The following is a 144,179-nucleotide window of genomic DNA, read 5'->3' on the forward strand; positions in this document are numbered from 1 at the left end:
ATTTAATTGAAACAATATAATCAAGCTTGTCCACATTTTTGAGAAATACATAGATTGACTAAGAATATATAGCTACATATTTACTCTTAATGACTCTTAATTTGCTAACCAATGGATGGGATGAGGACAAGTAACCTCCAAAAATAAAGATTATGGGCACATTCATCCTTTTATGCATCATGAAATGCTCAAGAAGTCATTCCTCTTGGGGATGTTTAAAGTTTGCTGATAATAGAGTATTATATCAATATTTAGGGTAAAAAATACTGACCTCCCCTAAGGCTTAGCAAAAAGATACATGCTTCTCTTGAGGTCTCAAAAATTTTAGAAACCTCCTTTAATATTTCAAGAATTTCACAAACATCTCTTAAACTTTGTTCAAGAGACGGAAGTTTCCCTTGTACTTTGTAAATTGACTAGTGTTTTGAGGGGTATGAGTGTCCTAAAAATCAGATGTGAAGGAAAATTTGTGGAATTTTTAAAACCTTATGAGAGGTCTCTATATTTTTTATTTTATTTTGTAAAATCTTAGAGGATGTTAGTTTCTTTTTCCTTAATATTTTAAATCACTAAAATAATATAGGACTTATATCATTAGAATCCATACAAAAGGACTAATTTGCACGACCTCAAGTGCTAAATGTAACAATTTATTTAGTAAGTTTCAAATCTGATAGAGAATAATTATTTCTTATGTCCCTCTCTAAATTATCAAACCATATATTTATTTTAAATGTTGACATGTGCAATTGTACCATTACAATTAGAAAGCCCTATGACACATTGCATAAGTTTAATATCTTAATAGATTGATTTTAAAACTTAAAGAGCACATGGACATGGTGACCACAGTTTAAGAAGTTTTAAAAATACTCTTAACTTAAAGTTTTTAAAATCATTATCTATTATTTTGCCCTCATTTAAGACTAAATTATAGCAAAAAAAATTGCTATTTAAGTAGTTCTCTTTGAACATGTGCTCACTACAATGAGCACATAATAGATTTTACTACTAAGCGAATTAGAATTGTGGTCACCATGTCCATGTGCTATTAAATAGCAATTTTTTCTCGAGTAGAATTAGAATTACTCAAAATATGATAATCCACGATATCTTTATGCGAATTTAATAGCATTTGAGTACATTTATATTAATAATATTTTACATAAAAGTCGCACAAATCACGTTGGCACATTCCTATCTTTCGTTCAATTCATGGCATACATCATACGAAGCTAAACTACATGTATCATCTCTCGAATTAACATGCACAACAAATCACTCAACTATTGGCCAGATAATTGAAAGCATTAAACTCAGTGATGTATTCTTAGAATGAATGATAAAATTATAATCATATAGAAATTGTTGTTTTTTGTCCCACGTTGGTAGAATAGTTCCACATTAGTATAAAAGGTTATTTTGAATTTTTTATATTATTTATCCCACATTGGAGAGAAGTGTTTTTTGGACTTGAGGTTGAAGCTATATAAAGAGCTCAACTCTTCATTTGTAAAACACACCTCAAAGTTGTACTTTGTCAAGAAGTAGTTGATTGATTATCGGCACCTGAGGACATAGGTAATTCTATACCGAACCTCGTAAATTTCTTGTCTTGTTCTTTTTATTGTTTTATTATAGTTTCTGCATTACTTTAATTTCTTATATATTCAATAGCAATTGTTGTAGTATTGGTGTTTGGCACAAGTGGGGTGCCCGGCACAACAATTGGTATCAGAACTAGGTTGAATAGTGTTGATACAGAGGTATTCCTCTGTTAGGATCCTTGATTCCACGTTTGATGCCTAAGAAAGACCTTATCTAAGTGAGTGCTCAGAGACTATTGCGACTCAGTCGCTCCCTGGAGGTCGGCTTGGTCAAAGTGAAATTTCATAGGATAAAACAGAGTAGACACAGTTGGTATGTACTATTCTTCCTAGGCTTTTTGCTTTGTTGGTTGCTATTGAATATATAGAAGATGGCAGAAACTAGTGTAGCGGTAGAAGAAACACTGTCCACGCGAACTCCAACCCCTTCAGCTTCGACATCATCATCGAAGACGATAGCTAATGCTCTGTTTGAGGTGGAGAAATTTGATGGTACTAATAATTTTGGTATGTGGCAATGTGAGGTGATGGACAAATTGTATCAACAAGAACTAGATATTGCTTTGGATGATAAACCAGTAGATATAGGTGACAGAGATTGGGAAAAGATCAATCGTCAAGCATGTGGTACGATTCGTTTGTCTCGCCAAAAATCAAAAATATTGTGTTATGAGGGAGACATCTAGAAAGAAATTGTGGAAGGCATTGGAAGATACATTTATGACCAAAAGTCTGGAAAATCAGCTCTATTTGAAAAAGAAATTGTTTCGTTCCCAGTATCAACCAAGTATTTCGATTAATGACCACATAAATGCTTTCAATAAAATTTTGGTCAATTTGTTAAATTTGGATGAAAAGGTGAGAAATGAGGATAAAACCATATTGTTACTGAATTCTCTCCCTAATGAGTATGAACATTTGACCACCACTTTATTGTATGGGAAAGATAAAGTTACTTATGATGTTGTTTGTACTGCATTGATTAGTACTGAATGTAGAAAGAAGGATTAGAGGATCCATAAGGAAACAGCAGAAGCACTAATAATAAGGGGACGTTCTCAGAGTCGTATGCCTGGAAATAAGAGTAAATCTCGTGGGAGACCTGCTAAAGATGAATGCGCCTTTTTTCATGAGAGAGGGCATTGGAAGAAAGATTGCCCTAAATTACAACAGAAGAATAAGGGCAAAGCACATTTCTAATGCCAATATAGCCAATGATGATGGAAGTGAGTCAGATTTTTCTCTTGTTGGAACATCTTCGTCACATTATTTTGGTGAGTGGATTTTGGATTCTGGTTGTTCCTATCACTTGTGTCCTAATAGGGAATGGTTTTCTAATTTTGAAGAATTAGATGGTGGGGTTGTTTTTATGGGAAATGATAATACTTGTAAAACAACTGGAATAAGATCAATACATTTGAAATGTCAAGATGGAACTATTAAGACCTTGACTGATGTTAGGTATGTTCCAAGCCTAAAGAAGAATCTGATTTCATTGGGTGCCTTAGAATCTAAAGGGTTCACTATCACTTTGAAAGATGAAACCTTAAAGATTAAATCATGTGCGCTGGTGGTGATGAAAGGAATAAGGAAAAATAACTTGTATTATTTACAAGGTAGTACAGTTATTGGCTTAGCAGCTGTTGTTTCTGAGAAAGATGCAGGTTCAGATACAACCAGGTTATGGCATATGCGATTAGCACATGTAAGAGAAAAATCTTTGCAACAATTAGTTAAGCGAGGTTTGTTAAAGGGTGCAAAGGTGTGCAAATTTGAATTTTGTGAGCATTGCATTCTGGGAAAACAAACTAGAGTCAAATTTGGCAAAGCAATCCACTAGACTAAAGGCATTTTAGACTACATCCATACAGATGTATGGGGGCCCACAAAAACGGTTCGTTGAGTGGTATGCATTATTTTGTCACTTTTGTTGATGAGTTTTCTAGAAGAGTTTGGGTGTATTCTATTAAGCATAAAAATGAAGTGTGTGATATTTTCCTTAAGTGGAAAAAATTAGTTGAAACTCAAACTGGCAAAAAGATTAAACGGCTCAGATCAGATAATGGTGGTGAATACACGAGTGACCTATTTATGAAGGAATGCTAGGATGAAGGTATTGCTCGACACTTCACAGTTCGAAATACACCACAGCAGAATGGGGTGGCAGAGCGCATGAATCAGACTTTGTTGGAGAAAGTTCAATATATGTTGTCTAATGCTGGGTTAGACAAAAGGTTTTGGGCTGAGGCTGTTAGATATGCGTGTCATCTCATCAATTGTCTACCATCATCTACAATAGGGGGAAAACACCCTATGAGGTATGGTTTGGAAAGCCTGCTAGTGATTATGATTATTTACATGTATTTGGTACTATGACTTATTATCATGTTAAAGAATCTAAGTTGGATCCAAGAGCCAAGAAAGCAATATTATTGGGGATAAGTGCAGGAGTCAAAGGATACCGTCTTTGTTGTCTAGAGATGAAAAAAATGATTTTAAGTAGAGATGTAACTTTTGATGAACTTGCGATGATGAAGAAAACAATACGCAAGGAGTCACGAGTTGAAAAGAAGACCAGTGGTACTCAACAACAGGTGGAGGTTGAGACAATTTTGGGAAATCTAGTGAGAAATAAGACTACACAAGGTAACTCTCCAGTTACGGTAGGGAATAGTGTACAAGAAGAGGAGATTTCAATTTGAGAATCTTCATAGCAACAAGAATCAATTGTTTCTCAGAGGCCAAGACGAGAAATTCGAAAACCTGCTTGTTATACTGATATGGTGGCCTAAGCACTTCCAGTTATGGATGATAATGTTCCTTATACTTTCAAAGAAGCAATGAGGAACTCTGAATCAGACAAGTGGAAAAGAGCAATGGATGAAGAAATGCAGTCTCTTCATCAGAATCAAACTTGGGAACTAGCCCAGTTGCCCAAGGGTAAGAAAGCAATTGGTTGCAAATGGGTTTATGTAAAGAAAGAAAGATTTCCATATGCAAATAATATTCGCTTCAAAGCTAGATTGGTAGCTAAGGACTACGCACAGAAGGAAGGCATTGATTATAATGAGGTATTTTCTATAGTTGTTAAACATTCTTCCATTCAAATTTTGTTGGCTTTGGTAGCACAATTTGATCTTGAACTAGTTCAACTCGATGTAAAAACTGCATTTTTACCTAGTGATTTGGAAGAGGAAATCTATATGACTCAGCCAAATGGATTTCAGGTTGCTGGAAAAGAAAGTTAAACTTGGTAAATCGTTGTATGATTTAAAACAGTCTCCAAGACAGTGGTACAAACAATTTTATCAGTTTATGATGGGTCAAAAGTACATCAGAAATAAACATGATCATTGTGTTTATTTTCGCAGACTACAAAATGGATCTTTTATATATTTACTCTTGTATGTTGATGATATGTTGATAGCTTCAAAGAATAGGGAAGAAATCAACAAGTTGAAAAGTCAGTTAAATCAAGAGTTTGAGATGAAAGATCTTGGTGAAGCAAAGAAGATACTTGGCATGGAGATTCGCAGAGACAGAATGAGAGGAAGAGTTAGTTTGTCTCAGAAACAGTATTTGAAGAAGGTAGTACAGAGTTTTGGCATGTCTGAGTAGTCAAAACCAGTAAGCACTCCTCTTTCTCCTCATTTTAAACTTAGTGCAGCTTTATCTCCTAAATCAGATGAGGAATGTAAGTATATGTCATAGGTTCCTTATGCAAGTGTTGTTGGTAGTCTAGTGTATGCAACGGTTTGTACTAGACTTGATATTTCACAAGTTGTTAGTATGGTGAGCAGGTATATGCATGATCCGGGTAAAGGACATTGGCAAGCTATGAAATGGATTTTGAGATATATTATGAATACGATTGATGTTGGTATAGTATTTGAGAAAAATAATACTATTGATCAACGTGTTGTTGGATATGTGGATTTTGATTTTGCAGGTGATTTGGATAAACATCGATCGACTACTGGATATGTTTTTACATTTGCTAATGGTCCAGTGAGTTGGAGGTCTACCTTACAGTCTACCATTGCCTTGTCTACAACAGAAGCAGAGTACATGGCAGCTTCAGAGGCTATTAAGGAAGCTATTTGGTTGCAGGGTTTACTTGAAAATTTGGGAGTTGTTCAGAAACACATTGTTGTGTTCTGTGATAGCCAGAGTGCTATTCATTTGGCAAAGAACCAAGTCTACCATGCACGAACGAAACACATCGATGTTTCGTTTCATTTTATGCAGGATATTATTGATGGAGGCAAGATACTTCAGAAGATTGCTACAACTGAAAATCCCGCAGATATGTTGACCAAGATTGTGACAACAATCAAGTTCAAACATTGTTTGGACTTGATTAATATCCTGCAAGTCTGAATATTTTTGGAAGGCGCCGATGATGTGGAACTCCAGAAAATGTTGGTGATTGAAAAATTTGTTGAATTTATCATCAAGGTGGAGATTTGTTGTTTTTTGTCCCACATTGGTAGAATAGTTCCACATTAGTATAAAAGGTTGTTTTGAATTTTTTATATTATTTGTCCCACATTGGAGAGAAGTGTTTTTTGGACTTGAGGTTGAAGTTATATAAAGAGCTCAACTCTTCATTTGTAAAACACACCTCAAAGTTGTACTTTATCAAGAAGTAGTGGATTGATCATCGGCGCCCGAGGACGTAGGTAATTCTATACCAAACCTCGTAAATTTCTTGTCTTGTTTTTTTTATTGTTTTATTATTAGTTTCTGCATTACTTTAATTTCTTATATATTTAATAGCAATAATTGTAGTATTGGTGTTTGGCACAAGTGGGGTGCCCGGCACAACAGAAATAAGATTCGGAATTGTCATGGAGAGGTTACATCATAATCTTAGCAATAGAAATTAGTTCATAATAGAATCAAAACAAATTATAATAATTATAGAATTCATAATACAAATTGTACAAAGAGAATATGAAAGAATTAAAAAAGGAAACTGTATGTAGATCGCAAATCTCAATTGTTAACAACTCCAATTTGGCCTCTCTCTTCTTCTTTTTACAAGCTTCAAATTCCTCTTTAATAGTGAAGAAAATCCTCCTCTTTTCTTCCAGCTTCGAATCCCCTCCTTTTATAAAGTTTTGGTCGTCCTCCTTTCTTATCTCTCCAAAACAAGATTCTCGAAATCCCCTCCTTTTCTGTTGCTACCTTGATGTACGATTTTCTCTATCAAGATCTTCCCTTCTTTGAAAATCTTTAACACAAAAGTTGTGGAACTTTTTCATTGCTTTCCATGGATATCTAGATTGTCCTTTTTGGAGTTCTCTAACAAAAGTTATGCTCCAAATACTTAAGGGTGTTTCAAGAAATTTGAGAGAGGAATTTGAATTTGAAAATGACTATTGATGAAGGGAATTTGAATTTGAAAATAAAAGTTTCCTCCTTAATTCCCATGACTCCTTTAATTTTTTATTCCTAAATTAAACACAAACTTGTATAAAATAAGAGTGAATGTATGACAGAACTTGTATAGAAATTAAATACATCAGTCTTGAATTTGCATGAAACCGAGATTTAGAAAAATCATCTTAGAATCAAAATCTTAAAAAAGGTCTTTGCATCATCCAAAATCATTCTTAGTCATCCATAACCTCACCATGTGATATTCATTTTTTTACTTAAAAGAGAGATTGAAATTGTCACCTTAACCATTATTTTTATGAAGGAGATATATACACAGGCTAATGGAACAAACTGGAGGCTAAACAAAAGATATCAAAACATTTAGAATTCCCTTTCTTTGAGTTTTCTCACTCACTGGTAGCTAATGTTTGTCGTTGTTAGCTTTCACAGTTAAAATTACTTACTTCATTTCTAAATTCAAATGTTCAAATCAAACATAATAGATCCAAATTGATTGGGATCAGTTTCACATATTCATGATGTTGATGTGGAAGTGTAGGAGCTCATGGTTCCCCAAATATCATCCTGATTTGAAAGTTGGACACATTAAACCAAAGTTAGACACTTAAAAATGTATTACTTGTTAATTAGTAATAACTTTTGTTATATTTTGAATAGTTTTTACTTATATTGTTTTGAATTTTTTATACGTTATTTATTAAATTATATACTAATTTATTCTACAATTATTATTTTGTAAGGCTTGTGACGTGTGACACTTGATGATGATGATGATGATGATGATGACTGTATAGATTGTTTTGCTTTTTTTGTTATGTGGTCTAATTAGGTTATATATGTTGGCTCTGATCATATACATTTTAATATTTTAATCAAGCATATATTATATGTCTAAATGCTTGTAAAATGACATTAAACAGTTCTTGTGTTTATTTACAAATTCTTTTTATTATCTAAATGAATATAGCAATGAATTAAGAATTATGGTTCAAGGGTGTGTGATAAATAATACTTATTTATAGGGTGTCACAACAATGCCTAAAATCCATAAAAAAATAATAAATTTGCTAACTTAGTAGTGACAATTCAAATTTCGTCATTATTAAACCATATGACTTACTAGTGACCTCTTAGAATTTGTCATTACTAGTGGACTTTTAGAGACGAATTTAGATCTGTCCCTACGAATCTAGTAGTAGTGATGGATGTAAATTCATGACAAAAAGTCTAGTAGTAGTTATGGATCTAAATTCATCACTAAAAGTCCAGTTAAATTTGTAACTAAAAGTCCAATAGTAGTGACAAATCTAAATTTGTTACTAAAAGTATAGAAGTAATGATGGATCTAAATTTGTCACTAAAAGTCTAATAGTAGTGACAAATTTAAATTGGTCACTAATAGTCTAGTAATAGTGACGCATTTCTATGTTACAAATCTTTGACTATTAGTAATAGTTTTCTACTTCTAGTGATGGATCAAAACTGTCATTATTAAATGACTAGTAGTGACGATTCTTAAAAGTATCACTAATAGCTAGTTAAGACGGTCAATAGAATAACCAATGCTGAACTACAACAAAGTTGTCATTATTACATGGTAGTGACGGTTTGAGGTTTTTAGTGATGGTTTTCGTTAGTCATTAAAAGTTGAATTTGTTGTAGTGTAGTTTTTCCATGCTATAGCTGGTTTCCCTTTCTAGACGCATATACATATACACGTATACGCACATAGTAAATAGTCACCAAGTTGCACAAGTAATAAGTAGAAAAATCTAACTTCTAAACATTTATTTGAATAAGTGTACATTTTACAAAGTGAATATGTATCTATTATGAAGTTAAGAGAGATGAATTTTTAAAAAACACCTATAACTTTTAGTGAACAAGAATAAAATTGTAAGATTATAATATGGATAATTTTAGGAAGCCTTGGGGAACCACTTTAAAATAGAGGAAGATCTTCTACATAGAACATATAAACAGTATCTCTTTAAGATAGAGATACCTTTTATAAAAGGAGAAAACTCTTTAAAGGCATCTATAGCGAATATAAATCTCTTATGGAATGAGATAATTCTTAAAAGACACAAATAGGAGTAAGTGTTTGGAATAGGTGTCGTTTAAAGAGTGAATAGATATCTCTTACAAAAGGAGATAACTTTTAAACTTTTAAACTTTTAAAATACACTTATTGGAATCAATGTCTTTTAAAGAGTGAATAAGTATCTGTTATGAATGAGGACGACTCTTTAAAAACCATCTATTGAAATAGATACCTTTTAGAGAGCAATGATACAATTGGGAGATCAAAATAGAGATACTTTTGAGAAGTTTTAGAACTTCTCTAAAATAAAGGAAGAAGAAGAGAAATTGGAGATGATGTTATTATTGTGTTCTTGTATGTTAATCATATAATTAGCATCTCCTTATATAAATATAGAGACACCCTCTAATAAAAAGGAGGTTTCTTAGAAGACATCTATCATGAATAAAATATATCTTATGGAAGGAAATAACACTTAAAAAACATCTATTGGAGTATGTACCTTTTTAAGAATGAATATGTAGAATGACATAAATATTAGATACCTTTTGATAGTGATAAGTATCCCCTATTGAAGGAGATAACTCCTAAAATGCACCTATTCGAATAAACACATTTAGAGAGTAACAATAAAATTATAAGATTAAAATGGGTTAATTTTGATAAATTTTGGAACTTCCCTAAAGAAGGATAGAGAGAGAGAAAGAGAGAGAGAGAGAGAGAGAGAGAGAGAGAGAGAGAGAGAGAGAGAGAGAGAGAGAGAGAGAGAGAGAGAGAGAGAGAGAGGAGAGATGTTATGATAATAAGGATGAAATTGTAAAATTTAATTAGGGGTAATTTTGAAAAGTTCTGGAACTTCTATAAAGTAGAGGAAGAAAGAAGAGAGGAATGAGATGATGATATTGTTGTATTCTTTTGTCCTAACACTTGTAACACCCCAGACCCGCCACGTGAGCCCAGAGTGTTATGAGACCAATCATACATCTCTAATACCATTCACGCAGGAGAATTAATTAAAAAACCTCAAACAAAATACCAAAGTACTATATTTACATATGCAAACCCATAAAAAGATACATCTATATTCCATACTACATAACCAAGACAAAATATTAAACACAGTCTATACACATATCCATTCTTTTATTTACTCACAAAACTACCCCGCCCTGGAGCTTTCTAATCTCAAACACCTGGAGGACTTAAAAAGATTAAATATTCGTCGGGGTGAGACACCTCTCAGTAAGGAAGAAATAAGTTACAACAGTGTGTGGCTGAAGTGTTTAATATATGGTTACAAAATATACATACAATTGTATTTTACTATCAATAGTAGCTAAGAAAATGCATCCTTAATCACACCATTGTCGACTCTCTGTCACCTAATCACACACACACATACATAATTATTTTTACAAATAATTCCTGAGAATAGGGAAGTCTACCCGCTCATACAAGTAGATTCCCTCTGTTCTAGTACTAATACTAGGGAACTCACCTTTCTCAGTGCTCTTGTGTTATGTATCTAGGTAAAGTCTATGAGAATAGGGAAGGTCACCCACCCATACAAGTGGCTTCCCTCTGCTATGGTATTCACAGATAATTACCAGAGCACTCGCCTTCCTCAGCAAGCCCTTGGGTGGAGAATTTTACTTTACCTTAAATACTAATGTAATTCAAGTTGCACATATCCAATGTTGTTATTTCACAGAGTTCCACACATATACTCATACCACAACCAATCCACACAGGATAATTCGTACAGTTTTCATTCACACCCACACAAGGCTCAAATCCACACAGAATACAACGTCCACACAGGACTCTAATCCATATAAAATACATATCAACACTGGACTGGTCCACACAGGACTATCAACCACATGGTCCACATAGGACTATCATCAACACATGGTCCACATAGGACAGTCAACAACACAAGTTAATACATACACTTCTCAACCACACAGATTACGCACGTACCACCATGTTCATGGTAAATAGGTAAAACAAACTCCTCATTCCACTACCAATGTTTTAACCCCAAATATAAATGCCCATATAACAATTTCCTCATACCACTGCGAACGTTATATAACGGTTATATCAGGTACGATATAATGACCTCCTCATTTCACTGCCAACGCTATATCACAATTTACATGAACCATAAAAACAATACACATCCAGTACAGGTAAACACATCAATGCATTCCCATTCATGGTATTTAATCATCCAAACAACATCACAGCAACCAGAATTTGCAACCCAAACAAAATCCACAAGTGAACATTAGTCAAATTCAAGTAGCACTCACAACCATTTAATTATCAAAGTTGTTTTCATGCCACACGATTTTTCCCAATATAGTATATAATAAAAAAAGGTATTTTCAATACCTGCACTGTTCAAAAAATTATACCTAAATATATGGAATTTTATACCCAAGATTTAACCGGTTTAAAATTAATAAAAAGTTGTTATAAAGTATTTCCCCTTACTTGCTCCTCAAGTTATTTCCTAAATCAAACGGAAAATGATACCCTGTAATCCAAAATTTCCAACTCACTCAAATCTCAGGAAAATACTCATTTAATACTTCTTAGGCTCCATATAATTATACTTAATAAGAAAACTCCAAAATATCTCACTTACCTTGATTTTAAGATGGTACCCCAAAACCCCAAATCAACGATCAGCTCCCGTAGCTTTGCAGAGAACGATCCTACAAATCTCGTGGCAGTTTCGGATGGTCAAACCAGGTCAACTCCATCCCAGAATCGAAGAGAGAAGGCAAAGGGACCTTATTTAGAGAGAGAAAGTGAAAATCCAAAAATTTTCTCACTGAAAAATGAAGTAAACTCTATTTATAGGCAAAGACTTGTCGACGAGACACGTGGATTTGTAGACGATCCCAAGAAGAACACTCATCGACGAGTCCATGAGTTCGTCTACGAGTTTTAGAATATCTCAAACCCTCTCGGTTAATCCTTGTCGACGAGACATGTGCCCTCATCAATGGGCCAAAGAAGAACACACGTCGACGAGACCAGTGGGTTCGTCAACGAGTTCTTGCAAACCTTTCTTTTAAAAATTCCTTTTCCCTTTCTTCTATTTTTCCCTATTCTGTTTATTATCTTCCTTATTATTTTAAATAATTAAAATATTTTGGGTCATTACATTCTCCCATCCTTTAGAAAATTTCGTCCTCAAAATTAATTAATCACCCATTTTCACAACTAAAAAGCTAATTAACCACATTCATACATTTCAATCAAATCAAACATATGCAACATCGAATCATGCAGTCAAAAAAAATTATTACCCATGCTAACGTAGACATATTACCTACACCTTTAGCATTGTCCCCCTCACGTGTACCCAACATATAAACACATGCCGGGGCACCGCCTCCGCGAGGCACCGGGTTGTTCCTCTGATTTTGATTTGGCACAGGTGCATTGTTTGGCAATTCTCGACACTCCCAGGCTCTATGACCGTATTTGCCGCATTTATAGCACACGACACCTTTACCCCGGCATTCTCCCCAATGCCTCAAATTGCCTTTAGGATAGTGTGGGCGTGACGAATCACCCTGACGTCCTCGATCATTCCTTTCTGACCTCTAACCTACGATATCTCTATCTCCCTTCCATGATCCATGTCTAACATTTGCATAAGGACTGGGAGACATGAGCATTTTTGTTCGTTCTAACGCCTTTGCACCTCTCTGTAGACCCAACTCTGCAACAGTAGCTTTTTCCACTAGTTCTGCAAAATCTTGAATCTGCAAAGACGTCATGTGCTCGTGAATCCTCTTATTCCGGCCCCTTTCAAACCATCTCCCCTTTTGGTATTCATCTGGAACCATGGAAGGTGCGAAGCGGGAAAGTTCCAAAAATTTAGCAGCATACTGCTAAATAGTGAGACGCCCCTAAGTCAGGTTAAAAAATTCCTCCACCTTCGCATTCCTAGTGGTGGCGGGAAAGTATTGGTCATAGAAGACCTACTTGAAACGAACCCCAGGTCATCGCAATAGGTACCGTTCACCGTTCTTCCAACAGCTTCATCGCATGCTATCACCGTTCAGCTTCTCCAGCCAGCTTGAAGGTGGCGAAAAAAACTTTTTGTTCCTCAGTGCAGTTCAACACTGCCATTATCTTCTCCATCTCTTTAATCCAAGTTTCGGCCTTGATTGGATAGGTGCCACCCTAAAAAACAGAGGGTTCCAAGTAGGTGAACTGATCAATCGTGCAACCTTAGTGCACTAGTGGGTAGCTTTATCCCCCGAAGTCTCGTCTCATCTCTTCCCTAACCTGACAAGCTATTTCTCGCAACAATCGGGGGGTGTCAATCTCATCCCCGCTGGAAGCTCCCAAATCGCTTCCTCTTCATTCATCCACGCCTCTGCCTCTAGGATCCATTCCTGAATATATACATATAACAAAGGCAAATTTAAGATCTCTACATCTTAATATAACGGACAAAAATCATAAAACAAGAAATCAATTTATTATCCAAATCCTCAATTAGATATCCAACATCCAATTATCCACAATCATATTAACCTTCAAATTCGAATTCCAAATTTCAGTTTCTCTACTTGGAAACATTACCGACGATGGATTTACCGTGATTTATTGAAATCGTCGACTCATTTAGAAAATCACAGAAGTCCGCCTAGGGATTTCTGCCTATAAGCTACGAAACAAACTCAAACCCCTGTTAGTACCTTAATCTACCCATTCTTACCCTTATCCAACTCAAAGCTATACTCTGGTATTAATCTTCCTAAAGTTTGTAAGACCTTTTTGCTCTGATACCAATTGTAACACCCCAGACCCGCCACATGGGCCTAGAGTGTTATGAGACCAATCATGTGTCTCTGATATCATTCATGAAACAGAATTAATTAAACAACCTCAAACAAAATACCAAAGTACTATATTTACATATGCAAACCCATAAAAAGATACATCCATATTCCATATTACATAACCAGGACAAAATATTAAACACAGTCTATACACATATCTGTTCTTTTATTTACTCAGAAAACTACCCCGCCCTAGAGCTTTCTAAGCTCGATCACCTGGAGGACCTAAAAAGATTAAATATTGGCCAGCGTGAGACACCTCTCAGTAAGGAAGAAATAAGTTACAACAGTGTGTGGCTGAAGTGTTTAGTATATGGTTACAAAATATATATATACAATTGTATTTCACTATCAATAGTAGCTGAGAAAATGCATCCTTAATCAAATCATTGCCGACTCTCTATCACCTAATCACATACACACATAAATAATTATTTTTACTGATAATTCTCGAGAATAGGGAAGTCTACCCGCTCATACAAGTAGATTCGCTCTGCTCTAGTACTAATACCAGGATACTCACCTTTCTCAGTAAGCCCTCGGGTTATGTATCGAGGTATAGTCTCCGAAAATAGGGAAGGTCACCCGCCTATACAAGTGGCTTCCCTCTGCTCTTGTATCCATAAATAATAACCAAAGCACTCGCCTTCATCAGCAAACCCTTGAGTGGAGAATTTTACTTTACCATAAATACTCATGTAATTCAAGTTGCACATAATGTCGTCATTTCATAGAGTTCAACACATATACGCATACCATAACCAATCCACATAGGATAATTCGTATAGTTTTCATTCACACCCACATAGGGTTCAAATCCACATAGAATACAATGTCCACACAGGACTCTAATCCATATAAAATACATGTCCACATAGGACTGGTCCACACGGGACTATCATCAACAAATGGTCCACACGGGACTGTCAACCACACAGGTTAATACATAAACTTCTTAACCACACTAGTTACGCACATACCACCTTGTTCATGGTAAATAGGTAAAAACAAACTCGTCATACCACTGCCAATGTTTTACCCCTAATATAAACGCTTATATAACAACCTCCTCATACCACTACGAACGTTATATGACGGTTATATCAGGTACGATATAACAACCTCCTCATTTCACTGCCAATGCTATATCGTAATTTACATGAACCATAAAAACAATACACATCCAGTACAGGTAAACACATCACTGCATTCCCATTCATAGTATTTAATCCTCCAAACAATTTCACAACCAACCATAATTCGCAACCCAAATAGAATCCACAAGTGAACATTAGTCAAATTCAAGCAGCACTCACAACCATTTAATTATCAAAGTTTTTTCATGTCACACGATTTTTCCCAGTATAGTATATAATCAAAAATAGTATTTTCAATACCTGCATTGTTCAAAAAATTATACCTAAATATATGGAATTTTATGCCCAATATTTAACCAATTTAAAATTTAAAAAAAGTTGTTATAAAGTATTTCCCTTACCTTCTCCTCAAGTTTTTGCCTAAATCGAACGGAAAACGAGACCCTATAATCCAAAATTCCCAACTCACTCAAATCTTAAGAAAATGCTCATTTAATACTTCCTAGGCTACATATAATTATACTTAACAAGAAAACTCCAAAATATCTCACTTACCTTGATTTTAGGATGGTACCCCAAAACCCCAAATCAACAATCAGCTCCCGCAGCTTTGCAGATAACGGTCCTACGAACATCATGGCGGTTTTGGATGGTCAAACCAAGTCAAATCCAGCTCGGAATCAAAGAGAGAAGGCAGAGGGACCTTTTTTAGAGAGAGAAAGTGAAAATCCAAAAATTTTCTCACTGAAAAATGAAGCAAACTCTATTTATAGGCAAAGAATTATCTACGAGACACGTGGATTTTTCGACGATCCCAAGAAGAACACTCGTCGATGAGTTCGTGAGTTCGACTAGGAGTTTCAGAATATCTCAAACCCTCTCGGTTAATTCTCGTTGACGAGACATGTGCCCTCATCGATGGGCCAAAGAAGAATGCTCCTTAACGAGACCAATGGGTTCATCAACGAGTTCTCATTGACCTTTCTTTTAAAAATTCCTTTTCCATTTCTTCTATTTTTCCCTATTCTGTTTATTATCTTCCTTATTATTTTAAATAATTAAAATATTTTGGGTCGTTACATTCTCCCCTCCTTTAGAAAATTTCGTCCTCAAAATTCATTAATCACCCAATTTCACAACTAAAAAGCCAATTAACCACATTCATACATTTCAATCAAATCAAACATATGCAACATCGAATCATGCAAAGTCAAACAAAATTATTACTCATGCTAACGTAGACATAGTACTTACACCTTTAGCATGTCCCCCTCAAGTGTACCCAACATATAAACACATGCCGAGGCACCGGGTTGTTCCTCTGATTTTGAATTGGCACAGGTGCATTGTTTGGCAATTCTCGACACTCCCAAGCCCTATGACCATATTTGTTGCATTTATAGCACACGACACCTTTACCCCGGCATTCTCCCCAATGCCTCAAATTGCCTCTAGGATAGTGGGGGCGTGACGAATCACCCTGACGTCCTCGATCATTCCTTTCTGACCTCTAACCTACGATATCTCTATCTCCCTTCCATGATCCATGTCTGACATTTGAATAAGGACTGGGAGACACGAGCATTTTCCTTCGTTCTAACACCTCTGCACCTCTTTGTAGACCCAACTCTGCAACAGTAGCTTTTTCCACTAGTTCTGCGAAATCTTGAATCTGCAAAGACGTCATGTGCTCGTGAATCCTCTTATTCAAGCCCCTTTCAAACCATATCGCCTTTTGGTATTCATCTGGAACCATGGAAGGTGCGAAGCGGGAAAGTTCCAGAAATTTAGCAGCATACTGCTAAATAGTGAGACGCCCCTAAGTCAGGTTAAAAAATTCCTCCACCTTTGCATTCCTAGTGGTGGCGGGAAAGTATTGGTCATAGAAGACCTACTTGAAACGAACCCCAGGTCATCGCTATAGGTACCGTTCACTGTTCTTCCAACAGCTTCATCGCATGCTATCACCGTTCAGCTTCTCCAGCCAGCTTGAAGGTGGCGAAAAAAACTTTTTGTTCCTCAGTGCAGTTCAACACTGCCATTATCTTCTCCATTTCTTGCATCCAAGTTTTGGCCTTGATTGGATCGGTGCCACCCTAAAAAACAGAGGGTTCCAAGTAGGTGAACTGATCAATCGTGCAACCCTAGTGCACTAGTGGGTAGCTTGATCCCCCGAAGTCTCGTCTCATCTCTTCCCTAACCTGACAAGCTATTTCTCGCAACAATCGGGGGATGTCAATCTCATCCCCGTTGGAAGCTCCCAAATCACTTCCTCTTCATTCATCCAAGCCTTTGCCTCTAGGATCCATCCCTGAATATATACATATAACAAAGGTAAGTTTAAGATCTCTACATCTTAATATAACAGACAAAAATCATAAAACAAGAAATCTATTTAATATCCAAATCCTCAATTAGATATCCAACATCCAATTATCCACAATCATATTAACCTTCAAATTCGAATTCCAAATTTCAATTTCTCTACTTGGAAACATCACCGTCGATGGATTTACAGTGGATTTCTGAAATCGTCGACTGATTCAGAAAATCACTGAAGTCTGCCTAGGGATTTCTGCCCATAGGTTACGAAATAAACTCAAACCCCTGTCAGTACCTTAATCTACCCATTCTTACCCTTATCCAATTGAAATCTATACTTTGGTATTAATCTTCCTAAAGTTTGCAAGACCTTTTGGCTCTGATACCAATTGTAACACCCCAGACCTGCCACATGGGCCAAGAGTGTTATGAGACCAATCATGCATCGCTGATACCATTCACGTAGCAGAATTAATTAAACAACCTCAAACAAAATACTAGAGTACTATATTTACATGTGCAAACCCATAAAAAGATACATCCATATTCCATATTACATAACCAGGACAAAATATTAAACACAGTCTATACACATATTTGTTCTTTTATTTACTCACAAAACTACCCCGCCCTAGAGCTTTCTAAGCTCGATCACCTGGAGGACCTAAAAAGATTAAATATTGGCCAGCGTGAGACACCTCTCAGTAAGGAAGAAATAAGTTACAACAGTGTGTGGCTGAAGTGTTTAGTATATGGTTACAAAATATATATACAATTGTATTTCACTATCAATAGTAGCTGAGAAAATGCATCCTTAATCAAATCATTGTCGACTCTCTATCACCTAATCACATACACACATACATAATTATTTTTACTGATAATTCTCGAGAATAGGGAAGTCTACCTGCTCATACAAGTAGATTCCCTCTGCTCTAGTACTAATACCAGGATACTCACCTTTCTCAGTAAGCCCTCGGGCTACGTATCGAGGTATAGTCTCCAAAAATAGGGAAGGTCACCCGCCCATACATGTGGCTACCCTCTGCTTTGGTATCCATAGATAATAACCAAAGCACTTGCCTTCATCAGCAAACCCTCGGGTGGAGAATTTTACTTTACCATAAATACTCATGTAATTCAAGTTGCACATATCTAATGTCGTCATTTCACAGAGTTCCACACATATACGCATACCACAACCAATCCACATAGGATAATTCGTATAGTTTTCATTCACACCCACACAGGGTTCAAATCCACATAGAATACAATGTCCATACAGGACTCTAATCCATATAAAATACATGTCCACATAGGACTGGTCCACACTGGACTATCATCAACACATGTTCCACACGGGACTGTTAACCACACAGGTTAATACATAAACTTCTTAACCACACAGGTTACGCACATACCACCTTGTTCATGGTAAATAGGTAAAAACAAACTCCCTATACCACTGCCAATGTTTTACCCCCTAATATAAACGTCCATATTACAACCTCCTCATACCACTACGAACGTTATATGACAGTTATATCAACTACGATATAACGACCTCCTCATTTCACTGTCAACGCTATAACGCAATTTACATAAACCATAAGAACAATACACATCCAGTACAGGTAAACACATCAATGCATTCCCATTCACAGTATTTAATCATCCAAACAACTTCACAACCAACCATAATTTGCAACCCAAACAAAATCCACAAGTGAACATTAGTCAAATTCAAGCAGCACTCACAACCATTTAATTATCAAAGTTTTTTCATGTCACACGATTTTTCCCAATATAGTATATAATCAAAAATAGTATTTTCAATACCTGCACTGTTCAAAAAATTATACCTAAATATATGGAATTTTATGCCCAATATTTAACCAATTTAAAATTAATAAAAAGTTGTTATGAAGTATTTCCCTTACCTGCTCCTCAAGTTTTTGCCTAAATCGAACGGAAAACGAGACCCTATAATCTAAAATTCCCAACTCACTCAAATCTCAGGAAAATGCTCATTTAATACTTCCTAGGCTACATATAATTATACTTAACAAGAAAACTCCAAAATATCTCACTTACCTTGATTTTAGGATGGTACCCTAAAACCCCAAATCAACGATCAACTCCCACAGCTTTGCAGAGAATGATCCTATGAACCTCGTGGCAGTTTCGGATGGTCAAACCAGGTCAATTCCAGCCCGGAATCGAAGAGAGAAGGCAGAGGGACCTTTTTTAGAGAGAGAAAGTGAAAATCCCAAAATTTTCTCGCTGAAAAATGAAGCAAACTCTATTTATAGGGAAGGACTCGTCGATGAGACACGTGGATTTGTCGACGATCCTAAGAAGAACACTTGTCAACGATTTTGTGAGTTCGTCGACGAGTTTCAGAATATCTCAAACCCACTTGATTAATTCTTGTCGATGAGACATGTGCCCTAGTCGACGGGCCAAAGAATAACGTTTGTCAACGAGACCAGTGGGCTTAAGAGAATTCGTCGACGAAGACTGAGCTCTAACTCACCATAACTGATAATATGAGAAGGGTCTAGGACATATTTCCTCGACATAGATACGTGGAATACATCATGTATTCTGGATAATGAAGTCGGTAAAGCTAACCTATAGGCTACCGTCCCCACTTTCTCTAAAATCTCAAATGGACTGATAAACCTAGGGCTAAGTTTACCTTTTCTACCAAACCTCATAACTCCTTTCAATTGAGCTATCTTCAAAAATACGTGGTCACCCATGTCAAACTCTAAATTCCTGCGACAATGGTAGGCATAACTCTTTTTTTGGCTCTGAGCTGCACTGATTCTTTCCCTGATAAGCTGAACCTTATTGTACACCTGTTGTACCAGCTCTGGACCCACAACTTGCCGCTCACCTATCTCATCCCAATACAAAGGATATTGACATCTCCTACTGTATAGTGCCTCAAACGGTGCCATGCCAATACTGGACTAGTAACTGTTATTATATGCAAACTCCACCAAGTGGCATGAATTGTGCCTAGCTACCTCCACAATCTAACACACACGCTCGGAGCATATCTTCTAGTATCTGTATTGTCCTCTTAGTCTGTCTGTCTGACTGAGGATGGAATGCCATGCTAAACGATAATTGAGACCCCAGAGCCTCCTACAAGCTCCTCCAAAATCGTGACGTGAAACACGAGTCTTGATCTGACACTATGGATACAGGCACCCAATAAGAATGAAATATCTCCTGAACGTAAATCTCTGCCAATTGATTGAGGGAATAGCTGATCTTGATAGGGAGGAAATAGGTGGACTTAGTTAACCGATCTATTATCACCCAAATCGTATTTTGACCATGCGATGTCGACGGCAGCCCTGAAACAAAGTCCATGGATATATGATCCCACTTCTACTTTGGGATAAATAGAGGCTGCAATTGACCTGCTGGTCTCTGGTACTCAACTTTTACCTGCTCGCACATCAAACACTGGGCTACATACTTGGCAATTTCTCTATACATACCACTCCACCGATAAAACTCTCGCAGATCCCTGTACATTTTCGTACTTCCGGGATGAACTGTATACAAAGATTTATGAGCTTCCTCTAAAATAGTCCTCCTAATGTCAGCATCAGCAGGAACACATAGTCTGGACCGGAACCGCAAAGCTCCATCATCTGAAATGCAGAATTCCCCTCCCTGACCACTCTGCACTCTATCCATTACCTCTATCAATTCTTGATCTTCTTTCTATGTGGCTTTAATTCTTTCCTGCAGAGTAGGCTGTACCACTAGGCTGGCGATACTTACTAGAGTATCACTCTCCATCAATTCAATACCGAGTCTCTCTAGATCTATCATGATTGGATGCTGGATCTCTATAGCTACTAACGCTGAAACCCCAGACTTCCTGCTCAGTGCATCAGCTACCACATTTTCTTTCCCTGGGTGGTAACTGATAGTACAATCAAAATCTTTAATTAACTCTAACCACCTTCTCTACCTTATATTTAATTCCTTCTGGGTGAAGAAATACTTTAAGGTCTTATGGTCAGAGAAAATCTCGCACTGCTCGCCATACAGATAATGCCTCCAAATTTTCAATGCATGTACTACTGCAGCCAACTCAAGATCATGGGTAGGGTAGTTCTTTTCGTATTCTTTCAACTTTCTAGACGCATATGCCACCACCCTGCCATGCTGCATCAACACACAGCCAAGTCCCTTTAAGGACACATCACAGTAAAAAGTATACCCCTCATCCCCAAACGGGATGATCAGTACTGGTGCTACTAGCCTCTGCTTCAACTCCTGAAAGCTCTGCTCACAGCTGTCGTCCCATTCAAATCTGGCATTCTTCTTTATCAGTCGCGTCAAAGGTCCTGACAAAGCTAAGAACCCCTCGACAAAATGACGATAATAACTAGCTAACCCCAAGAAACTCGTAATCTCCTAGACGTTCCTCAGTCTAGCCCAATTTTCTACCACCTCAATCTTACTGGGATCTATAGAAATTCCGTCTCCTGAAATAGCATGCCCCAAAAACACAACTTTCTTAAGTTAGAAGTCACATTTTCTAAACTTGGCATACAGCTTCTTCTCCCTAAGCATCTGCAAAACCTGCTTCAAATGTATCTTGTGCTCCTCATAGCTCCTCGAATAGACCAGTACATCATCAATGAAAACAACCACGAACTGATCTAAATATGGATGAAAATTCCTATTCATCACATCCATAAATATCGCAGAAGCATTCGTCAGACCAAATGGCATAACAAGAAACTCATAATGCCCATACCTAGTCCTGAAAGCCATCTTCGATACATCCTCTACTCTCACCTTCACCTGATGGTAACCTAATTTGAGGTCATTTTTAGAATATACCCGTGTACCCTAGAGCTAATCAAACAAGTCATCGATACGGGGCAGAGGATACTTGTTCTTGATTGTCACTTTATTAATCTCTCTATAATCTATACACATCCTCATAGACCTTCTTCACAAATAGCACTGGAGCTCCCCACGGAGATACACTAGGTCGTATGAAGCCCTTATCAAGCAAATCCTGCAACTGATCTTTCAATTCTACCAACTCTGCTGGCGCCATTCGGTACAGTGCTTTAGAGATCGGTGCTGTACCTGGAAGTAGATCAATAGGGAAATCTACCTCATGATCAGGCGAAAAATCTGGTAATTCATCTGGGAACACATCTATAAATTCTTTCACCACAGGCGTATTAATAAGCTTTAATTCATTTTCTGACATTTCCTTCACAAAAGCCATGAATCCCAGACAACCATTCTGGAGTAGTCTCCTCGCCTGAATAGCTGAGACCATCTGAAGTAAAGATTGCACTTGTGACCCTGTAAATCTAAATTCTAGTTTCCCTGGAGGTCTGAAAATCACTTCTCTTGCACGACAGTCTATAATAGCAGAATTAGCTACCAACCAATCCATGCCAAAAATAATATTAAACCCGTGCATATCTAGAACCACCAAATCAGCACATGAAATTCTCCCCTGAACATCAACTGGACAACCACGAAGCATCCTACTACATCTCACTGCTGATCCGATCGGTGTAGCCACTAATAACTCGACATCTAGTGATTGTGTTTTTGCCCCACATAATTTAACATACCCCAAGGATACAAACGAATGTGTGGCACCAGAATCAAAAGTGCAATAACTTTAAATGAAAACATATTAACAGTACTTGTCACCACATCGTCGGTCGCCTCAGCGTTGCCCGGCGTTAAAGTGAAAACTCTAGCTAGGGCCATATTCCTCTGCTAGCCTCCTCGTGGTGCCTGGTAACCTCCTCGAGCAGGTCTAGGAGCAGGAGCAGCACCAAACTGTGTCAGACACTCCCTCATCATATGTCCCGGCTCCCCACATTGATAGCAAACACCTCGCCCGGCATGACACTCCCCCAGGTGCCTCTTCCCGCAAGATGGGCAAGCTGGAGATGGCTGCACACCCTGGAAATCATGATTCCCGGTCTCCTGTCTCTGGTCTCTATAGTGACCACCTCTCTTCCATGAACCACGTCCAATCCCCTACTGGGAACTAGAAGGTGTGGATCTTTTCTTCTGCCTCTGCTTCTCAGCCTCCAACCAATCACCAATTTCCACTACAGTGGCTCTATCCACTAGCTCAGTAAAATCCTGGAACTTCAGAATCGATACCTGCTTATAAATTTCTCTCATCGGGCCTCTTTCAAACTGCCGTACCTTCTTCGCCTCATCTGGAATGATGTACGGGGCGAAGCGAGATAGCTTGATGAACCTCGCCGTATACTGTTGTACTGACAACTGTCCCTGTTTCAGATTTAGGAACTCCTCAATCTTAGTCTCCCTAGACAAGGCTAGAAAATACTTGTCGAAGAATATTTCTTTAAATCGCTCCCACATCATCTCCATAGGTATAGTCCTCTGCTACTCTATAAGTCTCACTACTGACTACCATCTCTCGGCCTCTCCAGTTAGTTTGTAGGTGGCAAACAGCACCTTCTGCTTCTCTGAACACTGCAGCACTACGAATATTTTCTCGATCTCCTATACCCAATTTTTAGCGACTACAAGATCTGTTCCCCCTGAGAAAGCTGAAGGATTCATCTTAATGAACTTCTCTATCGAGTTACCGTGGCCTACCGATGGACCACCCGGTTCCTTCGAACTCCTGGAAATTTCTGCTATAACCTGTTGTGCCACGTTGCATAAAACGGCATCTGAATCACTACCAGTAGCGCCTGAGGGTCCAGCACCCTCACTCCCACTAGCGTGGGCACTATTGCCACCGATGTCCATCCTAAAAAACATGTAACTTAACTTAAAACTTCCTCCTCTATACATATCACTCGACTCATATGGTATATTCTCCTAATTAACTCGTCACTCCTAATCTTAATTCAAGGTCCAATCCTACAACCTAGATACCCAACCCGATGATAGTTTACAATGACTTTCCTGAAATCGTCACCCCAGGAAAATCACACAAACCACCATGGAAGTCCTGCATCTAGCCTACAAAACCAGACCTCAAATTCTCTTATCCTATACTCTGGTATTATTACTGCTGCACTCTAGAGTCTACAGAACCTAGTATCTTAGGCTCTAATACCAAACTGTAACGACCTCAATTTCTTAATATAAAATATAACATAGTAAATGGAAAAGTCAACTCGAACCCATGGGTAACTGGGACACTTGTCAATCACAACGGAATTCTAAGCAACAGCAAGCATAAAATCTAAATCATCCATCCATAAAGCATAATACCAGAGTTTACTATATCATCAAAATACTGTTTCTATATACAATCTCCAAAAAGTCAAAATAACACTAGGATCATTCAACAAAAACCTCCTGATCCTAGTTCAACGCTTACCCTTCTAGTAGGGAAGCTCCAATCACTCAACGGCAACCTTGACCTGCCGATCTCTCTGGATTTCCTGAAAATCATTTAATGTTTGGGGGTGAGACACTTCTCAGTAAGGAAAAATAAGCTAAATACAACTGTGTGGTAACATGAATATTTAAGGCACTTATACATATATAGTACATTTCATAACTCTATAAATATTCATCATATCATACTAGATAATCATGTACTTTCATATTTGTTAATAAATCATAACATAAATAAAACATCTGTTATAACTGTAATACTGAAAATATGCCCAAGATGAATAGCTAGCTGGTGTCATGTATTACCCCCCATGACAGGTTGTGCAGCCCGAAGGCGGGACCCAACAATGGCTAGTCGACCACTACCGAGTCAAATATGTCTGTAAGTACGATGGGCCCGCTACACCCTGGTCCGGACTACCAGGTGGACGTCCACACTCTATTGAAAGCCACATCGACTATCCATCTCCCACCCCCTCGTGGGGTGGTTAGCACTAATCTGATCATAAACATCTGATCTATAAGCTACGGTACCGAGCTCCTGAACTGAATTAAACTAACATCCGAATTCTAATATCATATAATACATGATCATATATAACATCATTACGACCTCGTGCCGAACATATCGTAATTACGGTCTCATGCCGAACATAACATAATTACGGCCTCGTGCCGAACATATCATAATTACGGCCTCGTGCCAAACATAACATATCTTTTCATAATACCTAAAAACACACTTTGCTCATAAAATCTTTCATATCATAATACGTTTCACGTAAAATAATATTCATGCCACACATGCGCTGTATAAAATCATACTTCTTATTTTAAAAATCGTAATTCTCTGGCATCTCATACATACATATACATTTCAACATAATAGCAATATTTCCCAAATGTACATTTCATCCATAATATACAAATATAACATATGCTTTTCTGAAAATAAATTTACTCATAATTAATAATAATTTGCATGGAAGTAACTATTTTAATTTATTCCCTTACTTGACTACTGAGAAAGCCTCTAAAATATCCTGGTCTACCCCCTGTAAGATTTCCTGATCAATACCCTGAAACTGAAAACTTTCAATATTAAACTTTAGTATTTTTACGTGTACATCATTTCTTATAACTGTCATAAGACCAAATTTGGCTTAAAAAGTCTTACCTCAACTCAGGGATGATTTCTAACTTGCTTTCACCAATGATCCGCTATGACAGATTTGGAGAGAACTTCCTCAGGAGCATCGTGGTGGCTTCAAATCGTCGATCCAGCGTAAATTTGGCCCGAAATCGAAAAGAGAGAGAGAGAGAGAGAGAGAGAGAGAGAGAGAGAGTGGAAAATTTAATTGTGAAGTTAAATCCAGGTTTTTGATATTTATAGAATAGGATTCGTCGATGAGCCACGTCATTCGTTGACAAATCCTTCATTAATTTCGTCGACGAAATTCAGTCGGCTCAAAACCTCTCTCGGTATTTCCTCATCGACGAAATTTAGTCTTCGTCAACAAATTCTCTTAAGCCCTCATCGATGAATCCCTTGCATTTGTCGTCGAAGCCCTAATGATCTCCCCCTCGGTTATCCCTTCCAAAGTGCAATGTCGTCGACGAAAGTTGACTTTCTCCTTCTATTACTGTTTTCATTTCCCTTCCTCTTTATTATTTAAATTCCATTTTTATTCGGGTTGTCACAATAACCGGTCCTTGGGTACCAAGTGGTAGACATTCCATATAGATTCTCCACAGAACACTCTTGAGACAGCAAAAGAAGTCTCCCTGCAGTTCTGTCCACAAAGCCACCCTAAGATAACACCAATCTCCTTGTAGCTTTGTCCATGTGAATTAGCAAAACAAGACCTTCTTGGTCGTACAGAACACATTCATATCAAAAACTTTCAATAGAGTTCCCAACTAATAAGCCTTAGTCAAAGCTTTCCTAGTCAATAATATGTCATTCATACACAACAGATACATCACTCTCTTGCATCCTATCACCCTCTTCCCAACTAGAAGCCTCACCAACTCACACACCCGGTACATATGCAATACATCCATTTCCTCCACCATAGCACTCATCCACTTATTTTTCCCTTTGCCATGCATTGCAACTTGAAAATAGTAGAAACCTTGCTTCTGGTATTAATGAATGCATACAAATCCATAATGTCAAATTTATACCTGAGTGGTGGTTTGATAGTGCACACGGGTCCACTGTGATCCTGCTGGTCTCTCGAGCTTAAACTCCCTACAATATGAACAATGTCATCTCTGCCCTGAGTCTATGGCTCCACCTACATCACATGCCCATTCATACCATAATACTTTTGACCTGAGATAGAACCCCCCGCATTTCTGCCCTAAGTATCTAACTCCACCTAAATTACATGTTTGCTGCTATCACAATTTTCTAGCATTTGTTTCTCTTCCTTTACCTGAGTACGGTACTCCATGACTTTTTCGCCAAAATTCATGTCCTCGATCACCCCTTTATTTACCACAGGATTACCCAGCTTGCACCCACCTTTCTTACACCCTAGAAACATGTACTGTTCAGACATAATACAAAACCTAAATCTTCCATCACTTGAATAGTGCACCAGTGGACATCCACTCACACCTGAGTAGTCCACTACAAAACATGCCCACAGTTCACCTGCAACTCTCCCATTTAGTGATACTTTTGGCGATCGATCACATGAAAAAGTGTCATACTCACTGACTTTAGCAAGAAGTACCCTGCAAGCCCTACAAGTTGCTCACAAAACTCCTTGAACGAAACCAGCATACTCAGCCCCAATGTCTGACCACTTCTCTCTTGGTCTGGTTCTCCACCTTAAACATAAGTTAAACCTAGGAAACACATCAGGCTTATGCCACATGATATAAACCAAGACCTTTCGTGCGAAACCCACACAAAAAAAAAAAAAAAGCATATGTCTGCCCCGTGATGCTATCCTTACCAGTCCTCAAACATCTGAATACATATAGTCATCCATATGCTCTAACTACATATGCCACAAAACATCTGACTTAGATTCTACAGCTCCAACTCCACTTACAACTATAACTCCCTACAGTGCATAGATATTTTCTACTATCTTTTCTCCTTTTATCACTATCGAGTCACCTTCACACACTTTCATTTTCCCACTTTCAGACTTGTAATTATACCCATTACAATATAAAGTCCCTAATGAAATTACATTCCTCCTTAGACTCGGTACATGATGTAATATGGTTCTTATAACACCATCATACATTTTGATTTTGACATCTCTAATACTAAGTATTTTGCATGAAATAACATTTCCCATCAAAATAAAACCAGCATTAACTAACATGTAGGTGTCAAATCATTTTCTATTTATTGTCACGTGATAAGAGCATCAGGTATCTAGAATCCAAGAATCATCCGTGAGGGACTCCAAACCCGATGAAACACATAGCATATCCCCATCACTGCATTTTGAATCTTCCTTCACTACATTTGCAACTTTTGATGAACCCATAGACATATAACGACTTTTCAGTTTTCACCAAACTGATACTAGAGAATTCTCATCCATGACATGATACAACACGTCATCAGCCAAACATAGTCGGATGGTTGATATTGTCATTGCCTCCAATTCATTCCAAGTCGCTTCATCCATGCTATCCGGTTGAATTATGTATAAAACCTTCACCATGCCTTGTTGCACTAAAAGATCCTTCACCTTTCTCTGCCACAAACCGAAATTCTCGGTTCCATCAAATTTGACAACATCAAATTTCGTAGATGAAGATACAAATGCCATTACAACACTGCTCTGATACTAATTTTTGTGTAAACCCCCCCCCCCCAAATATGCACATCGGAGTGTTTGATCCTATACATACAAATATATATATATATATATATATATATATATATATATATATTTGTATGTATAGGATCAAACACCAATTGCAGCAATCTAAATGGTGAATACAGAACAATCCCACAACCACAGCAAGTAAATAAAGCAATAACAGTAACAATGACACCAAGAATTATGTGGTTCAGCAATGCCTACGTCCACGGGAGCAAACAGTAATGATTCACTATCTTATTGTCTAAATTACAAGAACCCTCTCAATAATCCTCTCAACTACACTTGGCACCCTTGGCGCCCCTTGGCACACTATATACAACGTATTCTATGTATATATAAGTCTCCTCAAAAATTTCCCCCAAAACCCAACCAAAATAACATCCAAATATTCAAAATTCAAAATCTGCACAGGCTGTACCAAGCCAAACCATCGACAGCTTCAGATAGAATAGAAATTCTGCCCCTAGTGCGCTGCTGCACTCTGATTTCCTTCATGCTTTCCCTTAGAATGTGAGACACAATTCACAACAGGTTGTTTGATCACCCCAATCTGAAAACACACCTTTTCCTTGTCTTTTCAAAGCTAGTTTGTGTGTGTGTGTGTGTTAGATGCAGACACTTAGGGAAACATTTGGCTTGCGTTATTCTAACTTCTTTCTAAAATTATTTTGTGAGAATTATATGCTCAAGAATAGGGGTTTATGGAAATATGATGTTAATAAAATTTGTAGAATACTCTTTACATGTGCGTATGTGTGAGTCATAAAGGAGAAAATAAACAACAACACCAACACTACTACTACTACTACAACTACAAGATCAAATTGATCATAGTTAACATTTCTTTATGTTTTATAAAATAATTATCTCACACATATTTATTTGTGTAATTACTTCTTTAAAAAAAAAAAGTCTAAACTACCAACTTGACCCAACCTACTCAATAACCAAGCAATTTAATTTAGGATTGATTTTTCACAAAATTGAAGAAGTTAAGTCCACTGTATTTCGAACCCAGGTCAACCCAACTTGACACATGAATTACTCAAAAATTAAGTCATAAATTAAAAATCTCCCTTTATAAGTTTTTGAAGATAGAGTTACCACTCTAAAATATAAGCACTAATTTTCCAACATCCTTTATGTGTATTGACTATCAATAAAGAATGTTTGGCTTAATGATATTCTGAATTTAAAAATCTCAATGAGTAATTCTAACCTTCACAGTTACTTCTTCTTATGTTTTTGAAAATATGCTTACATTTTCTAAAAATTTAGTATTGTGTGATTACCTTTGTATATGTATTGACCATCAATACACATGCTTTGAGTAATAACAAGTTTACTCATGAAGATAATTGTATTATATGAAAATAAACAAATAGCAGCGAAGAAATCTTTCTCGTATAATCATCTAGTATTGTGAATTATATACTTCAAGAATATTATGTTATATAAACTAAAAATATAAATAAAATAGTGTTACTAACTAATATGTGCAATATGTGTGTGCTTACATGTACATATAAACAAAATTCATTACAAAAAAATTTTTATTTAAATTTTAACTAACATAAGTATAATCTTAAAATTAAAGGTTATCATATCTGAAATTTAAATGACAATCAAATCTACTTAAAAATACTTAATATGACATTAAGTTTTTTAAAATGACTTCAAGAGTGATGAGTGTCTTTTCAAAGCCTAAAAAAATATTGAATTTGAGTAGAGATTTTTACGAATAATCCAAAGATGTACACAAAAGTATGCATTTATCAAGACTGCTACTAGCTAGTAAGAGAGAAATGAGGAAAAAAAATAGTAATTTGAGCAAAATTATTTTGCGCAAATTTTGAGTTTCAAATATAAGTTTGTGTAAATTTAAATAAAATTTACTATAAGTTTATATTTTATTTTATTAAAATTTACACGAATACAAATCTAAAATTTAAAATTTAAATTTTTAAACATGAAGTATTTTTTTTGTATTTTTCTACCGTGATATCCCTTGAAAGTGCAAATGTCTTGTCTCATAGAATATATCTCATTCCACAATGTCAAGTCATAGAATATAGAATATATGTTTAATATTAATTTAATGCTGATGATTTAACTATTGGGAATTTTGCATCCTATGTATAGTTCACTTTTGGCTTTTTCCTAATGGCTATTATTGAAAAGAAGCAACAAGAATCATTCTTGATCAACTTTTAGGATTATAAATACATTATATGAGTTGAAGTATGTTATTGTTGGATACCTTAGAAGCCATAATTATTATATAAATCCACCAGCTTCCTTCCAATGTAAAAATACCTATTTGGCTAACTTTAATTTATATCTTTCCATCCCATCACATGCTTTTCTTTGACTAGTCTTCCTTGTTTGCCCCTTCATTTATTATTATATTTTTCAGAGGTGGCAATGGATTGAAATCTGACGAGTGATTCATAATCTTCCCGTTTAAATCGAGGTCGAGTTTAGTGGAAGGTGATCTGTATATAAACGAGTCAACCCGAACCCGATCCCGTTTAATAAACAAGTTAGACGGGTTTGGATTGGGTATCCACCGAATGATCTATCTAATTTCATATATATATATATATATATATATATATATAAATTAAAGAGATGTACTATTTTTTACATTTTATGTTTTTTTTGTTAAGGTATTAATAAATAAAACAAAAGAGTTGTTTTTTTAAAAAAAAATGTCACTTTACATGAAATTGTTTAAAATTAAAAATAAATAAATTATATTTTTAAACGGTTCTTAACGGGTACCCGTTTATTAAACAAGCGGTTTTGGATTTATATGTTAGTTAGCCATTAGTAAACGGGTCAACCCAAATTTGAACCTATATAACCCCTATCCATTTACAACCTGCTAACCCATTTTGTCACCCTTAATATTTTTTGAGACTTAGCAAGCAAAGCATACCCTTTTGGGCAACAGAAAAATAATAATAATAATAATAATTTCAATATATTTGTAACAAAATGGAGAAAATTAGAATCATAGAAATATTTAAACCATGGAAATTTTAACTAGAATTTTATCATATAATAATTTTTTTTTTTTTGACTTTGTGCTAATAATGTTAGAATTCTTAAGGAAAAGATATATTTCAATGTTGGCTTAGCATTTAAATCACATAAGTAAAATGGTAAGGGTCCATTTGAATTAAGAATTTTAATTGAGGAAAGGAAATGAAAAGAAAATTAGGAAACTTGTTTTTCATTATACTTTTCTTCTATATTTAATTCTATTAAAAATGAAAATTTATTTTTATATAATTAAAAATTAAGAAAAACTAAATATTAATCATGTGTAAAATTAAATTTTTGTTCAAAATTTTGGTATATTTTTCATTTTCTTTCTTACTTTTCTTGATAACCAAACATGAAAACGAAAATTTCTTGATATTTTCCTTTCCATTTTCTAATATTCTTCGAATTTCAAACGAACCTAAAAGATATATTTTAATGTGAATCTCAATAAAATCAATTGAAAGTTCTTGTTGAAGTTTCAAGCGGGGCCTAAAAGACATGAGGGGATTCACTCAAATTGTGGTTTCAATTTTTTAATTCTTAAAATATCTTTAGACAAATATTGATAAAATAGTAAAATACTTATAAAAAATAAATATTTGATTAATAACTAATTAGATAAAAAAATACATAAATATATTATATTGATTGTCATAGGGTCAAAGTTCTCACAACATACATTGATACTATGATGGCACCAAGTTAGGTCAATGATGTTAATAATCAAATTCATTGGTCAATCTTGCAAGTGTGTAACATAAGAATGACATACACAAGGCAACAACGTTTACATAAATTACATGTCCCAACCTTATTCTTATTCAAAGACAAGCATTGCATGCACATTCATAACATGTGTAGGAGCACCATGCACAAATTCTTTTAGTGTTCCTAAGAATAAAGGTGTACTCCCAAGGGGGGTTGAATTGGGTTTTAAAATTTTCTTATGAAACTTTAGTTTAGTATAACCCTTTTCAATTTAATTTGATACAATCACACAATCACAAAAATTCTAATCAGTGACCGTACTATACCAATCAACAGTCCTATGTATATAAGATAACAATCCAAATCCAAATTTCAATACTTCAATAGATAAACAAACTTCAGAATGAGATTTCTTTTTCAACAATGAACAATGATAATATCAATTTATAATTTCACAAGATTTGCCTCAACTGTGATATTCAGAAACTTAGTATTTAGATCAATTTTGAATTTTCAATCCAACAGGTACAATCAATATAGTTCCTTGATCAAAATCAGTATTCCAAAAAATCCCCAATATTCAGCAAGTTCTCAACCATTAAATAAGCATACACACAATTTATATACTTGCAAGAATGTAAAGAGATTAAGGGAAGAAGAGAGGAACACTAGATTTTTTACAAGGTTCGGCCAGCGACCTACGTCCTTGCCTCAAGCAACACGCTGTGAGGATTTCCTTTCCCAACTTCGTTACCAGATGAAGTAAAGTCTCTCTCCTTTCAAGGTAGAGATCCCTCTCAAACGAGAACACTCCTCCAATTAGGCAACAATCTAACAATCCTGAATTGTCAAACAAAAACAGAAACAAGGAACAACTTTGTTTGTACAAGCAGTACTCTCAGTTAGAGCAGATTTGTACAATTCAAATTCAGTATACTTTAATCAAAATATAATATAAAAATGAAGCTCAGAGTAAGGCTTTCAGCAATAAGATTTCAAAATATAATTCGTATGTGCTTGTATGTTCTCTCTAATTTGCGAAAATATCATATATATATATATATATATATATATATATATATATATAGTAGAAAAGTTTCTTATTGTTTTTCCCAAGTTTCCTCTTAGTTTGGGAGCCAAGAAATCAATTTTAGAAACTTTACAAATGTTAATTTAAAGTTATAACATAACCTTCAGTCAACTATGGGGCCTGATCTTTTTAAGTTTAGCGTATTTTGAAAATCCAGTGCTGAGTCGATCGAATGAACTTTAAAGGGTCAGTCGCCTGCTCCGGTTCTGTTTGCTTATAAATAATCATAACAATATGTCAATCACATGATGTTAAAACATCAGTCACCTGTCCTCTTGCTACTTCTTAGTTTTTCAAATTTTGATTTTAAAACTTAACTTTAAACTTGTAAAACTTATTTGAGACTTTATGAAAATATTTTCCATGGTTTAAAAACAGGTTTTTAAGTCAATGATATTTCCTAAGAGCTTTAAACATCTATATTCAAATTGTGAAGTACTCACATGAGACTTCTTATAAAATAAATCTTCTAAGCACTAAGTCTTCATGCTTTGGCTTCTATTATTCGTGTCCATCTTGAACTCTTTCTTCAATAAGCTTTAACTTCATCATTACTCATGTCTTTAAGCACAATCTTAATTCATTCTCTTCAAACACTTGAACTTTAATCTCGTGACTATATTTGAGCCCTAAAACTTTACTTAAATAACCATGTTAAGTACTCTTAATTTGTTATCATCAAAATGAGATTAAGCCTTGTTAGGCCAACAGTTCCATGCAAGTTTCATATTATATTTATACAGTTCACAACCCAATTATGTAAGGTCATTAGTTGAGAACTCCAACTACATAAATTGTACTAGACACAACCAGCATTTGCCAACAAGGCATAGCTGACTATGTTTGCAATTGTCTTACTAGAAACATTGCCATATGTCAATACATGAGTTATCCCTTCAAACAAACCTTCTATTGTGTAAAACCCTCAAATATGAACAGCGGAATATATATTTGTGTATAAAGAATCAAACACACAATGTAACACTATAATGGTGAAAATAAAAAACAATCCACAACCACAAAAAATTAAAGGAAGCAATAATAATCACAAAGACACAAAGAATTACGTGATTCAGTAATGCCTACATCCACAGGAGCAAATGGTAAGGATTCACTATATTCTTGTGTAAATTACAAGAGTAATACAAGAACCCTGTCAAGTCTCTTAATCTACATCAACGAACACTCTAAATATATCATCTATGACATATATAGAGTCCCCACAGGTTTTCCCTCCAAACCCCATCCATACTAACATTCCCTATTCAAAATTCAAAATCTTTTGGGTGTCCTGAGCCAAACCGTCAACGGTTGCAAGGCTACCGTCGACGATTTACCCTACTGCACTGCTCCACCCTGATTTCATTTCATGTTTTCCCTTTGTGTATGCTATCCACTTAATATGTGAGCCACAATTCATAACAATCTCCACCTTGGTGAACATACACCCCTTAGGAGAAACCGAAAACATGATCCCGCTGCTCCACCTTGAACTTAGGACGATAGCAACTGGAGACAAACACCAAGTCCAAGCAACGTCGCTTGAACTTGTCAATGGCAGCTTTGGCTTCTACCATCAACCCTGATTCAGTTGTAGATGTCATACCTGAAAACTTCACCCTAGGCTTCCAATAAGGCCTTCCCACAACAGTAAACACAAAAGCTACTGTAAGCCTTCTATCACAAAAGCCCCCTGGCATAGCAAAAAGGACCGTCATCGCTTGGGCAGAAGATAGTGGCACTAATTGTATCCTCCTTTTCTGGTACCAAGGACTCGAATGCTAACTACTGCTACAAGAGAAGATAGATTTGTTCTATAAAAGATAGGAAGCGCTATTGTACTAATTAACGAGAATTGACGAATGCTTTCTTGCTGTTCCCCCCTGAAATTAGTGAATCAAGCAGGATGTTTTTGTGCATAGTCTTCAACTAATCTCACAACTGATGGTCCACTTTGTTGCCTGCCGAAACACCCCATTACACTATCATGGAGGACCTTTGACATATCTTGAATATCACAGTCTGTCTTTGGGTACCGAGAGATAGACATTTTACATTGATTCTTCATAGAACCCCCCTGAGACGGCAAACAAAGTCTCCCTGCAATTCTGTCCACAAAGTCACTCTGAGTTAATACCAATCTCCCTAGAGACCTGTCCACAAAGCCACTCTGAGATAACACTAATCTTCCTGCAATTCTATCCATGTGAATCTTAAAACCAAGACCCTTCTTGGTCGTACCCAAAACATTTATGTCAAAACCTTTCAACAGAGTTTCCAACTGATTAGCCTTATTCAAAGCCTTCCTAGCCAATAACATGTCATTCACAAATAACAGAAACATCACCCTGCTACAACATATCACCCTCTTCCACACTGGAAGCCTCACCAACTCCCACACCTGGTTCTTATGTAATACTTCCATTTCCTCCACCATAACACTCATCCATCTATTTGTCCCTTTGTTGTGCACGGCAACTTGAAAAATAGTAGGAACCTTATTGCTGGCAGTAATGAAAGCATAAAACACTAGAATGCCAAATTTATACCTGAGTGGTGGTTTGATAGTGCACATGGGCTCACTGTGATTCTGCTGTTCTCTCGAGTTGAAACTCCCTCCAATATAAGCAATGTCATCTCTGCCCTGAGTCTATTACTCCACCTACATCACATGCCTATTTATACTGTGATACTATTGACCCGAGATGGAACTCCCCACATTTCTACCTTGAGTATCCAACTACACCTGAATTACATGTTTGTTGTTGCTGCAGTTTTCTAGTATTTGTTTCTCTTCCTTTACCTAAGTACACTGCCCCATTACTTTCTCACCAAAATCCATATCCTCGATCACGCTTTTTTTGCCACAGGATCACCCAACTTGCACTTTCTTATACCCCAGAAAGATGTACTGTCCAAACATAATACCAAGCCTAGATCCTCCATCACTAGAATAGTGCATCAATGGACATCCACACCTGAGTAGTCTACCACATAACCTACCCATAATTCACCTGCAACTCTCCCATCTAGTGATACCTTTAGCGATCAATCACACGAGAAACGCGCCATACTCACTGACTTCACGAAGAAGTACCCGGCAAGCCCTACATATAACCTGCCCTGCTTACAAAACTCCTTGAACGAAACTAGCGTACCCAGTCCCAATGTCTAACCTAAGGTTCTCTCTCCTGATTTGGTTCTCTACCTCAACCACAAATTAAACCTAGGAAACACATCAGGCTCGTGCCACATGAGATAGACCATGACCTTTCGTGCTAAACCCACAAAAAACATATGTTTGCCCTGTGATGCCATCCTCACCGGTCCCCAAACATTTGAATACATGTAGTCACCCATATATTATAACAACATATGCCACAGAACATCTTACTTAAATTCTATAGTTGCAGCTCCACCTACAACTGTAACACCCTACAGTGTATAGATATTTTTCGCAACCTTTTATCCTTTCATCACTATCGATCCTCCTTTACACACTTTCATTTCTCCACTTTCAGACTTGTAACTATATCTATTACAATCTAAAGTTTCCAATAAAATAACATTCTTCCTTAAACTTGGTATATGTCTTACATCACATATGGTTCTTACAACACCATCATATATTTTGATTTTGACATTTTCAATACCAAATATTTTGAATGGAATATCATTTCCCATCAAAACACAACCAGTATTAATTGACCTATAGGTGTCGAACCATTTTCTATTTGTTGTCATGTGATAAGATCATTCGGTATCTAGGATTCAAGAATCATCCATTAGGCACTCCGAACCCGCTAAAACACATAGCATATCACCATCATTGCTTCTTAAGTCCTTCCATTACATTTGCAGATTTTGACAAATCCTTAGGCATATATTGCCTTTCCAGTTTTCGCCAAACTAATGCCGGAGAACCCTCATCCATGGCGTGATACAACACGTCATCGGCCAAACAAAGTCGGATGGTTGATACTGTTGTTGCCCGCAATTCATTCCATGTTGCTTCATCCATGCCTTCAAATTGAATTCCATATAAGGTCTTCACCATGCCTTGTTGCACTAAGAGATCCTTCACCCTTCGAAATTCCTAGTTCCATCAAACTTGACAACGTAAAATTCTGGAGATGAAGATTCAGAGGCCATTACAACAATGTTATGATACCAATTTGTTGTGTAAAACCCCCAAATATACACAGCGAAATATATATTTTTGTATAAAGAATCAAACACACAATGCAACACTCTAATGGTAAAAATATGGAACAATTCACAACCATAACAAATTAAAGGAAGCAATAAAAATCAAAAAGACACAAGGAATTACATGGTTCAGGAATTCCTATATAGGAGCAAATAGCAATGATTCACTATCTTCTTGTGTAAATTACAAAAGTAATACAAAAACCCTCTCAATTCTCTCAGTCTACATCAACCAACACTCTAAATATATCATATATGACATATGTACATATAGAGAGTTTCCAATGGTTTTCCTTCCAAACCCCAACCATACTGACATTCCCCATTTAAAATTCAAAATTTGCTGGGTGTCCCAAGCCAAACCATCGATAGTTTCAAACAAAATAGAAACACTGCTCCAAATCATTGACGGTTACAATGCTACTGTCAACGGTTTGCCCTGCTACACTGCTACACCCTGATTTCCTTTCATGTTTTTCCTTTGTGTATGCTATCCACTCAGTATGTGAGCCACAATTCACAACACCTTCATGTCAATCCTCATAAGGAAAATTTTCAAGTAATTAATTGCTCATTTAGTAAACATGTTAACACTACAGTCTTTGTCATTTACATCGGGTATAGTCTACGGATCAACTTTTTGTGTCATGGATAATTTTCCCCTAACCATGACTCTTCTCACAGAAAAGAAAATGACATATGTCAATAAGGTACTTAACATATACCCAAGTGAGAATTTAGGTATACTCCCAAGAGGGGGGTGAATTGGGTTTTTAAAATTTCTTTGTAACTTAGGTTTGTAAATATCTTAGTTAAGTATTACCCTTTTAAATTTAATTTCTAACAATCACATTAATATTGATCAACAATCTCACAAGTTCAGTCAACAATCCTTTGTACAATCCAAATTCAATCTTTTATGAATGAATGATATTAAAGATCAACTATTGAATTCCAATAACAAATATCGAGATAAGATAGATAAAAAATCTTAGAACTTCAATATTAAAGATTGATTTTATAGAGTCTGCAACTTTCCTTCAATGGAATTAATTTAGCAAAATTAACTTCAACTATGATATTCAAAAATTAGTATTCAGTTCTATTCTGAATTTGTTAAACCAATTAATGACAAACAATATAGTTTCTTGATTTCAAGAATGAACAAAAATCAGTTTTTCAGTAACTTCCAATATATAGCAAGTTCTCAATAAGCATACACGTAGATATAAACTTGCGATAAATTAAAGATATTAAGGAACAAGAGCTAAGACTAGATTTCTTATGAAGTTCGGCCAAAAGCCCACGTCCTTGCCCCAAGCAAGACACTGTGAGGATTTTTCTTTTTCCAACTTCGTTACTAGGTGAAGTTACAATCTCTCTCCCTCAAAGGTGGAGTTTGTCTCTCTAATGAGAATCCCCTCTCGCTAGGCAATGATCCAACAATCCTGAATCGTCAAGAAAACAAGAAACAAAGGACAACTTTTGTTCGTACAAGTAAAACTCTCAGTTAGAGCAGATTTGTACAATTTAAATTCAATATACTTCAACAATAAACAATATAGAAGATGAAGCTCAATAGAATATCACCAGGGTTCTGATTAGATTTGAAATTCTCAGTAGAAAAGATCAAAAAGCTGTGGGTTGTATCAGCAAAAAGCACAACAATACTTCAGAGAAGATTTTAGCAAGAGAACTTTGAATTTGTAATTTTTATGTGCTTGATTGTTGTATGTAATTTGTGAAAATAACAAGTATTTATAGAGTAATAAAGCATATTACCGTTTTCCCCAAGTTACTTGTCGTATTTCCTAAGTATTCTCTAAGTTTGGGAGTCAAGAAATCAGTTTTTGGAAACTTTCCCACACTGTTCAAAAGTTAAAACAGGAACTTCAGTCGACTGTGACCTAAGGGTCAGTCGTTTGAGTCTTTTAAATTCGGCGTATTTTGAAAACTCAATGTTAAGTCAGTCACTGCGCTTTAAATGGTCAGTCAGCTATCTCAGCTTTGTTTGTTTAAAATTAACAATATAAAAATGTCAGTCGCTTGATGAAAATCCATCAGTTGCCTGTCTTGTTAGCAGCTTATATGTTTTTCAAAATTTTGATTCCAAAACTTTAACTTTTAATCTTGGAAAACGTAAATGAGACCTTTTAAAAATATTTTCCATGGTTTTCAAAAACAGGTCTCTAAGTCAACTATAGTTCCTAAGAGTTTCAAACATTCATGTTGAAATTGTGAAGTACTTACATGAGACTTCTTATAAACTATAACTTTCTAAACACTTAGTCTTCATGCATTTGCTTCCATTCTTTGTGTGTATCTTAAACTTTTTCTTCAATTAACTTTAACTTCATGATACCCATGTCTCTAAGCATAATCGTCATTCAATATCTTCAAACACTTAATCTTGATCTTTATGAAAGCATTTGAACCCTGAAACTTAACTTAACCAAACATATTAAGTACCATTAATTTGTTATCATCAAACCTTGTTAGACTAACACAAGTCAACCATCCCACTATTTTAACTAGAACCAACCATTGTAATAACCTTGGCAAACACTATGATGCCAATCACATTCATCTCTAACCACGTCGAGTAAGTAATTTGACATTTATGTACTCTTTCTTTAGCAATATATATTTTCAACTTGCCAAGATAACTCATGGTAGATCATCTTATACTATTCACTTTAATAAATGAGTTGACAAAAAAAAAAAAAAAGTACTTTGACAAGATTAGGTTAATCAATGGTTTAAACAACTCTTTATCTAGGGATATTTGTTTAATTTAAATTATCTCTAAATAGAGATTATTACTAAATAAGTGAATTAGATCAAAACATTTAGTAATCCGTATAAATTTTCTTAAAATTTGTTTAACTAAATCAGACATGTTAGAAATCTCTTTTTCAATTTTAACCCATCAATTTTTTGTCACCCTCATTTTAAAATTAAAAAATATATATATTTTACTTAAAATTCTGTTTGTAGTTAGAAAACGGTTGGGGTGGGACCAGACTAGCTGTCCATGCTAACAAGACCACATCCCAACCGTTGGCCATGCATCTTCCATCTCTCTCTCTCTCCCTTTTTTTTTTCTTTTTTTTTTTTTCTCTCCTTTTACTCTTGCTTTTTCTCAGTTAATGAGCTCTGTGTCTCTATTTATTTATTAATTTATTTTCCCTACTTTACTCTGCGTATGTATTTTTTTTCTTAGTTAATAATTAAAGGTGATTTTGGTGGTATCCAATAATGAACGGAAAACAGCTGGGCAAGTGGGAAGCCAGCTACGGCAAGGCAACGAAGTGTCGCCTCCGTGTGCGACACTAGGCGACGACACGGCAAGTGGCAGTTCCGTAATAAACACTCAACCATACCCTCATTTCTGTAATTTAGGATTTTCTATATATATATATATATATATATATATATACCTCCACGCCCTCGCATACACATAATCCCACAGACGTCACTGGCCCAACGAATCCGACCACCCCGTCATCCTGCTTCGACCTCTTCTCTCTCTCTCTCTCTTAGTTTTCTTCGCAATACTCAAAAGATTTCTTGCCGGAACTCGGAGACCGGTGGGCCTCATGGAGGATCGCAAGGAGGTGAGCGTCGCCGCGCCCTTTCTCTCAGATATCTTATACATAGTGCGTAGTTTTAGCTGTGCGAGATGCATGTGTTCTTTCTTGCGACTTAAGATTGTTGAAGTTTCCCCTTTTGGGTGTTCATGCTGATTTTGTTTGCTTATTGTAAAATTGAAGTATTTAAGTTGTGGGTCTGTTTTGTTGTTCGGAGTTAATTAGTGGTTCGCAGTATTCAACTACGGAACTGTTTTAATCCGATTCTTGCTTCTGATTTGTTCATGGATGTCATCTTTTGAGAATTTTACAATTATGGCTATGCTGAGTGTTGGTTTTCTTTTTCTTTCTTTCTTTCTTTTTTTTCTCCTTTCTTGCCTGCTTGATTGGTGTTTGTGTTTGTGTGGTACCTCAAATTCAAACTCTATTGCTTTTTCACCTTTTGGACCGATCCACAGTAGTGCCTGTTGTAATAATGATTGTATCTTTACTTTCAAAGATGAGAATTGGTCAAAATTGCTCTCTCTCTCTCTCTCTCTCTCTCTCTCTCTCTCTCTCTTTCTCTCCCCACCCCCCACCCCCCCCCCCCCCTCCTCTCTCCCGGGTGGGAATGGTTCATTTGTTCAGTATTTGTCGATTGACTATTTTAATTTGTGCCAACCATTAAGAAAATGATAACAAAATAACAAATACAAGTTTAAAAAATATACATGAGGTCTTGAACTATTCAACATTTTCTAATATTCTTAATCATATGAAATTAAAGGGGCTAATTTTCAAGCTTGACTGAGTATCTGGCGCCTTGGATCCATACCGAGGAGTCGCAGTCGTGCATCCCAGTAACACTTGAAAATAATAGTTCAGAATATGGGCGTTGGATGGGTTTAAACTGGGACGGGGTGGGTGCTATTTTATTTTATTATATATGTACTGAACCTTCAATTTTACTCCAAACTTAGATCTGCAAATTAATTAATGGCTTCCGATCGAGAATTAGTTTGTTTGAGAGACTTATTTTAAGTATTTAGGCGCATTCATGGATCAAAAAGTGGAGAGTACAATGTTGATGCTTTTGATTTAATTAATTGTTTATTTATATGTATGATGAATCCAGAGGAATGCCCCATGGCTATCTGTGCCACAATTTGGGGACTGGGACCAGAAGGGGCAAGTGCCAGACTACTCCGTGGATTTCTCCAAAATCAGGGAAATGAGGAAGCAGAACAAGAGAGATGTCTCCAGAGCAAGTCTTGGAAACGAAGAAGACTTCATTGCTGCCCCGGTTGCTGATACCAATTCCACAGTCCACGCCGATCATCATCAGCACCACCATTACCAGCAGAACCACGAATCCCCAACTGTAAGAGCTTCCTCCTATTCGCTTTTCTTGCTATTGTAGCTTTATTTGTGTGTTACTAAAAGATTTTTTTCCCATGCTCAATGGTGAATGTTCTGTAAGATTGTTGAATACAACATGCATATGCATGGGTAGTAGTTGTCAGTTGGAACTTATTAATGAGGATACACACGTATACTCATGACAATGACATGCATGTGGACATCATGTGGGTAGGACCTAAGGATTAGGAGGTGGGACGAGTTTATGCTAACTATGGCATGTGGGTAGCTGCTTAATGGAATGCGTGGACTCTAATCTATTCTACATGTATGCTACTGAGCACTAGCTACACTTCAACTGGAAGTTCTTTCTCTCCCTTTCTCATTTTTCTGAATCTATATTGAACCCTTTTAGCTTTACTTCTAAAATAAAATAAAAAAAATTAAACCATGATGATGAGGATGAAGCTTATACGCAATGCATATGCATAATTTTTGGTGGTAAACTAACCTGTGGCCCTGCAATAGGCACCACATCATAAGAAGTAAAATTGTGTTTTTAAAATATCATGTTAAGGGCTTTTATTCCAACTTGCATATGATAGAGATGTGTCCTAGAAGAAAAATAAAAAAATGCTTATGTTGGTTATTTTGGCAAGGCCACATGCAAGACCAACTGTTGTATGTGCAAAAAGTGAAAAAAGTCGCATAATGAATTGATGATGTTGGTAGTTGGTTATGCTGGCTTCATTCTCCAATTAAATAAAGGTATCTGTGTCTTTTGAAAAATGAAAAAGAAAGTTAATAGGGAAATCATCGGGCTGGATTATTGGGTGATTGAGTTGAAACAATATACTCCTTTGTATTAGTTCTTTTGCTAGTTTTTAAATAGTAAATTTCTTGGTGTTGAAAATTATTAGACGTATGATTTTGTTAATTAGGTTTTCACATGGTTTCTTGATGAATTCCCTGACAGACGAGGAGGAGCATACTCAGCTACTTCAACTGTTGTGCGAAAGCTTGAGGTCCATGCGTGTGGAGCCTACTCTTGTAAAATGATAATGTATTGGATGAACAGTACTCTTCTCGCTTCTGTGTCATTTGCCAATCAACTCCATCTGTATGTCTTTTCTCATCCACCTTTTTGGAAGATGATAGTGATGGTGATGATGATGATGATGATGATGATGATGTGTGATCAAGGTGATCGATCCATGAATGATTTGTTCTTCTCTTTTTAACTTAATCATGTGGTTTATTTTCTCAATCTCTTCAGCTCATCTTTGGTGCACTCTTTGATGTTAGATGATGACATTTTATTTTCACTACTAATATTTTGGTCTCCTTTTCGCTGTTAAGCCCTCTTCATGTGAATATTTTTGTTCCCCAAATGGATTTTGAAATTTCAGTGAGATGCGTGGATCTCAACGATGTTCAGCATAATTTTGTCATATTTTATTCAAATTTGCACAAATTTAGAAGCAAAACAGTGTTGGGAAAAATGATATTTTGAAGTAAAGTTTTCTTCGCTGAATGGTATTACTGTTTTGGGAGTAGAGTAGGGCTAATGGAATAAATAATCAATCTTATCCCCCACCCGCAAACCAAAACATAGATTAAAATACTCAAGAGACAGGAAAGAAACGGTGCCTATGCTACTAGTAGCTTACCTTTCTTACCATATGTTTTTAACTGGCGGATGCGAGAAAAGGGTTTTTTAAATAGTTTGAAATAAGGTAATGCATCATGGTTGAACAAATAATTGTTGTAGCAACAGTAAGTTTGAAGGGATCAATAATAAGATTTTATTTGATTAGAGCACATTTGCACAAACATCAATGTAGTTGGAGCTTGAAACTGGTTATTGCTTAGTCAAACGGCTAGGCAATTTGCAAACCTAATAGTTGGGACCATATGAATTGCCAAATTCAAATTTGAGATTGGGTGCAATTAAGGCTATACTCTCTTTTTTCTTTTTTAGAAAGAACTTCGTTTACAATTTTTAATTGCAATCTCTTATATAATTATAACTAGAATGTGAAAAATATCTCATATTAAATAGGTGGATAGATTGTAAAATATTTTAATAGTATCTCATTTATTTCATACACGCATTAATATTCTTCACCAGATCTCATGTAAATTATTAATTAAAATACTATTAACTAAGAGAATCTGCAATAAAAAATTTTATTAATACTTTTTTTCTTATATTTCTCAAAATTAAAGGCAAATTTTCAATTAACATATAATTTGGTAAGTAATGTCTATAAAATATTCATAATCCCACAACCCTCCTCTTATTCACGTATGTGTTTCATTATTTTCTTTGAATTTAGGACGGTCAAAGCTGCACATTTATTCGCAATGTAAAAGCCCTATCTTGTGAATTTTATTGCTTGCCATCTCCTAACTTTTGGAAACAAGTCCTAATAACAAAACCAACCCCAACCCACCCCACAAAAAAAAATAAAAAAAAAATAAAAATTGGAGAAATAGTGAATAAGTAAACACCGATACTGTGGTATCTATCAACATTTAATTTGTAATATCGTTCGACTTTTCTCAAAATGTAGTATCTCATTTCCACATACGTATAACAAAGAAATTCTTTGTAACAGACATTTTAATATTTCCAAGGATAAACAATCCCACACAAAATACCAACATTCCATTCTCACTCTCCACATAAATTTCTTAAAAAACTCACTCACATAAAAGTCCCTCTCTAGGGAATTGCCCTGCCCTCACCATTGACTTATAGGACAACAATTTTTAATAATAATAAAAAATTATCAACTTATTGCAAAAAAAATTTACTCACGATGAAGAAATTTTCCACAAGTCCTTTGAAAATTTCAATCATCCCATCGGTCAAACCAACTACTTTTCTCTCAACACAATTTCCTAAGACCCAAACAGCAGAAAATGAAAAACATTTTGCAAAATGTCACTTTCAAATTCAAAGATCCCAGAAAAACGGAACGCCTTCCACAAAACTAGAAAAATATACTTAATAAAATAACCTAAATAAAACCGAACACATAGCAAGTATAAACACTCTGCACCAAATGAAATGCACACTAGCCCCTTATATTTTCATACAATAAAATTTTCAATTATTATTTTCATAATACTCATGTTTTAAAAAAGCTATAATCTTCATCATCTTCTAATTTAACAGGCAAATCACAACAGATGAAAGAGCTTGACCAGAAAATTGCTTAGGTAGACAAACAGCTCATCTTTTACTCTATACCTAGCAGGTGCATAAAAACAAAGCCGAGCAACCACGATTCTCATCATGAAGCACAACTCGTAGCCATAAAGGCTCCTTCCCACAACTATATCCAATCTCACTATGCATGCACACTTTAAAATGTGACAATTTTGAGTTCTAAAATCACACCTTTTTGATAATTTGAACGACATCCTCATCTTCAAGCTCATGTTCCTGGCATGTTTGAACAACAAAATAAGCATTTCCATCGACACACATGCATGAATTGCAAAATTAAAACAAACAAACAAGGAAAAAAGTAACTGGGACAAAGGTTGTAGAATTGACCTTGCCAACTCTTTGGGGCTTGTGCTTTGCGCTTGAACCCCAAACCAACGCACTGTACCATTTGAAACAGTAAATCGAGTTAGCTCAACATGAAAAACAGTTCTGGCACAAAGAAAGAAGGGTGGGAGGCAAACAGTTCAAACCCAAAGAAAGGATATTCAGTTGGAAATTCAGAGTAATAAGCAGAATAAGCATAACATGTTTGCTCTAGCCTCGCTCATAAATAAACTGAACTGCATGCTACAGAAGTTTCTCCTCCAGAATAAAATGACATCAACCAACAGGCCAGCCAAAGCCCATATATTCTCAGTTTCTGATACAATCCACATACTGTGATGGTGCTCTTTTGTGCCACAGGATTTCTCATGTGATAGGTTGGGAACTAAACCAGCCACATTTACAATAGCCCATTTTTAAGCTAGAATAACCAATTCTCACACCAAAATAGCATTATTCAAGAGGCTAAAAAGTGTGGGCTACAATTGCCTAAATTAATGGCTAATGGTTAGGTTGCCTCTAATAACCAAAAATTTTGATCCAAAAATCCAAAATTTCCCACATCTAATGCTTTATGTACTTGGTCGGAGAGGGGTATTAAAGTGAAGAAAAGCACCATGATTTATTTTTGTTGAAACCATACAAGTATTATTTCACAGTTTTAAAAATGCAAGCACAAACATAAAGTGTAGAAAGTTTTATGATCAGCAAATTAAAATTTTACTTTTTTGGGAATACTGAAAGCAGCCATAAAGTTCCCTCTGATCAGGAGTTGAACGTGGCTTATTTTATTTTCAGAATTACCCTGAATTTTCAAAGAATTATGAATACATGAAGATTTAAGAAAGGACGCTCACTATTTGAATTGTTTAGACATATCCTTGTGGATTCGATTGCAGAAGTCCTCAACTGTCCTTTTCTTGGATGAAAGAATTACAGGGTCTTCATAATCTGGATTCATTCCCTTAGGCTTCGTGTATATGCGAGTCAAGTTAAGGTATTCCCATATCTTCTCTAGAAGACCATCAAGATTCCATTCCAAGTGAGCACTGCAAATATATTCACAGAAAATCAAATAAGCAAACAAATAAATTAGTAAAACACATATAACTAGTGAACAGTGGTGTACAAAAATTACCAAAAAACCAAACATTGGACCGAAACCAAACCATTTCACATTTCGGCTCAAATTTTCAGTTGCAGTTTTTGGTTTCAGTTCTTATATCTTTCAAAATCAGTTCTCAGCTTCAGCTTCGGTTTCATTTTCGGAAAAATACTGAACTGGAAAAACCAAATAACTGAAATATATTCTATTTCTTTAAATTTAAATATTATGTCTGGTATTTATTTGTTAAATTATTATAGATTTTTATTTCAAAAATATAGAGAACATTACAATGTTTCTTTGAACATGGTCACAGGCTTAGAAGAAACATTCGGAACATAGTGATGGAAACACTTCATACAAAAAGAAGATTGGTGCTCCAATTCTCCTAAACAATGTAGGACAACACATAATGCCTTAATAAAACTAACAGGTTTAACTGTGCAAGTGTACAATCATGCAAGTGATGCAAGTGGGCAACAGTGCAATCTCTCTCCCTCAAGCCTCAACTGAACTCTAAAAGTCAAGATGAGTTGCACTTGCAGCTGCTTTTGAATTGTTTTCACTTTTCAATTTTCATATATGATATATGAATTATGAAAAATTGGAAAATTTTGAAAGAATGAAATCAATTAATGAACTAATGAAGCCTTGCTGATTTAAGAGCTGCTGTTCCAATTTTCAATTTTCAATTCACATTTTAATTTTCAGTTACTGCTGTTTGAGCCTGTTTCAATTTTCAATTTTCATTTTTCATTAGTTATCCCCCAATTTTCCTTGCTATTTGTTTTAGTTTTTTACTTTTTCCCAAATTTTCCACAACGAAATATTGAAGAGCTGCTGTTTCTCCGCTGCTCTTTTCCCCATTTCCTGCAAAGAGCTCTCAATTCTAAAAAAAAATTTAATTTCCTGCTGCAGCTGCTGATTGTTCCTGTTCAATAAACAAAAACATGTCTGAAGGTGAATCAAAGAGGCAGAAATAAGATTTTTTTTGGAAATAGATAAAAGAAGTTGATGGAGAAAAATATTTTAGATGCAATCAAACTTGCAGTGGGACTGTGATAAGATTTAAACATCATTTGGCTGGTACAAGAAAGGGAATGAAACCTTGCCCAAAAGCTCCATAAAACGTGAGAGATGAGTGCAAGATCACTCTTGAAAAATTCCATGAAGAGTGTAAAAGAAATTATCTTCTTGAAGAAATTGGGATGGGTCCAGGAGGAGGGATTGAGAGTGCATCTTCTCCATCACCTGGAGATATTGAGCAACAAAAAAGTGGGGCGGCTTTAATCCTAGGGCAAGAGGTCCAATGGATAAGTTTGCTTCTTCACTGACCAAACAAGCCACTCTAAACTCAAAATGGAAGAAAGAGGAGAGAAGTGAAGTGTGTAGGAAAGTTGGCCATTGTGTGTTCAACAATGCTCTACCATTTAATTTGATGGATGGCGTATATTGGCGTGTTATGGGGGATGGTATTGCTAATTATGGTCCAAGTTTCAAGTCTCCATCTATGCAAGAGATGAGGACATGGGTCCTTAAATATGAAGTGCAAGAGATAGATGGCATGTTGAAAGAGCACAAAAAAAGCTTGGAAGGAGTATGGATGTTCTATCATGGTTGATGGATGGACTGATGGGTGTTCAAGGGTCCTAATTAATTTCCTTGTGAATAGTCTTGCTGCTACATAGTTTTTAAAATCCATTGATGCTTATGACTATTAAAAATGGTGATTTGATGTTTAAGTATATGGATGAGGTGGTTGAGGAAGTCGGTGAGGAGAATGTTGTGCAGGTGATAACTGATAATGCGAAAAACATGATAAATGATGGAAAGAAGCTTATGGAAAAGAGGGAGAAGCTGTATAGGACTCCATGTGCTGCACATTGTGTGGATCATGTTGGAGGATATTGCAAAATTGAAGATCCATGAAACCACAATCCTAAAGGCTAAGCAAGTTATGAAATTTATTTATAATCATTCCTATGTACTTGCAATGATGAGGAAGCATTTCACCAACAATAAAGAACTCATCTTCCTGGCAGTGACGTGCTTTGCTACTGCATTTTTGACACTTCAAAGCCTTTACAAACAAAAGTGAGGCCTTCAATCTATGTTCTCTTTGCAGATGTGGTGCAATTCCACATAAGCAAAAATGCAATTCTAGTTGCTCAATTGTTTTATTTGACCAACACTTTTGGCCTCACATGACTTATTGTATCAAGAGTGTTGTTTGTGTATGTTCAAGGGAAGTTGATTATGAGGAAAGACCAGCCATGGGGTCTATCTATGAGTTGATGGATTCAGCGAAGGAAAAAAATGCTGCAATTTTTTCTAGAAATGCCAAGAAGTATGGACCCATTTGGAGAAAAATAGATGACAAATGGACTCCACAACTTCATCACCCTTAACATGCGGCAAGATATTATCTAAATCCCCAATTGCGTTATAAGGAGAACTTCCTGATTGTGAAGAAGTGAAGAAAGGATTGTTTGAATGCATGAATAGAATGTTAAGATATGAGGAGAGGTTAGCTGCAGACATCCAATTGGATTTGTTTGATAATGCATGAGGGGAATTTGGGACTTGAGTGGCTATTGACTCGAGAATGTTGAGAAGCCCACATAAAAATAATACTTCAATAAAAATTAGTTAATTAGTAATAGTATTCTATCCATGTATCTTCTTATAACTTACTAGTATGTGTTTCTTCTTTTGTAGCTGATTAGTGGAAGCATTTAGGGAAAAACACCCCAGAATTGACGAAGTTTGCTATTCGTGTTCTTAGCCTGACTTGTAGTGTTGGTGGATGTAAGAGGAATTGGAACACATTTGAGCAGGTTCTTAATTCTTACAAATGCCATGTTATTCTCATTTCACTCAAATATGAAAATATCTTCTAATATCTAAAAATTTAAATGGCTTAAACACAATTGTGGATTTATACGAAAAATAGGAATAGATTAGAGCACAAGAGATTGAATGCCCTAGTTTATGTGAAGTACAACACCAAGCTAAGGGAGAGAAATCTAACAAGAAGACAAAATTATGATCCAATATTGGTGGTGGAAGTAGATTCAGATGATGAATGGATCACTGAGCTATCCTCCCAAAAGATACTTCTTGGTTTGATGATGAAAATCTCTTCGAAGTTGATGCTATTAGAGCTTTTCCAGAGGTAGCTTTTGAAGGAGATAATGCTCACGCAACACAAGCTTGTGTAGCTCACATTCCATAATTCCTAGAAAAAGGAAGACTAGTGATTATTGTGAGAACTTGAGTACGTACATATCAACAGTCATTTTTGAATCTACTAAATTATCATTTTATAATTCTCCATTTATCCTACGTCCTAACCTATAGCTTTATTGAATATCTAGGTATTCAAGACACAGACCAGAGGCCAAAATTGATCACAATTGAGGAAGACGATGATGTTGAAGTGGGAGAGGAAGAATTTATAGGTGGAAGAACTCCTACTATAGATGAGTTTGATGAAGATGAGGACTTTGATGAAGACTTTGATAGTTCCCTTTGAACTTTGTTAATTTAGATTTAGATTCTTAGAATCTTGGATAATGAGACATTGTGATGCTTTAATGTGGTTTTTCCTCTTCTTTTTTGTTCTATTTATTTTTAAGAGTTTAAACTTTAAAGCATGAAAATGGTGTCCATTTTGTGATGTTATGGCTTATGCTCGTCTTTTAACATGCATTTTTTGAGTTTGCTAGCTAAAATTGGCCTATATGAAAATTAAGAATTTTTTTTTTTTTTCCTCCATTAATCTAATTTTTTTCTCATTTTTATACCATATATAAACTCATTTCATTTATTAATTATTTTTAAAAAATACAGTCCCAAAAGACTTACGCCTTGCCTCACGAGGGGTAAAACACCTTGCCTTACGCTTTTGCCTTTTAAAACATTGGTGATAACATGTTTAATTAACATCATTAATATTTTCTAATTAACAATTTGATTAATATAAACCAGTATATTATTATTATATTAATAATATTATAAATTTCTTAATGTAAATTTTTCCATTAAGATATATAGTAAAATAATATATAATTGCTAAACAATGCTAATAATATTACTATAAATTAAATTAAAAATTTTATTTAATATAATTTATCATCATTATTTTTTAGTTAATGATCACAATATTAATATTAAATATTAAATATTAAATATGATGAATTATTAAAAAATAATAATATATTCAAATTTCAGAGAAGGGTGGCAACATTGAAGTCGATGGTGGCAGAGGAGGTGGTGCAAGGAAGACACTGAAGGCAGCAATGACAATGGACGGATCAAGTTTCAAAGAGGTGGTTTGATTTCAAATCTGTTTGCTAGATTTCAGGCCGAGGCGGAGATGGTGGAGGTGGCAGTGGTGGTGCAAGAAGGAGGTGACAGTGTGAGGCCTCAGGCATCGAGGAGCTGAGAGGATGAGAGAAGAGAGTGGCTGAGAGAGAGAGAGAGAGAGAGAGAGAGAAATTATGTGACAAGTGTCTTAAAATTTACAGTTAACAATAGCCACTTAAAAGTGGCCAAAAGCAATCTCACATAGCTTCGCAAAATCTGCTTTATAGTTTTTAAAAAATGATTCTAAAAAAGCAGTTTTTCAACTTATTTTTGTGCAAGCCAAAGAGCTTATTTTAAGTGATAAGTGTTACAATCACTTTTTCCAGTGCTGTCAAGCGGTATATTATACACACATTTCTGTGTAACAATTGTGAAGACACAAATAGAAATAGCCGCAATTATAATGCTTCTCTTGCAAATTTCACAGAAGGAAAGATATGAGAAGAATGCAACTACAATGCTTTACTTAGAAATAAGGCCTGCAAGTATTATAAATGATAAGCACAACGCACATTTCCACATATTGGCTAAAACTATATGGAATTGCTGGCCTAAAAAAACGCACTAGTGTTCTACACTAGTAACTCCTTACAGCACTGAAAGCAGAAAATACAAAGGAAAGAAGTTGAGAATGTAACAATGCCAACAATAAAAGAAGTCGTTTGTTATAAAAGATTACCTGACTGGACAATAGTGAGGAAGTTTATCCAGAATCTCTAGCTCTTCAAGTGTGATCTGATCAATCTTGTTCACAACATATATGCATGGCATATATACCCTGCTACCCTCGATAACATCTATGAGATCATCCGCAGTGGCATCATACCGAAGAGAAACATCAGCATTATGAATTCTGTATTCGCTGCATATTGCCTTCACAGTTTCAAGGTCCAGGTGTGTGTTTGTCACAGTCGATGTGAAATTAATCCCACCCTTGTCCTTCTTCCTAAACGTCAGATTGGGTGGTTCTTTGTTTAACCTGACTTCGGCAAAGACATATAGGCATATAATAAGCAACTACAAGGACGCAAAGGGAACATAGCAAAATAAAATAGTTCTAGTAGGTTTTCAAACTTTGGAAGCTCAGATTCTTGCGCCCTCAGAACTCCAAAAACACAGGGGAGGCCCCTGCAACAAATTTGAAGGACTTCGTGGTGGAAGATGACTCTTTGATAAATCTAAAAGGAAGAAGTCACACTCTTTAAAATCTTCAAGTCTAAGGAATCCAAGACTCAAGAGGGCCATCTGGAACCTTTAAAATCTTAAGGGGTAGGTTTCTAGATCATTATGTTCCAACTTCCAACATTGACTGTGGAGATTTAGTATCAAAGTGAATCTGAACTTCAACCCATTAAATTTGAAATGTTAACATTTTCTATCAAAGAGGTTGTATATTTATATTTACTTGCCCAAGAACACAACCCCTACAGAAACCCTACTTCAACCACCAATGTAGAGATTCTATACTAAATATCCTGTCCCTCAAAAAAAATTTGCAAGCATCACTAATTAAAACCAATGCAAATCAAGCTAAAAATTGAAGAATTTCACATTCAAAATGGGAACAATGAGATTTATAAAAATTAAATATAAATATAAACAAAAAAATAGAAAAATAAATAAACTAAAGAAAAAAAACAATACAACAACAACAACAACAAAACCAGTGTAAAATGTCCTAATTTTTTCACACAAAACCGGTCCCAAGCCCGGGTAAAGGAGGAGGGTTGTGTTAGGTATCTGACAGCCAGCATAAAATTTGTCAGATCACTATGATATGAATCCTTACAAAAAAATAACAACTAAAAAAAAAACAATAAAAAATTAAAAAAATAAAAGGGAAGGCCCACAGAGGATACACCTCAGTGCCTCTTCTGCGTCATTTGCCCATATTCTTTTCTCAAGTTTTCCACAAAATCAGAACCCAACAATTAAATGGCGTTCAATTATGGATCTTTTATCAATATGATAGTAATTCTGGAGCCATGGTCCGTGGATGGCTGTCTTAGGCTCCAAAGGCAAAACCCTAACGGTAGGTCTCCTATTTGCCCATAAATAGGATCATAGGATGCCTTTCTGGAGAAAAATAGGATGTGAAGAGCGGGGAAAAAAGAAAGAAAAGGTGAGGATAAGAGGAAAAAGGATGCTGTAGTGAGGAATGCAAGAGCCAGAAAAGCAAGACAGCTCAAATTCTATTAGACAATACTACAAAGTAATGCTCATAGAGTAAAGGTACATTCTTGGTGTTTCCTTTTTTGTGATAAGTAAAGGAAACCTTATTGAGTAGGCATCAAGAGCTTGCCAACCCATGGTACAGAATGTCAAGCACCCTGAAGGTGTCACACAAATCAAAGATTACAAGAGTCATTAACAACAGTCCTCCACTATGCCAGCTATTGACCGCAGTAAAAATTCCTCTCTTTCCAAATGCACCAGAAAAATGCAAGGGGGATAAGGGCCATAGCCTTTCTCTTCTCCTTTGTTGTACAATCCCTTTCCAGGCCCAGAGTTTAGCTCCCACAAAGTTAGCAATAACCCAACATTGTTTGATCAGAAAGAACACCATGTTCCAGAGATTTCTTATCCATGTTCAATAAAGGAGGATGTGTTTTATAGATTCTGCATCAGCCATGCAAAGGGGACATCTGTTGGCGACCAACAGACCCCTTCTTTGCAAATTATCCATTGTCAAAATCTTACCATGGGTTGCCTCCCATGCAAAGAAGGCAACTTTTGTGGGAGCTGCAGTCTTCCAAATCTGAGTCCAAGGGAAATTAAAGTTGTTTGACTCCAAAGAGAAGAGCTTCCTGTAGAAGGATCTAACAGTGAAGGCCCCCTTCTCATCTAAGGCAGAAACAGGAATCAGTACTTTATGGTGGTGGAAGCTGAAAAGAAAGCTGTAAAAGTCCAAGAGCTGGTTGAGTTCCCAATCTTCCACATTTCTAAGGAAATGAATGTTCCAAAAGAGCACCTGATCTGAGGTTTGAAGGTGTTCATTGACGCAGGCATCTTTATCACAAGCCAAGTTGTAAATGGCTGAAAATAAGACACTAAGGACTTCTTGATTGCGCCACAAGCGAGGCCAAAAATAAAAGTTGTCCCAACTCCCCGCTTGAAATCTGATACAAGACGCAAAATAATTCCATCCTTTCCTAATGAAATTCCACACCCCTACACCATGTGGTCCTCTATTAGCCTAGGACATCCAATTTATGTTCAAGCCCATATTTCACAACAATGATTCCCCACCAAAGGCGGGCTTTCTCAATCATGAATCTCCACAACCATTTCCCTAATAAGGCTTTATTGAAAATGTGGAGGGACTTCAAACCCAAGCCTCCTAAATGAAAGGGCTGTTTCACCATGCCCATTAGACAAGGTGAAATTTGAATTCCGCCCTGAAGCTCCTCCAAAGAATCCTCCTTTGAATTCCTTCAAGTCTCTAGGCAACTGAATTTGGTAGGAGAAGAAGAGACATGAAGTGAATAAGGAGACCTGTCAAGGTGCTTTTAATGATAGTGATTCTGCCACCTCTTGATAAGAAATTCCTCTTCCAGCCAACCAGCTTTTTTCCAAATTTTTCAATGATGGGATCCCACACTCCTTTATCTTTGAATTTGGCACCAAGAGGACCAGGGTAGTTTATAAGGAAAGTACCACTTTGCAGCCCAAAAGATCAGCAAGGAGAGGCCCATCTACAGTTTCTCCAATTGGAATGATTTCGCATTTTCCAAGGGTAACTTTCAAACCTGAAACTGTCTCAAACTCTGCCAAGATACATCTCAAATTCAAAATGTGGAGTGGGTCATCCTCACAAAAAATGATAGTGTCATCTGCAAATAGGAGATGTGTGACCTTCATGGACCTTTCGTGTCTAACAACTCTTAGGGCCTTTGAACAGCCCTTCTCCGGTAGCTTTTATCAACATGAGACTCAGCACCTCCATCACCACAACGAACAAAAGGAAGATAGGGTCCCCTTGTCTCATACCTCTGGAGGAGCGAAAAAAATCAGTGGGGCACACATTGATTAACACTAAGAAACTTGGTGTGCTGATGCAATAAAAAAAATCAGTGGGGCACCCATTGACTAACACTAAGAAGCTTGGTGTGTTGATGCAATAAGCAATCCCACAACACCAATGCTCCCCAAAACCCATTTTCCTAAGAGTATAAAAAAGGATGCTCCAGTTGACATGATCAAGAGCTTTCTCCATGTCAAGTTTGAACCCATTTTTATTTTCCCTTTGGTAAATATCCACCACCTCGTTAGCTATGAGGGTTGCATCCATTATTTGTCTTTCCACGACAAAGGCATGTTAATATTGCCCAACGACTTCCAAAGTGGCTGTTTTAATCCTCGTAGCAAGGACTTTAGCAAGGATCTTATAAATACTTCCCACTAAGCTAATTGGACGAAAGTCCTTAATGTTGGTTACCCTAGGTTTATTCGGGATTAGGGTAAGGAAAGTGGCATTGATGCTCTCACAAATCTACCAAATCTAAAGAATTCATCAAAAGTGTTAATAAAGTCCTGCTTGAGCTTGCCCCAATTTGACTGGAAGAATGATAAGGAGTGACCATCTTACTCTAGCACTTTGTCTCCATTGCAATCTCCAATGGGTTGGAGGATTTTGGCTTACACAAAAGGCCTCTCAAGCCATTCTACAATGGAGGGGCTGATAGATTTAAAATCAATGTCATCCACTACAAGTCTCCAGCTTTCAGATTCAGAGTCGGGAGCTTTATAAAAGTTGCAAATTCTTTTTTTGATGTCCTCTTCCTCAGTTAAGGTGTTCTCCCCAATTTCAAAGTTGGAAATGGTGTTCAATCTACAATGGGCACTCGCAATTCAGTTGAAATATCCAGTATTCCGGTCTCTTCATGTTTATTTACTTATTTTTAAATTCTTATGGATTCTCGAGTACAAGCATAACTAGAATTTAATTTTATTTTTTGCAAAAATTGTTTCTTACAGGATTAATCATATTCTTTTTTGCGACGGAGCACATATGGTGTTCAACAATCCTCTTCATGAAGTCTTCTAAACTACCATGTATTTGATTCTCCATGGGGCTAGGGGTTGATTGGTAGGCATCTTAGGTTCACCTCAAGTCTAAATTTGCTGTTAAATCCCTTTTGTGTGTTAAATTTAAATTTTTTCTATTTTTAAAATTTCAAATTTTCATAAAAAAAATTTTAATTTTTCTTCAAAATAGAAAATTAATTTAAAGTTTTAAAATAATTTTGAATAGCTTCACAGAAGATAATTTAGCATAAAATAGCTTATAGGGACCTACACATGTATAATTATTCTTTTCACTTTCATTGCGTGGGAACTCTAAATTTTTGTTCTTGCTAACTCTACTATCATACCTTTCCCATTATGGATCATTAAGATAATGTTAGGCCAGCAACAATCCCCAATGTGGTATGAGAGACGAAACAACTACCTTCTGGGGAGAAAAAAAAAAGGTGTTAAAAAGAATGTAGCCAAATGAATGAGTTAAGAATATTTCTAAAGATGCATTGTTCTATTCTTCTTTAATATGTGTCTTTTCTCTCTTGATGATTGATATAACGTAAACGATATCCAGGCATAAACTTGACATTAACTAATGTAAGACCAAAAACTGAAAAGACATCGAGAAATTATTGGAAAAAAGGTAAAGTCCGTTAATTCAAGCAAGGGGTTAGCACACCAATCTTTATTCCATAGTAACCTATCCGAAATGTAAGCCCTACGATCCATTAGTTGGGAAATCAATAGGGGACTATCCCGAATGCCTATAAAAAAGACCCCCCCAAGGAAGGTAAGGCATCTCATCTTATCTCATTCTCATCCATATTTTTAATGTTGCAAACATTCAACCCTTCCATATTCCCTAACTTAAGCATCGAGTTGATCCCCTAAAGTACACCTCAAGTCCTCCAAGTCGTTTTTCTCTTATTCTTGGTAAGTGATCAACTTCGTGACTGATCCAAATTCTCCCGAACAAATTTTGGCAACAACAATTGACGCTATCTATGGGAAACTTGGAAGGATTTCTTTCTAAAACTCAATCATGGCTGCATCACCGAATTCCAAGTCTGAAACCGTTGCAAGTAATCAATCACCCTAGTCGGTTCATTCCCCACCACTAAACAATTCACCAAAATTGTGCCTTTAGACCAATTTCTAGCCTTCCAAAAGGAAGGTGGAAGATACCAACGAGTAAGGCAGTGGTACCACATGAAGCATCCTTGAAAATTTCATATCCGCCGAAGTAGAAGGGGCCAACAGTGTGGGCGTTAATGAGCAATAGTAGGAATTTGAAGAAAAACTCAAGAGAATTGATCATATTAAAAAGTTGGTAAAAAAGTTCGCAACCACCCCTTAATAGGGGAAACCTCAGTTAGATCTTCTGATCCTCCCTTCACCAAGGAAATAATGGAGATCCCTCTGCCCAATATAGAAGGATATGAAAGGTAGTCAGATCCCCACGACCACCTTGACACCTTCATGATGTTGATGCGATTGCAAGGTACACCTGATGCAATTATGTGCCAAGCATTTGCAGCAACCTTGAAGCGAAATGCTAGAGCATGGTACTAGACATTGAAGCCCTACTTGGTTGGGTCTTTCCCTGAGATGGAGAAGCAATTTGTGGGGAATTTTGTCAGCAGCCAAAAAATGGCAAAGACTTCAACCTACCTTATAAGCCTTGTTCAAGGAGAGAGGGAAACATTGAAAAAATTTATGCTTAGAGGGAGTAACAATAGCTGCCTTGACAACAACTCTGCAACCTTGTAACTTGCTGAATTTCATAGGGAAGAAACCCCTGACTGATATAAGAGAGCTAATGGTGCGAGCCCAAAAATATAGCAACCTAAAGGAGGTTATCATCATAATAACAACAACAAATCTCAAATTTGAAGAGAGAATTTACCAGAGACATTGATAAAATTGTCGAGGGAGGAGTAAGGAAACATACCTCTAATAAAGACTTCCCTTCAAAGTATGGAGAATAAGAGAACCAAAGAAAAACTATTTTTAGGAGAAAAAGTGGTGGAACGGATCACGAGAGTTTGTGAGATGCGAATCATGCTAGGGAGATATAACCAGAAAACGGGCACTACTCAAAAAAATGGTCCATCTGATGAGCTCCGCTTATGAGACTCAAAAATGTTCATCTAATAAGCACCGCTCATAAGGCAACAAGAGACGAGCACTGCTGTACAAAAAATTAGCCCATTTGATGAGCATCACTCATAAGGCCCAAAAAAATGCCCATTTTATGAGCACTGCTCATGAGGCAACAAGAGACGAACACCGCTCAACAAAAAATTAGCTCATCTGATGAGCACTGCTCATGTCATGAGACAACAAAAGATGGGCACTGCTCGACAAAGAATTGGTCTATCTGATGAGCACAACTTATGAGACCCAAAAATGCCTATTTGATGAGCACTATTCATGATGCAACAAGAAACGGGCACTACTCGATAAAAAATTGGTCTATCTAACGAGCACTGCTTATGAGGTCCAAAAATATCCATCTAATGAGCACTGCTCATAAGGCAGCAAAAGACAGGCACTACACAACTAAGTACAAGCCCATTTGATGAGCATCGCTCATAAGGCAACAAGAAACAGGAATTGCTTGGTAGAGTATTGGCCCGTCTAATAAGCATCGCTCATGAGACCAAAAAACGCTCATTTGATGAAAACTACTCACGAGGCCACAAGAGACGAGCACTACTCGACAAAAAAGTGGTCCATCTAATGAGCATCGCTCATAAGGCCCATAGTAGTCAAAAGTGCGACTACGAGCGAGGTGCAATGGGGCGACGAGGCTAGCACCTCATCAGGGTTGAGGTGATGCGACCTTCAAGACGCGCAAGTAGGTGCAATGAAGCACACTGAGGCTCCAAGCACAATGAGTCGCACCTAAGATATCTGACCTTTTACCTTCCCTTTTTTCAAAAAAATAAAAATAAAACACCTTCGACTCAAACCTACAAGAGCCCTTCGTCTGCCTTCTCAAACTCGTCCACCTTCTCAAACCCATTCACCTTCTTCTTCTTCCTTCTTCGTCCACCTTCTCGAACTCATCCACCTTCCTCCTTCTTCTTCTTCTTCTTCTTTAGGGCTCAGTGTTCTGTTGCTGCTGCTGCCTGCTTCTTCTTCTTCTTCTTCTTCTTCTTCTTCTTCTTCGTGTTCCTCAAGGCTCACTGGCTTAGTATTTTTCTGTTGCTGACTCAGCTTCTTCTTCTTCACATTCCTCAGGGCTCACTGGCTCAATATTTTGCTGCTGCTGCTGCCTGCTGGTGGCTGGCAGGCTGCCCTTGCCTTGGCAAGTTATATATTAAGTTGCATTAAGCCACTAAGTTAATATTATATAATATGTAATTAATTATGTAGTTTAATGCAAGTTTATAATTAATATATAACATTTTTTACTGAATTTACCATAGTTCTTTTTTTTGGAAATACAATATACAAACTGTACATTTAAATTCTAAATTACTATTGATGTGTTTTCATATATCAATTACCCATCAAATAGGCATTGTACACAATTTTAATAATTGTGCGCGAAAGTAACCTTTGCGCCTCAATGCGCCTTGCACCTTTGACTTCCATGATGAGACCCAAAAATGTCCATTTGATGAGCACCCCTTATGAGGCAACAAGAGATGGGCACTACTCAGCAAAGAATTGGTCTATCTAATGAGCACCACTCATGAGGCCCAAAAATGTCCATTTGATGAGCATTGCTAATGAGGCAACAAGAGACAAGCATTGCTCAGCAAAAAATTGGTACATCTGAAGAGCATCACTCATAAGGCCTAGAATGTTCATCTAATGAGCACTGCTCATGAGGCAACAAGAGACAGGCACTACTCATTTAAGTACAGGCCCATTTGATGAGCACCGCTCACAAAGCAACAAGAAACAGGCACTGCTCGGTAAAGTATTGGTTCATCTAATGAGCATCGCTTATAAGGCCCAAATATGTCCATTTGATGACTTAATCCAAATCTTACGATAGTAAAAGGACTTATAGTAAATACAATATACTCTCGAGCCAAAAAGGTAACTCTAAGACTCGAGAGTAGGGGACAACTGATACAACCTAAAAGAGACCCTAGTATTAAACTTGACATAAACTAGTAATATCTGTTAACTAAATCAGGGGGTAGTATACCAATATTTACTCTCTAGTAACTATCCGAAACAATCCATTAGTAGGGAAATCAATATGGGGAGTATCCCAAATGCCCATAAAAAGGACCCTCCCAAGGAAGGTAAGGCGTCTCATCTTATCTCAATCTCATCCATACTTTTGCAAACATACAATCCTTCTAGATTTCCTAACTTAGGCATCGGAGTGATCCCCTAGAGTACACCCCCCGTCCTCCAAGCCATTTTTCTCATATTCTTGGCAGGTGATCAAAGTCGTGATTGACCCAAATTCTCCCGGACAAATTTTGGCATGATAAATTTGTTCAATCAACCAATGTAACCATTGAATCCCATAGGTGATGCACCATAGTTCCCTTAGGAATTCTTGAGGTGAGAGAACACGCATATTGGACTGGATTAGCAAAAGTGTTGCAAGGGGTGACTCGATATTTTTTTTTTGGTATCGCAAAAAATAAGGTTATTGATAGAGAAATAATATAAATACAGGCAAAGAAGAAAACCTACAAAATAGAGAGAGAGAGAGAGAGAGAGAGAGAGAGAGAGAGAGAGAGAGAGAGAGAGAGAGAGAGTATAAAAATTATAAAGTAGAAAAATAAAAGAACTGATACAAAAACAGTAGACCAATCACGCTAAACATCTTCAAAACATAATCCCTTGAAACAACCAGCAGCAACATCCCAAAAAGAGCCCAAATACTGAATCTTATCCAAACAAAAAGCCAAGAAGTCTTCACTTTAAAAATACGATGGTTCCTTTCCATCCAAATACCCCACAACACAGAAAACCAACCACATCTTCATAGAGCAGCCTTGTCTTTCCTCCTCCCAAACACCAAAAAAAAAAAAAAATAGCCAGCATATCCTCCACATAGTCCGGACGAACCCAATTTTTCACAATAAAACCAAATAACAAGTTCCAAATCCTCCAAGAGAGAGAACAGTGCAAGAACAAATGAGGCTTTTGGAACTATCAAAACAAAGAACATACATGTATGCAAATAATGCCTTAGAATGCCTCCTCCTTTGCAACATATTGTTAGTGTTAACTCTATTAAAGAACAACCAACCAAATAAAAGCCTTAATTTTAGAGGAAACTCTGGCAATCATATGAAAGAAAGAAAAGGGCATATTCTCTCAAGTAAAGGACCCCAAGAAAGAATTGGGAGGAAATTCTCATGAAGACTCCAGCACTCACTTCCTCACATCTGCTCCATTGGAAGGACATCAACCCTCCAATAAACTCAACCAAGACCCATGCTCCTCCACCTCTCTATCATCCAATGACAAAACATAAATGAAAATCCCACAAAAAATTCTCCCCATTAGAAAAAAAAAAAAAAAGCCACTATGTAATAAGAAAGCCAATAAACAAGGAAACAACATGAAAAAACCCAAATCCTCCACCCAAGGGTCTTCCCAAAAATGAATACTCATCCCATTGCCCACCTCAAATTTGGTATTAGGAATAAAATGTGGATAAAGCTAAGATATGAACCTCCAAGGACTCTCACGAGAATATCTAAAACCTACTCTAGTATCCCCATCCATTAGCTTGTATGCCAAATTTACTTTTATTAGTTTATGCCAAAGTGAGTCCTCCACTAAAAGGAAACCTCCAAAAAATTTAGTCACTAAGACACTGTTTTTAGACACCAAATTCCCAAGACCAAAACCCCCTTCTTTTTTAGACCTACACACCACCACCCATCTAACCAAATGATCTTTCCTATCCCCCAACCCAAACCACTGAAAGTCTCTCATGATTCTCTCAATAGTCCTATCCACCCCTAGGAACTCTAAGAATAGACACAAAAGGTAAGGAGGAATACTTGAAAGATCAGATGGAACAAGAGTTACCCAACCACATGAAGAAAAAAAAATTATAAAAGCACCCTTCCACCTATCAAGACACTTACACACCTACTCTACCAAAGGAGACCAAAAGCCCATGCACTCAGGATTATCACCCAACAAAATTCCTAAATACAACAAAGGCCAGACAAGGATAGCATGACCTGCTAAAGAAGCAAACTTTGAAGATCTATCACCTCTTCATTTAATACCAGCAATGCCACTTTTCCCTAAATTCACTTTTAACCCAGAAAAACACTCAAAAAATAGTAGCAAAATGATGAGCACATTTAAAAAAGACTCACAACGATCCTCTAAGAAGAAGATAGTGTCATCAGTAAACTAAAGATTAGTAACTATGACTGTCACTACCAGCTCCAATACCTCTCACAAACCCTCATATACTGCCCTCACTATCAATCTACTCAAACAGTCAACTGGGGTACAAGGTATGCTCTCTCAACCCTAGAACTCCACTATTACCATTGAGGACAGACTTGAACAGCAATAGAGGTCCTCCGAAGGTCACCTGGGGCTTCTCAAGTATTCATTTTTTTTTATGGTTGCAGGTGCCTACAGACAAGCTGTAGATGCAAAGATCAATGAGCTGGTTTTTTGGTATAAGACCAACAGTAATGACAAGGGAAAATTTCTTCTCAAGACCAAGCTTTGGCAAAAGAAGATATTCATACTAATGTTGCAATTATCTACTCTTGCAATGGGTATCAACTATTAAAAGGCAGTTGTCGTGGCCTCGTGTCATTGGCAGTCAATGGGCTCCTTTTAGTATTTTCAAATCTGTTACTACTAACACAAAAACACTGCTCTCAAATTGGAGTGCACGCTCGAAGAAACAAATTTTAACTAAATGGGTAACAAACACAACTTTGTAAGGAATTTTCAAGACTGTTTATATGTGAACTAATACTTTTTCCAGAACAGCCACCAGAACATGTGTAAACGAATGGTTGTAGAGTTCAAATATTACCTTATACCAAATCCTTCAAGCTCTTTCTCTATCAAGCGCTTATGAGTAATTGGCTTTATTGCGTCTAGAACAATTAAAATACAATTGCATGTCCTAGCTGTGCTGATAACCTGAATTGTAACAAGAAGAAAATTTAATGGGCTAACAGAAAACATGCATGTAGCAATGAAACATAAACCAAAGGCATCTTAAAACCATGTATAAATATAATTGCATTTTAGCTTCAACAAGCAAAAGAAACAGATAAAACAGTTAAACACAACATTCATTAGCACTCATGCCCCAAAATGAAAAACATAATTTTAAATCCACATCCATCATATTTAAAAATAAGTTCGGTTATCTACATATGTTCATGTTTACCACACGAGTTAAATCATTCATGAATTGCCTAGATTGAAATTTCCATGAGGATATAGATTTTAAACAGGTAGGGCAAAAACCAAGCCAAAAAAAAGCTGGCGAGGAATGATAATGAAGTATGAAATCTTTCTGAAAAGCTAAAACCTTTGCAACCTCAACATAGACCTAACCTTCAAATCTACAAACTCAGTTACTAAAAATAATATTCACTTTTAGTATTGAATAATATTCACAGTTTGATAAAATTTAAAATTTTAAGTTGAGCAAGAGCTCATATGTCACACAAACTACAGTCCAATTCCAAAAGGTTGATTATTCCACCAATCATGACGGAAGACAAAATCTCTTAATTCTTTCCTAACAAGAATTAAAAATCATGCTCAAAAAGGGTTATGAATTAGAGAAAAGAAATCAGAAACAGACTATAAATACATATATTTCCAGAAAAATATTTTTTTTATAGAAAAAAGAAACTTTATTAAGAAAAGAAAGAATATAAAAGAGTAAGAAATAAGAACCCTTAACATAAACCAACCAGGGAAAAAAAAGACAAAAAAATAAAAAAAAGATAAGAAATTTCAGGATAACAAAGCTTTCCAGAAATTAAAATAAAATAAGAAAATGCATTTGATTATTCTAATTCTTATTGCTAAGGCCTCATAGGCTCTCATATACATTGTTGGTTCACAACCTAAGAGTTTATGCTTTTAGATAAAGTGGTAATATGATATGGTACCAAAGCCTGGTTGCCAGGAGGTCCTAAGCTCTCTTGTTGCCAATATTTATTGTTTATTTGTTAAGATTTATCTCATTCCCTACAATTGGTGTTGTTTATCGTTTGTTTATCCCTCCACGTGCTGTCGGACTGTACATGCGGGGAAGTGTTGAGGCCTGATATACATTATTGGCCCACAATGTAATAGCTTAAGCTTTTAGGTAAAATGGTAATCTTACACTTATCAAATTTAAAAAATATATAAAATATAAAAATCAAGCAGACATCAAATTTCATAAACAATCACGTATATATAGTCATCAAAACAGAAGATATATTAATATATAATAGCAACACAAAGTTGAATACATGAAACAAGAGTTAGATTTTACCTGCCTTCCTCTACCCTTCCCATCCTTGGCTCCCTCTATAATACCAGGAAGATCCAATAACTGGCAATGACAAAGAGAAAGAATGAAAAGCATATTAATATATCTAAAATAAGCATCAAGGATCTGCAGACAGGAAAAATAATATCTCCCATGAAACCACAAAACAGTTATTTATGATGAACTGTTCCATGCATCATGCATGAGAGCAAGCCTTGACCCAATGGTAAGGATGATACACCCACCTAAAGGTCATACATTCCAGTCATGGAAACAACTTCTCCACATATGGTAAGGCGGTGCACATCATGCATTGATCAGACCTTGATATGGCATGAAAACCTTTCGTACTGGGTGTCGCCTTTTTTTTATCCATGCAAAATATAGCATGAAAGGAGCAAAATGCTAAGGGAGCATTTGTTTGATCTAAATGACCTTTGAATAGAGGTTATGTCAAGTTAGACATCAAAGCATTTGGTGGGAACTCGAAAAGTGTTTAAAATTCCTCTAATAGAATTGGACATGGAAACACGCCTAAATCAAATTTAGAGATCGCTTTCCCAATTGTATCCCTTATAAAAAATGAAAATAAAAAAAATATCAATATCCAAGTGATTAAAATTAAAATAATAAATTTTAATTTTAAAAAATAATAAATTGTATTATTTTTATTTTAATTATTAATTAAATATATGATAAGAAAGTATTATTTATGTTAAATTTAAAACTTTAGTTTATGTAATTGCTCATTAATTTTATCAAATATTTAAATTCTTAAGCTTTGAGAAGGCTAAAATTGAAAAACAACACATTATCAGATATTTGATAGCTAACAATAGAAATAATTCAGATCTTAGATTCAGTGATCAGTTCAAGTTCAATTCAGAATTGGTTTACAAAATCAGATTTGAATTCAATGTTCAACACTAAACACTTAATTTTACCAAACGCCCCCTAAGCAAACAACATTTTATTTTAATACCCACAGAGCCTTGGAAAATATAACAATTTCCCAGAATGATTATAACTTTGCTGGTCACTATTGAAAACAGAATTTATGTGTAACCTTTGTCAAGCTACAAAATACAAAAGAAAAAAATAAGCATTTAGAACAGAATGGTGAAAACCTGATATAGACATTCACCTATATTTTAATGCCAAAATATACAAGAAACAAATGCAAGAGGAGAATATGAAAGTGTAAGTAATTTTCTGGCCAACAGTCATCATCTTTTGATCTAAATCTCCAGTAATGTCACCCTCATCCAATCCACTTGGCTATTCTCTCACAACAATTCCTTCAGAATACTGCAACAAAGTCTATATTGCAGCTATGAATTCAAGAACAGAGTTATCTAGCACTTGGTTATCCAGCTGGGGGAATTTTTCATAAATACAAAAAATACAACTTTATGGAATACAAAAGCCACACATGCAATGCATAAAAAATGTTAGTAAATTTTTCGTTTTGAAAACATTTGTATGAAATAATAAATACCAACAAAAATAGTTTGGCACTATTTACTTGTGAAAATAGTTTTATTTTCTATTTCTACTTTTCTAATAATTACAAAAATGCCACTTTATTTTCCAATTCTCCAAACTTACATAGAAAAGTTCGAGAACTTTTTTTTTTTATCATTTTCTAAATTTCTAACTCTTACTTTGCATATGGAGAGCATGAAATTCGGATCTTGAACTTTAATTTGTGTGGATTATATATTGAGTTTCCTCCATCCACACAAATAGAAATCCAAGCCCCAAAATCCATGATCCATATACTACCCTTATATAATTTTTTAGAAAATTGAAAACAGGTTGTCTTTTTTGTAATTATTTTGAAATCTCCAAATAAAAATTGAGAAATTGTTTTGCGCATTTAAACAAATTTTTTACTTTCTACCTTTTTAATTCAAATCTTGAAAACTAAAAAATAAGCTAAAATTTTTATAATTCTTTGAAAAATTGAAAAATGGAAAATGCTTTCCACAACCAAAGGGACCCTTAGATTCTATGTTAGGAGTGTGGAGAGAGACATACTAAAGAAACACTTCAGTTCAAAATGTTCCAAGGACAAGGAAAACTAAAAAAGAATGCAAACAATGTAAATACTCTCAAGAGAAAAAAAAAGAAGTAATTAAGATTGCAGACCAAAAAATAATATAATCACAGTTTTTTTCCTTCCTCTTATTTTTTCCTTCAAAACATGTCATAATAAAATTATGAATACTAGACACGCTTGGTGAATCTTTAAAGCAACTATAAATTCAATTGGGGTTTAAAACCCATGCTCATGAGGGGGAAAGAAAAGCAAATAAAAGAGAAAAAGCTTATCTCCCTCAGAAACATTTGAGGCAATGTGTAAAAATCAGCATCTTCACTCTCTTTTTCTATACTATAGCAACAAGAATTATGTAAGAATACATGTCATTCTTCTTAATGAAGCAAATGTATGTTCAAGCACTATAAGAAGGCTGTTCATAATTACTTTTTATTTCAAGATTCTTAAGTACATAACTTTCTAATTCTAGGTTGCTGCCACACCAAAAAGAAAGATGCACTCGATGACCCCTTAAACCACCCATAAAGCACATGAAAATGATACTGTGATAGTACCTGAAGTTTAGCTCCTCGATACATGATCACACCGGGAATACAAGTTAAGGTCGTAAATTCATAGGATGCAACCTGTAAAGCACAGGGAGTAATAAGGCCCGCAGAAATTGTCAAAGGAAATTTTAGCAGGCATTTTCATGACAAACATGTGACAAGTTGAACCATATTTTATAATCAGAGATGTACAAGGCATTACTAGCTTGTTTTTAGGGTTTTTTTTTTTTTTTTTTTTTGAAAGGGGTGTATTGTGGCTTCAATGAGTTACATTGTGGCATCATGCATGAGCCACATCATGTTACAATTCATCATTTCTTCATATTGATGTCAATTATATTAAAAAATTAATAATAAGTGAAGGGTTATCACAAATTGTAAGATAACTGGACAAGTTTCTAAAACACATTTAACAGAAGTATTTCATAAACTTAAAAGTTTCTACGCAAGCAATGGAAAGTAGGTTGTAGGTACAGAATACGAGGTCTCATTGAATTTTTGTGACCTTGTATCTTAGGATGAAAAAAGTTGAAAATTGTGCCTTGGAAAAGGCACAAGGCATCCTGAGTACACACAGAACTCACAATCTTCAACATATTAAATTAAAAGAGTTACCTACCTCCGAAAAAGTGCCAGTTAATTTATTCAATAGTGTTGATTTTCCAACCGAAGGAAAACCCACTAAACCAACTCTTGAATCTCCACTTTTAGTGACATCAAATCCTTCACCGCCACCGCCACCGCCACCTTTGGTTGGTGGGGCAAGAAGTTCCCTCCGTAGCTTTGCAAGTTTTGCCTAACAACACAAAAGCAATCACATACTAGTCTAGATGAAAAGATAAAAATTTGTGAGAAAGTCAAAACTATTGAACACAAATAAGCACCAATGCAAGCATTGATATTTCATTTCTTATTGTGCACTGAACAGCAACCCAAAGAATGAAATAGCACCATCTTTATTGCCGAATGTGTGTGCTACAAAGGCATAGCAATCAACACTAGAAACACATCCTTCACACTTGGTGCAAAAAAAAAAATGTAAAATAAATGCAAACAACCCACCAATATTTTCCATTAAACTAACACATAGGAATCTTTGGCTTCATCTGCCACTACTTACAGATCTGAGTCAAAAAAAAAAAAAGTAAACTTAATAAGTGCATTTAATGATAAGCTTTAAAAGTTAATAGTATTTGATAGTTAGAAAATAAGTATTAACTTGACTAATAATAATGATACCTTTTAATAATAATTTATATATAATAATAATGTATGACTACATATTCTAATAAAAATATTTATCCCCAAAAGTCCCCAAAGTAAAGCTTCCATTATCAATAGGGATATCTCTAAGCCCACAACCCCAAATAAAGAAGTCAAATTTCTCATACTTGTGGAGGTCCAAAGATTCCCTAGGATCTCTCTAGAGCAGCAAGCATAAACCCCTCCCCCCAAAATCCCAATAAGGGCTACACAAACCAAAAATGTCTACAAGATCATCAAGCAATTGATTTCTCAAAGAGACACCATTTGGCCCATAAATGCAACTGAACCACCAATCCTACACCTCTAATATCAAGGACAGACAGAAAATAGGACCCCTCAAGGATTTTCTTAAAGAATGCTATTCAAGTATCCCAAACGATAATTTGACCCCCAGATGCCCCCTACGAGGGAAGATAAACCCAGTCTTTATGTCTACTTTCTCAAAGACTTCTAATCATGAAGGCTTCTAATAATATAATATTATTATAACACAGTAAAATTTTTATCTAATACAAATATTATAATTGTATGTGGTAATATCATTTTCTTTTTTTGATAAGTAATAAGTTTATTGATATCAAAAATGAACACCAAGTACACAAGGAGTGTACATGGAGTAAACAAATCAAAAACAGAAATTACAAGCATCTAATAAATCAAAAACAGAAGAAAATGATTGGTTTCGCAAAGCAGCCAACCAATCCATCAAAGTTGTAAAGATAAATAGCTTCAGGTCCAAAATGGATCTTTCCTTATCTTCAAAACACCTACTATTTCTCTCCCTCCAAAGACACCACAATAAACAATGAGGAACTATCAACCAAATAAACCCATTTCAATAACGACCAAATCTGCCTTGCCAACACGCTAGAAGTCCCACTACAGATTGCAGCATAACCCAGCTCACTCCAAACAAACCCAACACCATAACCCACAAGTCCATTACAGCCGGACAATGAATAAAAAGATGATCAACCGCCTCATTATTACACTTGCACATGTAGCACCAATCCAATGTCCAAACCTTTCGTTTTCATAAATTGTCAATCATTAAGCATTTCCCTAAAGCAGCAGTCCAAACGAAAAAAGCTACTCTAGATGGAATTTTCTGTTTCCAAATGCTTTTCCAAGGAAAGCCACAATCTTTGGAGCCCATTAAAATACCATAATAACCTTTAACCAAGAAGCCCTTCTCTATATCAAATTTCCAGCACATCTTATCCTCACCAAACCCCTTCACCGATGCACCATATATGGTATCCATAAAACCAGTCAAGGCCTCTAATTCCCGAAGATGCATACCCCTAAAGAAACTTACATCCCAAAACAAGACTCCATTATCAAACTTCATAAGCTCAGCCACGCTAACTTCTCTATCTCGGCAAAATCTATACAAATCAGAATAGCTGACTGCAAGAGACATCTCACCACACCAATGGTCTTGCCAAAATTTCACCTTAGACCCATTTCCAATATCATATAGAACGTGGCAAGAAAAAGAAGGCCATCCCCGACTAATACTTTTCCACAAGCCAACACCATGTGGACCATTAACAGGCCTAGTACACCAACCACTCCATTCACAGCTGTATTTCACCTCTATCACTTGCCTGCAAAGAGCAGCCTTCTCCATCCCAAATCTCCATAACCACTTCCCAAGCAAAGCTTCATTAAACTGTCTTACCTTCCTTATCCCCAAACAACACCCGAAGAAATGGGAGAGCAAACAGTGTCCCATTTAACCAAATGGAATTTTGGTTCATCACCAATGCCACCCCATAAAAAATTCCTTTGAAGTTTCCCAATACGGTTAGCTACAGCAGCAGGATAGGAAATAAATATAGAAAGTAAGTGGGTAAATTAGATAGAGTGCTTTTAATTAACGTGACTCTACCTCCCTTAGATAAGTACAAACGTTTCCACCCTGCTAAACTTCGTTCTATCTTCTCCAAAATTGGGTTCCATATTGTCTTATCCTTGAATTTGGCTCCCAAAGGAAGACCCAAATATTTCATAGGAAGATTGCCTTGTTTACAGGCAAGGACGTGCAAGAATAAGTCAAAATTAAACACCGTACCAACAGGAACCAACTCTGACTTGCCCAAATTTATCTTTAAGATAAAGACCGCCTCAAACCACATAAGTATCACATGGAGAAACAAAATCTGATCCAGATCAGCATCACAAAAAATTTGAGTATCGTCCGCAAAGAGAAGATGAGACACCACCAAAGCTCTTCCCTCTATACGCCCCACACCAAAGCCTGACATGTGACCATCATGGACAGCTTTATCCAACATTCTCCCCAGGGCTTCCATAACCAAGACAAACAACAAAGGAGACAATGGGTCACCTTGTCTCAACCCCCTAGAGCTCTCAAAAAACCGACAGGGAGTGCCATTTATCAGAATGGAGAAACGAACTGTAGATATACAAAAGAAAATCCACCGCCTTCATTTGGCAGAGAACCCACCCCGCTCTAATAACTGCATAAGAAAACCCCAATTTACATGATCAAAAGCCTTCTCAACATCTAATTTGCAAAGTAGCCCTGGCACCCCAGTTTTCAATCTACTATCAAGGCATTCATTAGCAATAAGTACAGGGTCAAGAATCTGCATGTTCCTCACAAAAGCATTCTGTGAAGTTGAAATTGTATCTTCCATAACCGTGCAAAGTCTGGTGGGTCAAGAATCTGCCTGTTCCTCACAAAAGCATTCTGTGAAGTTGAAATTATATCTTCCATAACCGTGCGAAGTCTGGTGGCTAAGACCTTAGCAATGATCTTATAAACCCCCCCAACAAGACTAATAGGGCAAAAATCCTTTACTTCAATTGCTTCATTTTTTTTAGGAATGAGGGTGATGAAAGTAGCATTCAGGCTTTTCTCAAACTGGCCTTTAGCAAAAAAATGATGGAACACAGCCATAAGATCAGGTTTGAGAATCCCCCAGCAAGCTTGGAAGAAAGCCATTGTAAATCCATCTGGTCCAGGCGATTTATCACCATTAAAATTTTGTATGTCATCAAAAATTTCCGCCTCCTCAAATGGTCTTTCTAACCAATCCGCATTATCACCGGATATTCTTGGAAATACTAAGACTTCTAGGAATCATTGACTAACTTGTTGCTCAAAGTATAAATTCATGAAAAATTGAGTGATGTAATCAGCAATCATACCTTGATTGGAAGACAAAGCACCATCCACAAGGCTCTCAATACCATTATTTCTTCTATTAGAATTAGCCATTCTATGGAAAAAATTGGTATTTGCATCCCCCTCCTTCAAATGTAGCACCCTAGACTTCTGCCTCCAACTAACCTCTCCTAAAAGAGTGAGCTTTTCAATATTGGTGCAGAGAGTAGCTTGTTCTAACATTTCCTCAGCTGTTAAAGGATGAGTTTCCTCTCTAACATCCAAGTCATTCAATTTGTTCCAAAGTTGCTGTATCTTGACAGTGACATTCCCAAATTCCGCCTCGTTCCACTTTTTTAAATCCAACTTCAATGCTGCCAATTTCTTAGCTAGTATGAAACTAGGATTTCCTTGGAACGAATAGGATGCCCACCACTCCTTCACTTTATCAACAAAGTTCTCCACCCACAACCACATATTTTCAAAGCGAAAAGGAGTTCTACCTCTCTGATGACTCCCCCCCTCCAACAGAATTGGGTAGTGATCAGAAAGTATTTTGGACAGCCTTCTCTGTGAAAATTGAGTGAAGTGATCTGCCAAGAACGGAGAGACAAGAAACCGATCTATTCCAGAAGCGGAGGAAGAATTGGACCAGATGTAAAGGCCTCCTCCCATAGATATATTCGATATATCCATCAGCCCATGAAAAGAGATCAAATCCGAAAATTCATGCATAGCATGAGTATAACTTACAGCCCCTAGTCTTTCCGATGGGAAGCGGATTATATTAAAACCTTTATATAACAGACATTACTATATTATTTTATTATTGTATCTTATTAAAACCATGAATATAAGTACATAATGTTTATCCTCCTATAAGTAGCAAGCACCAGCCAACTACTTCTAGGAAACCTCTTATTTAAGAAATTTTTTTTGAAAAATAATTAAGAGTTAATAGGTAACTTTTATGAAATGAAACCAACAGTGCTTATTCACTAAAAGTACTTCTAATAAGTAATAAGTTGGATAAGTGGTACCAATTGCGGGCTGGAGATTTAAACTATTATTTTTATCAAACCAGTAATCAGTTAAACTATTATGTAGGCCTCAAACAGGTTTAAACTATCCCTTGCTTTTATCAAACTTGTTATAGTACAAGATGTCATCAACCCAAAATTAATCCTACTCTACTAAGCTTGAGTTCTAACTACTTAAGTTCAACTAGATGAATCCTTATGTAAGAGAAAAAAGAAAGCTACGCCTTTGTCATGGAATACGAATACGATTATTTCAAATGTGTAATCCATTAAACTATAATGTAGGCCGCTTATAGGTTTAAACTATCCCTTGTTTTTATCGAATTTGTTATAGTACAAGATGTCCTCAACCCAAAATTAATCCTACTCAACTAAGCTTGAGTTCGACTAGATGAATAGGAAAAAGAAAGCTAGGCCTTTGTCATATGGAATATGAATATGATTATCAACTGCTAAGTTAGCTTGTCCCTTCAAATTTGATAAAAAGAGTCTTTATTTTCTTTATCCAAACATCTGTCTACTCTAAGAAGGGCTAGGATTTCCCATGAGATTTCGCCAGATGATGCCATTTTCCAACTTTTTTTCGGCTTGTGTCGTATGCTTGGGTTTAATTGCCTGTTTAAATGCATTGATAGAGGAGGAAGAATTGAGATTGCAAATGGTACCACCATCTTGACAGCAGTTACTACCAAGCAAATTACTTTATGACGGTTACTGAGCTAAGCAATTAATCTGCCATTGTTAAAGGTCACGACTGGGTTGATTGAGAAGAGTTTATCGGTAAAATGTTTAGTAAGCTAGTGTCAAAAACCAAAGCTGCATCCAGTTGTATTCACAACAGGATTTTAGGGCTGGTGCGCAAAGCTCCCGTGTATGCAGGGACTAGGGAAAGGACGGACCACAACAAGTATATAGAATGCACCCTTACCTTTCATTTTTTGCAAGAGGCTGTTTCCACGCCTCGAACCCATGACCACCAAGTCAAAAGTTGACAATTGACAAATCTACCATTTCACCTAGGTTCCCCTTCAGTAAGATGATATTTTATCCAAAGAATACATGTGTCTTCTAGAAAGATGATAATACAAAGTGGACTATCATGCAAAAATGTATCATCTAGAAGAATAAATAGCAAATTAACTTTATTGACTTTATAAAAACAAGGTTTGCAATGTGTTTTACTAGTCTAATTACCAAACCTTTTCCTCTATTTACGCTTTCTTTAGACAGTTTATTAAGCTTTTTATTTAAACAGGTTTTTTGACTGTCATAATCAAATATATTTCCATAGATAAAAACAGCACCAGCACCACCATCCTCCTACAATGCTTGAAAACCAAAGCTTATCACAAACAACTTAGGAAAGAATGCAATACCATACTAACTCCTATATATTTTTATTCAAGCCCTTCCACGAGTAGTTTAAAGAAAATTGGTTACACGAATTAATAATAGTTCATAAAAATCAAGCTTCAAAGCTTAAAAAATGCTCTTACATAGATAGTTGACTTCAGTAAATGGGTGAAATTTGCCCTAGATTGTGGAATTGACCAACATCAAATTTGTACATGCACCACTAAAATTAATTATTAATTTTACTATGTGTTTTTGAAAGAGGCAAAAATTGGCAGCGCACATAGATTGACCACACACATACATAGCTGGGTCTCTACCAATGTTCTAGAGAGTCTTGGCTAGCTGGCCAAAATTAGACTTCAAAAAGAGAGTTTTGACCCAATAGCCTTTTCCTAATCTACTCAAGCATCTGCCACATGCCATTTGTGACACAAGCATCCTTTTCTTTTCTCTCACCCTAACTATGCATCATGGCCTTATTCGCCTAATAATTTCTCACTTTTTCATTGATTAATATGTGACACTTAAGCAATCAAGTCTCTCTCTCTCTCTCTCATCAACCCACTTGCTTAGGATTACCACAGTTCAAGAAATCCTTGCAACCATAAGAACACCTTCCCTCACCACCATTCATGCTTGAGCTTCTTGAGATTTGCTTATTTCTTCTCTCTAAGCCCTCTCCAAAACATCCATTACTTGTGTGGAACAAAAAAGTGTCCTCCCCTCTAAGAATCACTCCACATCTTCAATTTTTAAAAGTTCCCAATCCTTAATTTGTAAACTTTAAGGGTAACATTGGCCAAATACTAGAAATTAACAAAATAAGGAGCCTCATTATTGTAATGCAATTCTGCAATCTTAATTTAATTTTCTGTTTATGTCAAGTGTTGTTATTTCTAGGAGCTAGGGGTACTTTTGTAATTTCAAAATTTTAGGGTTTAATTTGAGCCCAAAGGAGCATGAAGAGCTTCAAAAGCAAGTTATGAAACTTCTTAAAAAGGGATTTATTCAAGAAAGCCGAAGTCCTCCAGCTTTACTCACTTATGGATAGAACTTGGAGAATGTGTGTGGAGACAGTAGGGCTACCAACAAAATCACCATTAGATGCAGATTTCCCATACCAAGAATGGATGATATGCTTGACATGTTAGCTGGATCCCAGGTTTGTTCCAGGATTGACTTGAAGAGTGGCTATCACCAAACCAGAATCAGGCATGAAGATGAGAGGAAAACAGTCTTTAGGATAAAAGGAAGGGTTCTATGAGTGGCTGGTCATGCCCTTCAGGTTGTCCAATACACCCAGTACCTTCATGAGAATTATGAATCAGATGTTAAAGACCTTTTGTTGGGAAGTTTGTTGTTATTTATTTTGATGACATTTTTGTGTACAGCACAAACAAGCAAAGTCATGTTAACCATTTGACAGCTATCCCAAAGCTCTTGCGCCAAAATCAGCTTTATGCCAACATGAAGAAGGGCAGGTTTATGGTGGAGAGGTTGGACTTCCTGAGTCTCATTGTCCCAACAAAGGGAATAGAAGTTGATCCATCAAAGATAGAAATTATAACCAGCTGGTCTACTCCAAGAACAAGTACAGATATACAAACTTTTCATGATTTGACCACATTTTACAGGAGATTTATAAGGAATTTCAGCACTATAGTCAATCCTATCACTGGGTGTCTCAAAGGAGGGAAGTTCAATTGGACTCCAGAGGCTGAGGAGAGATTTGAGGAAATAAGAAGATGATGACCCAAGGCTGATCTTGGTCTTTACAAGATTTTGATAAGCTTTCAAAGTTGATTGTGATGCATCAAAGATTAAAATTGGGGGCTGTCTTCAGCGAAGAAGGAAGACCAGTAGCTTACTACAGAGAGAAACTCAACAAGGCTCAGCAAAACTACCTAGTTTTATGCTATTTTTCAAACATTGGAATTTTGGCAGTGTTATCTTATTCAAGTGAATTTATTCTGAATTCTAATCACAAGGCCTTGGATATCCCAATTCCCAAAAGACATTCTTGCAGGATTACACTTTCACATTGAGCCATAAGGCCGAATTGCAAAATAAGGTTGCAGATGCATTGAGTAAAGAGCATATTTTCTAAAAACTATGTTTACCAGTGTTCTGGGGTTGGAGCTGAACAAATAACAATACAAACAAGACCCTTATTTATTGAAATTCTTGAGAAATTTGCAGCTAGGGATCATGATGTGCATGCAGAATTTGTGGTGAAAGAAGGTAAGTGTTCAAGGCTGTTAAGCTATGCACTCCCCAAGGTTCGATAAGGGAATACTTGATATCTGAAATGCATAGGGGAGGTTTAGGAGGTCATTTTGGCAGGGATAAGACACTAAATTTAGAGACTGAAAGGTGCTTTTAGCCTTTCAAGCGCCGAGATGTGTATAACTATGTTGATCGGTGTCGCATACAGGTCTTTACACTCCTTTACCAATACCTACAACCCCATGGGTTGATGTTAGCATGGATTTCATGCTAGAATTGCCACGGACAACTAGGGATGTTGACTCCATCATTGTAGTAGTGGATCAGTTTTCAAAGATGACTCACTTTATTGCATGCAAGACGACATTGGATGCAACCCCTACGGCAACTCTTTTCTTTCGGGAAGCGGTCAGATTACATGGTCTACCAAAGACTTGTCACACTGATAGAGACACAGTTCCTTGGCCATTTCTGGAAGAATTATGGAAGTTATTGGCTACAAAATTGCAGTACAATAATTCCTATCACCCTCAAACATATGGGCAAACTGAAGTGGTTCAACGAGTATCAGATTGGTGATTGGGCGACAGTTTCCAATCAGAAAGAGTGATTTCCAGCAGGCACTTACATCAAGTTGAGGGGTCAAAAAAATGGACCATAAAAAAAGTTTTGTTCAAATTTGGTGAAAATGCCTATGAAGTTGAACTCCCTCATTGCTTGGATATATCGCCAATCTTTAATGTAGCTGATTTGTACCCATTCCATGGTTACATACAAAGTGTTAAGGCCAAGAACTCCACCAGGTCACTTCTAGCAAGGCAGAAAATTTGAGGATGTCATACATGTGCGAGAGGCGAATACTAGAGCTGGAACTTATTTCAGATTCTTGGTAAAATGGGCTGGCAGCCCTGATTATGAAATTTTATGGATTAGCAAGGAGGAATTCACGAAGATTGACCCTGACATATGTCGTGCAGGAAAGATGACAACTAACAGGGAGGCAAGTCCTTTCTAAGAAGGGGGGAATGATGCAATTCTACAGTCTAAATTTAACTTTGTATTTATGTCAAATGTTGTTAATTTGTTCTTTATAGATGCTAGGAATATTTTAGTAGTTTAAAATTTTTGAGGTTTATTTTGGTCAAAAAAGCTTTGGGGGGGTTCAATTTGTAATATTCAGGCGTATTTTAGTGATGGAAGTTATGTATGGTGGGACTTTAGAAGATATGTGGTTTCTGGAGGGGGTTATCTGCAAAATAGGAGTTGACTTCTCTTGGAATCCTTAGGCCTATTATAAATAGGAGTCTTTAGCCACTTCTCCAAGAGGTTTATGACATTTATCTTTGAGAAGAGTTCTCTCCAGAGCTCAGGTCCAGACCAGCTAGGGTTGTGAAGACTTTGAGGCTTGGGTTTTGAGGATTCGACCCTGCAGTGCCTATTGGTCCCTCCATCACTGCTAAAGGTGCAAGAGGCTAGCAAAAAGCCATTGTTACCATTCTGAAACAGTGCTAAAACAAGTATTGATTTGAGGATTACATTGCTGTCATGCCTAGAAATTGTCTTAATTGATGAATTGAAACTCACAACAGTCATCTATATATTATTCTACAGATTTGGTAGTTACTTGAGGTAAATGAGGTTGCTAAAACACTATTCTGAAATCTCAGTCTTTATTTCTGAATTTTTCTAATATTCCTACACCAAGTTGTATCACATTATCAACATCTACAGAAATGAAACCAAAAATTGAAACTAAAAAAGAATTCCCCAATCAGAAACAAACTAAAAGTTTGTTTTAAGGATAAGAGAAAGATTTTGTTAATTATGGTGCAATAAAAGAGGACAAGGTGTCCTCAAATAACAGAGTAACCAAAAAGATAACAAAAAAAAAAACTGCCTTCCAATACCTTTGAAGTTTAGGTGCAATAAGCCCCAAAAAAATTCAAAATTCAAAAGGAAGCTAAGAAATAAGAAGTTAAGAACGCCACTTTATGCCATAGCAAATAAGAGCAAGTTGTAGAACCCTTGAATGTTTTCATATTCCTCTCAGTCCAAAGAGACCAAAGGATAGTGAAAACCACATCACTCCATAACACTTGGCCCAAATTGCTTGAGCCAAAACCACAATGTCTAACGAGCAAGAGACCTCCGAGGTTTCAAGGCGTCACCAAAGCTTCACCAAAGCAAGAGAACAAAGCATCCCAAATATGAAGGAGGAAAATATAAGTTTTTGATTGTTTAACTTGCTCAGAGCAAAGCAACCCAACACAATAAGCAAGGGGGTAAGCTTGTCGACCTCTCTTTCATAGATTCTTCAAAAAGTGGAAATCCCATAAAGCACCCCTCACAAGAAAAGAATGAACTCATAGGTGCATTGTGAATAGATGAAAGATTAAACAATTGAGGTACAATCAGCTCCAAAGAGTCCTCACCCCACCAAAGCATTCTCCCAGAACTAGAAGCAAACCCGATTACCATTACCCACTTTGAAACGAGTGAGCAAAGAAATGACACCCACACAAACTTTTAGGGTTAACAATGAGAAATAATACCACTGCGGCACTGCCTCTAATCACCCATCCATTTCTTTGGAGCCCATCTTTACTCTTAATTACCTTGTGCCAACCTAACAAAAGGAATGGACACAACCATTTACCAATTTGGGAGATGATTTTGGGTACCAAATTGCTAAGCCACAGCCACCATTTTGATATGGGTCTTCTAACAACCTAGAGCTAACTTGATGGTCTTTGCTAATTGAATGTACATTTATTTTTATCCTTCAATCAAATAACAATTATCCTTCAAACATGTAAAAAAAAAAAATTGGCATCATCAAGTACCAAGCAATTTTACACATTATCATTAAACCTTAATAAATCAAACATCTGAATAAATTAAAAGCCTAAAACAATTAAAGTATTATTGGAAAAATGAAAGATTCAAAAGAATGCAAACTAAACGATGTTATAGTTATAATAAAAATTAGATATTATAATTATTGAGTAAGCCTTGACTATAATTATTGAGTAAGCCTTAAATGAATCAAACATTAGAATCAATTTAAAGCATAAATCATTTAAAATATTATTAGGATTAAACGAAAATTCAAACGAAATGCAAATTAGAAGATATCATAATTAAAATATGAATTACTTAATAATTATATGTTTAAACGCGGACTTTAGTACCCCTTGAACAATCCTCTTGCATATGAAGGTTGAAAATTGATGACATAATTTTTCGATAATTTCTCACTTTTTCTAATTTTTATAAATTTAAGGATATTTTTAGTTATTTATTAAAAAACTGTGTTCACAAAAATTTAATCACAAAAAAGTAGAAACCCAAAAAACCACTTGTTTTTTTAATGTACTAAAATGAAAATTGAAAACATGAATTAGAAACTAAACAAATGCTTATCTATACATCATATTTTTACATTAAATGGAGTTAATGATAGTTAACGGAACATCATGAATCAAGCGGAGAAGGAGCCTTGACCTAGTGCATTTTCATGCGCCGACACCATATACAAGACTCAGTTTGAAGTCCACCCCTACCCTCCCCACCCCCAAAAGAGAGAGAGAGAGAGAGAGAGAGAGAGAATTTGATTGTATGCGTTTATTGCAGTGGGGGTGTTCAAGAGGCTGCCTGTGTTACCAAAATGGAGGCATTATGTTGTAATTCCTGTTTTACACAGGGCAGCAATTGACGTAGGTTAGATGTCTTCTAGACAAGTCAGTAATGAAAAACATTACCAAGTACTTTCTTTCAACTTAACTATGCATTAGGCCCACAATCAACTATTCATTTCAAAAATCATCTCCTATGCCTACAATCAACCATTCATTTAAAACAATCATCTCCTCTTTAGTCTAAGTGATATAAAAACTATTTATTTGGTGATAAAAACAGTTAGTTCTCCAAAAGCTAAGCCAGCTACCTAACTGAATTATCTGCATGGAAATGAATTGATGTAAAAAAAAACTAAGAAACTAAAAAAAAACTAAAAAAAAGTCAAACTTTTCTCTTAACTTTTTACTTTCCTAATTCTAGAAGAGGAATGGTTAAAGAAATAAAATATGACAACATTTAAAAATCATAACATTGAATTAATAAATTGTGCATCCAGAAATAAAAAGTGAAATTGATCTATGCATAGACAGAAGTAATTCTTATTACGATTATTAACAACAATCACATTTTCAAGGAACTACCAATCAGGCATAAGAATCAGTACCTTAAGCAAGCCCAGATGATGGGCAGTGGCTTTGTTCTTTTGAGTCCTTGCCATCTGCAATGAACAATAATCAATTTCAAATTCCCAAAATTCTTACTATTAATAAGTAGCATCTATTTTTGTGTTTCTACACGCAAGTATGATTTTCTATGCACATATGGGTTGGGGTGTGGGTGTGGGTGTGGGTGTGGGTGTGGGTGTGGGGGTGTGTTTACCTGCATACAAAGATTTGCAACGCACTATAAAATGAAAACTTGGAAAAGAAAATGTGGTGAAAGGGCCTTTTAAACATGATCTAGTGTTGCAGATTAATAATAACTGAAAATAAAAATCATGTGGAGAAGGATATGTAATGTTTGAAGGGTGACAAATCTTACGGAAAGTTTAGAAAAAGAACATGATCTTAGAATCTCCAATAGGACCTCAACAAGTTACACTAACAGGCCCAAATTTCCAAAAGTTCTTACAATCCGAAGTAAACTAGAAACCCATGCACTCAACAGAAACAACCAGCTAAGCAGCACAAAATGCATATATAAAATTACGCATTGCTGTGGAAAGCACAGAACCTTCACACTGCATTTGGGAGAATGAATTTCAGGCAATAAATTTGGACTTAGTGAATATGAAGAAAATGCAACACAAAATTGTATTGAGTTTTGTTGAATTCCGTACAATGCCAGATACAAGGCACCAACTCCATGATTTCAAGGACCATGCCGAATTACAACTAAAAAGAGCACAATTTGCGGGAAAATCACAATCTCAAAATAAATAAATAAGAAAAAATAAGAAAATATCGCGGGTTGTCCCAGACGGTGCAAAACCCTAAGTAAAAGTACATCTTCCTTGAACTTTTAAGGTTCTTCAATTTGAACAAATGAACGGAACTCAAACCTAGATGCGTCCCCGTGTCTGTGGGTGTGCGTTGCGCCGGCAGGGGGGGTATGCAAGCATTATTTTTCATTCAGAAAAAAACAAAGCTCAGAAAGAGAGGAGGAAGCGAGGAATACCTCATCTTCGATGTCTTTGATTTTCTGCATCACAGTCGCCATTGCTGGAGTAGAGAAGGATGTGAAAGTTCGCCGTCGACCACGGTGTACGGATGGCGATTGCTTGGGCTTGCTGGTAACTCCGGCAGCTTCTGGAAGCCGCTTCCAGGCGAGGTGCGCGAACAGAATATATGGCACCGGACAGTCTACCCGTGAAAGTGAGAACAGTCTATTGTAATTTTGTAAAAGCGTGAATAATATAAATTAATTTGTGAACAAAATTTGTGGCTTTTTAAAATTAAAAAGTATATTTAAATATATTATATATAAAAATATTAAGAGTAAATATTTAAAAATAAAATAAATTTCATATTCTAAAATAAATCAACAAAAATTAGATAAAATTAAATTACATTGATATTTTTTTATATACTTAAAAATACAAATAGAATAAATCAATTTATGAAATAAAAAATATTCTTATATTTTAAAAGTAGGGCAAAATGTTTTAAAATGTATTTTAAATAAGTTAAATATTTGAAACAAAATAAAATATTTAACTAAAAAAATAAACTAGCAATGGTACACCTACTCATTTTTAAAAATAAGATAAAGAATATTTTAGAAAAATTAATTAAAGAAAAAAAATTTAAATAAATTTACATTTAAAATTTTCATTTTGAATAGGTTAAGGTTTGAAAATAAAATAAATATAATAGTTTTATAAATGCTAAATGAAAAATATATCTCAAAATAAAAATAAGTAAATTCCTACAATATTTTTTAAAAATAACTGTGAAGTGCCTGACATTTTTTATGAAAATAATCATATAACTTTGGAAATTTGTGAAATGTCTAATACTACTTATAGCAACAGCTAAAAATTAGACCATGCATAAGAAATTAAGATAAAAATAAAATTAAAACAATTTAATAAGATAAAATAAGAAATAACCAAATATACCAGCCACAAATAGTGTAGGACCAACATAATTAAAGAATGAATCCATTAGAAAAAGGAGAGAAACAAAGCAAGAGAACAATGGAGAGAAAATGCGTCAACCTTCCACGACATAAAGATTTCCCCATCATTCATGCATGGGCGGCCCTGCCTTTAGGCAATTGAGGCAGGCGCCTAGGGCCCCCAAAATTTTGGGGCCCCTCAATTTTTTTAATATAATAATATTATTTTTGAGTTTTAAAATTTTTTTTAATTAAATAATATTAATATTATTTATTATGCTCTATTCTCATAATTGACTTACCAACTAATTAATAAATAATAAAATTATATTTTAAAATATAAAATAAATACAATTTAATTCTTTTTTTTCAAGTCTTATATTTCTCAACTAACAACTTTATTGTATTTCAAATTATCTATTACTCCCATCTCTCTCTCTTAGTCTCTCTAAAAAAATTTTTTCATCTCTCACACTCTCATCTCTTGGTTTCACTATGATTATTGTTCCAACTATTGTGTTCATCATCTTCGGACCTCCAATTCTATGTAATTTTCATCAATTCTAATTTTTATTTCAATGTTTGTATATTATTTTTCTATTATTTTCACTTTGAATTTTTTTTTTCTATTTTTTCTTAGATTTTGGAAGCTTTGAGATTATAGCGTTGTATCCGACAAGAATCCGATATCTCTAAAGTTTACTCTCCAATCGATTTACAATAATAATAATAATCAGGTTATATTGTTTCAATCTACTATTTCTATAAATTTATTAAATTTATTTTTATTTGTTTACATAATTTGTCAATTTATAGTTAGTGTTAATTTTGAAATTTAATTATGTCAACGAGAAAATATGACTCCGGATATGAAAAACGAAGAAAGAAAAAAAAGAAAAAAGAATTAGTGTCATCTCAAAAGGGAGTTTTTGATAAATTTATTTTTAGTTCTAAACAAAATATAAATGAGTAAGATGAAAATCCTCCAAAAAACGAGCAATTAATTTCAGAGATGAAATTAGAATCTAATAATAATAATAATAATAATAATAATAATAAAATGGAGAGAAACATGATAGAAAATGGCTTATATATTCTAAAGATTTAGATAAAGTATTTTATTTTTGTTGTAAGTTATTTTGCCAAAAATTAAATAACCAACAACTAGCTAATACTTGAAAATCTTGAATATAAAACTTTAATTAGTGATTTTGCATCTCAAAAAGTTAAAAAAATTAATTTTAAATAAAAATAAAAATTAAACAAAATATTAAGGGTCCTTGAATAAATTATTCGCCTAGGGCCCCATATTATCAAGAGCCGGCCCTGCATTCATGCTCATAGCTCTCCACCTTCGCACCCTACATTGTACCTAACACTCATGAACTTACGTAGAGCCTAGACAACTTCAATTGATATTTTTTTATTAAAAAAAATTGATTATGCGTCTTCTAATTTATAGCAATTTCTATGTTACACTAGAGAACATAAATTTTGGGTTTAAATTTAAATTTGGGATAATTTTAATAAAATTTAATATAATTTTGTATTATATTTTCTTTAAATTCACATAAATCCACATGTGCTTCATTTGGTTGATTTGGGTTCTATATTTGTTAACTTCCTATTTTTTAGGATGTTGTATATTAGGACTCATGCATATTCATGGATTTATGTTTAAGATCCAACTTCATGGATTATCCTGATATTAAGTGTGTTGAGATTTGCTTTAAGTTCCTCCATGGAGTATTTGGATAACTTTTGTTTATGATTCTAATGGCAAACAAAATAAGAAGGTCTTTTCGTTTGACAATTCAATCCTTTCCAAGGGAATCATAAACGCTTATAGAGATCTTCTCAATACAATGTTATTCTATGATAATTGGCATCCCTAGAGCTGCTAAATCATTTTGAGATCACTTTCCTATAGAGTTGGATCTTCACTTTAATGAAAAAATAAGTTGCTATGATGATACAAGATCGTTGGCTTGGCTTAGAAGGTCCTCTTCCAATTTCTTTATTTTAAGGACAAATCGTGGTCTCCCCACAAATTTAATTGCAGAAGATTGTCATTTGGGAGCTAACTTCCATTGGTTGTTTTTCATTCTATTATGCCTAGAACCACATAAGGGAAATCAAACCCATAGTTCTTTGGGCTAACCCTATTTGTTTTAATGATTGCATTCTTAAACATTCCTTTATTGCTAAGCAATAATAAATAGACGGCATACTCTTTAAAATTTAAGGGCAAAATTTTTAACGATAGCCAAATTGTGTGACTTAACATTGAAGAAAAGAAGCTTTTCTAGGGAGCTCTTGTTTATCCTAATTAGAGGATAGGAAACTCCTTGTTTATAGGATAAAAATTATTCAATATTTAGGTTGTACTTCAATCTATTCATGCAAAAAATCGAGCTTGATCTTTGTATTGTCAATCACTTGCAACCAAGAAGAAAAATGAGCCCTTGGTGGTTTCCAAGAGCTCTCTCTTGAGACAAGTTAGAGCTAAGGAAACACAGATAAATGAGGAATTGCATAGACCTAATGTTTCAACAAATCTTGAATTTGAATTTGTATTGAATTTGGATTTGATGTAATACAAAATTATATTAAAATTTGTCCAAATCTACAAAAATTCAAAATCTAAATTTTGAAATTCATGCTCCTAAATGTCACAGTAAAAGAGTACGTGATTGGGAACTCTTGAGATTGTGATATTATAAGTTTGGCCCCTAACCTTCCTCTAGGAACTACTTTTATAGTAGCAAAGAATATTCTCCTTAAATCAATACACGACTCCGTTAATTCTTAAGGAAGCATAGGATAGGAGATACATGCCCTTGTTCACGCCATTTACTCAAGGATTATGAACTCTTATTAGCTTCTCCTTACTATCAAAGTTACACCTAAAATGTCACTTTTTATTACAATTTTTTTAGCAAATTTAAAATTAAATTTTAAGAATATAAGTTGTTTTGATTCGTTCTTTCGAATAATCTTTTGTACTCTCATTTTTGTGTCAATATATTGTGTGTAGTCATAAAAATGATTGTTAATCGTCCCACCCGAGAGTATATAGAGTCCAAAGGGGGGGTGAATGGACTCTTTCCACGTATTTGGGCTTTCTCTACAAAATAAAAATCTTGGCAAGAGTGCAAACAATTATATCATAATATATAATGAAAATCAAGCACAAGACGAAAATTAAAGAGTGAAGGGAGATAAAACTTAACATCAGTATTTTAACATGGTTCAGCACCAAACCTACATCCACGCCTTAACACCAAGTCAAAGGATTCTACAATCCACTAAGATACTCCTTTAGCGGCGGAGTAAGCCTTACAACTCGAGTATCAAACCCTACACTCGTGAGCAAATCTCTACCCGCTCATAAAGAGCCTTCGGTTCACAAAGAACCCTCTCCAACAACGATTCACAAAGAACCTTTTACAAGATGATGGATAATACAAAGCAATGCTCCTCATAATGAGTTGATATCAAATATAATCAAACCTCACACTACTCTCTCAAGTAATGATTCAAACAAGATAAGTGAGCAAGAGAGATTGAGCTCGTGGAATGAATAACTAAAATGCACAGTGTTAGGTTTTGAATAAAATGATATTTTTCACTATGGACTTATATAAATCACCAAAACCATGCTAAACAAGTCTATGGACTTGTATTTATAGCCAAAAACCCTTACTAGCCGTTACTGGACCCCTGGGAGCAATTCCCAAAAGAAACTAGCCATTTTCTAGTTGTTATTGCGTTGTTCACGATGTGTATCGTCGACTAGTAACCCCCACTCATCGACTAGTGGCACTCTGCCAGCAATCGTAAACATTCTACTTGGACTTGCCGACTAGTTGCACCCAATCATCGATGAGTGCCCTGAATCAAAAAATATCATCAACATGAAAGTTGTAAGATTTTTTCTAACTTTACAGGGATACTAGGATCGTCCTTTCTAGACTTTTCTAGAAAAAGTTATGTCTCAAATACCAAAGGGTGTTCAAGAAATTTAATAGGTGCATAACTAAGGTTTTAAACTCAACTAGGACAAAGTTTGTAAAAGATTATAATACTAATATAATTAAAAACTTGTCCTTAAGAAATTTCTTTTGAATATAAGATATCTTATTTATGAAAACACATTTAAAAATTTGTTTCGATATCTTATATGCTTAGTATGTCCTTTATGAAAATATACTAGACTTTCTCGAGTGCTTAGGGCATAAAGCATGTTTTTACATAATCGAGACTAAGTATAAAAATGTTCATAATAACAAAATGTTTGAAAGCTTGTCCCTTTGGTAGACATATTTTAAGTTTATGATTCTTTTGACAAACTCTTTAATTTAACTTAGAAAGTTATGAAAGTTGAGTTTGTGACTTTAGTGAAATCCTATAAACTCATGTGTCCTAGATGCGTGTGCATTTGCTCAACTCTTACTCAAAAACCGTGTATGAACAACACCGCAAGAGTTATAAAATAAACTGCCTCAAACACGCACCCATTGCATATAATTTTACACTAAGCTTCCTTTGGTTGTGCTTGGGTTTTTTCTAAGTGAATGTCCTTTTGATCTTTCCTTCTCGATATCAACTTGGTCCGATCTCTAACTTTGATCTAGTTCTCTATGTATTCGTCTCTTGAACTTGTACTAAATATGATCTGCAAAGATGGAATGCATTAGGAACAACATATAGGTTAATATCATCAAAATATATTAAACATGATTATGTAGCCCCTCAATGTTAACAATCTTCCCATTTTTTATGATGTCTAACCTATTAAGAATTTACTTAATCTTTGTATTTATGTGTGTAATTAACATAACTTATTGTGCAAAGATAAGTTCACCTAGAACAACTAATGGGTTATTATCATCAAAACACAACAAATAAGATTATGTAGCTGTAGCTATTAAGGCTAACAATCTCCCCCTTTTTGATGATGGCAAACCATTGGTATTCTCTATAGGGTAAAATTTAAAGCTCCCCCTCAAATTATGCATATTCTAGAATGGGACTAAAATTGTAACGACCCAAAAATTTTAATTAATAAAAAATAATAAAAGAAGAGAAAATGGAAGAAAAAGAAATATTTTAAAGAGTGTCAGCAAGAAATCATTAACGAATCAACTAGTCTCGTCAACGAGCATTCTACCTTGGCTTGTCGACGAGAGCACATGTCTCGTCGATGAGGAGTTACCAAGAGGGGTTTTCATATTACTGAAATTCGTCAACGAGTTTCCGATTTTGTCCACGAACAGTGCACTTGAACTTGTCGATGAGTCCACGTGTCTCATTGACGAATCCATGCCTATAAATAGCGACTCCTTTCACTTTCAACGGAAAAATTATGCATGTTGCCTCTTTCTCTTTAGAAAAAAACGCTTCTCTGACCTTCTCTCTAGGTTTCTGGACCCATTTCTCCTTGGTTCAACGATCGGAAGCTACTATGAGACACCTGGGAAGATTCTCTGCAACATAGGTGGAGCAGAATTTTGATTTGAGAAGTTTGGAAAACATCCCAAAACCAGGGGGTAAGTGAGATAATTTAAGGTTTTATTATTATTTTGAGATTTGAGTAAGTTGATATTTTTTGAATGTAGGGTCTTGTTTTGTTCGGTTTAGGCAGGAATTTCGAGGAGCAGGTAAGGGAAAATATTTTATAACAACATTTTTATTATTTTTAAATTTTATAATTTTGGGTATAAATTCTATATATTTTGGTATAATTTCCTGAACAGTGCAGGTATTGAAAATATTCTTTTATTTAATTATATAAATATTGGGAAAAACCATGTGGCATGAAAACAACTTTGTTACCTAAATGGCTGCGAACTCCGTTTGGTTAAAAATACTAGTTGGTTGTGAAATTGTTTGATTGTATATACTGTGGTTGGATTTGCTATTGATTTGTGTTGTGGTTTATGTAAATTACGATATAAGGTTGGCAGTGGTATAAGGAGGTTGTTATATGGGCGTTTATATTGGGGGGATAAAACATTGGCAGTGGTATGAGGAGTTTGTTTTACCTATTTACCATGAACAGGGTGGTTTGTATTGTAATCTCTGTGATAATGTCCTGTGTGGACCGTGTACCTGTGTGGTTGATAGTCTTGTGTGGACCATGTAACCTGTGTGTATGATAGTCATGTGTGGATGTTGCATTCTGTGTGGATATGAACCCTGTGTGGGTGTGAATAAAAATTGTACAAATTATCCTGTATGGATTGTGACTCACTCGAAAAATGAGCAGTTTGGAAGCTATCCCAAGTATAGGAGTCTTGTCGTATAATATTTAGCCTAAATGTCAGTTCATCTCCTCAGGGAATGCAGTTTAGTTCCAAAATTTGTGTAATTCCAAAAGAAATTAAGAAAAGACAAATTACTGAACATAGTTCAGATTCAGTTCTTGAGATTTTTGGGATTTTTGCAATGAAACTTAAAACAACGTAAATCCTAATTGAAAATTTATCATGCATAAAAAAAAGTAAATAAATTCCAGATTCAATGTTAGAATAATGAAAAAAACAAATCCTACAATCATTCTATTAAATAAAAATACTAACTTTAAACATAAATCCAAACAAAAATAAACTCTAACTAAATAAAAACACTAACTTTAATAGTAAAAATACCCAAAGAAAATATTTAAATGCTAACAAAAACTCCAAATAAGAAAAACAAACTGAATAATGACCCAAACCAATATTAAAGATTTAACGCAAGACTTAAAAAAAAAAAACAATCTAAATGGAATAATTTAAACTAAAATAAAATTTCAACCACAACTTTTTATTAAACAAATAAACTAAAGAAAGGGAGTAGAAGAGAGAGAAAGATTCAATTTAAAAACTAATTAACAATATTTAAATAACAAGAAAATAAAACTAATTTTTTTATAATAAAAATAGATCCAACAATTGTTTAGAGAGAGAGAGAGAAGTGTAAGCCTGAAGAGTGAGCCCCCATGGTGCGCACGACCTCCAAGACCCCCCAAAAGAAAAACCTCCCCAAAAGCCAAAAGAAAAAAAAAAACTACTTTAAACTCTACCTAAAGCTACCCACTTTGACTTGTCAAAATAAACTCATAAATCCCCTTTTTTTACAAATCCACCCCCAGCAACTTGAAGACCAGCGCCTCTTGCATCAACTTGCATGGCCAGGTCACATCAAGACCCGACCCACTTTATTTTTTTTATTTTCTTTTCTTGTTTCTTCTTCATTTTTTTTTTTGTTTCTTAGCGAACAAACCCAAGTTTAACCCTCTTAAAGGTCGTATCTCTCAAAGTTTGAAACACAAAAGTCGTAGAGCACTCCCTTGGCTTTCCCTAAAATTTTGAATCATCTCGATCGGAACTCGAACGAGAAAGTTACACCCAAAATACGAAGTAGTGTCGATTTTTACTTCCAATAATTGTCCTACGACAAAAAATACCAAAAAATCATAAATTACTCAATAAAACTCAAATATTATAAATAGAACACAATATTAAAATATTGAGAGTAATTATACATTTAATTAAAAACATAAATCTTAATGCATGAATTTAAATGCCTAATTATGCAATATAGGCGCGTAATCACACCCCCCAACTAACGTTTTGCTAGTTTCTAACAAATAACGTGAATGCAATCAGATCAGGAAAGTAGCAACTAAAATTCCAGTACTTGTGAAAACCACATGCCATAACGTTTTACTAGTACTTGAGCAAGCCAAAAGTTAAGAAAACTACCAAACCCTATCTACCTCTTCTTTCACGGGAAATGCGGTTGCATTTGGTAAATGCAATAAGGCTTTAAACCCATAGGTCGATCCTAGTGGACGAGTTGTAGTCTTGTGAGGGTTTCCAAGGTGGTACCCACAAATACCAATTCTAATGAAGATTAAATGAATGTACATGCAACACGAATATACCATTTCACATATATGAATATCACTAGATTACGTAAAAGCTCATACACAATTCACGCAATTCTGAGGCAAGTCATTCATGCAAGTTCCATCATTATATAGTCATTAAGAACAATATACTCACATAAAGTTAACTAGTAATTACAATTCAGATTTAATGTAGCCATATAAATCTGAGTATAAATAGGCGAGATCTCAAGGTATGTGTAATGCGTATAACTTGTTACACTCAGGATATCCATGGACACCTACAGAATGGTCCTTTTGACTCGGCCTAATTGGTATACCCTCAAAAGTATTCAAAAAGGATGGGTTCACTCGTCATATATGAGGAGAAGTGTTGCGATCAAACATCCCACATATTGCAAGGAACAAACGCTAAATGTATGGAGTGGACTAATCTGAAAAGGATCCAACCTATTTGTGAGGTGTTGGGTCCTTTACCCTTACATCTTCTCACCTACTCGTCATATCCAACCAAAACCACCCTAAATCAACTTAGTCACAAACCAAGCATGAATACATATAAGACATTAAGCAGTTGAAGAGTCTTCATATGTGGAGAACATATGTTGTATCCATAACTTTTTAGGGTATTTGTGTGGAGCAGGTATTAACCTTTCATTTCAAGTGTATTTCTATTTTTCTTATTCTTTCTTTTGCTTATTCTTCAATTTTTGTCTTTTCATTGTCAATTAGGACAATCATTACACTTCTTTCACTGTCTTTATACCACAAATGGGAATTAAACTCAAATAGTAGTCCATGAACTAAGTCTATTTCTAGGGGAGGCTCGACCTTCACATCTTGAGTAGGTTACAAGACCTAGGTTTCTATCTCCCAACTAGATGTCACCTCTAGGCTAGCAAGTCAAAAACAAAGACTAGTGTACAAAGAGTATCCAAAAAAGAAGGGAAAGTTGAGTTTCATGAACTCTGAGCTGACGTCAAAAACTCAAAAAAACGATAAATGGCTCAACAGTACCTTACAAGGTGTCATAGTCGCCATGAGCACTCTCTTAGTGCTTATAAGGAAATGTAAGCGCTACAAGTCACGTGAACGTGTATTTTCAGTCTCATGAGAAACCATGTAAATACAAGAGTTTATATAGTCAGATTAACGTGAATGAACTACCAGTCAACCCACATAGAGTTACAATTCCTAGATTAGTCATATAAAGAGAAACTATACATAAATAACTCAAGTGTGTAACTCTTAGCTTATATGCAAGTATGTAAAGGGTATAAGTCAGTGTTAATTATGGCCTAATCATCCATATTCAAAAAAAAAATTTTCTTTGTATTTTCTCTTCCCCCCCCCCCCCCCAAAACAAAACTAGAACATTGTCCTTAATGTGAAAGCATAGGGGAAGTAGAGCAAACCTAGGTGGAGAAGTAATGGAAAAGAAAAACAGAAACTATAGATAAATGTACCTGAAAATAAACTAAAAATAAAGTAAGGTAAAATAAAATGAAAAGAAGGGAAAGAAAAACATCACAGTCTGTCTAGTGGAGGCTCTAGAAGAATTTCATCTGGTGGGTGCAGGTCCATAAATTGAACCGGCAAGTCTCCAAATTTGAGTAGCCACAATGAATTAGTCTTGTTACCTACACAAAAGTTAGCCTCAAATAAATCAATATGTTATAAGGTACCAGACAAAATATGTGCAGACTGCCTTCCTTGTTTTAACAAGAAAGGATCTTTATTCAGTCTATTTTCCAGGAAATTCACTTCTTTAAGAACCGGTCTTTGAGGCAGATTTGTCAAAGCAGTTACCTTTGGTTCTTCAGAAGCATCAACATTAAGATTTTTACCTGGTTCCTTAAAAGTTAAACGTTCACCATTCTGCTCACCCTCTTTATCGGGTATACCCATCACCGTACCACTGCAGGGATTTGCTTCAGCGTTGCACTCCGTGACATTTACTCCAGTAGGGAGTGATGGTTCCACGACTATCAATTTCTGAGGGTAAGGTACCACAGGTTGGTACTTCTTATTGGTCTCGGTCTCCTCATTAACTGACTTATTCACTTCTAGGCTCGCTTCCTCAGATTTTTCTTTGACTTCATCTGTCTTAGTCGTAACTTCAAGTGTCGGGACAACTGGTTGTCTGTCGATGAGTATCTCAGGTTGGGGAACTTCTTTTTCACCTCTCAAAGTAATAATAGCCTCCGCTATCTCAAAAGAAACATTATGTATGTGTTGTTGTTGGTGCTGGTATTCTTGATGATTAGGCTCAGGTTCTACCAGAAATTCCCCTTTTTCTAAGATATTCAACTGCGTGCTCAACTCATTAATGGTGTCCTACAATTCATTTATGGTTTGAGTAATAATTTGCATATATTCCTAAAGTGTATTAGCCATCTGTGTCATGCTATCCTCAAAAGATGTCGTCAATGAAACAGGAGCTTCATTAGGTTGAAATTCTGGAAGTGCGTAGCTCTGACAGATTTGTTGTGGTTGATACTGAGGTGGAGGAACGTCTGGATAATATGTTGGCTTATATTTACCTCCACCACTGAGTTCTTCATTGCACATAGTTTGGACAAATTGTTTGTAATTAGGAGTAAGAGCCGTGATGTGGACAAATACTTAGCAGATCCTTGAACCTCTCCCAGCAAGCCCAAAAAGTCTCGTCACCCTTTTGCATAAACTGAATGATCTGTTCCTGCAAAAATTGAGTTCTCTGTGAGGGACAGAACTTATGCATAAATTCACGTTCCATATCAACCCAATTAGAAATAGAGTGAGGTCTCAAAGAATTAGACCACATCTTCACCCTATCCTTCAAAGAGGTAAGAAATAAACGAAGTCTGGTAAGTTCATCAGTTCTAGCACGAGGGAAAAAAATATTGCTAGTCAACTCAAACTTCGTCAGGTGCCGATAAGGACACTCGAATTCTGTCCCATAGAACTGAGGTATCAATGATGTCTTCTCACGCTGCATCATGAAATTAAGTGCATTATTAGATAAAGCAGTATAAGATGGTGCAGTGGTGCACGTAGGCTGCAAAAATTCCATAAGTGTGCATGGTGTAAGTGCAGCCATATTTTCTTCAAAACTCAATTTTTTTTATTGTTTATTTTTTTTTTCTTTATGAGAAAAATTAAACTAGCAGGAAAAACACTAATTTTGAAACTAAAACTAACATTCCACGGCAACGGCGCCAAAAATTTGACTTACTCGAAAAATGACCATCTTGGAAGCTATCCCAAGTATAGAAGTTCTGTCATATAATATTTAGCCTAAAGGCCAGATCGTCTCCTCAGGAAATGCAGTTTAGTTCCAAAATTTGTGTAATTCTAAAAGAAATTAAGAAAAGACAAATTACTAAACACAATTCAGATTCAGTTCTTGGGATTTTTGCAATGAAACTTAAAACAACGTAAATCCTAATTGGAAATTTATCATGCATAAAAATAAGTAAATAAATGTCAGATTCAATGCTAGAATAATGAAAGAAACAAATCCTGTAATGATTTTATTAAATAAAAATACTAACTTTAAACATAAACCCAAACAAAAATAAACTCTAGTTAAAACACTAACTTTAATAGTAAAAATACCCAAAGAAAATATTTAAATGCTAACAAAGACTCCAAATAAGAAAAACAAACTGAAAAATGACCCAAACACTACAAAAAAAGTTGGTTTTTAGTGACGAAACTATTAGTGACGGATTCAAATTCGTCACTAATAGTGTTGTCATTAAACCCGAGAAAATATCGTGGGAAAATATTTTTCGCTTGAAAATTATGCCGGAAAAATATTAGTGACGATTTCTGCGGTATTAGTGATGAATTTGGTCCGTACTAAAAAACACTTAATAGTGACGGTTATTTAACCGTCACTACTATTATTTTTAAAAAAATAAAAAAAATTATTTCACAATATTAGTGACGAATCGGGATATTCATCACTATTAGTAGTTATTAGTGACGGATTATAGACCGTCACTACTGCTATTTTATTTAAAAAAATAGAAAAAATTTAGAATGAGAGTACGTCACTATTAGTTCGTTGTTAGTGATGGATTTTGGACCGTCACTACTGTTGCTTTAATTTTAAAAAAGTTAAAAAATTTTGGAATTTGAGTATTAGTGACGAATCTAGAGATTCGTCAATATTAGTACATTTTTAGTGACAGATTTTGAACACTACTGTTCTTTTATTTAAAATAAATAAGTAAAAATTGGAATGAGAGTATTAGTGACAAATCTACAGATTCGTCACTCTTAGTACGTTTTTAGTGACGGATTTTGAACTGTCACTACTACTCTTTTAATTAATAAAAATTAAAAAAAATTTGGAATTCGAGTATTAGTGATGAATCTAGGGATTTGTCACTATTACTACGTTTTTAGTGACGGATTTTGGACCGTCACTACTGTTCTTTTGTTTAAAATAAATAAATCAAAATTTGAATGAGAGTATTAGTGCTGAATCTACAGATCATCACTATTAGTTCGTTTTTACTGACAAATTTTGGACCTTCACTACTGCTCTTTTAATTAAAAAAAATATAAAAAATTATTAAAGAATATTAGTGACGGTTTTGAAACCGTCACTAATGCTCAAAAACTTAAATCCTGTTTCCCAAAAATTTCCCTCTTTCCTTGCCCACGCACCGTGCTTCTCCCATACCTCCCTCCTCCTCTCAGTCTGCTCTTCCCTCCTCCCTCCTCCTCCCTGCACGTAGCTCCTCCCGCCACTAAGTGTCAAGCAACCGCTGCGCATTGCCCCCGTCGCAGCATCTCCTCATTGCAGCCCGTCGCCCCGTCGCCAACTGCCACCTCCGCTACTCTTAGGTATTGTTTCTTCTTCTTCTTCTTCAAATATATACGTGTATGCATGTGTCCATTCGATTATTTAATCTCCCCACCACCTGTTCAAGAAATGACTCAGAGAATCAAAATCTTAAGGGAACTCCAGATCTGCCTTGTTAAATGTTCCCTCCTGAAGACAATCTCAAATCTTCCATCAAATGAGTTTAGGAAAAGAAAACTATGTACTTGCTCATTGTAAATTGAGATAATACTAAATAATAATTCAACATTAAGAGCGAACAGACCCATATTATTAAATTTACATTTGATATTATTTATTCATAAGTGTTGAATCAGAATAATTACCAAGCTTCATAGGCATAGTTGAAATGTGCTTTTAGTTTTAAGTTCTAAACTGGTGTTTTGTAATGTTTTTACGAGTATTAATATGAGCAATAAAATAATAAGGGAGATGCTATTCACACTTTAAAAATTGTCAACTATGCTCTATTAATTTTTCTTTGGTCTCCTTTTTCATCTTCTCCCTTAAAAAGTACAAACCACTTCATGGTGAGGTTGCTATTTGTTAAGTTAAAAAATTAAAAGAGTGTAATTTTTTTTTTTATCAAGTTCAAAGTTTATGTTGGACCAAGACTAAATAACGGGAAATAATTGATCTCTAACCTTATCTCTTTTTTTTCACTTTTCTCATGTCAATTAAGATACAAATCTGAGATATTCCAATACATTTTTTGAGGCTATAGTATGATATTATATTATTGTATCATATGCATAGTTGTGATGACGTACCATTATAATAATCTAAAATATAAGTTTATAATAGCATTATATTTTGATAGTATAAAATTGTAGTACATGGATAATAATATTATACTTAGGTCGTAGCATACCACAAGTCAACCATGCAAATTTAGAAGCTTGAGAATTTCACAACATGCATGTTTCTTTAATTTATTCACCACCAAACAAAACCGACTTCCATATGAACAACAATTTTTAAAAGTTCCCATCCTCCATGTTGTCTTAAAAGTTGCGAAAGGAATGAAGGGAAAACGACGTCGGAGCTAACAAGCCAACATTAATATATTTGTATATGTTGCTTATTTGAAAACAAAAAACAAGCCTTAGCCTCACCTTTTATTGACGAATAAAATGGATGAACTATCTCGTAAAGAATAATAAACTAAAAACAGTGTGAATATATATATATATATATATATATATATATATGTATTAATTTGTGCATGCATGTAGTTGGCTATATTTTTCTCCATCGCTCATGGTGTAGCTTTAAGCTTCATCCCATAAAGAGCTTCTTCATGGATCTCTCGCTGGCACTGCAACAAGATCTCGTGAGGTAAAAAGAAAAAGGGTTAGAGAAGAGAAGGTGAAATTTTATTGTCTCAGGTGGAATTATGCACATTGCTAACTGGAAAGAAAAATAAAATAAAATAAAATAAATTTTCTACGACCATAAAGTTTAACATTTTGCTCCTTTCAATGGTCTTGGATTAATTCTAGTTAAAAACCGTAAGGCATTTTTTTTTTATAATAGAAGGATCATGTGGTAAATCGATCAAAGTGACTACTTTTAAGGCACATGTACAATATTAATTAACACAATGAGAGTTTACTTAAATATATATTTAATTTCATGAAAGTCAAATTCATGAGATGTATGACTATGAGTTTAGCTTATTTTGTGACAGGTGAAACATAAACATTTAGGCATAAATAGCAACTTTTCCACGTGAATGAGTCTCTCCCACTTTTAATTTCTATATCTTTATTGTTGTTTAAGCCTTTCAAAATGAGTCCACTACAATATAAGGAAATCCTACTTAAGTCTTTTTGCTCTTATTAAAATTATATTGCATCTCTTGTGAAATACTAGATTCCAAATAGCTATTACTTATTGGAAATCAAGCTCAAAAGAGGAAACTGTGTCCATAATTTTGGAAAATTACCCATTTAGACTACCCTACAAAATGGGCATGATTCCAACCTCATGTTCTTGCATCATAAAAAATGCCCAAAAATGCACAATTAAGAAATAAAACCAGTAGTAAACTTCAAATTTTGAACTTCAAATTCAGATATGTTATTTTTGGTTAAATTATATTGAATTACAACATTTTCGACCCATCCATTTAATGACTAGAACCCTAAAAGGTAAGTTTTATTTATAACTGTGTAAACTTGAAATCTTTTGAAAATTTAAATTGAAATGTCGAATGACTAAATCTTATTGATGGATGATATTATATTATATGAATTGTAAATTGAATTACTGAAATACATGGTTGTGTTGAACGCCAACTGTATGGCTAATGCAGTACATTGTGAATTGCATGTTGGTAGTGGATTTAGATTCTCGCATACTCAAACTGACTGGTATCTGCATGATACGTATTATTGTTTTTTGTTTGCTTGAATCTATTAAGTTTCAGTGCAAGAATTTTTTTGGGAAATGTTCAATTTATAGACGGCATGCTACCGAAATTTCGTTAAAATTTTTCTAGAATAAAACTATGTTCAAAGAAACGTATGCATGATGAGTTAAAACTTAAAGTCATTCTAACTCGCGTCTCTCATGTGTTGAAATTCATAAGAAAAGATGCGATCTTAGGCTTATCATTCAAAATCAAAAACACTTGGCTAAGAACAACAATATATAAAATACAGTGAAAGATCAAGAACTAAATGTCATATGACGTAAAATGTCAAATTAATTACTGTCATTTCATATGTTCATTGAAGTTTAGACCCGTTTAAGAACGGTTACTATACATTCATGTCTAATCGTACATGTGAGACAAATCAATTATTATAATTCAATTGATTATTAATCATACTATGTTGACTAATAATCAATTGAACATATTAATTATTTGTTTCACTTACGATTAGTAATGTTTGTATTTCAACCATTCTTGGATTGTCCGATGTGGACAATTCAAGAAGTTGTATTTACATTGTTGTCATCGTTCATGCTTTGTCAATTGTCATTTATATTTCGAGCGCGTCTTTACTTGTATTCTCTGAGTGCATTTTGGGGCGTCGTGACAATTTGTTAGTGATGGAAAACTAACAACATGTTCACTTCCCCCATCTCATGTACTTAGAGAGCCATGGGGAGATAGTGCCAAAATTTATAATGACTATGACGAAGAAATTTGAGCGATCGATCGCAACGTAAATGCAGCATTCTTGAATGGGATAGGATCCGTACCCTTTAGACGGAAGGTCGTCGGTTATAGGATTCACGATGCATGGGTCATAAACATTATGAAAATGTAATCAACACCATTTACTTGAACATGTTATATGGTAATTAACGAACATGGATAAGAGTTAGATGAAAGCTCGAGGTAGGTTTTCGCCAGAATACGTGAAAGGGGTACATAATTTCATAGAGTTCGCACGTCGTTGTGTAGACAAAACCAGTAGAATAACGTGTCCTTACAAGAAATGTCAAAACATAACATTCAAACACATTGATCTGGTTCATCCACATTTATTAGACTTAGGAATGGAGAAAAGGTACACAAGATGGGTGTTCCACGGTGAAGATTACGCAGTTTAGAGCGATGATGATGACGATGAAGATGAGGGGCAAATATGGTAGGTGGTGATACACGTTCGGAAGGGTTAATCGAAATGTTAGGTGATTTGCAAAGGGGGATTGTAGTGGACACGGGCGATGTTAGTGTGTCGCATACTAGTGATGAATCTACTTCAACAGGTACTATACCTTGCGATACTAGTACATTTAATCAACTCGGTAAACCATTTTCTAATCTCGTGAGGAATGCACGAGTGCTCCTATATCCAAATTGTAAAAAGTTATCCAAATTAGAGTTTCTGATAAAGTTGCTTCATGAAAGGACAATACAAGGGTTATCTCAGAGTGTATTAAACATGCATTTAAACCTCATTAAGGCGGCACTGCCTGATGGTGAAACACTTCCGAAGTATTTTTATAAGGCATACATGTGTGAATTGGGTCTCGGTTACACTCTAATACATGCGTGTAGGTATGATTGTGCACTCTTTTATGGTGAAAATGAAAATGTGAACGAGTGCCCAGAATGTGGTGAACCAAGGTATACAACTAATCAGAAGAAAGGTAAAAAGATCCCCCAAAAAGTTTTGTGATATTGTTCATTAATCCTGCGACTGCAACGATTGTACATGTGCAGAAAGACTGTTGCCAATATGAGATGACATCAAGAGAAATGTCTTCAAGATGGAAACACCCTTAGCCATCCATCGGACTCCGAAGCTTGGACCGACTTTGATAAAATGTAGGTTTGCTAGTGATCCTCACAACATCAGACTTGACCTTGCTTCAGATGAGTTCAATTCTTTCAGTAACATGAACAACCCGTATAACATGTGGCTAGTTATGATGATGCCATACAATATGCCACCATGGCGATATATGAAAGAACCCTTCATTTATATGTCGCTGCTTATTTGCGGACCGAGGGCACCTGGTAAAGATATTGATGTGTACCTGCGTCCGTTAATTGACGAGTTGATAGAACTATCTAAACTGAATAATTTAAACTAAAATAAAATTTCCAAGGCCCAATAAAGGATTCAACGCAAGACTTAAAAAAAAAAAAAAAAAATCTAAACTGAATAATTTAAACTAAAATAAAATTACAACCACAACTTTTTATTAAACAAATAAACTAAATGAAGGGAGTAGAAGAGAGAGAAAATTCAATTTAAAAGCTAATTAATAATACTTAAATAATAAGAAAATAAAACTAATTTTTTTATAATAAAAATAGATCCAACAATTGTTTAAGATTCAAATAAAAAATAAGGAGAGAGAGAGAGAGAGAGAGAGAAGTGTAAGCCTGAAGAGGGAGTTCCCTTGGTGCGCACGATCTCCAAGGCCCCCCAAAAGAAAAACCTCCCCGAAAGAAAAAAAGCTACTTTAAACCCTACCTAAAGCTACCCCCTTTGAATTGTCAAAATAAACTTATAAATCCCTCTTTTTTACAATTCCACCCCCAGCAACTTGAAGACCAGCGCCTCTTGCGTCAACTTGCATGGTCGGGTCACATCAAGACCCAACCCACTTTATTTTTTTTATATTTTCTTTTCTTGTTTCTTCTTCTTTTCTATTTTTGTTTCCTAGCGAACAAGCTTAAGTTTGACCCTCCTAGAGCTCGTATCTCTCAAAATTCGAAACACAAAAGTTATAGAGCACTCCCTCAGCTTTCTCTAGAATTTTGAATCGTCTTGATGAAAGTTATACCCAAAATACGAAGTAGTGTTGATTGTTGCTTCCAATAATTGCCTTACGACAAAAAATACCAAAAATTCATAAATTACTCAATAAAATCAAATATTATAAATAGAACACAATGTTAAAATATTGAGAATAATTAGACATTTAATTAAAAATATAATTCTCAATGCATAAATTTAAATGCCTAATTACACAATATAGGTGCGTAATTAGATTGGTTTTGGTATGTGTATATGTGTGAAACTCTGTGATATGACGACATTGGATATGTGTAACTTTAATTATATGAGTATTTATGGTAAAGTTAAATTCTCCACCCAAGGGCTTGTTGAGGAAGGCAAGTACTCTGGTAATTATTTATGGATATGAGAGCAGAGGGAAGCTACTTGTATAGGCGGGTGACCTTCCCTATTCTTAGTGACTTTACATGGATACATAACTGGAGGGCTTATAGAGAAAGTTGAGTGCCCTAGTGTTAGCGCTAGAGCAGAGGGAATCTACTTGTATGGGCGAGTTAACTTCCCTATTCTCGGGAATTATCAGTAAAAATAATTATGTATGTGTGTATGTGATTGAGTGACAAAGAAGTTGACAATGGTGTGATTATGAATGCGTCTTCTTGGCTGCTACGAGTGGTGTAATACGATTGTATGTGTATTTTGTAAATATATTAAACACTTTAGCCACACATTGTTGTAACTTATTTCTTCCTTACTGAGAGGTGTCTCACCCCATCGATTTATTAATCTTTTCAAGTCTTCCAGGTGATCGAGCTTAGATAGCTCGAGGGCAGGGTTAGTTTTTGTGAGTGGATATCAGAATGGATATGTATTTAGTTTTATGTTTAATATATTTTCATACTGGTTATGTAATATGAAGAATAAGATTAAATTTTGTGGGTTTGCATATGTAATTATAGAACTCTGGTATTTTGTTTGTGGTTATTTAATTAAGTATGCTGCGTGAATGGTGTCAGAGATGTATGGATGACCTCATAACACTCCGGGCCCCACGTGGCGGGTCCGGGGTGTTACAAAAATTTGCTCTCCCTTACTATATGCATGTCTACAATTTGATCCCTCTTACTTTTTGCATATAACAAACATTCAACTATATTTTTCATATCCATTAGAGCTTTAACATGCAATTCATAAAGTAGTTCATTTAAGATAAAACTACAAGCAAAATGAACTTATCATATCACCATATGCATTTTACCCCTTCATGCATTCCTCCCTAACACCTAACACCGAATAACACAAAACTTCTCCCCCTTTGATCATCATCAAAAAGAGAGGTGCTATTCATATAGCTAAAATAATTTCTCCCTCTTAAAATTAGTTTCTATGGTGGAGAGGTAAGTATGTGCTAAGCACATATTCCAAAAGTTGGTGCTAAACCATAACATCTAAAAAGCCTAGATTGGCTTCCTTACATACTTATGAATGATGATTTCTAAGGTTTATTACCATTTGCTGTTGGATCAATCATTCAATGATTCTCCAAAGGTTGTTATGACTAGCTCTACTAAAACTCAACTTCATGTATGTTATGTTTTGGATATTCTAATTATGTATCAAACAAGCATATATCTCAAAAAAAATCATGTGACTAAGAAATATATCTCTATGAATTTACCTATTGTTGACTTTTTGAGTCCGATCTCTGGTTTTGATGCTAACAAAATACAAGGATCTTAGGTGTGTATCTAGTTTGTGAGCAGGTTTACAATACATCACACACATGAGAGTGGATTTATGGAAGCTTGAGGAACTTAAAGATCATACTCTTGGCATATTCAATGGAAAAATGAAGAGTAAAAGAAGAAGACTTGTTTGTGCTTCATTTGTAAATGCATTTATTATGTTTGGGTCTGTAATAATTTATATCGGTCTATAATAATTAATGCATGATATGCGTGGTAGGAGTATAAGCTCAACATGACCGTAAATTGACCATAGGGAAACAAATGCGGTCGACCGATGCCAGGTTTTTAGGCTTAATTGAAAAGCCTAGGTCGTAGATCAACCCTAGGTCCCTGCACATCCACTTTGATAAATCCCCTCAATCTTACCAATCATAATGATGCAATCAGGGGTAAAAATATGACTTAGGCTTTAAAATTGAAAGAGCTTTGCTCGACCAAACTTGTGCGTTCAAAACGCCTCAATGGACCAAATGTATGAAAAGTCAAAATTGTTGACCGGGCTTGGGCGACCGAACCAAAATGAACTAAATGTTCTCGGTCAACCGAACGTTTAATACTGACTTTTTTACCTTCCCCAGGTACCCGAACTTCACGTTCCTCTTTACCTCGATCGAATAGGATAGCAAGTTCGGTAGACCGAACTTAAGACCAGGTGACCAAACCTCGTGCAGGTTGGAAATCGCCTTAAACTCAGCCAACCGAAACTTTGACGAGGCACCTGAACTTCAATAATGCCTTTTCTTTATGTGTCTGTTCGGGCGACCGAGCTTCGGTCGACCGAAACTCTCGAGTTGGCCAATTTTTACTATGGATAATTAAGGGTAAATCAGGGTTATTTTGGATTAAACATGTTTAAAACAATTTTAATAATTCCTACTATATCCCAACAGTCAAAATTTCAAGGGTCTCAATATATATGAGTTCATTTGCATGATTAACACAAGATTAGTGATTTGATTAGCTGAAAAAATCTCTAAATTTTTTAGAGCTTATTTTACTCATCCAAGCCCAATATACTCTTACATTGAGCATCCCTTTGAAAAAGTATCTTGAGTGAGAGTATCCTACATCTTCCTACATAGCTCATCATTGCTAAAACTCTCATTGTTGTGATTGGGTGATTGATTTTTTGATTAAGAGTTTAGCCTAAAGTTTTCCCCTTTGATTTAATCAATAAATCCATTGTGTGGGGAAACTTTGTAGCTTGTGAGTCTTAGCATTTGAATTGCAAGACTCCTAAGCTTGTATTGTGATTGTGAAGCACAAATTGTTTTGACAAGCTTATTATCTCTTATTCTTAGCTTTGAGAAATTCATTTTGAGGTATTTTGATTGCACTCTTTGGAAATCTTTGGAACCCTACTTGAGATTGATATATATTAATAAATTGTTTCAAAGATAGATTGATAACACACTCTTGCGCTTGATTGCTTAGTGACATTACCTTGAGTGTTATTACACATTTTTTCACTGAACTTATAGTTCTTATCCATGTGAAGTGCATTGGTTATACTAGTAGATATCTGCTTGTATTAGAAGCATTTATTTGCATGTAAATTATTATATTTGTTGTATTCCCAACATGTGGTTGGAAGAGGGAGACTTGCCATGTGAAATGTCCCGGACTTACTCATACCTCGTTAGGAGAGCACCAGACTGGTTCAGACCTAGTTAAGAGAGCTAGATGCACCATCCTGTAAGGTATTGTATTAGGTGTCACTCCACCAATTAAGGGAACCATAGTGGAATCCTCCTACTTGTTAACTTGAGGTGGGGACGTAGGTAGTATTGGCTGAACCCCGATAACATATTTGGTGTCAGCTTTATTTTTAGTAATTTATTTTCTGCACCTGTATGTTAATATTTATTGCTTTGAATGTTTGACATACTGAGATCGCTTTAATTGCTTACATATATGCTCGGTAGTTTTTCTGTTGAATTGGTATGTGCTTTAGATAGACTCTAAGTTGCGTAATACTGTTGTCATCTGGTTTAATCCAGGAGAAATTTTTAAATACCCAATTCACCTCCCCTCTTGGGAATACACTAATTCCAACACCTATCATTGCATGCTTTTGAACTTAAATTCAAAACCTTGGTAATTCACATGAGAAAAACAAGGTTTTTCTATTTATCACCCATAAAATTTATTTCTGACTAACAATCTTTGCATGCTATTTCATCCTATAAATAATAGTCAATAAAAGGAACTAAACCAATTTTCAAGATTAATACAATTCAAGAAATCATATTGGTTTTAGCATTTTCATTCCCAACAAAGTAATTTAACTATTTAGAATGCATGAATTGGGATTTTATCCTTTAAGCACATCTTAGTTATCATATTCTTTTTATCTAGGTAAAGTAAAGTCTACCTAAATTCTAATTCCTAATCCTAGGTTCTAAGGAAACAAAAATTCAAAAATCACGTGTTTCCTTTGGGTGGCTATTCTTTCTTGGGTGTCAATTAGTTTTTCTTCACTACCCATTCTAATTTCTTTTGTTTGCCTCTATTTTCTCTATAAGGACAAAAATGACGAATGTGACCCTTTCTTTCATAATATAAACAAATCTTGTTTATGTGCAAGGGTTTAGACTTATTTGCATTATTTTTGCTCGATGAGGCATACCCATGTGATTTATAAGAGGATTTTAAATTCTTTTTGGAAAGATTATTTCCTTTAACTCTCAAGAATTTATTTGAATTTTCTTTTCCTCTTAAGATTTTACTATGATTTTCAACTTTGTTTTTCAAGAGAGTATTTTCTTTCAAAGCGTTCCCAATTTGATTTTTCAAACTTCCAACCTCTTCTTGAAAATTTCCATGGTTTTTTGAGCTTTTGAGACAAGCTCCTCATTTTCTTTTTTAAGGGAAATATTTTCCTCTTTTAAGGTGAAGCAAAGACAAGACTCCTTTCCTTTGCATTTTAACAATTTTTTTCTTGAAACTTTTAAGTTTTAATTCTAAAATTTCATGCTCTTTTTTAGAATTTTCACAAAACTCTTTATTTTCCCTTTTAAGAAAATCATTTTCTTCTCTCAAAGAAAATTCCATTTGTTTTGACAAATTAAGCTCTTTCTCAAAAATTTTGTTCCTTCTTTTACTAGAACCAATTCATCAAACAATTTAGTACAATTACTTACTACTTCATCATATGAAGGAATATATTTATCATCATCCGAACTACTTTCCTCTAGTTGTTCATTTGCTATGAAGCAACAATGTGCTTCTCCTAGTGTGTCTTGGTGAATATCACAAAATGTATCTAGCTAAGGTAAAGTCCATTTCTTTCCTAGGCTCTTCATGGGTGCTTTGAAGAAAATCCCACATTTCCTTTGCGGTTTCACATCCACAAACACGACTATATTCAACTTCATTTAAAGCACAATAAATAAAATGTTTTGCTTTAAAATTCAGCTCTACTAACCTTATTTCCGTGCTTGACATCTCCTCAATTTCTTTTGGTTCCCCATCTTCATTCTTGAAGATGTAATCTCCCTTTGTGATGACTTTCCACATTTGAAAATCATATGACCGGTTAAAGGTCATCATTCGATTTTTCCATTCTGGGTAGTTAGAACCATTGAATATTGAAGGTTTGGTCATGGATTGCCCTTGGGAAGAGGTGTCCATCAAATACGCCATTTGATCTTTTACGCTCTAGATTTTACTTCGAAAATACATGCGCCTGGCTCTAATACCACTTGTTAATTGTCCGGCCACCCGAGAGTATATAGAGCCCAAAGGGTGGGCGAATGGACTCTTTTCGCATATTTGGGCTTTCTCTACAAAATAAAACTCTTGGTATGATTGCACGCAATTATATCACAATATATAATGAAAATCAAGCACAAGACAAAAATTAAAGAGTGATGGGAGAGAAAGCTTAACATCGGTATTTTAACATGGTTCGACACCAAGCCTACGCCTTAGAACCAAGTCAAGCATTCCACAATCCACTAAGATACTCCTTCACTGGTAGAGCAAGCCTTACAGCTCGAGTACTAAACCTACATTCGGGAACAAATCCCTACCTGCTGACAAAGAGCCTTCGGTTCACAAAGAACTTTCACCAACAATGGTTCACAAAGAACCTTTTATAAGATGATGGATAATACAAAGCAATGCTCCTCACAATGAGCTGATATCAAATACAATCAAACCTCACACTACTCTCTCAAGGAATGATTCAAATAAGATAAGTGAGCTAAAGAGATTGAGCATTTGGAATGAATAACTAAAATGCACAGTGTCAGGTTTTGAATAAAATAATATTTTTCACTATGGACTTGTATAAATCACCAAAATCATGCTAAACAAGTCTATGGACTTGTATTTATAGCCAAAAACCCTTACTAGTCGTTATTGGACCGTTGGGAGCAATTCCCAAAAGAAACTAGTCGTTTTCTAGCCGTTATTGCATTGTTCACGATGCGTATCATCAACTAGTGCTCCCCACTCATCGACTAGTGGCACTCTGCTAGCAATTGTAAATATTCTGTTTGGACTTGTCGACTTGTTGCACTGAATCGTCAATAAGTGCCTTAAATCAGAAAAAATCATCAAAATGAAAGTTGTAAGATTTTTTCTTAGCTTTCTAGGGACACCAAGATCGTCTTTTTTAAATTTTTCTAGTAAAAGTTATGCCTCAAATACCAAAGGGTGTTCCAGAAATTTGATAGGTGCATAACTAAGGTTTTAAAACCAACCAAAACCAAGTTTGTAAAAGATTATAACACTAATATAATTAAAAACTCATCCTTAAGAAATTTCTTTTGAATATAAGATATCTTATTTACGAAAACACTTTTAAAAATTTGTTTCGATATCTTATATGTTTAGTATGTCCTTTATGAAAATATACTTCACTTTCTTGAGTGCTTAGGACATAAAACATGTTTTGACACAGTCGAGACTAAGTATGAAAATGTTTATAATAACAAAATTTTTGAAAACATATTTTGAGTTTACGATTCTTTTGAAAAACTCTTTAATTTAACTTTGAAAACTATGAAAGTTGAGTTTGTGACTTTAGTGAAATCTTATAAACTCATGTGTCATAGATGCATATGCATTTGCTCAACTCTTGCTCAGAAACCGTGTATGAAACAACACCGCAAAAGTTACAAAATAAACTACCTCAAATATGCACCCATTGCATATAATTCTACTCTAAGCTTCCTTTGGTTGTACTTGGATCCTTTTTGAGTGAGTGTCTTTTTTATTTTTCCTTCTCGACGTCGCAACTCGGTCCGATCTTTGCCTTTGATCTAATATTCCATGTATTCGTCTCTTGAACTTATAATAAACATGATCTGCAAATATGGAATACACTAGGAACAACATATAGGTTAATATCATCAAAACATATTGAACATAATAATGTAGCCCCCAAGGCTAACAAGGATTATTTTTTATTTTTAATTTATGACAAAAAAACATTGTTTTAAATAAAAAAATAGGAGTAAACGTATTTTTAAGTTTAGTGGGCTCAAGTTTGGATTCACACATAAACCTAAAAAAATATATATATCATACTTCTATATCTAATTTTGCTAGTTAATTTTTTTTTTTGGATAAAGTGTTTGTTCCCAACTATCATTCAATTAATTAAAATTTTATATTTTTTTAATATATATATATATATATATATATATGTTAGCCTTCGGGGCTACATAATTATGTTTATTGTGTTTTGATGATATTAACCTATTTGTGGTTCTTAGTGTATTCCATCTTTGCAGATAATGTTTAGTACAAGTTCCAGTGACGAATTCATGAAGTACTGAATCAAAGGCAAAGATCGAATCGAGTTGACGTTGGGAAGGAAAGATCAAAAGGACACTCATTCGGAAGGGCTCAAGCACACCAAAGGAAACTTAATGTTGTATTATATGTAATGGGGTGTGTGTTTGAGATAGTTTATTTTGTAACTCTTGCGGTTTTGTTCATACACGATTTCTAAGCAAGACGCATCACGAACACCAATGGCTAGAAAATGACTAGTTTCTTTTGAAAATTGCTCCCAACGGTAGAATAATAGCTAGCAAGGGTTTTTAGCTATAAATACAAGTCCATAAACTTGTTTAGTATGATTTTGGTGATTTATACAAATTCATAGTGAAAAGTATCTTTGAATTCAAAACCTAACACTTTGCAACTTAGTTCATTCATCACAAGTGCTCATTCTCTCTTGCTCATTTATCTTGCTTGAATCATTCCTTGAAAGAGAAGTGTAAGGATTTGATTGTCATTGATATTAGCTCATTTGAGGAGCATTTTTTTGTATTATCATCATCTTATAAAAGGCTCTTTGTGAACCATTGTTAGAAGCTCTTTGTGAACCATTTGGTGAAGGTTCTTTGTGAACTGGAGGCTCTTGGTGAGCGCGGTAGGGATTTGTTTCCAAGTTGCAAGGCTTTTCTGCCGATGAAGGAGTATCCTTAGTGGATTGCAGAATCCTTGGTTCGGTGCTAAGGCGTGGACATAGGCTTTTTGCCGAACAACGTTAAATACTCGGTGTTAAGATTTTCTCTCCTTAAACTCTTTACTTATGTCTTGTGCTTGATTTTATTTTATCTATCGTGATGTAATTGCTTGCAATCTTGCTAAAGAGTTTTATTTTGTAGAAAAAATCAAAATACGTAAAAAGAATCTATTCACCCCCCCTCTGACTCTATATACTCCCAGGCTGGGACGATTAACAATATATATATATATATATATATATGATAATATGGGGACTCCATCCACCATCGCACCACTTTGGACATTGTAAACACCCTAATTTTTACCAGGCCTTGCTAAGTTGTGATGGACAATTTTGTGCCTTTATTCGAGTCTTGGTGTGGGTCTGGAATCAAAATCCGGTCAATGAATCATTGAGAACGAGTCCCGATAATTTCAAAATAAAGCCTTTTTTTTTTTTTCAAAATTGAGTCCTTGAGTCCCAGTCATGTCGAAATTGAATCCCGATTATTTTTGAAGTGGAGTCATGGTTATTTTGTATCTCGTTTATTTTAAATTGAGTCTCAGTTATTTTTTAATTGAGTCTCGGATGATTTGAGTCCCATTTATTTTTAAATTGAGTCTCATTTATTTTTGAGTGTCGATTATTTTTTTTGAGTATCGATTATTTTAAGTTGAGTCTCAGTTATTTTGAAGTCTCGATTATTTATTTTTGAGTGTCGATTATTTCAAATTGAGTCTCAATTATTTTTAAATTGAATCCCAGGTATTTTGTCCTTTTGTTTTGGGTTCCGTTTCCTTTTAAATTAAGTCCATTCTTGTAAGTAATCGAGCCTTATTTTTTCGGGGGATTAAAAAAAAAAGAGGGCTTTTTGCATGGGCCACGCAGCCCATGCAAAATGGAAACACGGCTGCTTGCAGCCGCACACTTAGGACACTAGGGTTTTCTTTGGGCTTCTTTTAAGGCTTATAAAAAGAGAAGGATAAGAGAAGAATGAGCCAGCCGCTGGAGGCACAACAGCAGCTCACACAACTCTCTCTCACACACTTAGCCTCACGGCCTCACCCTGTACACTCTCTTTTTCACAGAGTCACAGCGGCAGCCTTCACGGTCGTGAACAGCACCCTCACTACACACTTCCCCTAACCTCACGGCTACCCTCCTCAAGCACAGCCCTCAACCCTGCTCACGGCACCACACACCACAGACAGCCTCTGGAGACACTTCAAAACACAGCACTCACCTCACGGCCAGCCGCAAAGACAGCAGCAAAGCCACCTTTCCCACAGCAACAAGGCCACCCACTGCACGCCCAACTTCCCTCTCCTACTCCGGAAGCCAACTCACGGCTTGACAACACCTCCAGCAGCCGCCAGGCCCTCCTCCAATAGCCGCCAGCCCTTCCACCATAGCCACCCTCACCCCCTCTCCTTCGCCCAAAGGTGAGCTTTTCGGGGGAGTATTGTTTTTTGTTTTTTTTTAAATATTATCAAGTGTATATTATCATATTATTTATTGTTATTATCGAATTTTTTTTTTATTATTGTTGTATCCTTTTAAGCTTTAACATTGTTATCATGTTGTTATTAATATTGTTTAATATTATCAAGCTTTTTTATTGATTATTGGGGTTAATTTTATTGTGGTTATTGGGGTTGTTTTTGTTGTGTTTTACATATTATTATTAGTGTCTTTATTTGTCGTATTATTTAAACTTTAATCTTCGTTATGTATTTATATTTATTGTTTATGTATTTATTTAGGGTGTTATATTATTGGTGTTGTCATTGTTATTATTATTATATATTTATTAATATTATTGCATATTATTATTGTTATGTATTCATTATAGAGTTATTATTATTATTATTATTATTATTATTATTATTATTATTATTATTATTATTATGCATTTGTTACTATATATTTATTAATATTACTGTATATTATTATTGTTATGTATTCATAATAGAGTTATTATTATTATTATTATTATTATTATTATTATTATTATTATTATTATTATTATTATTATTATGTATTTGTCTTATATTATTGTTAAAGTTTTTATACATTTATTGTATTTATTATATAGAGTGTTTATTATTTTTATTGTATACTTATGTTATTTTTTTTATTGTCATATTATTTATGTTTCTTTTTTATTGTGGTTGTATTTTTTATGGTTTTTTATTATTATTGTATATTCATGTTTTGTTATTTTTGTGATTATTGTTGTTGTTGTCTTATTTAGTATTTTTTTTTATTGATGTTGTATTGTTTAGGGTTCCGTATTGCTTTGGTATTATTTTAAGTTTTCTTTATCATGTTAATATTGTTTAGTTGTTTTTTAGGGTTTAGATTATTTCATGCTAATTATGTTTAAGTTTGTTTATGGTTTTGATTATTTTTATATTTTTAGAGTGTTGATTAATTTACGTTTAGGGTTTTGATTATTTTATTTTTAGAGCTTTGATTATTTTATATCATCATTGTTTTGGTACTTTTAGGATTGTGATGGTTGCATGTTATTAGGTTTTTGATTTATTCCCATATTATTATTACATATTTTTAGGGTTTGATTTATTCCCCTTGTTATTTATTGCATATTAATTTTAAGGTTTAATTTTTTTCCATATTATTGCATATTGATTTTTAGGGTTTGATTCATTTCTATATTATTATCGCAAATTAATTTTAGGGTTTGTTTTGTTTCCATGTTATTATATTGTGTATTAATTGTAAGGTTTGATTATTTCCATATTATTGTATATTATTTTTAGGGTTTGATTGGTTACCATGTTAATATTGTATATTTATTTTAGGGTTTGTCTTGTTTCCATAATTTTGTTTTATTTGTTTTCATATTTGTTTATATTATATTTAACTTTTAGGGTTTGATTTGTTGTCATGTTATTATTGAATATTTAAAGTTTCCTTTATTGTTATTATTAGGGTTTTATTATTGTTATGTTAAGGTTTTGATTATTTTTTGTTCGGGTTTTTGCATAGATTGGTCAAAATATATTATTATTATTATATTGTATTATTATTTACGTGTTATTAACATTATGATATATATCCACCTATATTCATAACATATATATATATATATATATATATATATATATATATATATATATATATATATATATCCCCCATGTCAACTATGAACCTACCCCATATATTTGTACTAATTTATGTCCCTATGAACCTTCCCTATATATCTGCACTAATTATGTCCCCATGTGAACCTGTCTAATATGTTTGCACTAATAAAGTTAGCATTAGCTAGCTTGTAAAGGCTATAAATAACTCTTCCTCTCATATAACTAGTGTAAGGAAGAAAAGTGGAGTAGATAAAGAGAAGAGAGATATCTTATACAGGGCAGTTCCAAATCATCTTATAATTTCGCCTGTGATAGTGTAGTTTTTGATCCCATCCGCCCGTAGAGTAGGCATAACCGAACCACGTAAATTTCTGTCTCGTCTTATTTAATTTTCTATTTATTTTCTTACATATTTTATAACACGTTATCAGCACGAGACTCTAACCAACTGACATATTTCTTTAATTATTATTTAATTTATTCACTTCTTGTAAGTTTTACTCCACAAGAATATAATATTCTCCTGAAGAAAATATGTCTTTTAATGTTTAAAGAGTATCAATCTTTAGAAGAAATGGTAAGATAGTCCTCCTAAAGAGATAATATATTTAAATCTCTCAAAGAGATAGTCCTCCTAAAGAGGCAATATATTTAAATTTCTCGTCTACATATTTAATCTCCCGAAGAGATAGACCTCCTAATGAGGGTATATTTTTAACCTCCCGAATAAATGTTAAAATCAACCTCCTGAAGAAGTAAAACATTTATTCTCCATATGAAATAGTGTATTTAACCTCCGGAAGAGATGGTAAATTATTAATCAATTTAATATTATAAATTAGAATCATACTTCTGAGGAGTACAAATTGAGAAAAATAAAATAATATTCTTGAAGAAACAAGTTAAGTAACCCTGAAAGGGTGAAAATAATTTTATATTATTGTCATAGTTTTATTTGAGCTTTTACATTCTATTTTTACAAATTGCCTTATTATTATTGTTAATTTATTTACATGTCAAACATAATAAGTAAAATTAAATTTATTCTACTTGACATCGAAAGGCAATAATTATATATCGTATATTCTTGATGTCAAAATCCATCTAAATACATAGAATTTGGAAAATACTATTTTAGATAGAAATAGCGCATCTTTACAGGATCGCATAAAAGTCATGATCTTCCTTACGCATGTATGTATGATGGTGTGTGGAAGGTGCATGGATTGAGCAGCTTATTAAGAAAATATTATATATTATTATATATATAATCATGCATGAGCTCAAATGTATTTGCTTCCTTTATTTTATATTTAGCTCCCCATGTAATTAATGATTCTTCTCTCTCATAATTGTTATCTCTCTAATTGGAGGACGAATTAAAAATTGAATACCTCAATGTTAAAAACCCACTTATCCTATGAATTTTTTTTTTATTTGACCATAAAATTTTACCAAAAGTTAGATATGAATAATTGCACCAGAAATTAGTGACGGTTTTGAAAGTAGTGAAAATTTCGAAATTCGTCACTACTACTCTGATAGTAGCGATAATTTTGAAATTCGTTACTAATACTTAAAAATGACATTTATTAGTCATGGTTTTGAAACCGTCACTAATAATTTAAATTTATTATTATTAATTTTAATCAATAATTCTTGTAAAAATCTGTAATTACATTTTCGCATACATAACATTAAACTATAATTACAAAAAAAATCATAAATAATTGAAAATTCTAATTCAAATATAAATACAAATACATTATAGAAATTCAATTAGAATACAAAAATACCATATTTTCAGATAACAAAAAAAATTCAAAATTCAAATTCAAATACGAATACATTATACAAATTCAATTTAAAGTGAAGAAATTCCATCTATTCAGATAAAAAAATATTAAAAAAAAATAATCAAGCACTGCATCTGACTGTGATGCATGACATTGTGCTGATGTTGTGACTGCCGCAAAACCCTATAAATTAAGAATTATAAAAAATATTAGTATACGATTTTTGAACATATATGTATACGTACTATAAGTATCAATAACTTGATAGCAAAATAATCGGACGTTGTTAAAAAAAATGACACAATTTTAACTAGTTAAGTTTTATCAATTTAGAAAAATTTTGGCAACATTTCGTTTGTAAATAGGACATTTTCCATAGAGATATGCTCAAAACCTAGGTATTTACAATAAACAGTTCACAATAATCTAACTAGTAATGAATTTTATGAGTGCACCAAAGCTTCATATAATAAGCATTAAATAATGTAATGTGTTCATGCATCTTACAAACAATCTATATCAAAATATAATTTTATGAAAAAATAGAATGTGATGTTCATGGTTTACATGACTTCCTTAGGATATTTGTGTTTATTGTCTTTCTTTTTTTGTCCTTTATATACGAATCTTAGAATAATTGTTTGTGTGAGGGGTGGGAGAGCTTTAGGTTTATGAAGAGGTTGACATCTTTAAAGTTGGTCTTGAAAAGATGAAATGGGGATTCTTTTGATGATGTGTACATTTGAAAGTCTAATACCCAAAGGGAGACTTGAGGATATTGATTATGCAAAAGATTTGGGTAAATATCTCGAAGGATTTAGTTAGTCGGGGATTTTCTTTTAAGAACAATTTTGAGGCTTTGCTAATGAAGAAGGAGATAAGTTGGAAGTAAACAGTTGACGTTCAACATAAGCATGTATTCCAATAGTTCAATCTACAATTCATATAACATAGTACCATCCATCAAAAAGATTTATTTATTCGGTACATTATGTATAGTAATTTGCAATGCTTTTCACATAAAGGATAAAGTTTAATATTTGTTTAACTTTCATTCATCATTTCAAAAATATTTTTAACATTCATGTTATCATAATTATCTTTGTACATGGTTTTATTTAGGAAAATTTTAACGAAATTTCGGTAGCATGCCGTTTGTAAATTGGACATTTTCTCATAAAATTTGTACCTGAAACAGTATATTGTTTTCACCAAATAAATTATTTCAAGCATGCAACAACTTAAATCCACTACCACCATGCAATTCACAATATACTGCATCAGTCATGCAGTTAGCGTTCAACACAAACATATATTCCAGTAGTTCAATCTACAATATATATAACATAATATCATACATTAAAAAGATTTATTCATTCGGTGCATTATGGATAGTAATTTGCAATGTTGTTCACATAAAGGATGAAGTTTAATATTCGTTTAATTTTCACTCATCATTTCAAAAATATTTTAACATTCATGTTATCATAATTATTTTTGTACAAGGTTTTATTTGGAAAAATTTTAGCAAAATTTCAGCAGCATGCTGTCTGTAAATTAAACATTTTTCCATAAAATCTGTACCTGAAACAGTATATTATTTTTAGCAAATAAATCATTTCAAGTAACTACAAATTGTGGGTTGAGGCTTGGAAGAAGCGAGGGTTGAGGGTCAGAAGAAGCAATTTGTGGAATTAGAGGCTAGGGCAATTTTTTTGAGTGGCGATTGCGAGTGGGTGATGGATGACTATCCAAAAAGCAGACACTAAATTCCAATCTTGCAATTTAAAATAATAATATAACTAAAAATACTTCTATAGAACTTTTAACCTCAACTTTGATATCACTACTTCACATTAGTCAGGAAGAAATAATATATAATCCTTGTTGGGCTTTTGTGGAGCCTAGTTGTGCCGACCCAAAATAATGTTGTGTGTTTTTTAATGAAAGATTTCTTACTCAAGGCTTAGTCCATAGCTGTCATTTTTTAGAGCGACAGAGAATACATTGTATAACTGCACTCTCTGTTTATATATATTATTTTTGTAATAGTGCATTGTTTTGTGTTTCTGACCAAATTTGATAATATAGTGAAAAGACTTTGAATTATTTATAAAACACTCAATCTCTCTGTTAATAAACAAAAATAAAAGGCATAAATTATGTGTTTCTGTTTTCAATGTTTGCTAATCAAACAAAAGAACACAAAGCTATATATATATATATATATAATATTTTCATTTGTTGAATTTTTTACATTATATTGTTAGCAATTGCCTCATAAAGTCTTTTAACCTTATATGGATTGACAATGCTTAACTTCTTTACTTTGTTTTTAATTAGTTTAATTAAATGTGTGTGTGTGCTCCGCAGATGGATTGACATCCATAGTTTTGTGGGTTTCTTTCTTATTTCGGTGATCTTGTTTGAATTTTCTCTTGGAATTCTTTGTTTGGTTGTAAAGAATTGTTAAAAAAATTTTAAGGTTTCAATTTTATAGTCAATCAAATTTTGAGTTACACTATTTTGTAATATAGCTTTCTCAATATTAGCGCCTTTTGTTTTCTGCTGCCACTTCTTTGATGATTTTAAATTCTATTATACCTCTTCTCATATTTGAATATTTACAGTATTTGGCTACCTTCATATCATACTTTTCTACAATTGAAATTTCTATAAAATTTTTGAAGTTCTGGTAGACTTATGGGACTCCACCAACTCATTATCACATTTCCCCATTGTTTCTAGAATTTCTAAAATTTAGTCCCTTGTTTGCATAAAAGAAACATTTGGGCTTCCCTAATCTAATTCTTCATTGATTATTTGAATCTGAATTACAAAGAAACAGTTTATAATTTTGAAAGTTCACATTTTCTTTTAATCACTTAAGAATGAAGATAACTTGTTCCAATAGTACAAATCCTAAGTTTAAGAGCTATCAAATTTCATGTACCAACTAAAAGGGAGGACAATCTACTTAACCCAAGTAGCAATAGTTCTAGGAGATTTTAGGTAATGCAATAAAAAGTACCTTTGCAATAAAAACAACAAATGATGCAAGAATAAAGGAGAAGGCAATATTAATGATAACTGCAGCAGAGAATGTCTAGATCCTACAAAATTCACAAGAAAATACAAAGTGAATTTTTTATACTATGTTTCCATAGTATCCACTTACTTATTTCAAACTCATAAAGTGATAAATTTATTATTAAATCATGAACTTACTTATTTAATAATTTTAAATAATGAATTATTAATGGATATATGCTACTGATTTGTAATTTTTAACTAGTTGCAAAAATTTTAAATAATGAATTGAAATATGTTTGGCTTTTTTTTCCTCGTTCAAATTAAGAAAAATTGTGGGGTTTACGATAAGAATATAAATTCCAACTTCCCTTTCAAGTCCAGTATAAGACTTGACAAGTTAAGTCATGTGCATGCTTTTAAGCCACCCAAGGCTTTTGGAGTCGATGCTTCTAAACATGCATGGACTCTCAAAATTAAATAACTACCTAGGTAATTATAATAAAATAATAACCTTCAAAATCAACAGTAAGACATCAAAACTTAAACATTAATGTATATTAGTATAATAAACATGTTTAGAGTTCGCCTGAACATGTTAAAGATCGGCCCGATTCATTTGTATAGATTTGTCACAGGACTAAGCATGGTTGTGTGGTGAGGTTCATTTAATTTCTATTGAATTTTCACAAGGTTAGACATGGTTCATGTTTATCAAATAATACCCATCAAACTGTTACCCAAGTCGAACTTATGGTTCATAAAAAAATGAGAGTCAAAATTGAACCGTTTCAAATGGTTGATTAGTTAAATAGTCTTTAGACCAATATTTAAAAGTAAATCAAAGGATTGTTGGATCTAATTTAAAATTTTAAAGTTACACATAAATATATTTCCTCCACTAAAACCAGCATGCAAATTTTAATAAAATTTTAAATGCTAAGAATTTAAAATTCAAGCTACCTCAATATATAAGAAGTTAATAGATTTATTTAGCAAGTTTAAAAACATCTCGCTAAAAAAAATGTTTAACCAAACCTGAAACTGATCCCAAACAAATGAAATCTAACGGTTCGTGAGTTTTATGAAAATAGGTTTCCTAAATAGTGTTTTGATATACTTATGAAGTTTTCAATAACTATATATTAGTAAAATAGATTGGAGATTTTGTTGTTGCATGGTGTTTCAATATTCCAGGTTTCATTAGATTTTATGTTTTATTTTATGGGATATTGAAATATAATTCATAATATATAATTATCTTAATATAGTTAACTATTATTATAATAATACTATAAGTATATTTAATTATATATATCATATATAATTATTAGTATCGGACGTTTGGTTTGGGTAATCATCGATTTGGGACCAACACAAATAAAAACCAAACTGATATCCGATATTTTAAAAATATCTAACTTGAAATTGAACCAACAAATCGGTTAATTGAAATTATGATTCGATTCGGGTCGAATTTCAGATCGATTTGGTTTTTAGTTATTTTTTAACAGCTCTGCCTCCAAGTATACTACCTAAAACATAGAAAACTTGAGACTCAAAATGAGTCCCACAGGGAAAAGAGAGAGTTTTTAATAGCACTTATCAATGGTCAAAATTCTAGCCAAAGAAGCAAATCAGATGAAGAAATTTGATCTTGAACAGATGCAGTTCTTCAAGTAATGTTTTATTTTACCAATTAATTTCAAATTTTTGAAAAAATAATCCACTTCCTCAATTTTTTAGAGAATATAACAACATTTTTTTTACTGCTTGCTGGGTTCGCATGGCATGGATGGTCCTTATGTTTCACAAACTTATTGATAATAGGGGTAAGTGGGTGCTTGGGATTCACATTATGTTGACTTTTTGAGTCTGATCCCTGTTTTGATGTTGACAAACCATCAGTATCTTATGTGTGCATTTAGTATGTGAACATGTTTTCATTTTAGCACGAATATAAAATACCAAAAAATGGAAGCCAAGATGAGACTTAAAGCGTACACATTGCTTGGCGTATCCCATGAAGAAAGAGCAAAAGATGAAGACATTTTTTGTATTTGTATTATATATATATATTTTTTTTATCTTTGATCTGTAATAATGCATGCATCTGCATGATATGGATTGTATGCTTAGATGGCTGTAGAATGACCTTAGGGATCGGTCAACCGACGCTAGGTTTTTTAGGCTAAATTAAAGAGCCTAGACCTTAAACTGACCATAGGTCCCAAAACATTGCATGAAAAAGCCCCATATAACTTAGAATTAATTATTATGTGATAGGGGTGACTTCAAATGAGATTAGGACTTGAATGCACAAAGTTAGTGTGTTTGGTCGATCGAACCCTAACATACAGAGCAACTTTGGTCGACCAAACCTCCCTAGGGTCAAACAATTGACCATTTGGTCGACCAAGTTTGAAATGAACTTCAACACTCTGGTCGACCGAACTGGCACGTGGGAAATCCCAACGCTCTGGTCGACCGAACTTCCAGTTATAATATGATTTGGTCAACCGAATTTATGAAATTTGGTCAATCGAACTTGACCTGGTCGACCGAACCTTGAAGGGTTCAAAATCGCCCTAAGACGGTCGACCAAACCTGTAGTTCAAAAGTTCCTTGGTCAACTGAACTTCTCAATATGGTCGACCGAACCTTTAATATGGTTGACCGAACCTCTCGGGTTGGAAATTTTTAAAAGGGTTAAAACATCATTAACTTTTAATTAATATTTTTCAAAATAAAAAGCGTGTTCTTCAACGGTCAGATTTCTTGAAAATCTATAAATACCCCTTCCATAACTCAGATTAGAAACTTTGATTAACTCCAAATTCTCTCTAAACCTTTGTTAATCAAAGTTCCCCCGAAACCAATTTTTATTAATAAAATCATTTCTTTGGGGGATTTTTTTTTTTTTTTTTATATCAAAACTCTTCCACTCTCTTTCCACTTATTCATTTCAAAATCATTTTGAAAGAGAGCATATTTATTTTGGGCATTTATTTTACATTTGTATATACTTACTCTCATTTGCATCTCATTTATTAAAATCATGTTTGAGAGTAGCCTTAAGATTTCTTCCGGTTAATTTTCTTGATAAACATTTTTGGAAGAAATCCTTTATTGCACAACTATTTTTCTTGAGCTTAAACTTCAAATTCTCCAAACATTTTTATTAGCAAAAATCTTTGTTGGGAACATAATAATCATTTTGATATTTTCATATGTTTTATTTGTGCATTAATTATTTAGATAAGTATCCTTACTCTACTGAATATATTTCATATCATTAGAGAGTGCATTTGTTAGAGCTTAAACATGTACATCTTTGCTTGTATTTTTAGAAGCATATTATATGTACAAAAATGATTTTTATTGTATCAGTTGGGTTTAGTTAGGAATTAAATTGGGGAGTCTCAGCCTCGTAAGTGAGACCGATTGGGTTTAGCCCAAAATTGAACTGGGGAGTCTTAGCCCCATAAGTGAGATCAGTTCGGTTCAACCCGAAAATTGAATTGGAGTTTTTCCTCACCCCGTAAGAAGAGGATGTAAATGGTTTTTGCTCTGCCCGTTTAAGTGAGCAAGTTTAATGGAATCGTTAGGGGGTATGCCCAAGGCAGGGACATAGGCTGGTTTGGCTGAACCTTGATAGCAAATCTGTGTGGCACTCTCTCTCTATCTTATTTAAATTTCTGCACTTTAATTTCAGCATGTGTATGAATGTTTATTTGATGTCGAATTATTTGCATACACACATTTGATTTAAATAAAATATACTGCACACATGTATGTCTTCATTTGTTGTTTTATTATTTACATACACGCTTGTATATTAGATGAGATATGATTTGTGGTAAATCGGCAAAATGCTGAATTTAGCCAAAATGTTTTAAAACCCAATTCACCCCCTCTTGGGATCACACCAATTCCAACACATTAGACACAAAATTGATACTTTTTGTGCATAGACAAAAATAATGTGTTGTTTGACATTCACACTATTTCAAAATCAAAACAAACTTACTTGGCAAGCTGTTGGTGGCAGAGCAAATCTCGAAAAAATCAAAGATGAGGGGTAGTTAGGGCAAGGAGCTGCAGAGGCTAGAGAGAGGTTTTGGTGGAGATGGAGGTTGCGGTGGGTGAGGCCGTTGTAGGTGGGGTCGAAGGCGTCGGAGCTGGATTTTGAAGGGCGAGAGGCTGGAGCTGAGATGGAGATATGAGGATCGAGAGGGGAGGAGGGAAATGAGGGAAATGAGGTTAGGTTCGAGGGAAACCCTAAATTTTTTTTTTTTAAATAAAAGAACTGGTAGTGACAGTTCACTAAACTGTTACTAATAAGGGACTAATAGTGACAAAAATCCAAAACCGTCACTACTATTATGAAATAATTTTTTTAAAATAAAAGAACTAGTAGTGACAGTTTTCTAAAACGTCACTAATAAGAGACTAATAGTGACAAATGTGCAAAACTGTCGCTAATGTAGTGAAATAAATTTTTTTTATTTTTTTAAAATAAAAGAACTAGTAGTGAAGGCTCTCTAAAATGTCACTAATAAGAAACTAATAGCGTCGAATGTGCAAAACCGTCACTAATGCTATGAAATAACTTTTTTTTTTAATTTTTTTAAAATAAATGAACTAGTAGTGGCGGTTCTCTAAAACGTCACTAATAAGGGACTAATAGTAAAAAAACTATAAAATCGTCACAAATACTATAATTTTTTAAAAAAATTTATTAATATGATAATAATAGTGACAATCTATTAACCGTCACTAGTAAGTCCCTTTTAGTGATGCATTGAAATCGTCACTAATACCTCAAGAATCGTTGCTAATATTTTTCCGGGATAGTTTTCGCACGAAAAGTGGTTTTCCACGCTTGTTTAAGCGGGGGAAAATGGTTTTTAGTGATGGAGGTACTACTAGTGAAGGATGGACTTTCGCCACTAAAAGTTCAGTATTAATGAAAGATGAAATTTCGTCACTAATACCTATACTATTAGTGACAATTTTTCAAGATTGTCACTAATACTGAACTTTTAGTGACAAAATTCCATCCTTCACTAATATCTCCGTCACTAAAAACCAGTTTTCTTGTAGTGGGATATCACATTGAAACTACAAATGAAAGTAGTAAATAATTTTTTTTTATATTACTCAGATTGTTTATGAGAAAAAATAGATTTTAGAAAAATTGACAACTTTATCTTTTGGACTGTATTATCCAAAGATTAAAAGCAACAATAAAATCATATAATGTCTTGCACTAGAAGTGCAATGACCCAAAGTTATTTACACTTTCGCCTAAATATCTTGGACATCATAGAGATGTAATGAGGCTAAAAATTATTGAAAACTCACATGGTCATCCATTAAAGAACAAGATTCTTTTATTAAATGATTTCATGTGTATTATTTGCTCTTAAGGAAATTAATTTTCATTTTAATGAAACCGTATTCCCTACATTAGTGGAAGAAAAATTAGTGCCTGAAGCACAATATGAAATAACGTGGATGCCATGTGTTTATCTCATTTAGATTCTCGTATAAATCAAAGCAAATTTGAAGTTCAAAAGATTTTACATTTGTAAGGAATCGCAAATCAGTTACCAACTTCTTTTGTTGATACCAAGGTCATATTAAAATTTCATATACCAGCTACAAATATTCCAGCATGTATTGATGTCATTGAAGGAGAAAAAGCAGCTAATAAACATAAGCTGCAAGTTAAACGAGGAAGACTTTTTTTGTGCAAAAGATAAAACTCCTAGAGAAAATTGAAATCTATGAACACTCTAGAAGAGGTTACAGAGGTGGATAATCCATTTGACATTCACAAACTCATTTCTCCTGAAAATGAAATCCCTATTATGGAACCTCCTAAAGAGGAACCTCCTGAAGAGGAATCTCTTGAAGAGAAAACTCCTGAAGAGACATCCCTTGAAAAAAGACAGGTACTTAGAAATAATAATGAGATTTCTATTCATTACATAGGAGAAACGTGGGATAGAAATAAAGTTGTTGTCAAAATACATTTGCATATGCAGTAGCTACTGATATTACCAAAATTAATAAGGATCCAAACTAATATTACCAGAAGTAATGACAATCCTGTACTGATATTACCACAAGTAATGATGACATTACCAGAAGTAATCATTCGTATTATCAGACGTAATTGCATTACTAGAAGTAATAACATTACCATAAATGATGAGGATCCTACACCTAAATTTGTTTGTGGCGCCCTGAACTTGGTAGGGCCTAGAGTGCTAGTTTTCCATACATAAATCCCTGCGATAATCTCTGATACTATAACAATAACGACCTGAACCTGAAGTGGGGTACCGGGTATACCTATCCATATTTCATTTAAAACATGTAGCGAAAATACATCATACCACAAAAACTATACCAGAGTACTAAACCTTCTCATAATCACCCATGTATCTCGAAGCATCCATAATACATCCTAAATAAACAAAACATATCTATATAAACATATATACACATGCCAATGTCTCACATGCACTTACTTAAACAACACTATCTAGTCCCGCCTCGGTGCTCTCCAGGCTTGGTTCCTTGTATTCTTTGAAATGTTGAAATTATTGGAGTGAGCCATTTTTTAGTAAAATAGAATAGATTATCACCTGTGTGTGGCAACATAAGTTTTAGTGTAGTAAAAACGTATCCATTAAATAATTAATTTTAACTAAGAAGTCATGTAACACTGTACTCACACCTATACATTTGAAAATACATACTTTCTTTTCAAAAACATGCTTTAATAAATTTCTCTGTGTACGTAAATCATCATATATATATATATATATATATGACGTCCATTTAGGGAAAATTCTTTATGTGTGTGTATATATATATATATATATATATATATATATATATATATATACACACACATAAAGAATTTTCCCTAAATGGACGTCATATATCATCATATAATAACCCCACATGATCAGGTTGTGCGGTCCGAAGACTGGACTACCACTAGGCTAAGTCAAACATAATAGTCTATAAGTACGATTGGCCTACCCAACTTGGTTCGTACTCCAGGGGGGTACTCTCCTCTTCTTAGGCCTAATCAACTATCCAACCGCCTACACTCTTAGAATAGTGTGGTTGCACTAACATATCATACTAGCAACGGTACCGTACTCTTAACATAATTGGTCCATGTCAGGGTTCTTATACCATATAGTACCATACTACCATTTATAACATAAAACAGTAAGATGATCTCATTTCACAATTCAGTATAAAACATGTCTTATTCACAAGTCCCTATAAATCCTGTCATCACTGTCATATCATAATCGATATAAAACCGTCATATCACAACAATCATATCATAATCGGTATAAAATCGTCATATCATAACTGTCATATCGTGTTTCAGAATAAAACAGTCATATCATAATTATTCCTCATGCCACACAATTTGAATGATAATTTATAATGTAACTAATTGCCTAAGAAAATTTTATTTTGTTAAAAACAAGGGTATGATCATCTCCATAACTTTATATAACTCAAAATACATGTTTAATAAGAAAAGTGAGATGATTACCCTACTCACTTTAAATTTTCCCAAATACATATAATAATCCAAATCACCATATCCATATGCCTGAATATTTAGAAAAATCATATATAATATTCATGTAATCACATACTCCTTTTTAAACAATTATTCAAAAATAATTGACATAATCTATTTTGATAGTTATGGTGCAACCCCAAGAGGGGGGGGGGGTGAATTGGGTATTTAAAATTTTTTTACCTAGGTCTACTGATTTTAACAACAATGTAATTTAGCCAAGGGTTAGTCTATGCAATCATCAAACACACATACACATGTAGTAAATGTAAATTGCGGAAATGTAAAGAACATGCATGATATGTTATCGGGCTTCAGCCAACAGTGCCTACGTCCTCGCCTTGCCCACACCAGTACAAGGATTACCACTAAAATGCTCTCTTAAACGGGTGGAGCGGCACCTATATAACCAGGTCAATTCAAGGGGCTGACCTCAACCGACACGCCTTAATAGGATGCCGCACCTAACTTTCCTAACCGGGTCTAAGCTAATCCGGGACTATTCCACAGGGCTAGTCTCCTTCTTCAGGCCCGAGCCTAGAATACAATCAATGTGTATAAAAATGTTTGTATACGGAAATGCCCTTCAACACAAGCAGATGTGTGCACCAATATAGCTCAATCAATAATGTAAGCACGTTTGATATGTAAATATGCTTAGTGCTCTAATGTGAGCTAAACACTCAATCAAGTATATATTTTCAATCTAGATCTAGAGTGTATATCTAAGCAAGATTTGAAACACAATATTTGAATATCACAAAATCATATCAGGGTTTCAAATATGCTAAGCAAGATAAATCAAACAAACTTAATAAACTATTTCAATGTATAAAGCACAATGGAGTTGTTTGAAAGACTAGCTTTTGTAAAGGATTTTTGCACACAAAAGCTAGGTTTAGGTAACTTGCAACAATAATGCAAGAACCAAAACCCTTAAAGTTTTTTCACACTAGATTTATCAAATGAAATCTGTGGAAGAACTTTAGGTTATACTCTCAAGTAAAATCAATTAATCAATATATCAAGAGAGAGTATTAGCTAGAGAAATTTAAGCACAATAGCCTTGTAGAGATACTCACAATGCTTAGAGAAAGAGAATGAGAAGTATGTGAGTGTTTTCAAGAAGTATTTGGCTAATATAGGGTTTTTAGGGTTTTGAGAGTTAAGAGGGTTTTTGCCCTAATCAAGTTTGCTAATCCTTACTAATTAAGACAAATGAATTGGTATATATAGGCAAGGAGGATTTTTTGAACGTTAGGGACATAATGGGTATAATTAGAATTGTCTAAAAGACCATTAAGAAAATTAACCCAGTTTACCTCATTTAAAAAATCAGTAAAAATTATTTTAACCTGCAAGGTTCGGGTGCCCGGCCTAAGGTTCAGGTGCTCGAACAGACACAGTCCAAAAATCAATTTTAAGAGGTTCGGGTACCCGAGTTGAGGACCAGTTGGTTGAATCAAAGTCAGTAGCCAAATGTCCGAGGTTCGAGTGCCCGAAGCTGAGTTCGGTTAATCAAACCAGATAGTTCGGTCACCCGAGCCTCTATTTGAACGTAAATAAACGGTCACCTGAGTAGTTGAAAAGTGCCCTGAAGAGCATTTGGGTGCTCGAGGAAGATACGTTCAAAAGAGGTTCAATCGCCCGAAGCTAAGTCAAAATGTTGACTTTGATCGGTCACCCGAGCTGCTTTACATGGCATGGGTTCGGTCGCCCGAACTCTCTCAACCTTTTCAATTTAAGTCCATATTTTAGCCAATTGTAATTCCCCTAATATGAAGATGATAATGGGGACTTTTTGTGCATTTAGAGATCTAAGAACTTTCTATTCTACAGGGAAAAATCTCCAAGGTTTGTGTAGGTACCTAAAGTCCAACTGTGGTCATTTTGAGCATACCTACCTACCATGTATGATGCAAATTATTATAAGTCATATACGCACATAGTTCATAATAAATTTCATCCCAGAATGAAGAAATAATCAAATGAATACAAAGTACAACACATATATCTTCATTCTTCGGCACGAACACCTCATGCCATCATGATATGTCTTTCAATCCAAAGAGTGCACATAAGGTGAACTGCATGCAATTCTTAGTACAATCATCAGTACCAAGAGTATTTGTCATAATCAAAACTGGGTGTGACCAATAAGGTCAACAATCTCCCCCTTTTTTATGATAACAAATTCCCTATGCAAAAGTGGGTTCAGCCAAGAAAGGCTGCCCCAAAATTTATGCATAAAGGTGATTAAAGTAATGAGTAATAAGAGATGTAAGCATAATTGAGCACAGTATTACCCATGTAAGCATAATTAAGCACAGTATTATCCACTTTTGCCTCTTCTCCCCCTTTTGGCAACAGTAAAAAGGTTTAAACAATAAAGCGCGAAGGCAAAGGACATCAATTAGATACAAGAGGTATATTGGGAAGATTAAAAAAAATTCAGCAGCATGTCGTTTGAAAGTAGACAATTCCCAATCATAACTCTATACCTAAGTGACCTGTTTGGAGTTATAGTGAATAATATATAGCATATTTCAATCAATTAATCCAAATAGAATGTGCATCAAGGAAGTATAAGTAGCATGCAGCATGTCAACAATCTTAATGTTCTATACTCCCCCAATGGATGGTTATGCAAGGATGAAGATTTAATTTTTCATTTGGTTTTCACTCATCCTTTCAAAAATATTTTAAAGTTAATTTTATCATAATCATCTCTAGTTTCCAAAACAAAAAAGTATGCCTATAAGGTATAGTAAATTAAACGTGTGAGTCTGATACCAATCGTTATAACTACGTGGTAGAAAAGATACCAAATATTAAAACAATACCACTAGTTATAAGGACATATTGTTAGTTTTGAAATGAACATGATATCAAATATAAATTTACCAAGATGTGCACATTGATACCAGTTGATATTATATTTTCCAAAAGACATAGCGGTGAATGCAGGATATATATATGTATGTATGTATTTATATATTTATTTTCTCAGAGCCTAATGATTTTGAAATAAAGGACTCCCCCTAAGAATATGCATTTTCTTTATAAATCAACTTGAGCAAAATTCACAAATTTTCTTAGAAATGCACTCAAGTTTTAAGGAGTTTAGCATTAAGAAAATGATATTAAGTTGAGTGCAAAGGTTTCAAAAATTTGGCAGCATTTTGTCTAAAGATGTAAACAATTCATAAGAATCTGCCAGTATTCTAAATAAATACGCACAACCAGCCCCAAGGAGTTTAATCAAATAATGCAAATGAGACAAGCGTAAGAATTTAGATTTTATGTGTAGATCATATTTGCAAAGTACATCATCTCAATTATTTTGGGCAAATGTCTACAGAAAATTCGGCAGCATGCCGGCTATAAATAGGACATTTCCCAAAATTAACCTGCATAGAAATGGTTCTCAAACAGGAAATATTTCAAGAGTAAGGCATGCGAGAACCTATAGTATACCAGCAGGCAATTCTCAACCACTGCATCCGCCATGCAGGAGGCATTCTATACTAAGCATGTATTTTAACAGAGTAATCATTTAAACACAAATACATGCAAACCAAAGTACTGCATATATATATATATATCATAATGAAATAGCAGAGTCACCATATCATAGCATCTGTGTGTGTGTGTGGTGAATGTGAAAGTCAAATAGGAACAGATGTATAAGTTGTTTTAAGTATAGGTATAGACCCAATAAAAGAAATGTATCTGAATCACATAGATGATAAAATAGGAAGCTGTAGAATGACGGACTGGATCCTTATGAAGCACTCCTAGGTCTCTCTGTCGTTATGATCATCATCTCCCTCCTCCCCACTCAGCTCCATCTGGTCGTCCTCACCGATATCCTTATCATTCATCTCTCACAGTCGCTCACCAAGGATGTCGAAGTTAGCCCGCACCTCGGACTAGAAATCAGTGAACTCGCTGTAAAAGGAGTCAAGTCTAGCCTGAGAAGAAGATGCCTACTCAGTCATGGAGACTCAAAACTTTTGAAACGAGGCAGAGAGATCGATGATGGCTGCCATGATCTCAGCGGTAGATGGTACATGGGGCAGCTCCTGCGAGACCTTCTGCGCTCCCAGCTCTCTCTCATGTGCAGTAGGCAACCACATGTTGCCAGTCAGCTCATATCCCATCAACTTTAAGGTTGTGGAGTTGAAAACGTCGGATGGTCGTACTTTCTTGATTGTGGCAAGTGGTGACCTATTCAGTCTCTCCCTAACAAATATACTAGATAAAATCCCACCATAGGGTAAAATGACCTCTTTCCCACAGTTTTGACAAACATCCATCGTAGGATCAATCTAGGAAGGTCTAGTTTCTTTATGGTGAAGAGGCACCATATGACAAAGTAATCCAAGTGGGACACATGATCCCTCGATCCTGACTTGGGCAGAATGTTATAGGAGATTAGGTGGTGTACCACCTTTGCCTCTAAAGTCAAGGATCTGTAGCTGGGGGTATGGGTCAAATCAGCTACTGGACATGCCATTACCAAGTTAACGAAGGTACTTATAGTGAAGTCCTACTCGGCTATCCAGGTGGAGGAAGAATCGGGGCAAATGAAGTCGCCACGCTGGATATCAAACGTCTCCACCAAGTATGCATCATCGAAGTGGATGTCTGTCTCCAGCACCCTGGTGTAGTAGCCCTAGCCATCCTGGGCAAGGTTGGCATAGAAGAGCTGAACGAGCAACAAGTACATCCCCCTGGGCTGAAAGGCTATGAACTCGTACCAACCTTGATATCAAAACATGTCTAGAACATTGTTGAAGTGGGTTTGCATGAATTCGATATCGAGAATTTTTCCCAAAATGGGATCCTTCAGACGAAATACCCTCTCATATTTTATTCACCAATTGGGTGTGGGAAACCATTGATCCAATGGAAAACCCACGGCAACATGTCTCTCTTCTTTGGCCATGGAAATGAATCTATCTGAAGGCTAGGGAAGGATATGAGGGAGAAAACTATGAAGGCTCTCAAAGAAATGGAGGAAAATGAACCATTTTTCGTGGAGAACCATATATATCAGCGCAGTTCGGGCGCTTGAGCCTTGGTTCGATCGCCCGAACAGCCTTAATTACGAGGGGTCTCTGAGTCTGTTTGGCAGCCCGAAGAAATGTTCAGTCGACTGAATTTCAAGCGCCAATTTTGTATTTTTGAGGGTCGGTCGCCCAAACAGATTTTGAACTAAGTCAATCGGTCGCCTGAAAGTCTCAGTTCGGTAGCCCGAGTGAGTTTGAACACAGGGATTCAGCCACCCGAAATGTAGTCAACAGCTTGGTCAACCTTCTGATTCGGTCGACCGAAGTAAAAATGTACTTAATGGTTCGGTCGCCCGATTTGAGTCTATTTGATCTTATTTTATCTGTTTCTTGAAGCAGGAGACCCTATGGATTATCTGTAGGGGTTAGGACAATGGAATGGCTCCAAGATAAGATTGGGACAAGATTTGTGACATTAATTCCAAACCTTAGAGCAGAACAATGGACTGAGTATGACTAACGTAAGATGTTCATATTTAAGCAAGGGGTTAAGCAATTTGAAGTTTAAATGCAAGACACTTATGCCAAGTCCATTTAGGAGAGGATTTTTATTTAAACAGTCAATGATATATATTTAAACCAACAAGAATATTCATTTAGGCCAAATTGGTTTTGTACTTGAATTTACGTATTGGCTTAATTCTCCAAGATGCTTGGTATGCATTTGAATAATGAATATACAAGATTTCTTATTAACGAGCCCCAAGCCACTACCTATCCTTTCCTTTTTAGAGAATGTTGCACCCTACAGCTAATCCTAACTACTAAAGAAGAGCTATGTGATCGTGTAATTCCTGTTTGAGGAAGTCCTTCCTTTTCTTTCTTAATTACCCATACCATTTTTCTTCCTTTTGTCTTTGATGGGTTAGGAGTTGGTGATTCTTTGACTTTCCATACTTGTTTGGGTTTCACACCTTTTCTTTTAAACGGGCAGTCAAATTTTGTGTGCCCCTTCTTTTTACATAAGATACATGTGGTGTAAATGTATGGACTAGAGGAGGTACTAGCATAATGTTTCGATTCTTTTACAAAGTACCCCATGTATAGGTTCTTTCTTTTCTTATTTTCAATCTCATTATTACCTATACCTTCTTTATCTAATGTCATCTTTTGTGCACCTAACAATTTATCAAAGTTTTCCTTGCCTCTAGTGAACATATAGATGATCTTAGATTGGTCTTCTATTTTCTTCTCTAGATCTTGAATTTTTGAGTTATCCAATTTTTCGCAAACATTATGAAGTTTCAAAAGTTCTTTAGACATATTGTTTGCTTTACTTTCAAGATCTGCAATCAAGTAATCTTTACAATCATCATTAGAAATTTTAGATCTCAAAATAATTATCTCATTTTCTAATGATTCATTCTTGCTTTCTAGACTATTAATTTTCAAAATATTTTCTCTTTCAACAAGAACTTTAGAGTAACATTCTTTCATGCATGCTTCACACTTGTTTTCCAAAACAGAGTATTTCTTATTACATTTAACAAGTAACTTATGGGTCCTAAGATATTCAATTTGTAATTCCTCATAAGTAGGCATGCTTTCACTATCAGTGCTATCATATGATTCAGTATTAGATTCAGTATTTAAATTAGCACATGAATCTTGCTCATATTCATCTACTAAGACAGAAGAAACTGAAATAACTTCATTATTGGATAAAACTACATAGCACTGGTTACCTTCCTTAAGATTAGTGAAGTTAGAGTCGCATGGAGAGATGACTCCCTTTTGCATGGACGCACCATATCTCCACTCAAGTTCATCCCAAATCTGCTTAGCACTACTACAAGCCATAACCTCACATAAAACTTAGAATCTAAAGCATGCAGTAAGGTATTCATGGTATCAAAGTTTACTTGTACTAAGTCCCTATCATGATCATTCATTTCAAACTCAAATTTAGGAACACCAGTACATCCAATAGACTTCATAGGCACACAATCACCTTGATCAATGACTTTCCAAAATTTCCAATTTAGAGCTTTTAAATACACAGTCATTCTAAATTTCCATATAGCATAATCAATACCATAGAATACAGGTGGGTGTGTGACTAATCTTCCCTCACAGGAAGGGGATGCACTAACATGAGCCATCATGATCTTTTACTAAATAACTTCTAAGTCTAAGTAACGAGGCTCTGATACCAATTGATAGTTATGGTGCAACCCCAAGAGGGGGGGTGAATGGGATATTTAAAAATTTGTTGCCTAGGTCTACTGATTTTAACAACAATGTAATTTATCTTAGGGTTAGTCTATGCAATCATCAAACACACATACACAAGTAGTAAATGTAAATTGCGGAAATGTAAAGAACACGCACGATATGTTATCAGGGTTCGGCAACCTGTGCCTACGTCCCTGCCTTGGCCACACCAGCACAAGGATTACCACTAAAATGCTCTCTTAAACGGGTGGTGTAACAACTCGAGATTTTTGCACAGGGTTCGTCGACGAATACAGGGGATTTGTTGACGAGCGCATAAGGGACTTCGTTGACGAAGCCACGTTTCATTGACGAGAAGATACTGAGAGAGGTTTTTGAGCAGACTGAATTTCATCGACGAGGAGTGAACTTTGTCGACGAAATTATTGAAGGACTCGTCGATGAGATGACGTGGCTTATTGATGAATCCAGTCCTATAAATAACTAAAACTCATATTTTTATCCATTTTCAGTGCCCCTCTCTCTTTCCTTTCTCTCTCTACGTCTCTCTCTCACTTCTCTCTTCGTTTCCGGGCTTGTTTCTCGCCGGATTGAAGATCTAAGGCTACCATGGCACTCCTGACGAAGTTCTTTGCAATTCTGCCGGAGCTAATCGTTGAAAAAGTTGGGTTGGATTTGGTCCCAATCTCAAGGTATGACATTTTATTCAGTATTTGTCTTTCTCTCAGTTGTGAGAAATGTTGTAGGTAAAAAAATACTGATATTTTGTTATGAGGAATTGTGTTTTCAGGATGTTGAGTTAGGAACCCTGCGAGTACAGAGTCAGAATTTTATAAGGGCTTTTCAAAGTTAAGGTAAGGGAAATATGCTATGCTAAGAGTTTTCATAATGCTATCAGAGATTTCATAGACATATATTTATACCAGTTTATTATACAATATTTACAGAATATGAGTTTAAATGCTTGTGTGGCCTGAGTAGATTTTCACGAGATGAAAAAATTTATATAGCTTTTATAATATATCATACTATACTAAATACACAGATATAGACAGTATATATATAGTTTATATAGTTTTTCCCAGTATATGGAATTATACAGATATAGATATATGTTCACAGAGATTATACAGAGAAATCTACATGCATATACAGCTTTTATACGAATAGTTTCTTGAGACATATATATATATATATATATATATATATATATATATATACATATACATATACATGTATACAGTTTTATTCAGATCAGTATGTATAGCACAACTTTATACAGAATAGTATATACAGAGTTATAGCATGTCATGTTTCCTATTACCATAACATACAGAGTATACAGACAAAGTATATAGATAGAGTATACAGACAGAGATACAGAGGTAGCATCAAGATGCTACAGATACAGTATACAGAGATTACAATATTTACAGTACAGAAAGATAGCGTTATGGTAATTTGGAAACATGATGAAAATAGTAAAAGAGTATATATGTATATAAGTATATAGTATCGGATCCCTGTGGAAAGATTACAGACAGATACAGTACATATATAGATTATAGAGCACGATACCGTTGCTATATAAAGATAGAGTGCAACCACATATCTTAGATAGTGTGTGGGTACCGTCAGCCGTGCTCGGAGAGGTTGCAGCTCCCCAATTCATTGGGTGGAGGGGACCGGTTTGACTAGGTAGTAGCCAGTCCTGAGCTTAGGAGTGGATGCAGTTTGGCCCGGCTGAGGTAGTGTATAGTATATTGACTTATCTAGAGGGCCGACCGGATGAAGTCCCGCCTACGGGCCGCACAACCCTGTTATGAGGGGTCAAATCATGACGTACAGAGTCTTAAGGATAAAGCACAGTTATGTATATGTATACAGTTTTACAATATATGATGAGTATAAAATGATATTATCAGTATGAAAAGTAGAAAATACAGATGATACAGTATATTTTAAATAGTGAAAAAAAGATATGCTTTACAGATTATTATTGCATTACAGTTCAGTTACTATTTAAAAAGTATCCTTAACTTAGTTGCCACACACTAGTAATAGCATATTTCCACTTACTGAGCGTCGACTCACCCCATTACTTTAACATTTTTCAGGTGAGCTAGTTAGGCGAGCAGATCAGGCTCGCAGATAGAAAGTATTTGATTACCCTGGTTATAGGGTGAGTTTTTGACGGAGTTGTGTATATTTTGGGTAGATGATGTCGGATGGGTTATTTTTGGTATGGTTATGGTTTGTATATACTGGATTTTGGTATTGTATAGTATATATGTGAATGGTTGTAAGATTTGTGTTTCTACTGCTTAGGTATGGATGTGGATACACAGATATATATATATATATATATATATATATATAAATGGTAAAAAAATTTAGGTCGTTACAGGTGGAGTGGCACCTATACAACCAGGTCAATTCAAGGGGCTGACCTCAACCGACACGCCTTAATAGGATGCCGCACCTAACTTTCCTAATCGGGGCTAAGCCAATCCGGGACTATTCCACAAGGCTAGTCTACCTCTTCATGCCTGAGCCTAGAATACAACCAATGTGTATAAAAATATTTGTACACGGAAATGCGTTTGAACACAAGCAGATGTGTGCACCAATATAGCTCATTCAATAATGCAAGCACGAATGATATGTAAATATACTCAGTGCTCTAATGTGAGCTAAACACTCAATCAAGTATATATTTTCAGTCCAGATCTAGAGTGTATATCTAAGCAAGATTTGAAACACAATATTTGAATATCACAAAATCATATCAGGGTTTTGAATATGCTAAGCAAGATAAATCAAACAAACTCAATAGACTATTTCAATGTATAAAGCACAATGGAGTTGTTTGAAAGACTAATTTTTGTATAGGATTTTTGCACACAAAATCTAGGTTTAGGTAACTTGCAACAATAATGCAAGAACCAAAACCCTTAAAGTTTTTCCACACTAGATTTATCAAATGAAATCGGTGGAAGAACTTTAGGCTATACTCTCAAGTAAAATCAATTAATCAATATATCAAGAGAGAGTATTAGCTAGAGAAATTTAAGCACAATAGCCTTGTAGAGATACTCACAATGCTTAGAGAAAGAGAATGAGAAGTATGTGAGTGTTTTCAAGAAGTATTTGCCTAATATAGGGTTTTTAGGGTTTTGAGAGTTGAGAGAATTTTTGCCCTAATCAAGTTTACTAATCCTTACTAATTAAGACAAATGAATTTGTATATATAGGCAAGGAGGATTTTTTGACCGTTGGGGACACAATGGGTATAATTAGAATTGTCTAAAAGACCATTAAGAAAATTAACCCAGTTTACCTCATTTAAAAAATCAGTAAAATTATTTTAACCTGCAAGGTTCGGGTGCCCGGCCTGAGGTTTGGGTGCCCGAATAGATACAGTCAAAAAATCAATTTTAAGAGGTTCGGGTGCCCGAGTTGAGGATTGGTTGGCTGAATCAAAGTCAGTAGACAAATGTCTGAGGTTCGGGTGCCTGAAGCTGAGTTCGGTTAATCGAACTAGATAGTTCGGTCGCCTGAGCCTTTATTTGAACGTAAATAGACGCTCGTCTGAGTAGTTGAAAAGTGCCCTGAAAAGCATTCGGGTGCCCGAGGAAGATACGTTCAAAAAAGGTTCGGTTGCCCGAAGCTAAGTCAAAATGTTGACTTTGATCGGTCGTCCGAGCCGCTTTACACGGCATGGGTTCGGTCGCCCGAACTCTCTCAACCTTTTCAATTTAAGTCCATATTTTAGCCAATTGTAATTCCCTTGATATGAAGATGATAATGAGGACTTTTTATGCATTTAGAGATCTAAGGACTTTCTATTCTACCGGGAAAAATCCTTAAAGTTTGTGTAGGTACCTAAAGTCCAACTGTGGTCATTTTGAGCATACCTACCTACCATGCATGTAACGACCTGCTTAATTAACTGAAATTTAAAAAAAAAAAAAAAAACTGTAACCATTAACATACTCTAATACCACAACATTAACCTAAGCAGCAAGAAGCAAAAATCATACAAACATATCCATAAACCATTATATACAATATCAATACCAGAGTGCTACCATGATTTTCCCAAAATATACACATATATCTACTTTCCCAAAATACCCTCAACTAACTAGGGTAATACAAAAATGCTCCCAAAAATGATAATCACTCCCTGTCAGGGCACTACTGAAGCCCTTCTATTTGCCAGCCTAGTCTGCTCGCTTACCTGGATCACCTGAAAAATAAATCAACACTGGGATGAGCCAATACTCAGTAAGGAGAAATATGCTATTACTAGTGTGTGGCAAATGAACTACTATATCTATATCCTGAAATATGTTTCCATATAAACATGAATAACTGAATACAAAGTACAATACTAATAATAAAATACACCACCCCTTTTCTCTATTGCTTTACATATAGTATTATGGTTATAATTCAAAGTACTTCTAGTGTACATAAATATAGTCCCTATTTCTGTAAATCCGTAAGTAATAGTAACTGAAACTATTCCTTATGACTATCTGTGTGTCATGACTTGCCCCCCTCATAACAAGGTTATGCTGGATTTACTGGTTGGCCAACTAGGAATAAATCATTGAACTCCGTCAGTCGACCTGCCCACCTCAACCCATATTTGGATGGGGAGCCTAACCTCTTCAAGGGCCTAGGTGGTCGACCTCACCACATATTATCTAAATAGGTGGTTGCACTAAATAAGTAACATAGTATCTGTAGCAACGGTATCGTGCTCTGTAGCTGCAAGTCCAACAGGGTCTGATATCATATAATATATTTCTATACATATTTATCTGATTTACCATGATTCTGAAGTAATCATAATAACCACGATGCTGCAAAAACGTACTGAAATATGAATAATCATTACATGGAACTGCATATTTGTAATACTAGAATTCGTATAATCATGGTACTAAGATTCGTATAATCATGGTACTAAAATCCGTAAAATCATGGTACTGAAATTCATAAAAATCATGAAACTACAATTCTTAAAACATATCCTCGTACTACATACATATTCACCAGCCACACCATACTTTAGTACATAATTTTCGTAAATAAATAAAATGTATCATATTTAGAAATTTCCTAACATAGCATATTTCCCTTACCTTAGCTTTGGAAAGCCCCTAGGGAAAATAAGCCTAACACCTGCAGGGCCTCCTACAAAACACCCTGAAACCAACATATGCCAGAACAAAATATCAGCATTTTTCCGTCTATATCATTTCTTATAACTGCTAGAAAGCCAAAAACTAGCTAAAAGATCTTATCCTGAATTTAGGATGAAATCCAACTTCGTTTTCTTGACGATCCACTTAGGCAGTCTTGTAGAGAACTCCGCCAGGAGCGTCATGGTAGCTTCGGATCGTCGATCCGGTAACTGGTGGGGCTGGAAACGAAGAGAGAAAGGAGAGAGAGTCGTAGGAGAGAGAGAGCGGGGAGAGAAATGAGAAATATCCCGATTTTCCTCCTTATATACTACCAGATTCGTCGACGAGACAAGTCACCTCATCGACGAGTCTTTCATAAAATTCGTCGACAAAGCCCTGTATTCGTCGACGAAATTCAGAGCAACCGGAAACCTCTCTCGGTATTTTTTCGTCAACGAAGTCCTGTGTTCGTCGATGAAATTCTGAAGACCTTCGTAGACGAGACCCTGTGTTCGTCGACGAAGCTGGGCAATTTCTTGAAATTTTGATTATTTAATATTATCTACAAAATGCAATGTCGTCGACGAAGTCTACGACCTCCTTCTGTTTCTGGTTCTATTTCTCTCCCTCTTATTATTACTAAAATGCTATTATTCTTCGGGTCACTACAATGCATGATGCAAATTATTACAAGTCATACGCGCGCACAGTTCATAATAAATTACATTCCAAAATGAAGAAATAATCAAATGAATACAAAGTACAACACATATATCTTCATTCTTCGGCACGAACACCTCACGCCATCATAATATGTCTTTCAGTTCAAAGAGCACGCACAAGGTGAACCTGCATGCAATTTTTAGTACAATCATCAGTACCAAGAGTATTTGTCATAATCAAAACTGGGTGTAACCAATAAGGTCAACATAGTCCCCTTACCTTATCTATGGAGTGATGACTAGGATGCCCAAATGACGAATCCGCTCCGATTAAAATACTGAGGATCGAAGCTAGGATCTTGAAATAGGGTTTGTTTTTCAATCTGACCTAGATGTGGGGAGAATTTAAGGAGAGATAGGGAGAGAAGATTTGCAGCTTTAGGAAAGAGAGAGAAGATTTCCCAAAAAAAAAAAAGAACTAAAGCCCTATTTATAGGCTGTTGTCCTAGAAAAAACTGTCGACAGTTTGGTTTTACCGCATTTTTACTTTAACATCTCTCGATAATTCAAAACCGTCAACGATTTTCTTGAGCTCCACCAAATCGTTGATGGTTTGGTCTTGCACCAAACCAATTTTCTCCCTTTTATTGTTATTATTATTATTATTATTTTTTTTTGGGTCTCTACATCCTCCTCTCCTTATAAAAATTTCATCCTTGAAATTTACTAACCAATACTCAACCCAACTCTAGAATTCCATTAAATGGTCCGCACTGCAGAAGAGCTGGCAGTCGCCCATATAGTGACCCCGTCCCAATTTTATTAATAACCCTCACTTATGGCGGAGGAATATCATGGTTACATCAAGGGTTTCTAGGAAATAATAAGTAGTTAAATAAAAGTTCTCCCAAAACCATCCAAAACTTAAATACCATATACAGATAGATCTAAACTAAACAAACTCATTCTAAATAAGTCCTTAATCAAACAATCAAATATTTACCTACCTCGCATTGGGCCTAACTGAATAAGTATGGGTACATTTGATGCATTTCCTCCTCTAATTCTTATGAAACTTTTTCAACTGCATGATTACTCCAGAGTACTTTCACCAATAGGATTTTTTGATACGTAGTTCCTCCTCCTTCCGGTCTAGAATTTGAACTAGTACTTTTTCATATGATAAGGTGTCTCCAAGCTCTAAAGACTCATAACTTATCACATGCGACGGATCCAAAATGTATTTTCTCAACATAGACACGTGAAACACATCATGGATCCTTGACAATGCCTGGGGTAATGCTATCCTATAGGAAACTAGACCAAATCTTTCCAGTATCTCGAATGACCCAATATACCTAGGGCTTAACTTGCCCTTCTTCCCAAATCTCATAACTCCTTTCTTTGGTGCAATTTTTAAAAATATATTAATCTCACACCAAACTCTAGTTCTCGTCGGCGGGTATCAGCATAACTCTTCTGCCGATTTTAAGTTGTTTTAATTCTTCTCCCGGATGAGTTTGATGTTCTCGGAAGTTTGTTGTATGATCTCTAACACCAAAATTTGCCCTTCACCAACCTTATCCCAATACAATGGAGATCGCCACCTCCAACCATATAATGCTTCATATGGTGCCATCTCAATACTCGCCTGGTAGCTTTTGTTGTAAGCGAACTCAACTAGTGGTAGATACTGAATCTACCTCTGAAATCCAGTACGCAAGCCCGTAACATATCTTCCAGTATCTGAATTGTTCGCTCTGACTGTCCATTAGTTTAGGGATGAAATGATGTACTGAATGTCAGCTGAGATCCCAAGGCTCTCTATAAATTCTTCCAGAACTGGGATGTGAACTGTGAGTCACGATTAGATATGATGGACATTAGCACACCGTAAATTCTAACTATCTCATGTATATAAAACTCTCTCAATTTATTCATGGAGTAGTTAATCTTGATTAGAAGAAAATGGGCAGTCTTTGTCAATCGGTCAACAACCACCCAAATGGCATTTTGCCCATACAGTACTGGTGGCAACCCTGTAATGAAGTCCATGGAGATGTGATCCACTTCCACTCAGGAATGTGAAGTGGTTGCAATGGTCCTACTGGTCTCTGATGCTCAGCCTTCACTTGCTGACATGTCAGACATTGCTCCACAAATCGAGTAATTTCACTTTTCATATTATTCCACCAAAAAGATTCTCGTAAATTCCTATACATCTTAGTGTTTCCTAGATGCACTATATATAGAGAAACCATGTGCATATTCTAGAATGATTTTTTTAATCTCAGCATCATTGGGTACACATAATCTAGTGCGAAACTTAAAAATTCCATCATCTGAAATATTAAAATCTGTCCTCAATCCACTTCGTACTTTATCCATAATCTTCACTAGCTCTGTATCTTTTATCTGAGTGGTCTTAATCCTCTCCACTAAAGTTGGTTGAATTACCAGATTAGTAATGAATGCTTGGTGATTCACTTCCACCAATTTCACACCAAATCTTTCGAGATCCATTCTGATATGATGTTAAGCTACCATTACTGATACTAATGTACTCACTGACTTTCGACTCAATGCATCAGCTGCCACATTAGCTTTCCCTAGGTGGTAACTGATGGTACAGTCCTAATCCTTTATCAGTTCCAACCATCTCCTCTATCTTATATTCAATTCCTTCTGTGTGAAAAAGTACTTAAGACCTTTTTAGTCCATAAAGATCTCGCACCTTTCGCTGTACATGTAGTGCCTCCAAATTTTTAATGCATATACCACTACTACCAACTCCAAATCATACGTGAGATAATTCTTCTCATATCTCTTGAGTTGAAGAGAAGCATAAGCATTGACCTTTCCCTGTTGCATTAAGACACACTCAAGCCCTTTCTGATACCATAAATACACAACCCACCCCCAAACTGGGGTCTCGAGTGTTCTTGTCCATGATGGAGAACACAAATATGCAACGGAAGACAAACCACCTCAAAACACATTACCAGAGTTCTAATTGTCTCAAACATGATCACAAAACTCCCTGTTATTATATTACAACCCAAAATAACAAAACACAACATCTGGTGTCTCACTAGCTCTGAAAACCACTACTGACAATCTAATCCCAACCCGAAGTACACAAGGCTCGATTCCCTGAAGGACCTGAAATATGAGATGAATATTGGGGCGAGACACTTCTCAGTAAGGTGGATCAAATTATCATTAATATGTGGCTAACATGAATTTTAGGGTGAACATAATATTTCCATTTATTTAAGTAAACAGAGATTTTAAAATTGTATTCACCTGTATAACTTAAAAATACATATACCTTTCCTTCATAACATAATTCGGCTCAATATAGCTCATTTATCGTAAATTCACAAATATATGCATAGAAGAACCAACCTTTTGGACCACTAGACTAATGACATGCTTCCCCCCATGACAGGTTGTTCCACCCGAAGGCTAGACTTAGCATCTTGCTGGTCGACCAATGCTAAGTCAAACTAACTGATTTGTAAGTATGATTTGCATACCTTGTCTTGGAATGTACCTCAGTAGGGTCCCCCAGAATTTTCTTCAGGAGGGGTCTCCCGACATATCCTTCAAGAGTAGTACTGTACCCGAGCCAAATCGACTATCCCTTACCACACTTTCATACCAGTGTGGTTGCACTCCCTTATGATTATAGTTACGGTACCGTGCTCACATTACATTTGATCCCTCAGGGTTCTTAAACCATATATTGCAATTTACATAATAAAACTGTAATAAAATCTCATTTCCGTAATTCAATATAAATCATGTCATATTGTATCTCGGCATCAAGCCACTGTTTCATAACCAGGCATACAACCGTTATTTCATTACTCGACATACAGCTGTTATTTCATAACCTGGCATACAACCACCATTTCATAACCCCGTCATACATCTGTCATTTCATAACTTGACATACAGCCGTCACATTCTGTATTGATAAAACATATGATAAATCCATCATATTTAACTATGCTATGATACTCATTCTCATGCCACACAATTTTAACGGATAAATCATAATATAATAAAATGCCTGAGGAATATAAAATTTGCTGAGAACAATGGTATGGTCATCTCTAAGGTTTAATTTAACTTAAACTATATGTTTTATAGGAAAAATGAGATGATCAACTCATTCACTTTAGTTTTACCCAAATACGTATAATACTAAAAACTATCATTTTTATAAGCCTGATTCGTTCAGAAGACCACATATACCGTGCTATAATCATATACGTCAGTCTAATCAATTCATATTCCAAAAAGAGCTGACATAATCTAATCTCCTTACCTGTTCCTAAAAAGACTGCTTGAAACCTTCAAAAATACGAAACCCTAGTGACTTAAATCTGCCAAGGATCCATGACCTATAAGTTGGGAGGAGGGAGGGAGGGAGGATCGAGAAGCACGTGAGAGTGATCCGGGAGGCTTAGGAGAGAGAGAGAGTCACAAGAGAGAGAAAAAGAGAGTCACGTGAGAGAGTGAGAGAGAGAAAGTGTTTTAAAATGAAAATTATAACCTTGCTTACTACTTAAGTAAGCCCAGCCCAGATAAAATCATTGACAGTTTTCCTGAGCTTTGCGAAACTGTCGATGATTTGGCACTTAAAATGCTCTCGGTAGTTTTAACCGTCGATGGTTTCTTGAAATTCCCTGAAACCATTGATGGTTTGGTCCTGTGCCAAACCGATTTCCTTATTTCTTTCCCTTTCTCTTTTCTTTTTTATTTTTCCTTTTATTTTCTAGGTTCGGGTTCCTACACTAGGAATGCAACCTTCTCTAGCCAAAATTCATATTTCTTGAATTTAGCATAAAGCTTCTTTTCCCGTAACACCTGAAGCACCAACCTCAAATGATTCTCATGCTCCTTGGGACTCTTCAAATAAACCAGAATATCATCAATTAATACTACCACAAATTGATCCAGATATTCATGAAAAACCCTATTTATGAGGTCCATAAATGCCACAAGAGCATTAGTCAATCCGAAAGGCATAACCAAGAACTCATAATGGTCATACCTGGTTAGGAAAGCAGTCTTTGGAACATCTCTTGCCTTGATTTTCACCTGATGATACCCTGATTGGAGATTAATCTTAGAATAAACATGTGTTCCCTGAAGTTGGTAAAAAAGATCATCAATACGGGGAAGTGGATACTTATTTTTAACTGTCACTTTATTTATCTCCCGGTAATCGATACACATCCTCATCGATCCATCTTTCTTTTTAATAAACAAAACTGGGGCGCCCGAAGGTAATACACTAGTTCTGATAAATCCCTTGTCCAATAACTTTTCTAACTGCTCATTTAACTCTTTCAACTCTACACTAGTTCTGATAAATCCCTTGTCCAATAACTTTTCTAACTGCTCATTTAACTCTTTCAACTCTATTAAAGCCATTCTGTAGGGAGTTTTAGAGATCGGTGTCGTCCCTGGAAGTAGATCAATAGAAAACTCGATTTCACTGTCGGGAGACAACCCAAGTAAATCCTCTAGAAACACATCATAGAATTCCCTCACAACAGGGATATCTTCAAACTTTAATTCCCACTTCGATGTTTCTTTCACACAAGTTAAGTACCCCTGACATCCATCCAAGAGTAACCATTTTGCTTGTATAGCTGATAGCATCTGTGGTGAGGAATGCACGCATGACCCAACAAACCTGTACTCCTACTCCCTAGGGGGTATGAACACCACGTCTTTCTTATAACAGTCAATACTGGCATAATTGGAAGCTAGCTAGTCCATACCCAAAATCACATCAAATCCATGCATATCAAACACTACTAAATTGGCGGGTAGTGTCTTTCCTTGAATAGCCACTAGATAATCTCTAAGCACTTTTCTATATACCACTGTTGTTCCTATCTGTGTGACCACAGATAATTCGGTGTCTAATAGCTGAGTTTCTACCCCACACAATTTGATATATTCTCAAGATATGAATGAATGTGTTGCCCCTGAATAAATAAATAAAACAACTTTAATTAAAAATATAGAAATAGTACCTGTCACCTCATCACCTGTATTCTCTGCGTCTCTCGGTGTAAGTACATAAACCTGCACCTGGGCGGTGTTCTTCTGCTGGGTGCCTCGGGGTGCCTGGTCATTTCCCCAATGACAATTAGAAGTGGGTGCATTGCCTAGCGATGCACGACAGTCTTGTGCAATGTGGTCTGGTTTACCACACCGAGAACAGGTATTCATTCCAACTCGGCATTTCCCCACATGTCTCTTGTTACATCTAGGACAAGTAGGGTATGATTGAGTACCCTAATACTCTCAACTCCCCATCTCCTGTCTCTGCCCCCCACTGT

The 144,179-nt window shown here is 35.0% G+C and overlaps 2 protein-coding genes across 4 annotated transcripts; one reads left to right on the top strand and one right to left on the bottom strand.

The window, feature by feature from the left end:
* The first annotated feature begins 40,963 nt into the window (after positions 1-40,963).
* LOC131159944 (uncharacterized) lies at positions 40,964-43,876 on the top strand. The gene is made up of 3 exons (XM_058115191.1): positions 40,964-41,298; positions 42,386-42,631; positions 43,586-43,876. The coding sequence occupies exons 1-3, from the start codon at positions 41,281-41,283 to the stop codon at positions 43,631-43,633; spliced, it is 312 nt and encodes a 103-aa protein (XP_057971174.1). The 5' UTR covers positions 40,964-41,280; the 3' UTR covers positions 43,634-43,876.
* Positions 43,877-45,705: 1,829 nt separating this feature from the next.
* Positions 45,706-82,248, bottom strand: LOC131159211 (developmentally-regulated G-protein 3). 3 transcript variants are annotated; one of them, XM_058113934.1, is made up of 10 exons: positions 82,033-82,248; positions 81,020-81,073; positions 68,372-68,548; positions 67,759-67,830; positions 65,146-65,205; positions 63,676-63,785; positions 52,327-52,626; positions 47,032-47,223; positions 46,178-46,229; positions 45,706-46,063 (listed from the first exon to the last, which is right to left on the bottom strand). In XM_058113934.1, the coding sequence occupies exons 1-10, from the start codon at positions 82,072-82,074 to the stop codon at positions 46,013-46,015; spliced, it is 1,110 nt and encodes a 369-aa protein (XP_057969917.1). In that variant the 5' UTR covers positions 82,075-82,248; the 3' UTR covers positions 45,706-46,012. The 3 variants fall into 3 exon arrangements, with proteins under 3 accessions (XP_057969917.1, XP_057969918.1, XP_057969916.1); XM_058113935.1 differs by lacking the exon at positions 52,327-52,626; XM_058113933.1 differs by having other exon boundaries at positions 45,706-46,229.
* Positions 82,249-144,179: the final 61,931 nt, after the last annotated feature.

The sequence above is a fragment of the Malania oleifera genome, chromosome 7 (genome assembly GCF_029873635.1).
Source record: "Malania oleifera isolate guangnan ecotype guangnan chromosome 7, ASM2987363v1, whole genome shotgun sequence".
NCBI lineage: Eukaryota > Viridiplantae > Streptophyta > Magnoliopsida > Santalales > Ximeniaceae > Malania > Malania oleifera.

What these genes read in the sequence shown, in the direction of transcription:
- LOC131159211 (XM_058113933.1), bottom strand. Translation starts at nt 82,074, where the DNA reads ATGGCGACTGTGATGCAGAAAATCAAAGACATCGAAGATGAG. An exon ending in TAACTGGCACTTTTTCGGAG is followed by an intron (nt 67,831 to 68,371) that starts GTAGGTAACTCT and finishes TGTGCTTTACAG; the next exon opens with GTTGCATCCTATGAATTTAC. An exon ending in CTTGAAGGATTTGGTATAAG is followed by an intron (nt 52,627 to 63,675) that starts GTAATATTTGAA and finishes TGCCGAAGTCAG; the next exon opens with GTTAAACAAAGAACCACCCA.
- LOC131159944 (XM_058115191.1), top strand. An exon ending in AGAACCACGAATCCCCAACT is followed by an intron (nt 42,632 to 43,585) that starts GTAAGAGCTTCC and finishes ATTCCCTGACAG; the next exon opens with ACGAGGAGGAGCATACTCAG.